The following is a 144,179-nucleotide window of genomic DNA, read 5'->3' on the forward strand; positions in this document are numbered from 1 at the left end:
TCCGGTGACCGGGCTGGGGTTATGGATTTGGGGAAGGAAGACCACAGAGGTGGAGTCGTTTCAGCCCATCGCGCGGGGCACACTTTCGCCACTGCGGGTTGCCCTTGACCATCTGGCTGGGGGGCGTTGGTCGGGTTTCCCCACCGTGAAGGTACATTTTCCCTCCCTTTAGATGCTTTTCTCATTGGAAAGAAGTCACTTTGCGCAGTGAGCCCAAGGAGCGGGTGCGAAGCTTTCCCTCTTTGAAGGCAAAGTATTTGCATTCATCATCTGGGATTCTTCCGTGTGGGAAAAACTACTCGTCTGAATTATTTATTTATACCAGTGTGGACTCATGAATATTTACATTATCCTCCAGGTTATAACCCACTACTACTTTATTTATTTTGTTACTCAAATTGTTCCAGCTTTGGGCCCTGGGAGAGCTTTCCTTTGGCTGCTGTGTCCCTTTGACCAACCGTCATCAATGTAGTTCTTTTCTCTTTAAGCAACTTTTAAACTTTTTAATAGATTCCATTCTGTCTACAAATAGGATTTGGCACCCTTATGTAAGCACACCTCTTTTTCATTATTTCATTGTTAACAATGAAAACTGAAAGATAGATGAAAGTGGGGGAAAAAAGCAACAATTTGACTTTTGATATTATTACTTGAGGGTGTTCTCTTGAAGTGTTTTGTTTGTTCTTTTCTTGCCTCATTTTTATTATTTGGCATACTTTTTGACATTTCCTTTTTAAAAAGCAGGTCTCACTCTTCGTAAATAATTTTATATTCTGATTATTTCTATGTAACCATACATCATGGACATTTTTCTGTTTTATTACGTGTATATCACATATACATCAAATGTCCTCCATGGTTCAATTTACCTTTTCTTTATAGTTGACTGGGTTGGCTCATAAGTACTTTAGGTGTGTTGCATAAATCTTTTTTTTTTTTTTTTTTTTTTTAGGGTTGCACATGGGGCATATGGAAGTTCCCAGGCTAGGGGTCAAATCAGTGCTGCAACTGCCAGCCTACACCACAGCCACAGCAATGTGGGATCCAAGCTGCATCTGCAACCTACACCACAGTTCCAGGAGTTCCTCTTGTGGCTCACCGGGTTAAGAACCCAACCAGTATCCTTGAGGACATGGGTTCAATTCCTGGCCTCTCTCAGTGGATTAGAGATCTGACTTTGGCGTCAGCTGTGGTGTAGATCACAAACGTGGCTGGGATGCTGTGTTGCTGTGGCTGTGGCCTAGGCCAGCAGCTGCAGCTCACCCTAGCCTGGGAACTTCCATATGCTGCAGGTGCAGCCCTAAAAAGCAAACAAACAAACAGAAAAAGTCTGTGCTCCAGCTCCCTTGATGGTCTGAAGGTGTCTGCACCCTAGGGGCCCCCTATTCTGTCGCCCACATCTGAGTGGCTTCCAGGGCAGTTAGATTTGGGAGTCTGCCATCCAGTGCTCAGGATGGAAGGTCGTGCTCCCCCACAGTCTGGCTTTCCTGCTGGGAAAGGGCGTCTTTTCATTCATGGTCCTTTGCAGACCACTGCAGTCCTGAACTAGTTCAGCCACCACAGCTCACCGGCTGTTCTGTGGCAGCTGAAACCATTAGATGTTTCTCCCCTCCCCCACCTTGACCTGCCAAGTCTCAGACCTCCCTGAAGTGCATTTGGTCTGAGTAGTTTAATGACTACCTTGTTTCAAAGAGATGCATAAATCTGTCCTATTTTGGGACATAGCAGCATAGAATGGGTTTTGGGTAAACCACAACCCCCCTGTCCTATTTGAACTGGACACACCACTGACGCTAAAAGGTCTTGCACACCCTCCAAGCTCTCCCATCCTTCCACTTAGCTGCAAAAGTCCAAAATATTCCCAACCGAGTTGTTCAAGAAGTCAGGTGGTGTTAAAACCCAATCTGAAGCTATTTATAGGCGATGTTCATCCCACTCTTGTGTGTTCAGTCATTTTTTTTTTCTGCAGAAATGTTTTATTTGATTAAAGGTTTCTTCTCCAGTGTTCACGGAGGGTTTGTCACCCAATATTCAGTATATGCATTGATAACCTTTTAAATAAAGACAAACCTTCAATCCAAAGCACATTTGACCCCAAGGGTAGCAGAGGAGGCCTTAAGAACTTGTCTGAGCCCCAGCCTCAGTGTAACTTAAAAACTCCCAGATCGTTTTCTTGCTTTGCAACATGTATCAGCTTTTGGTGCTGTAAATAAAACCACCTTTGATGCTGAAAGTTCTGTGCTAACAGCGCCCGTTGCGCATATAATCCACATTACAGCTGACTAAGCTTTACAATGGCCTGTAGCCGGAGGCCTGCGACACTGACCCCATCATGGCCAGACTTAAGGGAAATTCTCACCATCATATGGTGACCATCTTGGGAACCCTGTGACATTTTTGGCACTTGCTCCTCCTCAAAGTATTTAGATTCATAAGAACACAGGAAATTAAATTGGAAGGTTTCCCCCTTACCATCTATCAGATTAGGACTTTCTGGGATAAAACTGTATCAGTTTAATACAAATTCATGTCAGGAAATGGAGCACAAATGTTATCAAATCATTTTATTCAAAAGCATAGTCTCCATAAGCTGATTTTTAAAAAAGTGTTAGTGGTGAGCTAAATTCTCACCCAGCTTCTCTCCCCAAATTAAAATTGCTGAGAAGAAATTCCCCCTCACTCTGTGGACTTCAGCAGGGAGTTTTGTAAGGAATTCCTTTGCTCACTTAGAATATCCAACTGAGTCAGGAAGCGTCCACTCTAAATGTCTTTCACTTGTTTTATTTGCAAGAACACATGTAGATAGGCCAGTCTCATCCTTCTGCAGCCTTGAATGAATCTGATTTCTCAGGCATGAAATGATAGTAACATCCAGAACTTCAAAGGTTGTTGTAATTTTTTAAAGAGTCAGAGCACAGGCCAGAGCATTGAGAGAACGATGGGTGTACGGGTATCTTTGTGTATCCATAGCCATCATCCCATCGGGAAGAATGACAAGGCTGGTCCCTTGCTTCATTGGAAAACTTCAGGTAGTCGACATGTAAGAGACAGAAAACTGGAGCTTCCATTTAAGTAGCAGAGGCAGACAGTGAAGATACTGAGGGGAAGGGTGGGGGTGTGGACCATCTGAGAGCTTCTCTGGGCTGAGAACACAGGGCGCTTGGGTGTGGAATTAAACTCATAAGGGTGGGGGAGCTGCGCCAGAGGATGCACAGTTGTTTTAATTCAGTCGAACACATCAGATGCTGGTGTTCCACTACTGAGTAACTTTGAGCAGCTCCTGCCCTGGATGTCATTTGAGCCAAATGACATCCACAGGCAAAGTAGAAATGAGCCTATACGTATGTTTCAGTGCCCTGATTGCCGTGCTCTGTCCTGCTGTGTCAGCAGATATGGTCCCTCCTTTAATTCACCCTATTCCGTGGTCTTGGGACAGGAGTCAAGGCTTCTGCGGTGTAGTGTGTCCCCTAAAAGGAGGCCTGGGCATGCTCTCCCAGTGGGATTGTGACAGCACCTTGGGAAGCCTGCTTAGAGGGGCTAAAGGAGCACCAAGTGTCCCCTCCTCTTAGGGACACATGTCAGGCCTATGATCTTTACTTTTGGATTCAGTGAGCTTCTTATTCCTCCAAAAGGAAAAAAGGCACATTTTCTCTTTTTTCTTCCTCCTCAATGCCCACATCCTCCTTTGGGGAAACAAACTGAGGAGCAAAAAGGTCTTCTTCTGTGCAGATGGCTTTGCATGTGGGTCAAAGCTGGAGGGCAGCTCTCCAGCCTGAGCAGCCGTCACACTCACCCTGTATTCACAGAGAAGCTTTTCAGGTACCCTGACACCTCGTCACCCCGCCTCCTGCAGTCAGGATCATAGGGTGGCGGTGGGCATTCTGGGTTTCAGGTTCTCCGTAATGACTTGGGATGTGACGATGTAAACCATCCTGCACACCCCTGGGGACCCCAAGATTATACAAGCATCTGCCCGGCCCCGAGGCTGTGGGTCAGGAATCCTAGCAGCGAGTGCTGTGCGTGTCCGTCCACCAAGCACCCCGTGGCTGGGTGTGAGGGAGGAGGTCCTTGGAGCAAAGGAGACAGATGTGACTGAGGGGGACGCTAGACCTAAAAAGCCCAAAGCAACGCATTTAGTAATTTTCCAGAAACTTCTTTTTGCTTTGGGGACTCTTTATACTTTCTCACCATGGAACATGTGTCAGGTCACGTGTGTGATTCTGAAATAAAATGTGAACAGGTGGGTGTATGTTGAAAGCACACTGTTGAGAGTCAGGTGACCAGCTGTGCAGACGTTATATGATGATAAGTTTACCATTGTGAAGATGGCTCTGGAGAATGGAGAATTTTAGAATATTTTAGAAAAGGCCTTTTAAAAAAAAAATCACATGGGAAAAGAAGTCCAAATTTAGGAAAAAGCAGAAAATTTCATCCCTCTCCCAGGTACCCAACACCCAGGCAGCACATATAAAATTAAATTACAATGGTGCCCACTAAGCCTCTTTGAAAACAAATCCTGTTTGGCCCTTAGAAAGGGATGGCCGGGTGTGCAGGCCATCAAGTCTTCAGTTCTCTAATCTGAAAACACCTGAGGGATGGAGACAGAATTTGCACAAATTTTTTTTTTTTTTTTTTTTTTTTTTTTTTTTTAGGGCTGCACAACGGCATATGGAGTTTCCCAGGCTAGGGGTCAAATCGGAGCTACAGCCGCCAGCCAGACCATAGCTCAGGACAATGCTGGATCCTTAACCCACTGAGTGAGGCCAGGGATTGAACCCGCATCCTCATGGAGGCTAGTCAGGTTTGTTTCTATTGCACCACAATGGGAACTCCCAGAACTTGTACAAATTTTTTTCAGTGATGTAACTAGTGGAATCACCCCCTAATTGGTACTCATTTTGACATAGATAACCATTGGAAATACTCAACACCAATGAGAAGCTTGAGATGTTATTGGGCCAGGTGTATTAAAATAAAATCAAAAATAGAAATATTAGGTATATACACAAAGCATAAGTGGAACATGTGACAGAGCATCTCCATTCAAAGCTTAGAGTAGAAAAATGTAATAGAAAAACCTCTCGTGGTCCCTGCTCCAGGGGCTCGGTAACGAGCCCCCTACTCATTTCTTTCCCTTCATTTCCTCATATAAATAGTCTCACATACACGTCACACAATTTAGAAAAGATTGCTGAATCACAAAAGTGCCCCCAAATATGGCACGTTGACTTTCTAGAGTATGACTAAAATTAATATTTGATCATTAAAATAATGTTCAAAATCACTGGAAGCAATAAAGAAAATGCTCATGTTTTGTAAGGTCCTAGAATGTTCTGCAGGGATTAAAATTTTCCAAACTACATGGTCCAAAAAAGTCCATATACGGAAAAGTGTGGAATTGAAAAGCTGGACCTTTAAAAATCTTTCTTCTTAACGGCCGAGTAGTTTCTGCAGCTCTTTTCCGGGACAGGGTCATGGGGGTCTGGGCAGAGGCCCCAGTGGCTTGGGGTGGGGGGTGGGGGCGCCCGTGTCACTTAGCACGGCAGCCCTGCCCACTTGCAGAGGACGCTTCTTCCCGGCTGGGGTTCCAGGCTGGTCTCTGCCATGGGCAACGTTTAACAGTCTCGGACTGAGATCTGGGAAAGACACCAAAGCTCCGGACGTCACTTTTGCAAACTCTAACAGAGATTAGTAATTTTTTGTTTTTAACACATAAGCTAAAGCACAGAGAAAATACAAAAAAGTGTCATAAAAGGTATCAGGTTATTTGATGCTGATCAGTGAGTTTAGTTCTCTCCTAACGGGGGTTTACTGGACGGGTCTCTGAACCTGGGTGGGGGCACAGCCTCTTGTCAACAAGAGCTGACCGGGGCGCCCTTGGGTGGGTCTGGTGCTTTCTCCTCAGAAGCCTGTGCCCAGATGTGGGTCCAGCCGAGCCAGTCTGCTCTCGGGGGGCACCCTGGCAGGCCCTGGCCCGAGAGGAGAATCCTTTCCCGTGGAGAGAGTTCTTCCTGAGTAGCTTCACCTCACGTGCGGGAAGCAGGGACGGCAGGTGCCCCCAGCTCAGGAAATGAACCGAGGACCAGGGGCTGCTCTCTGTTCCTGGTGGAGGAGGCCGCCATCCCGGGAGTGGCCGAGTCCCCGCGCTAGGGCTGCTGCTGGTACTGGCCCTCGGTGGCCGTGTAGAAGTCGTCCAGGACGCTCTGCAGGTAGTCGAAGGTGGGCCTCTCCTCCGCCTTCTCTTTCCAGCACATCTTCATGATGTCATAGAGCTCATCGGGGCAGTTCTCCATACGGGGCATCCTGTAGCCCTGCGACAGGGCGGCCATCACGTCCGCGTTAGTTCTCCCTGAGGCAGAGAAACCCACGGCGTTTAGAGAGCTGCCCGAGCTCCGCGAGGCCTGGTACCCGCACCCTGCATCCAGCCTGGATGCGCTCTGGAGACTGCTGTGGGCTGACTGTGTTCCCGCCGCCCCCTCCCCTGCCGTCCTCGCCCCCAGGAGCTCCAAATGTGACCCATTTGGAGACAAGGCCTTCGAGGGGCGGTCAAGTGCAAATGCAACCTTTAGCTCGGCCCTGACCCCATCTGACTGCTGTCCTTATAGGATGAGATTAGGTCAGCGAGAGGCAAAGGGAGATGGCTGTTTCGAGCCCAGGACAAGCCTCGGGAGAAGGCCACCCTGCCGACACCCTGCTCTTGGACCCCTGGCCTCCAGAACCCTGAAGATTTCTGCAGAGGGGGCGGAAGACAGGGAGCGAGGAGAAAGGCTGGGACATGGAGTGTGAGGTCCTTCTGCCCGGGCCGAGGCTGGGTGAGCCTGGAGGACATCATGCCAGTGAAATGAGCCCGACATGAAGGGACAACTACCGCATGGTTCCACTCAGAGGGGGTGCCCAGGGTAGACAAAGTCCCAGAGAGAAAGCAGAGGAGTGGTGCCCATGGGCTGGGGGCAGGCGGAATCGGGGGGTCATTGCCTGACAGAGACCACTTTGGTTTGGGAAGATGAAAAGTTCTGGAAATGAATAGTGTGGCGATGGCTGCAGAACACGGTGAATGTACTTAGTGCCACAAACCTAACACTTCACCATGGTCGATATCATTCTACGCGTATCTCACTACAATAAGAAAACCCACAGCAACAAGAAAGAAAGACAGCCATGTCCCCTCCCCAGAGCACCTCCAGAATGCTGATGGCCAGGCTGGTCCCTCCCCAAAGGAATTAAATAGGCTCAGAGAACTTCTGAAGATACTGAGCTGTGAGGATGCAGACAGTAAAAGCCTGGTGGTCCAGAGACCCTGGTGCCCACCAGACGTCTCGTCACAGGAAGGGCAAGGAGGCACGCATCAGAGCAGGATGGAAGGACAGGGTGACAGGGACAGAAGAGTGGATGGAGCACAGAGGATCACATAGGACAACTGTCACAGAAGCAATAAGTGAAAATTTCCCAGAATTTATGGCTACATGTTTCCAAATCAAAAGAACAAAACAAGTAACATAAAAATGACAAAAGTGACACCGAGGTGCCACCTGGCCATAAATCTCAGTGATAAAGAGATCCTGGATGCTTCTGTCAAGGAAACCAGGTCCTCAGAAGCCATCGGCCTTCAGCCCAGCCACGTAAGAAGCTGCGCTCGTGGAAGAATTGGTTTAAATTTCTAGGTGAAAGTGTTTGGTGGACTTGCATTCATAACATTAGCATATTTGGTAGTTATACTCATTTAGCTCAGTCATTTTACTGAGGACAGGCGTCTCCCCAGGAAAAGCCCTGGTTGGGAGAGGAGTCTATCTTCCAAGCATGAACTCAGGAGTATTAACTTTGATGCCTCCGATTTTCATGAGACAAGACTCCAAAGTCACGGACGCAACCACTGTGACAGATGGTGTGTGCGCCTTTGGTGTTCCTCGTCCCAGAGGAGAGACACTTAAGACAACGCCTCACGGCTTTCAGTCCAGGGGATACACATATAAACGAAATGACAAAAAAGGTTGTCCAAGTGGACTAGTAGTAATCACAGACAAAGGAGTTTTGAGATTTGCCCAAAATACACTAAAAAAGGAGCAAAGCCTTTTCCAAAAAAGCATGTTAGAGAAAAGGCTTTTTCTGCCTTTTCCAAAAAAACATGTTAGAGAAAAGGCTTTTTCTTCCTTCCCTCCAAAGTGCACAGAAGCCCGTGATGCTAGCCGCACCTGCTCAGAGCATCTCTTCAAAGAGCAGGACTGCAAATGGGAAATGACACTCCACTGCTCTGCTAGCATTTACTTACGATTTGATGACTGGAATTTTGATTAGTAAGTTTTATTAGTAAACTTGTGCATTTTAATCTTGTATTCCCAGAAGTTTGTTCTGTGTTGGTGCTATCAGTTCATCCAGCCAAGACGTGTACTTGGTACCCTTCTAACTGTATATGCATGGATGTGCCTGGGGTGTCTCTGAGGGATAAGCCAGAAACTGATTAATGGTGGCTGCCTTTGGCCATGGGGGGGCGGGGAAGACACTGCCTTGGTGGGCAGGGTACAGTGTGCTGAAGACAGGCACAATTTCCCCTCTTTGTACCTCTTGAATTTCAGAACCATGTGACCAATTTCTCATTTAATAATAACTAAAATGGAGGAAAAAAATTATTTAAGAAATAATAGTCTAATAGTTAGAACTATGAGCAGCAAATATGAGAATAAATAACTGAGGTTCCTGAAAGCCTATCCCTTCAAGGAGCAGCAAGCATGAGACTCGTAGGCAATTTTTCATCAGAAGCGTTTCTGCACAATCTGTTTTTTTAATAAATTACTTAGACAAGAATTAATTTTTTTTCCTCAGGGCTGCAGGTGCAGGACATGGAAGTTCCCAGGCTAGTGGTCAAATCAGAGCTACAGCTGCCAGCCTACACCACAGCCACAGCAATGCAGGATCCGAGCTGCTTCTGCAGCTCACGGCAATGAGGGATCCTTAACCCACTGAGTGAGGCCAGGGATCGAACCTGCGTTCTCACAGACACTATGTCAGATTCTTAACTTGCTGAGCCACAGCGGGAACTCCAGCCTTGCCATTTTTCTGCTGCTTGTTTTCTGTTTTATGGTTTTCTAATCCTGGGCCCTGAGCACAGCGGGTGTCGGGGGGCCTTGGAGGCACAAGCGTCTAGGGTCTGGAAGCAGCTCTGCCAGGAGCTAGTGATGCAGTTCTGGGCAAGAGTCTCCCTCTCTGAGCCTTGGGACCTCGTCTGTACATCACGGGGCAGCGTCACATATGGCACATGTATTGGTGAGGTTATATGGTTATTTGATCAGGTATCATATTATAGTATGAGATTATATAATCTTTCTCTATAGGTAGAGACGTGTAGTTAATAGACACATATATAATGTCAAATATCTGGGCCATCGGGAAATATTTTCCCTATTTACAGTACTGTTGTTCATTAACTGCAGTGTCTGGAGCATAGCAGCTGTCAGACTGAAACGTGGGCACCGGAGATTGCATGGGACAGTCAGCGCCTGTGCGGGCATCACTCGGTGACTTTGCATCCCACTGGTCCCGCTTCTCCAGAGCACATCCCCAAACAGCAGAGGGAGGTGAGGAGCCTGAGGCCACACCACTGCTCTGCGCAAAAGCCTCCCGTCTCTGCAAAGTCAGACACCAAGCTCCTTGTGGCCTCTGCGGCTCGAGTCCCCTCCACCCCAGTGCCACACCTCCTGCCCCTGCCGGGGTCCTCACTGGCTGCTTCCTCTGATGGACACCCAGCCCCCAAGAGCCCGAGGCTCCCTCGGTCAAGTCACAGAGTCCCCAGTGCTGCCAGGAACACAGTTTAGAACCCCTCCCCACATTTCTATACAGAGAGCACTTTCCACAACCCACTGCCCTCAGCATCAGTGACTGTATTAGTGATGGTTATCCGTCTCCTCCTCGACCAGTGTCAGTTCTCAAACGTGGGAGCTGGGAGGGCTCCTTCAGGTACCTCGAGAGAGCCCGGCACCCTCTTTTCTGAATAAGAATGATTTAAACATGAAAAGTTTCCTTTTAAATGGACTATACCCATTGATCCTGTTAAAAGCCAAACCTCAACAAGAATGAGAAGGTTTGGGGAGATCCGTCTGCTTACACATTCCAGGACAGAGCCTGGAAAAAGGGAGGGCTGGCCGAATATGGATATTAAGGATATTAAGAATCTGGAAATACCGAATGTTGCCCCCACACCTACTAAGTTAAAGAGCTGAAGGATCTTTTGCTCATTAACAGAGGTGGTTACTTCCTGAAGAGGCAGAGACGCCAAAGCACTTTATACAAAGCTCTGTTTCCAAACCAATCAGAAAGCACCGTAAATCCTGACGTCATTGTCCGCCCCCACCCCCACCCTCAGGTGTGCTGCCGGGGAGGCGCACCTGTGTCTAATCCTCTAGTCCATCCTTTCGCAACACCTGTGCCAGGAGCAGGCGCATCCCAGGCAGCAAGAGGCGGAATTAGTTGGTGAAGAAGAGCAATAAGCGCTCAGACAAGAAGGCAGAGAAGTGTCTGAGCAGATTTCAGAACACGTCCCCCTCAAGACAGTCAGAATCAAGTTCCAGCACCATATGGGCTTACTCTTAGCTTCGGGATATGGGTTTATCTTTTGATGCCTCTCAGCCTTTTCTCACATGCACCATGCAGACGGAAGGAGGTGAGCAGTGATACCTGGGTAGGGAATCTTCCCGTAGGTGACGATCTCATACAGCAGGATTCCGAAGGACCACACGTCAGATTTAATAGTGAAGCATCCGAAGTTGATGGCCTCTGGAGCCGTCCACTTAATGGGGAATTTAGCACCTGGGGGAGAAGACACAGGTGTCCTACTTGGGTCTCTGAGCAGAAACAAAGTCAGGGGCATGCCACCCTCACCCTTTCCTTCTTTGGGGGAAAATCTTAGCGATTTCTTCCAAACAGGAAACACATGCACACAGCACAAAAGTGAGATGGTACAAAATGTTGCTCTAAGAACGTCTGCCTCCCTCCTGTTTTCCTCATGGGCATTCCCCTAATACGAAGCAAAGTTTCTCGTGTATCATCCCAGACGTACCATGACCAGCCCACCTTAACCGTAAAAGAAAATGACATACAATGGAAAGACATTTATTCTTAACCTCTTAGCCTGTCCCTCTGTCCCCAACACCAGCCTCTAGAGCATGCATCCTTCGGGTTCAAAGGTTCTCTAACAGTCCACACCACGTCTACAGATGGAATATGAGTATCTCTTGCTGTGGATGTTCTTGTGGGCGAGTCTCTTGAAACCCGTACCAAGAGGGATGTCAGATGCTACTCCAAACATGCATGTCCCAGGTTTTCATTTAACAGGGCCAAACATGATCATGCTTTTAGCAGCTGGGAGAAGGATGATCTGCCAGAATGAGATAATGATGAAACTAGGTTTCTCATGAAAGCTGGTGAGACTAAGGGCGACTTAGTCATGGGATCACATTGAGAGGCAAACCCGGGCCCAGGGAACTTGGCAGGGTCACCTTCAAGGAAGTGGGGCCCCGGCACAGGCTGCTGCTCCCACACCCTGGAAAGGCTAAAGGTTTCTGCCAACTACACTTTTTTTTTTTTTTTTTTTGGTTCTTTTAGGGCTGCACCTGCGGCATATGGAAGTTCCCAGGCTAGGGGTTAAACTGGAGCTGCAGCTGCCAGCCTACACCACAGCCACAGCAACTCGGGGTCTGAGCCACATCTGAGAGCTACACTGTATCTCAAAGCAACACCAGATCCTTAACCCACTGAGTAGGGCCAGGGATCAAACCACATCCTCATGGATACTAGTTGGGTTCGTTACTACTGAGCCACAGGGGAACTCCCTGCCAGCTATTTTAAAAATTTTAAAATATATTTGCCTTTACGATGTCTTTGCTTCAGATTTTGGGTTTTACATTGTTATTGTTGTTTTAACATATGGCAGTTCCCAGACTAGGGGTCTAATTGGAGCTGCAGCTGCCAGCCATTGCCACAGCCATGGCAACGCCAGATCCAAGCCACATCTGTGGCTTAGGCCACAGCTTGCAGCAATGCTGGATCCTTAACCCACTGATCGAGGCCAGGGATCAACCCGAAACTTCAGGGTTCCTAGTCGGATTCGTTTCCGCTGCACCATGACAGGAACTTCTCTTTTTTCTTTTAATTTAATTAAATTAATGTATTTTAATTTATTTATCTTAAATTTAATTTGATTTTTTATGATTTTTATTTTTTCCATTATAGTTGATTTACAGGGACTAGTCGGATTTTTAACCTGCTGAGCCAGGATAGGAACTCCTGCTTCAGACTTGTTTGTAGTCAGCCCAGGCACACAGGGCAGGGCCAGGTGGCAGGGCCAGGAGAGGCAGGGTGGGGCCATGGGTTCTGCTGTTTCCAGCTGGGTATGACCCTGGCAAGTCACCTACTGTCTCTATGCCTTCCTGGCACCTCCCTCCATAAAATGAGGAAACAGCAGAACCGCCCTGATCGCGGTCAAGGTGAAGCGGGTGGATCAGTGTTCTCGGCACAGTGTAAATACCAATGAAGGTAAATAGCATTACTTTTGCCCTGAGGTGACCTACTGTTTACTTCTGGAACCACTGCTTTCTGTACTAAGCCAGCCAATTCATGCAAAAACAGTTATTTTGGTGAGATTCTAGGCTTGTCAAATTCTACCAAACCACTGTAATAATTTCTGACCCACACACTTTGAGGCCAGATCTCCTGGGTTGGAATCTGGGCTCTGCCCCCTACTATGGGACCTCGGAAGCTTCTGAACTGCTCTGCTTTGTCATTTACAAGATGGGAATAATACTAATAATACGTATCACATAGGGTTATTTTACAGATAAATGAGATAACATATGAAAAGCCCTTAGAATAGCAGCTGCCACGCAAATGCTCACTACATCTTAGCTCCTTCTCCTCAAATGGTTTTCCTTGTCCTGCCATTTTGCTGAAGATAATTAAGGCCAAGGATAAATTATAAAAGCCAAGGATAAATTATAACCCATCTAAGAATCTAAGCTTGGGGCAGGAAGAGAACCACGTTAAGCACGACAGACGCAAGGATGCTACCTAAATTCAAATGATGTTTTCAACTGGTTTGTCATCTCTGTCATAAATCCTGTGGGCACCTTCCAGAAATAATGCACATATAGTTTCAGCAATCGTTGTTTGACAATGTTCTTAGGAATGTCAACAAAGTGCTTGGCTCTCGCAGAAGACAGAGAGAGCCCTGCAAGAAATTCGCTCAACTCCCTCCTTTTTGTGAGGGAGACCGTCAGAGTCCTCAGATCGAAAACACAGGATCGGAGTTCCCGTCGTGGCTCAGTGGTTAACGAATCCGACTAGGCACCCTGAGGTTGCGGGTTCCATCCCTGGCCTTGCTCAGTGGGTTAAGGATCTGGCGTTGCCGTGACCTGTGGTGTAGGTTGCAGATGTGGCTCAGATCCCACATTGCTCGGATCTGGCATAGGCAGGTGGCTACAGCTCTGATTCGACCCTTAGCCTGGGAACCTCCATATGCCAAGGGTGCGGCCCTAGAAAAGGCAAAAAAGACAAAAAAAAAAAAAAAAAAAGAAAAGAAAAAAGAAAAACCCCAAAAAACAAAACACAGGATCAAAAACAACATTCTCATTATGGCTCAGCAAGTTAACAACACAACGCAGTGTCTGTGAGGATGTGCATTTGATCCCTGGCCTTGCTCAGTGGGTTAAGGATGCAGTGTTGCTGCGAGCTGTGGTATAGGTTGCAGCTGCAGCTCAGATTTGACCCCTACTCCTGGAACTTCCATATGCTGCAGGTGTGGCTGTAAAAAAAAAAAAGAAAAAAGAAACAACCGTAACAAAACCCCAAAACAACACAGATGTTTCTCTGATAGGAAAGGCAAGAGAAGCTGCAGACAGGGCTGGCTCCAGAGCCACAGACCACGGACTCAGAGATTTATGAAAAGTGGAAAAACAAAGGAATATACTTCTTTTTGTTTTTGGTTTTTTTTTTTTTTTTTGCTTTTTTTTAGGGCTGAACCTGCATCATATGGAGGTTCCCAGGCTAGGGGCTGAATTGGAGCTACAGCTGCCGGCCTACACCACAGCCACAACAACATCAGATCCCAAGCCGCATCTGCAGCCTACACCACAGCTCATGGCAACGCCAGATCCCTAACCCACTGAGCAAGACCAGGGCTCAAACCCGCGACCTCATGGTTCCTAGTTGGGTTCCTTTCTGCTGCGCCACAACAGGAACTCCCAAAGGAGTATGCTTTTGTAGTGTTATATTTACTTCTCTGTGTGCGATAATTTCCATGTTTGAATTTGTAGTTAAAAGGCCCAAATATGGAGTATGGAATTATTGCTATTTTCTCTATAGTTAAGGAAAGTGTACTTCACTGTTTATGTGAAAAGCTCTAGCAAGTAATATGAACAAAGAATCAGGATCTTGCCAAATCTCTTTTTGCTTCGCCTTGTTTAACTGAAATACAAATGATGGCACTTGAAGTTTTATAAAAGTATCATGCGGAGTTAAGAGAGTGATTTTTAAAAACAAGTATTAGAATAAACCGCAGCCAGCAACTATGATACATTTAGAGTCATGTTCCCAATGAGTTCCTTTTTTAATGAGACCTACGGTAATTGCTTTGTTAAAAACAGGCAAAAACAACCTAAGAGGAAACAGGAACACAACCCCCAAGGATGGTCACAGGGACCTACCTTCCCTCGCTGTGTACTCGTTATCTTCAATGACTCGGGCGAGGCCAAAATCTGCGATTTTGCACATGAGGGACTCGGAGACCAGGACGTTGGCGGCTCGAAGGTCCCGGTGAATGTAGTTCTTTCTCTCGATGTAAGCCATTCCCTCCGCGATCTGAGAACAGAGAAGGGCGCTCCTTGAGATTTTCGATTTAGGACCACAGAGGGCCATGGAGGACAATCAGGAAAGCCTGAATTCTTGAAATCCTTTGATGTATGTGATTCTGAACATTCAGTATTTTGAGTCCTTTCTAAAATAACCACCCCCACATCTCCAATGATTATAGGCACTTTCATCATGATTACTTTAATAGCAACACGTCGCAGCCTTTTTGAATGCGTGCAGACTCTTCTATAAAGTCCCAACTAAGTTCTCGCAGATGGATACACAGAAGTCAGCAGCCCATCCTCACCGAGCGGGAAAATGCTGGGCTAATGCAAACACACCACCCGGGTGTCAAGGTCAGGCTGTCCTTGCTGTTGGGTCAGTCAATTGTCCCTGGACCCTTTCTCCAGGCTCTCTCTGCACAAGTCCCTCTAGAAGGATCGGAAAGAGTCACCCAGACCCGAAGCTGACAGCAGGAGAGAATCAATGGTTTAAACACAATGATAAGATAGCGGAGGTGAAACCGCCACTGGTTTACTAGAAAATTGGGTTTGTAAGGGATCAAAATAGAATTTTTAAGGAAAACTTTATAAAGTTCTCAAGACAAAAATAAAGGAAGGAAGGAAGAAGAAAGGAAAGAAGGAAGGAGGAAGGGAGAAGAGGGAACCAAGGGCCGCTATCTGGTGAGCAGTGAGCGGGAAAATAACTAGAATCTCATCCCTCAGGTGTGAATGAGTTCTGGATTCTACCTGGAACTCCGGATGGCTCAGCATGGAGGACCTGCCCCCCCATCCTCAACAGCAAAGGCTTAGCTGCTCACTGCGGGGCTGTGTCTCCCAACCCCCGCTGGAATCGGCCCCCTCCACTCTCTCGGCCAATGGGCAGCCTGCCTTCTGCCCAGATAGGCCTTCCCCAAACTCCTCTTGGACAACCAATTTCTCGTCGCTCTACCCCCCCCCCCCCAGTGGTCATTTTTCTGCCATGTGTACCTCTGACCACAGCTCTGCCATGGTTCCGATGCTCTTTAATATGCTCACTGCTGTCCTGCTGCCCAGATGGTAAACTCCTCCAGGACAGAGGCCACACCCCAGGCCTTTTTGTTCTCATTCGTGTCTGTTGGAAGCCTCAGCCATGTTGCTACACCTCTTCCCCGAGCTGAGGAATGTTCTTTGGTAAATGAGCCAGGCTTTCACATCAGCACAGGCTATGTGTGGCCTCTGCTGCAGGAATCTGGCAGATGTTTTTGTGGCCAGAAAACCTGGCGTATTAATAATCAGTACACACCAGGTCAGTGTCCAAGTCCTGGCCACCACAGGGTTCACCGTTGGCCAGTCCCAAGGAGCGCTGTCCTGAGCAGAGAAAAGCAGCGCTGTCCTGAGCAGAGAAAAGCAGAGAAAAGCAGAGGTTCCGAAGAACAAGAGGCGAGAGTTTTCTTTAGCAGAAACGACAACTGGTACATATTCTGTGACCAAGAGGAAAGTGTGTGTCGCTTGAGCAAGGCACGTAAAGTAAAGTAGACCCAGGCCAGGTGGTGCCTGTCCACAGACCCAGGGTCCAGTGCTGCCTGGACGGCTGGGCAGCCCTCATGCCCATAACAGTTTGGTCTGCAGCATCCCTCGACGGGATACGTCAATCCTTTGTGCAAGTCCAACCAGGACACTCCCTGCATAAAACCAGCCTCCAGTCAACATACAAAACCCTTAGCACAGCTCCAAGGCTGCAGGACCATGACGGGCCCCCGCCGGTCCCCACCTCCCACTGGGACCATCTCCCTCCTGGATGCTGGCTCACACCTGCCCCCTTCACCTGGCAGCTTATCTCTCGGGTCTCAACAGAGAGGATCCCACCTTCTCCTCTGATGGGTGTGGTCCCAGGCCCCTGTCCTCACCTGTTTACCTGGTCACCATGGGAACAGAAGCCCCTTAGGGCACTCCTGCAACATTCCCATCATCACATACAAACTGAGCCAGAACCGGAAGAGCTGAAGCTGGCTGTGATCCCCAGGGAGGTCTGACCCTGTGGCTAATGGTGGTGATTGGGGACCCGCGTTTTTGGACATGCCTCTAGCACATGACTGACCACTCAGAGGGGCACTGGAGGCCCTGGTAGAGCCTCTAACATGACCACCAGGGACTCACATCGCCCTTATTCTTGGTGATGGATTTTAATGCTCAGTTCTTCAGAAGGGTTCTGGCAACTTGCTAGCAAAGCTTTTATCACACACACGTTCTGCATTTACACAAAATGCAATGTATTTTTTTTTTAAACATGATTCTCTGAAATGATAGACATGCAACAAGCCCAGTTTATTTTGGCTTTCTTTTCCATGTCAGAGCGCTTTAAGGAGCTCATATTCCAAACAATAGTAATAGCATTCACCAAGGCCAGGATTCAAAACAACAGCATTCGCCACGTTGAGTAAACAATTGATATGGGAGCAAAATATAAGCTTTCAGATAGGGCTTGTTTTGAGGTCTTCAAAGAGCACAATGCTCTTCTTATATAAAAAGTATTATTTCCCGGGTCTATATGTATTATTCTCCTTGGTTTCTTTCTTTCTGTTTTTAAACCTTAACCTCCCCCAACCCCCGTGCCTGGCTGTTGTATTCACTTTGGCTAAAGTAGATCCAGCTCTGTTTCGCAACAGCAGCAAGAAATAAGAGACGACTTTGGCTAATGGAATCTAGAATCAACTTTTCTTGCATGGAATTCGTCCTTTCTTCTCCAGGCCCCTTAGTCTAACAGTTGCCAGCGCTGCAGAAAGCTGTCACAGAAACGCATCACCCCCTGGCTCAACCGTCCACAGGGACCCAGGGAGGGGGGTGCTGGCCTCCCACTTTCTACTGCCCATTAGCTTGGAAAGGCTGGTTTGTGAGGGAGTTGTGTGCAGTGGCTCGGGTTTGGGGAGGGCAGAATCTGATTCAGGAGACTTGCTTTGTGGCCACAAGTATTTTACTTGGGTGAGGTGGTGACAGGTAGGTGACTGACTGAGAGGTAGGCAGGTACATGCACAGGTGGGTGAAGAGGCCTTAACAGCCACTACCCTTCGGCCACCACTAGCCAAGCACGTTTTGTGCACCAGACACTCTTACATCCTTAGCTCCCAGTTCACATTTCATTTGAATCGCAAATCCATCGGGTAGGTGTTATTTCCGTCATACACATGTAAGTGAGGCTTCACGAGAGACAAGCACCTGCTAAACCACAGAGTGAAGGAGAGCATGGCGTGTCTGACCGCCATACCACATTCCAGAAGGTTCCATCATCAAGAGTGCTCTATACTGGACAGATAACCAGATGCTCCTGGAACTCAGAGTTTTTTATCGAGAGAATGCTATTTTACTGACAAGAGAGAAAAGTGCTTTTGACATTTCCTCCCAGAATCCATCGCTGTTAAGCCCAATTTCACCTCTCAGAAAAGCTGTCACAACCCACCCCCCAACCTCCAGGTACTGCTCAGGATCCCCATCTCAGGAAGCGCATACAAGCTTGGTTTGGGTGGTCTTTGTCCAGAACAGTATTTCTCAGCCTTTTTTCAGTATCAGCCTTCTCCAGAGAAAAAGTTAATTAAATTAAAACTTTAAAATTAAGTACAAAGAAATAAGATTTTTGTCACGTAGGTCTGAGGTCTGACAGGCCACAAACTACTGTCACATCTACGGTTCTCGTCCCCAAGAACCAATTTTCATTCCCTTGGGGGTGTTCTTGGTCTAGAAAAACACCCCCAATTTTGAATTCTTGGTCTAGAAGATGCTAAACTGAGCAAAGAAGGTTCCAAGCCATTTTGCCCCATGACTCAAAAGAGGGAAATAAGATGGATGATGATATATTCCTGGCTTGGGTGAGGTTAACACTCTGTCAGAATGAAAATAACCAGGCTAAAAGTAAGCAGGAAAATAATCTTTCATTCAAATAGCCCTATACACTGGAGGCGGGGGGGAGCTAGAACTGTCTTTCCCTTTGGAAATTTGATGGGGCTGAAAAGAAATTACTTTCCACGGCACAGCTTAGTGCAATGGTTTACAAGTGACTTTAATTTCCCTTTTGTGCATTTAGTAGTTAAATTAAGTTTTAACCCTCATGCCCATATTTCTTAACACTGGGTGTGTACCTGGGCATCTTATCTTAACCTGGACCTCATCCTGAACCACCTTCACCTGCATCCCTGGGTCCCTGCTACCTTCCCGGAGCTTGACTCTGACCCCGACTTATTCAATCAGAACCTGAATTTTAGCAAGCTCTCTGGATGATCTGTGTGCCCTGAACTTGAAGAAGTGCTCCTTAGAGCCAGCGCTTTTGAACATCAGCTATTTTAGGATTTAAAGTCCTAGACAGGCTGCAAGGAGATCTCGGTCTCAGCCTGAGGAGTGGGTGCACTGTTGTCCTGCTAAGGCAGGGCAAGGAAGTCCCTGTGCAGCTCAGCCGAGGAAAAGCAAAAGGAGCAGGAAAGCCCCAAGGCGGGAGACGGCCCAGTCCACCCCCGCTCGAACGTGTGTGCTGAGCTTCTGTTTTCCCATCACTTACAGAGGACAGCTCCAGTCCCACAGCTTGGGGGCAGGGGACCCGGTGCCTCTTCCTCCGCATCATGCCTCTGGGGCCAGGCTGTCACAGGGCTTGGGAAACATGTAACTTTCAGCTTTAAATCGTCTGAGGGGACTTGCCACCTCCTGGGCCATGAGGGCTCACCCCCGGCATCAGGCTCAGAGATGTACAAACATGAGAAGACCTTGATTTTCAAAACCACTTGCCAGTGCTCAAGAAGAACTAAAAATGTCTCTCTCATCTCCAAAGGCTAATTTCCAACTCTGTATTAGAGAGTCTGTGCGTGAAGCCACTGGAAGTCTGAAGCCAAAAGCCCCCCCATTACCTAAAATGAGAGTAACCATACGTGGCGCTCTGCTAGGGAGGCGAGTGTACTCCTGGTTTAGAGCTACCTGATTTAGGGTCAGAGGCGCTGGCTGTTTCGTGAACTCCTCCTCGGACAGCGAGGTGGGCGTCCGCCTCCCAGTCCCTCTTTTTTTACCTTCAGTGGAAACACATAGTGATGTTTGCTCCCTCTGATGTTGCTCTGTGTGTGTGTGCGCGTGCGCGCGCGCATGCCTGCATGTGAGCACACACGGGGACCTCGGAGGACAGTGAACCACAAGGACCCCACCCTGAGCCCATAACTCTGCCGGGTTCTGGTGAAATTCCAGGCATCTAGCCCCCAGTGAAAATTCTAGGCATGGAGAGATAATTAACAGGATGCTTCCCGAGTTCCAGCTCAAACCCATCTTGTCAGGTGCTACCCAAGCGGACCCCAGTCTTATGGGTGTTCCCCAGGGAGGCCTTTCAAGGGTGAGACCATCCGGCTCCCATCGATCAGCTCCCCAGCCCGGGACCTGAGGGGCTGGAGACATGCATGTGACCAAAGGGACACTCTGGCCCCAAATACCAGGGCCCCGCCCCCCACCCCGCCACTGCTAGTATGAAGGGGGTCGTGCCAACCCTCGCCAGACGTGCCCACAGGCATAGCATCCTCTGAGTGGAGGTGACTCAGCCTCCCCTGCTGGTGGGTGAGCTGCATCCGTTTGACCTCAGACCCTCCTCAGAGGTCATCACAGACACACCCTCTATGCCGCGGCATTGCCACTGGGTCTGTTTTTCAATATATCAGTATCTGTATATATGATTTTATAACCACACACAAATACATACAGACATATGGGAAGTTCTCAGAAGCCCAACATTTCATAAGGCATTTTGGCTTCTGCTCCATCTGCCCATCATTTTCTACCGTGCGGGCGCCAACGCTTCTGCTGGGCAGGGTGGTGACAACAAAGCATCTAGAGTCCCCTTCGCTTTGCAGATAATTTTTTTTCCAGGGTATGAGGTCGGAAATGTTACATCAGAACAAAGTTTCTAAAAGCATATGAGTTGAGCATATGCCTTTAAATTCCCTCTCCAGCATCCTTGTTTAAGTAGAGTCTGTGCCTGCCCTTGAACGAGGAGAAGACAAAGTCAGCGGTCCTCGCACCCCTGCCCGCACTGCCTTTTGGAAGCAGCGCAGGCCCCTCTTCTCTCGTCATCAAATACATGTACTAAGAAGTGAGCTGCCAGGGATCACCTGAGGCTCGCAGGATGGTGACGCCTGGGACAGCGAATACTGAACACGGACACTGACGTTCATCAGGTATGCGTTAACACAGACTTATTTTATGTGGAACACAATTCTGGAGAAGAAATCGCAATTAAGTTTTACACACCAAAGCAGAGCTCAAAAAATCCCTCTTGCTAAGGTCCTTCCCTGCTGGCGATGACCACAGAGGTCATGCATCTTTGTTTTTCCCAGAAGCTCAACCCAAGCTGGGACCCCCTCCACACCCCCGCATTCCCGCTGCAACCGCCAGCAGGCTCCCTGGGTGGGGACCTGAGGCTCGGCCACAGGCAGCACTCCCACGCTTGCTCTCTACGAACGGTGCACTCAGTGCTCAGACCATGCAGGTGTCGCCAGAGAAAATAAAGAGATGCTCCGGGCACCCAATGGAGTGTTGGCCTGGATGGCCTTGCTGTGCAAGCCTTGCTCTACTGGTCTGTGTTCATGTGAATTCCCACCACAGTTCTGAGAAATGGGCAAGTAACAGGCTATCTTGCGTAATGAGTGCTTTTTAAATTTTTAAAAAAAATCAAATTTTAAAAATTAAATTTTAAATTTTTAAAAATTTAATGAGAAGAACCCACATTTGAGTGAGTTGGCAGAGGGAATAAAGAACCTAAGTCAGGGACTCAATGTGATCTCTCAAGCAAAGCTCAAATCTGCCCCAGGAAATTCCAGCCTGAATGAGAAACTGGAACTGAAAAACCTGTCTTTGAATTAGCCGGTTGGAAAACATTTGTCAGCTAGATAAGCACTGAGAGAAATCGAACAAGAAACCTTCCAGAAAGAAGGAAAGAATGAAAATCTGAGTTTCTGGGGCTCTACCCATTTTATAAGAATGTTTGTCTCACTCTCTACATACGTATTTCCTTCCTACACTTGAGGAACGTAGACGTCAAATAATTACTTTCAAAAGCCCTAGGAAGCCTACAAGACAATAATAACACTAATACTAATAAGTTGGAACCGAGCAAATGGGTAAAACCTAGTCTCTCTGACAGGGTCTCAAGTCTCTCTGAAGGGTCCTCAATTCCAAGCTGACCTAAAAAGACGATTTAATGACAACAGAAAAAGAAAATGTAAAGAAGGGAGTTTTCAAAAAAGAAATTTAAGAATACATCTCCTTGGTAGTCCAAATATAACAGCATTGCAGCATAGCCCGTGACTGTTTTCACAGAAGCATTTTTCTCTCTATTAATATCCATTGATCCTCCATCCTGGATCCCTACACTCTTTAGTCCACAATTTGGAGGGAGAAAAGGCTGGAATAGAGTGCTCATTCCTTGCTGTGTTCTGGGGTCAAAATTTCCTAAAAAATGTTTTAGCTTTGGAGTTCCCGTGGTGGCGCAGTGGTTAACGAATCCGACTAGGAACCATGAGGTTGTGGGATTCGATCCCTGGCCTTGCTCAGTGGGTTAAGGATCCGGCGTTGCCGTGAGCTGTGGTGTAGGCCGGCAGCTACGGCTCTGATTCGACCCCTAGCCTGGAAGCCTCCATATGCCGTGGGAGTGGCTCTAGAAAAGGCAAAAAGACCGAAAAAAAAAAAATTAGCTTTATTGGGTTATTACAATAGTCTTTCTTATTCCTCCTTTCCAAGCAAAACTTTTAAAAAATAAAGACGTCTATCGTCTTGATGATGGTGGTGATGGTGGTGAGGATGGTGACAGTGATGAGGAAGGTGATGAGGATGGTGATGGTGATGACAGCTACCATGTTTTGGGTGACTACTCTGCCCGGGCACCTTGCCAGGCATTTGTAATCCTTAAAACAAGCCTATGAAGTAGCCAATATTCAGAGTAAAGATGAGAGAGCTGAGTCTTGGAGAAGAAAACATTTTTTCTGGATAGACTTGAATTTGAATACAAATCTGGCTGGTCCCACCACCTGTGTACTTAACTATTTATCTATACTAGCTCCTTCCTTTAAAAGAAGCTACAAACAGTAGAATGGTTGCAAACTGACAGCAGGGAAAAGGAGAGAAAGGAGAAGTGATAACTAGATCATTTTAAAAGTGGCTAAGTTAGGAGTTCCCTTGTGGCTCACTGGGTTAAGGACCTGACATAATCATTGCTGTGGCTCTGGTTATAGCTGCGGCGTGGGTTCCCTGGCCTGGAAGCTTCTGCATGCCTTGGGTGCAGCCAAAGGAAATAAAAAATAAAATAAAAAGTGGCCAAGTTAAAGTCTGCAGTCTGTAATGCCTTCATAGCTCATAGATGAGGGCAGAGTTTGACATACACAAACTCAGGGCTGGTGAAGTTCCATGACTCGTCAAAATCTAGTCAATTCCAAAGCATGCAAGGACCCACAAGGCCTCAGGGAGACAGGATTTCCACAAAGACAACTTCACTGAATAATCACATTTAAGTCAGTAAATTTCTTTCGTTCTTTTTTTTTGTCTTTTTGCCATTTATTGGGCCGCTCTCGTGGCATATGGAGATTCCCAGGCTAGGGGTTGAATCGGAGCTGTAGCTGCCGGCCTACGCCAGAGCCACAGCAACGTGGGATCCGAGCTGCGTCTGCAACCTACACCACAGCTCACGGCAACGCTGGTTCTTTAACCCACTGAGCAGGGCCAGGGATCGAACCCGCAACCTCATGGTTCCTAGTCGGATTCGTAAACCACTGTGCCACGACGGGAACGCCAGTAAATTTCCATAAAAGAGATTCACCTTTGTTAGCAGAAAAGGGAAAAAAAAATTGTCAACTAATTCCCATAGACCTCCTCTCCCAAAAACTTACTGGACCACTTCACATCAATTAGGATGACTATTATAGAAACAAACAAACAAACAAAACAAAGAACCCAAAACCAGAAAATAAACAGTGTTGTTGAGGATGTAGAGAAATTGGAACACTTGTGCCCTGCTGGTGGGCATGTATAAAATAGTGCAACTGCTGTGTAAAACAGAATGAGTGTTCCTCAAAAATTCAACATAGGACTGCCATCTGATTCATCATTTCCATTTCTGGGTATATACTCAAAATAAGTGAAAGAAGAGATGTGTAGACTATCTAATAGGTATTTGTACATTCCTGTTCATAGGAGCATTATTCATAATATCCAAAAGGTGGTAACAACTCCAGTGGCCATCCATGGATGAATGAAAAAACAAAACAGGGTCCATACAAACACTGGAATATTATTCAGCCATAGAAAGGAATGAAATTCTGAGATAGGCTACCACAGGGACCTTGAGAACATTCCACTAAGAGAAATAAGGGAATCACCGAAGGGCAAATACTGGACGATTCCACCCAGAGGAGACGCTTAGAGTATCGAATTCACAGGGACAGAAAGGCGAATGGTGGTGGCCAAGGGCTGGCGGGAGGGAGCGTGGGGGGGTTAATGATTAACGGGTACGCGGGGTCAGTTCCTCAACGGATGCCGGCGCTGTCTGCACAACCCCATGAATGTACTTAATGCCACTGAACCGTCCACTTAAAAATGGATGAAATGGTAAACCTCGTGTTACGTGTATTTTACCGCAATTGAAAAATAAAACCACCCTGGGAGTTTCCAGCTATAGGAAAGCAGGAGCGGAAGGTGGCCAAGGGGAGTGGCCAGTGCCCATCAACCAGTGGGCTCACGACCAAGGATACGGTTTGGCAGCTCGAGGTGGCACCCTGAATGGGGACACCCTTACATACCTGGAGGGGCCAAACCAAACTGGGCAGCGGTTGAAGCCCCTCCTATCACTTCCTCCCTGGGCTACTGTTCAGTCTAACCTCAAATAAACCCAACCTGAACACACAACTAGGGATTAGCAAGAAGTAGACCGATGATCGGGGATGCCTCAGAAGACAGCTGGACCGCCTTGACTGTGGATCAGAGACCTGGAATGAGTCATCTTGGGTTTTATACAAAACAGGGGCAAGCTTCTTCTCAAAATCTCAACTTTTCCACTCTGCAGAATGGCAATAAGAATAGCACCAAGCTGACGGAGTCCAGATGAAACGGAAAGGAGAATTGAAGACGGCTCAAGGCAAGATGGGTATGAATGATCACCGTTACTCACATCGGTACTGCTACTATTATTAACAAGACCCACTTCCAGATCTGGTTCCTCGTGGTGAACTGATGTCTCAGAGCCGAAGGGTCAGTGGGTGGGAAGCTGCCCACAGTGCCCACTGCTGCCCCTTTGCTGAGCGGCTGCTGGTACCCCTGGGAGAAGCTGCGATTAGACTCTATGTCCACTGATGAGGCTCCCTTACACCAGTGGCCCCAGGCTGTGAAGGAGTCACCTGTCGATGGTCACCCCCTCCCAGTCAGGAAAGAGACACCCTGCTCTGTAGCCCCAGGACAGGGCAGTGAATCACTGACGCTAAGGTTAGGAATCTTCTTTGCCAACCATCTCCTCTCCTGCATCAAAATTTCCTTGCAGCTAATGTCATCTAGACGACCTGTCCCTGGTCTGTGGCTAAGAACCATGCCTGTCACCTTGAAAGGAGCCAAACGTTCTCAATTTATCCAGGGATGGAGAAGGAAGAGAAAAATGATGGCTCTTCTGCCCGGGTTTTGCAGGGGAGAGGGGGCGTGAGGGCTGGATCGGTGTTGCCTCTGGGGAGGAATGTGACCTGACTGGGTACGCCCCAAATGCTTGATTCTGCTCAGTTTTGAAAACAAGCTATCATGGTCAAGTGACTCAAAAACATTCCTACTCGGATCTGGTCATCTGGCAACGAGGGGATGAGGAAACAGTTACGGTAAGGTAAGGTCTATCCACAGAAATGATTTATTATTTGTTTGTGAACAACGGGAGAGTCTTCAAATGTTCATCTACCAGGGAATGCACAGAAATCATGATACAGTCACAGGAAGGGATAAGTATATGTAATAGAGGCAGACGTGTTTATGGAGAGTTTTTAATAAAATGAAAAACTATAATACCTGGCTCAGGACATAAAAAACAGTACATACAGTACAAGCCTCAAGTATAATTAAAAGAATAACTAAAAGGATAGATGATGGCGAACCAGTAAAAAAATAGGCAAAAAGCTTAAAGAAACAGTTCCTAGGAAAATAATGCAAACAAAGAAGAAATATAGGAAAAGATGCTTGACCTCATCTAGAGTAAATTACAATAAGGAAATACTGAACTTGACCTGTCAGACTGGATTAGAGAGTGTTAACAATACCTAGTTTGGGCAAGAGGATGAAGCAATAGGTACTCTCAGTTTTTGGAAAGACTTTGAGGCATAGCCATCATGATTTAAAATGTATTCGCTCTTGGAGTTCCCGTCGTGGCTCAGTAGTTAACGAATCCGACTAGGAACCATGAGGTTGCAGGTTCGGTCCCTGCCCTTGCTCAGTGGGTTAACGATCCGGCGTTGCCGTGAGCTGTGGTGTAGGTTGCAGACGCGGCTCGGATCCAGCATTGCTGTGGCTCTGGCGTAGGCGGGCAGCTACAGCTCCGATTTGACCCCTAGCCTGGGAACCTCCATATGCCGTGGGAAGCGGCCCTAGGAAAGGCAAAAAGACAAAAAAAAAAAAAAAAAAAATGTATTTGCTCTTTTGGTAAAAGTAGATCTACAACCTAGAGTTTGCCCTTCAAACATACACAAGTACACACGTTACCATACACCATTTGTTAGGGTCAAAACAAAAATAAACAGAAAACCATGTAAAGGTCCAGCAATAAGGGAAGAGTTAAACAAAGCAAGGGACCCTCCTGCGCTGTTGGTGGGAATGTAAGCTGGTACAACCACTACAGAAAACAGTATGGAGGTACCTTAGAAAACTAAACACAGAACGACCATATGACCCAGCAATCCCACTCTTGGGCATATATCCAGACAAAATTTTCTTTGAAAAAGATACATGCACCCCTACGTTCACCACAGCCCTATTCACAACAGCCAAGACAACCTAAGTGTCCATCGACAGATGAATGGATTAAGAAGATGTGATATATATATATACAGATATATATATGTATCTGTATATATATATACACACACACACACATACACACACTGGAATATTACTAAGTTATAAAAAAGATCAAAATAATGCCATCTGCAGCAACATGGATGGAACTAGAGACTCTCATACTAAGTGAAGTAAGTCAGAAAGAGAAAGACAAATACTATATGATATCACTTATATCAGGAATCTAATATATGGCACAAAAGAACCTATCCACAGAAAAGAAAATCATGGATATGGAGAACAGACTTGTGGTTGCCAAGCAGGGGCGGGGGAGGGGGAAGGAGGGAGTGGGATGGAATAGGAATTTCGGTTTAATATATGCAAACTATTGCCTTTGTAATGGATAAGCAATGAGATCCTGCTGTATAGCACTGGGAACTATATCTAGTCACTTATGATGGAGCATGATAATGTGAGAAAAAGAATGTATATATGTATGTGTGACTTGCTGTGAAAGAGGAGAAACTGATAGAACACTGTAAACCAGCTATAATGGAAAAAAATAAAAATTATTAAAAATTAAAAACAAACAAATAGGACATCTATACAGGAGAATATTAAAAATCTTTAAAAGAAAGAGGAGGATCATTCTGAACTGAAATTAAAAAGTAGCCAAGATATATTAAGCTATAAAATTGTGACATAATGCATATTGTATAATTCCATCTGTAGGGGAAAAAAAGCCATAATCTATACTAATATCTAGAAGGGTGCATTAGAATTGTTAAAACTGGGACCAAGGAGTCAGGGTGTAAGTTTTTTAATTTCTAAGCTATGGCATAGTTTGACTTTTCTTCTTTTTAAATCCACGATCAATGTTAATGCTTTAAAAATCATTAGAAAAATAAATAAAACTGAAATACAGCACAAGAACACACAAAAATGCTTGTATGTTGCCTTTGGAATCATAAATTCTGAGTGCTTTTTTCCCCCATAATTTTATAATAAACACTCGCTGATTTCTGATAAGAAAAAAACTTTTTTTTTTTTTTTTTCTTTTTAGGGCTGCACCTGCGGCATATGGAAGTTCCCCAGGCTAGGGGCTGAATCGGAGCTACAGCCTACACCACAGCCACAGCAATGCAGGATCTGAACCACATTTGCAACCTATACCACAGCTCACGGCAACGCCAGATCCCTGACCCACTTGATCAAGGCCAGGGATTGAACCTGCATCCTCATGGATACTAGTCAGGTTCTTAACCAGTTGAGCCACAATGGGAATTCCAGAAAAAAAAAAAAAAAAAGCTATTTAAAAAAAAATGAGATCTGATATAGATTCACATTTCCCTAGAATTTTCCTGGGCATGAATACTTGCTTTGTACTATGTTAACTTTGAAGAACTTTCAGGATCATTCATTAAGTACATATTTACATTTATATAATCATATACACATACCTATGTGTATATATCACAGCGAGTTAACAGAGAATGGCTAGCTGGGACCTTTCAATGTTTAAATGTTGGGAGTTGGCCAACAGGTGCACAATCGAGATCTTCACCGGTCAAGAGGCAGGTGCTTCCATGACACAGAGCCCGCCCTGGTCATTCTGTCACAGATGACGTGGGAGATGGGAGAAGAGCTAACAAGAGCTGGAGATGCTGCGTTTTTAAGAAGAGCCCACCAGCCACCTGCCTCTTCCACGTGAATCCCAGCTGGATCGCCTCTGCAGCTTGTACAGTGAGGCTGAGGGCCCTGCCAGCACCCAGAGAAAGGCCACAAAGGAATCTGAGAGAGGAAAAACTTTGTTCATTTAAAGTTCTTCCCAAATTAAATGCATCCGCTGCTGGCTGCGGTGTTCAATGTTTCATTTCTAACTTGCCATCCCTCCTGGCATTCTGTACTCCACAGAGAATGTGGAACAAGGCAGCTTTTGTCTTTTCAAAAGGCCCAGATACTTCTATGCTACTTGCTTCTTTTCTCACTTTTATTTCAACCAGTAATGTTAGCTTTATGCCGGAAAGTCAACATGGTTATGGCGAGGGAAGAAGGAATAGATCAGGAAAATACTTATGGTTAAACATACCTGAGGCGGGACCAGAAAACATTCAAAACACATGTTCTTCTAATTCCTCGTTCAGAGTTGTGTGAGGCAGAGAATAAAGGCTCTGCTGTTTTAAACGGAACATAGGCAGGCCCCCTCCCCCCGGCCGCTTGGGTCAATGCAGTCAGTCAACAAATATTTATTGAGTACCTACTGCATACAAGGCCCTGTGCCAAGGGCCAGGGACACAAAGGTAAACAAGAATTGGCCCCAGTATTCACGGTGAAGGACGTGTGCTGCAGGAAACAGAGGCGAGGCCGAGAGACAGAGATAGAGAGAGCGAGAGACTGAGAGATGGAGAGAGATGGAAACTTTCAGAGAAACAGAGAGACAGAGACAGAGTGAAAGGGGGAGACAGAGACTCAGAGAGAGAGAGAGAGATGGAAATAGAGAGACAGAAGCAGAGAGAGGAAGGGAGGAAGAAAGAGAGAGAGAGAGGGAGACAGAGAGACAGAGAGAGAGCAGAGTAGGCTTGGGGGAGACACTAAGCCAGCAGCCTGGTGGAGGCAGTGGCACTGGGACCTTGCCCACAGGCCATTGGGAGTTTTCCCAAGTGTGATGGAAACCACTGAAGATGCGTCTCAGCAGGGGCACAAAATCATCTAACATGTAAGAGACGCAGAGCAGTCAAACTCTCCGGGGCTGGTGGCCAAAGGCCGGGGTGATCCGGCAGCAGGGCTGAGTGTCAAATCATTTGGGAAGATGGAGAAGTGCCCGAGCTGGATATTGGGGGTGGCCCAGCAACGTGAATGTCCTCAGTGCCACTGGCTGTTCACTGAAAAACGGTTAGATGGTAGGTTTTATGCTACGTCTCTCTGACCACAATAAAAACGCAAAAACTAAATTCATCCAGTTGGCTCTGCCCACTCCACGGAGCTTGCAAAGACGAAGGGAAAGAGACGAGCGGGAGACTCTACTTGCAGGGGTGCCAGGTAAAATCAAAGGGACAGCTCTGCTCACAAGTTATTTGAGGGGTGTCCAAAATCCAAATGTCTGCCTCTGGCAGCACCAGTCCAGAGGCCCCTGCCATCGCCAGATGGGAACTGATGGGGGGAGGGGGGCAGGAGATACATTTTGGAAAAAGAACAAGAGGGTTTGCTCAAGCAGATGCCCGCTGCCCAGGGTGGGGAGGCTGGCTGCGCCCTCCGGGTTGGGCTGTGCGGGGGCCCTGGGGGGTTGGAGGCTTGAGACCACCTGGGAAAGGCTCTGGGCTTGGGGAGGGGGCGAGGCCGGGGAGCGATGGAGGCTGACCTGGCCTGGCTGACCTCCAGCAGCCCCGTGGTCACCATGGCGTCCCTCAGGCCCTTGGACAGGACCCCAGGCTGACTGCCAGCGAAGGGGTCAGAGGCGAGGTCCCAGGGAGGCAGAAGCACAGCGCCCCATCACGAGGGCCACTGAGTCGGGGCTCCGCTGTGCTGCGTGGAGACAGCAAACCTGTCCCTGGTGAAACCCCACCCTGACCTCAGAGTGAATGCTGGGGACAACAAACTGCTCTTAAATTGGGGAGGGGGCTGCGTTTGACAACTCAGTTTCAAAGAAGCATTACTCTGGATTTTTATGAAACCCTCCAGCGATGTAACACAAACGTCCTAAAGCATGTGTTCCCGGGACAGGGGAAAAAACTTTTTCCAAGGGAAGCCTACAAAACCTTGGTTTTAAAAGATCCAGCACTTAAAGGTCACCTGAAGCTATTTTATTTCTTTTTTTTTTCCTGCATAGGAAAAAAAAAATCAACATGAACCTGCTTTTATTTATTTATTTATTTAGCTATTTCTTGGGCCTCTCCCGCTGCACATGGAGGTTCCTAGGCTAGGGGTTGAATCGGAGCTGTAGCCACCGGCCTACGCCAGAGCCACAGCAATGCGGGATCCGAGCCGCGTCTGCAACCTACACCACAGCTCACGGCAACACCTAACCCACTGAGCAAGGGCAGGGACTGAACCTGCAACCTCATGGTTCCTAGTCAGATTCGTTAACCACTGCGCCACGATGGGAACTCCTGAACCTGCTTTTAAAAACAAGGGCCCAACAATTCCATTCAAGTAATAACAGAAATAGGTGGTCTGGGGGAGCCTGGAGGGAGAGGCGGAGGCGGAGAGAAGGAGGAGGAAGAGCAGCGGGGTTGGTTGGGAGACAAAAAAGGGTTCCAGAAACGCGGCGGGAAGAGGAGGACCCGGAACAGGACCTGGTGGCCAAGTTCCCAGGGCTCCCTTGTTGCAAAACCGTTTCTCTGTCTGCTCAGGCCCCTGCCTCCTCCTTGAGCGCCGTCCCCCAGGACCACGTCCCTCGTCCCGAGGCTGGCTCACCCTGGTCCCTCTCCGCCCTTTGCCAGGGGCTGCCCTGGGCCCTCTTCCGCCCCCTCACCACCCCCACCCCATCAACACCCCTGAAGGCACCATTCACAGGGTCGCCTCTAGAACTTTCTCCAGTTCACAGCTCTCTTCCAAGCTCAGACACTGCACTAAAGCACCAGAGCAACTGGGTGTCCTCGGATGCTGCAGCCCACACAGCAGAACCAACGTCATCGGCCCACACCCCGTGCCCCCCAAATCCAGTGCCCATGGTGCCAACTGCTCAGCTGCCCATCCAGACACCGGTGTTGCCTTTGCCTTCTGCTTCTGCACCCCATGATGCGGGAGCTCATCTGCTCAACGCACCCTCCCTCCCGGGACCATGGCTCCTCTGCACGTCTGCACACGCGGCCTGGGCAATGCTGGACGTGCGGGTTTCCTGGCCCCTCATCCCCACCTGGACGCTCTTGTGCGCCCTCGCTGGCCCTCAGGAACAAGGAGTCAGCTTCGCCAAGCGCCGGCCCTGATGCTCGGCTGGCGCTCACCTGGTCCTGGGCCGCTGGTTTTCCTCTCCAGACTCCACATGAACGCCCTCTGAGCTCAGGCTCCCAGACCAAGGCACACTTGGGCTTTTGGGGGACAAGGATGGGATGAGGCCAGGAGCCTAGAAATCTAACTCGGACAGAAAAATTTCAGGATGAGTCCTGCCCACGTCCGGTTTCCCTTTAAAGATGAGCTTGGACTGGAACCCAGACAGGCCCCTTCCTCTTCCATCCCCCTTTCCTCGCCTCTGGTTTAGAAAGCAAAACAACAACAAGTCAAACAAAACCAAACCTTCGGAGCAGAAGAGCAGAGCGCCCTGTGGTTCCTATAGTGAGCACCTGGGGGTGTCGGAGGCCTCCGGGGAGGTCCGAGTGCAGGTTACAATAAAGACAAGCAGCACCCACGGTTCCTCAAGCTAAAAGAGAATGCAGAGCAAAACTGGAACTCCCGAGAGACTGCTGGGTGTAATCATTTTTTGCTTTTCTCAAATACATCTTTGTCTGTCTGCAAAACAGTTAACTGCCCCTCCTACATAACCCATAACCTGTAACCTGTAAATGAGTAGACAGTACTCATCTTTCTCAGTATGCCTGTCCTACTTCCTTGTACCCCGCTTCCCTGAGCCCTTATTCACCAAGTGCCCTCAGCCGGGGAAAGCCAGCTGCCTGCTTAGGACAAGATCCCCTGAAATGTCCCCCTGCAGCCCCCATCGAGTGCCTCATACACACTGTTAAATCTAAGCCCCGGGTAATGAACCCTGATAGCTCCCAAACCACGCTGCTTTGATTCTAGCCTTGCCGGCTTCCAGGGTGAGTATCTGAAGGGGAAATTTTTTGGTGACTTATAGTCGTCCTGGCCAGAAATTACCGCCCCCGGATGAAATCCCACCCAGAGAAGAGGCAGGTCTGGCACGTCAACCAGAAATCCCAACACCTCCCCTCTTGGTTAGCCCAAAGCTATTGGTGCTGAAAAGTCCCCCAATCAAAATGAAAACAGGAATTAACTTTCTGCCTTATTTGCTGTTAGACAACCCTTCACAGTTCCTCTGCTTAAATATGCTAAACACCCCAACTACCTACCAGAAAAAAAAAAAAAGTTCCCGTTTTACACCATTTTTAAATGACAGTTTCCTCTTTCAGCTTTTCCAGAAGGAAACTGCATCTGATCCAGTTTTGCGCTCTGACAGTCACTCTCCTTTCATGGGTCCAGTTTGTACGTTTTCACAGCTACAGCTGAAGCCTGACGAGAACCACCTGTGTCTATAAGATCTTTTATTTGGGGAAAGGCGTCTAAGCAAGGGCTCTCAGTGACACACACTGGGGGACTGACTGACACAGGCTGGTGGCCCGGTGACCCCTTCAGCCAGGGTGGCACGTGCTCAGGTAACTCTGTGGCATTAATTATCTCAGAGTGCTGGGTGTCTCCGCCCGGAGGAGGCTCTTGTGTTGGAAAGAAGGTCTGAGCAGGGGCCTCCCTGGAGTCCTGTGGGAGAATCCCCGAGTAAGGAGGGGAGATGAACCGAGACGGGCGAAGGGACCTGGATTCTTGGATGAAACGCAAACCAGTCTGTCTCCTGACGTTTCCACTTGCCCCTGCATCCGAGTCAACATCTCAATGTAATTCTTCCCCCAGTTTAAGCAAACTGTGATGACACTCCTTTTTTTTTTTTTGTCTTTTTGCCTTTTCTAGGGCCACTCCCACGGCATATGGAGGTTCCCAGGCTAGGGGTCTAATTGGAGCAGCAACCACCAGCCTACGCCAGAGCCACAGCAACACGGGATCTGAGCCGCGTCCGCGACCCACACCACAGCCCACGGCAATGCTGGATCCCCAACCCACTGAGCAAGGCCAGGGATCGAACCTGCAACCCCATGGTTCCTAGACGGACTCGTCAACCACTGCGCTACGACGGGAACTCCCATAATGACATTCTTGATTAACGGTTAATACTAATAAAGGTTTCAAATATCGTGCAGTTGCTTCGTTATATTATATGCAGGTGGGGAGGGGCAGAGGGAAGCCCTGGGTTGGACAATGAGATCCTAACTTGCCTTCTAGATTCTTTACAAAGAGATCGAGTGAGGAGACTGGCTCCTTGGCGACTACTCTAGAAGCTTCCCCAGAACGGCTCCCTCCAGACACTTCAGACCAAACCGACCACCAACACACTGGTCAGTTCCAACTTCAAGTCTTACAAAGGGTCTGGATGTTTCCTCAGGCAGTAGATGCTGTCATCGGAAGCTCTAATGTCAAAGGTCTTTGATTCAACAGGCTGAGACTCACATGATCATAGACTCAGGTATCCTCCCTGCCTTGTTTTCCCAATTTCCAACTTAAACGCTGCTTGAAGTTTAACACCAGGAAGTAAAATGTATCTTGAGAAAGATCTACATCTTGGCGATAGAGGTTTTTTTGGGGAAAAAAAAACCCACTAAAGATATTAATTCTGATAATCCATGAAAGGGGAAAATGCATATCAGCACAGTGTCAGGTGCAAAATGATCCAGGGGCGACTCTGACCATGGAATGACTGTGGATGCAGAGGAAAGACCCAGTTATCTAGGATCAGAAGACCCAGAATGGAGCCCAACCATTCTACCTACTAGTCTACAACTTTGGACAAGCCCAAGGTCACCCCTTCATCTGTAAAACATATTAAATATCAACATAAATACTTTCAAAGTTGTTGGGTTCAAATAAGATGATGGAGGCAGGGATGCTTTATCAACTAGGAGTTAAATTACTTGTTGCTATGTAGCTATAGCCACAACTTTGTCCTGTTTTTATTGTAGTTTTGCTCACCCATAATAGTTTGACTTTTGGTAATTTTTTGCACTTCAGGGATCGTGCCTCCAAAGACCAAGAAATGGTTCGATTGCCTCGGCCTGAATTACAAGATGATTTATCTGACCTGACGATGTATTGCAACTGGACGTCTCCCTTCCTTCCTTTGGCTCCCTGTTTGACAAGTCGCAGTTGTCAAATGACTCCACCCCCGCCTCTGCTGAGGGAATTCCCACAGATTTCACTCCCTCCTCCTTCCAAGTTCATTTTTCTTCTCTTACAAGAGGCAAGGGTCAGAAGGAATCTGGTACCATCTCTCTGCTTTGAAAGCATTGTGGACTGGAGGCGGGCACCTGTCATCTGCGCCCACAGGGACGGAATTGTGAGCCACCACAGCTGCTGACCCTCAACGCCCCCTGAAGGAAGCTCCTGGTGAAGACCAGGAGAGAGGCGCTTTGTGCTCCGGAAAAACTGGCACAACAGGTCTTCAGATACTTAGATATTTTCAGGAGAAGATTTTATGAGCCCAATTCTTATATCTTCTTGTATCTAGAAAAGCACTGAAATCCTTCACAGTGATGTCTGCTCCCTGTGACTAGCAGTGACCTTCACATGACCAGCAACGACCTTCCATAAAAGTGGGTGCTTGGTTGCCTGTACCTCCCCTTCCCTAAAAACCGCATGTAACAAAAACACAATGAAACAAAACAAAAACAAAAGACAAACAAATCACATAGATACTGGCCTTCCCCTGCCTCTCTGCAGCAGTTTCGAAGAGAGATCTCAGAAATGCGGCCTCCTGGGCTCTAGTCCTCATTTTGAGCCAAATAAAACTTAACTCTGAACTTTTATTTATTTTATTTTTTTTTTGTCTTTTTTCTTTTTTTTTTTTTTTTTTTTGTCTTTCTAGGCCTGCACGCATGGCATATGGAGGTTCCCAGGCTAGGGGTCCAATCGGAGCTGTAGCCACTGGCCTACACCACAGCCACAGCAACGCCAGATCCGAGCCGCATCTACGACCTACACCACAGCTCACGGCAACCCCGGATCCTTAACCCACTGAGCGAGGCCAGGGATTGAACCCGCGTCCTCATGGATGCTAGTCGGGTTCGTTAACTGCTGCGCCACAAAGGGAACTCCTGAACTTTTAGGTTGTGCATGTTTTTCAAGTCAACCATATCAAACTTCCTTTGCAAAGGGGTCATTTTCCTACTTCAGCACAAAAAGCACAAGATGGATTCATTTGATACAAGAATAAAAGCCCTGGATAACTCTGATTTCATTGGGATTTCTTCATCCCCATGAAGAGATGAGCAAAGTGGAGGGGGTGCTGGGAAATGGACAGGGGAGTGTGGGCTATGCCTGGACCACCCTAGACAGAGGTGATGGAATCAGCTCTTCAGGCAGGGAGAGGCTCTCACGTGCCCTCCCCCACTTCCCCTGGGGGTGCTGGGGAAAAAGAAGGGCATGGGGCATGGGGAAGCAGGCGTGGAGAGAGGGGGGAAGAGGCCGGAAGAGAGTCCGGGCACAGCCCCAAAGCTGCCCCTCGCCGCCTGCCCTTGTTCTTCGGGGGCTGGGAGTAAGTCAACGGCTTTATTTCTCCTCTCAGTCTCCCATTGCAAAAACCTGCTGACTTTAACTGTATCCTCTGTGAACCCTCAATTTCCCAAATCTCGGAGGCCATGGACAATGCTGATGGAAGAAAGAAAGTATAAACACGGGAGTTCCCGAGGTGGCTCAGCGTTAACGCACTCGCCTAGTCTCCAAGCGGATGTGGGTTCGAGCCCTGGCCTCACTCGGTGGGGTAAGGATCTGGCGTGGCTGTGGCTGTGGTGTAGGTCAGCACCTGCAGCTCCGATTCACCCCCTAGCCTGGGAACTTCTATATGCTGCAGATGCATTTGGAGTGGATAAGCAATGAGATCCTGCTGGCTAGCACAGGGAACTGTATCTAATCACTTGTGATGGAACATGATAGAGGATAAGGTGAAAAAACCCAGTTATGTATGTATAACTGGGTCACATGGTGATAATGCGGAAAAAAAAAGAATGCATATACGTTTATAACTGGGTCACTTTGCTGTATAGCAGAAACGGACAGAACACTGTAAATCGACTATAATAAAAAGTTAAATGTACTTTACAGCTTAGTAATTGTTGGAGCCAAAGCCCCACGTGGATGGACACAGCTCCTCTTCTGCATTACCATATCTCCACCCTGTAGTCAGGTGGAAGAAGGGGCAGGAAAGGCTGGATCATAGGTACCCGGGTCCTGTACTGCCTTGAGCCAGCTTTAGTACTATTTACTCTTGAGTTCTTCACTATGAGAGAGATGTTCATTCCTGGCCCAGGAGGGAGAGGAAACGGAGAAAAAATGCAGAGCTGACTTTCTTTGCACAGAGATGATTTCAGAAAAGTACATGAAGGAAGAGGAGGAGGCGTGAGTGAGGTGGTCAGTCCCCAGCCATCGAGGGACCGACAGCATCACTGCAGGCGGGGCCCAGGTGTGGTATATGATGTCAGCCAGACTGAGGTGGCCTAGCCCCATCCTCATGGCCAAGGTGCAAACCCCTCCCAGAGCATCAATATTATAAAACGAAGAGTGGGGAGCAGATGAAACAGATGACAATTAAGGGACCACAGAAGGGCTCACGAGGGCCCCCTGAAGGGAAGGGCTGGCGAAGGGTCTGGAAGAGATTTGTGGGGAACCAGGATGGACTCACAGAGGTCAAGAGAGTTAGTTTCATGCGGAGCCCTTGCCTGGGGCCTCCTGGGTGGTGCTGAGTCCCCCACGGACCCTTCACACGCCTGCTCTTAAACTAGACGTTGTACCTGGGGGTCACCGCTAGGGAAGCAAGCCTGAGACAGGTAGGCGTGAACTGGGCTCTGCTCACTGGCCTAGGTGGTGGTGGCCATGGTGGCCTCCATTGCCCCAGGCCCTCCTGGAACCTACAGCCTGAATGTCACGCTCAGGGCCAGGTTCTGTGATAACTTACTTTGCAATCTACAAAGGTTTAGAGAGCAATCTTTCCCCCCCAAATTGTTTTTGTTAGAAAAAATTAACCTTTGAAGTAATGGCAATAATTTAAAAGTTAAAGAATAGATACAGAGGTCTTGACTTGGACCTTAAAAACTCTGAAATGTCAAGATAAGCTATCAAGCTCATCTTGAAAAGACAAGCTATCAAGCTATCTAAAACCAAATGCAAAATACACGGGAGACAAAATAAAGTCCTGCCCAGGAGCAGTGTCTGGTGCCATGTGCTCATCTCCACGCCACAGAACAGCAGCCACAGTCAGACCCTGGGACGGAGACGGGGACGGCCACGCTGGCCTCCAGGTGGCATGCCCACTTTCCCACATCCCCATAGCCCCCTGGGACAAGCCTTGAGGACTCCCCCCATGCCCTCATCTACGTGGGGATGTCCAGATCACCAGCCCTCGTGGCCTCTCCTTGCTGCACGGTGATGGTTTTCAAACTGTGGGCCTGGAACCCTGAGGGTCCCCCAGAGCCTCTTGGCGGGGGGCGTAGGGAGTTTGAGGAGAGGCCCCAAAGCTGGGGATGCTTCCCCAGGCCCCTCATGCAGCTCTGCTTCTCTCCACGCTGGATCTCAGGGTCAGAGCTGTCCTCTGATTGGCTGCTCAGATACGAAACCCACCCAGCTCCCCAGACCCAGGGACAAGGTGACGACCTCCCCGCCATGGGGCCATCGCCCCCAGGACCCCTCACCATCCAGAGCAGGCCCAGAAGCCCGGGTCCATGTCCCCCCATTTAGACCTAACCTCAAACAACATCCCCTTAAAGGAGAAGAAACCGATCCCATTTGACAGGTGAATAAACTAACCCAAGAGGCAAAGCCCTCTTGACAGTGGTGACTGAGTGGCAGAGCCACAGTGCAAACTCCAGTCCAGACGCTAGACTCTGGCTCTGCCCATAGCATTCAGCTGCTCAGGATGTGTGTCTTGAACCTTTCCTCCTAGAAGCACCTTACACGGGGATTAATTCCTTTGGTCTCAATTACCCAACTTTTTTTTTTTTGTCTTTTTAGGGCTGCACTTGTGGCGTATGGAAATTCCCAGACTAGGGTTTCAAATCGGAGCTGCCAGATCCTTAATCCACTGAATGAAGCCAGGGATCGAACCTACATCCTCATGGATACTAGTTGGGTTCCTAACCTACTGAGCCACAATGGGAGCTCTTTAACTCCCCAGCTTTTCAAAGAGGGTCTGAGGCAGAAATGGGAGTGGGAAGTGAAGACCATAACGTCCCCGTTCCCCAGAACGTCCAGAAGTCTCTCGTGCTACTTTGGGCTTAGGGTGGGTGGCCTTCCCAACACAACCGCCCGGGACCAATACTGAGAAACGAGCAAATGGCCACAGACTAACAGGCGCAATGAAACTATTAAGCTGTGGCCGGCACCATTCACACGTCGTAACCGGCACAGTGCCCGCTACGGGTAACTTCCCTCTCCTCCTAAAGATACTTCAGAAAACATGGTTGCAACTTTCAGGCTCACACCAGAAATACAATGAATGACTATTTCTTAGAATCCTAAAGACCCATCCAATGAGATGGAGTGATGGAGCAGAGTAGGAAGGCAGAAGGGCGCTCTGTTCCCAGAGCTTGGAGGACTGAAAAGCATCAGTATTTAAATTACACCCCACTGCATCACTTAAAAGAGGCTGGGCCTGCACCGTGCAGAGCTGCTTCTCCAAAATGCAGCGCAAAGCGGTCCGTTCAGTTCAGCGGCTGGGTTCCTTCCGGTCTCTGGGCAGAAATGAGGACGCAATAAAGAGGCGGATCCGGGTCCAAGATGATGGCGTCTAAGCCAACCCTTGACACTGCACATGCATTCCAGGGGAAACACCCATCACTGCCTCCAAGGACCTGTCCCGTGGTGGGTCCTTCTGTCCTCACCCCACTGGAACGCCCTCAACACAAAGGCCTCTCCCTGGAGTCGGCGTCACCCAGGTCTGAACCAGGAGGTTAAAGCACGCAGACGGCGCACCCGCTTTGTCCTACGTCACCTGAGCGGAGAAGTCAATCAGCTTCGGAAGCAGCACTTTGCCCCCTTCGTCGCTCTTCAGGAAGTCCAGCAAGCTGCCTGTGGGTGGAGGAGGAGCAAGTCAGCACAGTGCAAACACACAAGGAAAAATCCAAACAAAATGCACACGATCGTTGCTACTGGTAGAGTGTGTGGGGGGAGACCCACACACAATTGTAGTTCTGCATGGTCACAGTGCCTTCTCCCGACATCGGTCACACTCCTCCAACCTGTCACCTCTGACTTCTGTGAAGTGGGCATGAGCTCCAAATAAGAAAGAGTGACTACAGAGCATGTGGTACACCTTTTGCAGCCCCCACTGACAGGGCTTCTCTGGGACAGACACCAGCCGGTCCTCCCAGCGGGCTGGCCTGCCCGCAGCAGGCCCTGGGCTGGGCTACTCCCCTCCATGTCCAGCACTCTCTCAGCCCATGACCCAGGCGCCCTGTGAGTATCTGATGAACCAGCTTGCTTTGGAAGACAGTCCTGCCTGAGGGGGAGTGTGCCCACAAGCAGAGTCTCCTGCTTCCTGTGGCTTGCTCTCTGCCACGTGACCTGCTTTTCCCCCTGGAACTTACAGTGCCAACCTGAGGGTGGCCTTGGGCAGGTCCCAGGAGCTCTGCCAAAGTCCACGTGGGACAGATTTAAAGCAGGTGCCAGGCCTCTGGCTGGGAGTCGGGGCTCAGTTAATGATGCTCACTGCCTCATCCACAAAACCCAACACAGACCCATGGCACCTGGCCTGAGATTGCTGGAAAGATGAGGTGAGGTTGCCCAGCAAAGGCATCAAGAACAGCCTAGCACATAGTAATTGCTCCATGAAAGGTGGGCACTGTTGTCAAGAGAAACTCACATTGACACTGACGATCAAGAATACTCCTAGTTAATTAATCCAGTAAGTATTTACTGAGCTCCTGCTTAAATATCTGATCCTGAGCCTAGTATGTGGGCTATAGCAACCTAAGCCACAGGTGATAGGGATTTAAAAAAAAAAAAAAAAAATGTTCTTTTTTGGAAGGACCCTGAGGGACTCATATTCTGAAATATTAACACATATGAAATAAGAAAATATAATAACCCTCTTTCTAATCTATTCGGCTATGACATCACACTGTAATCTCCATTCTGCATGAGCTAATCATTAAGGCTGGATTATGGCTTACATTTCTTTTCCTCCTTCGCTCCTCCTGAAGATTCTTTAGGAATCACTTGGCAGTTTCTTAGTGTCTCTACTGAACTGGAGGAGGAAGGAGAAAGGGCGATACACACAAAGGGTATCTTTTATCTCAAGCTGACAACTGTGGGAGAAAACATGGTTGCTTGTGAAAGCTCTTCAGGGGTCCAGTGATTGCACAGGAATTTAACCCTGACAGGTATTTAAAAATATTAACATTTTGAAGTGACACTCTGAGCACTTAGATAATGCTAGAGGGAAAAGGAACTGGTTTTGAAATAGTGAGAATTCACATTTTGAACCCCTGACACTAATAGTCTTATTTAAAATCTATATTTATTGATGGATAGACAAATATTCCTGGGGGCTTCTAGATCTGGGGTGCTACTCTTGGGGCCAGTATGGCTACGGAACTAGGAAACTACACATTAATTTTATAACAGATGATGTCCAGCGCGGTGGTTTATGAACAGGCTTCGAGTTCCTGCGTTTTCCGCCGTTTCGGTAGCGAGTGTGCTATTACACAGTTGAAATGATCTGGGTATTCTCTGAACACTCAGGCTTTATCCCTTGTGAGGTGGGGCGTCGCGAGCGCAGGTGCAGGACTCACCCTTGGCCATGTACTCGGTGATGATGTAGATGGGCTCCTCCTTGGTGACCACGGCGTACAGCCTCACCAGCTTGTCGTGCTGCAGAGTCTTCATGAGGTTGGCCTCCTCCAGGAACGCCTGCACCGACATCGTGCCTGGCTTCAGGGTTTTCACAGCCACTTTGGTGCTATTGTTGTAGTAACCTGGGAAGAAACAAAGCAAGAAGGCCATGCTTTATCAAACCCCAAATCCAAACCCTTCATGCAGACTTAGAAGAAAGTTTAGTTACAGATGGAAAAAGCTGCTCTACACTCTTTAGTGTTAACATGATCTAAAATGCTATCTAGGTAAGATTGGGGAGGCTGAGTAAAGGATAGATGGGATTCTGTGTACTATCTTTACCAAAAAAACCCTAAAATTATTCTGAAATCACAAGATTTTTAAGAGTTTCCGCTGTGGCACAGCAGGTCAAGAATCTGGCAGTGTAGGTTGCAGCTGTGGCTCAGATTCAATCCCTGGCCTGGGAACTTCCATATGATGCAGGGGCGGCCATTAAAAAAAAAAATTATAAAACAACAGTGAAAGAAAACTCCATATGCTTTCTACCATTTTCTCTAGTTAATTAGATTTTCTCTATTCAATAAAATGTTCTTTATCCAAGGGCAAAAAGCACCCCCACACCATGACGCTATATATTCTTACAGATACCAACACTGACAATGGTCTGGAAGAAAATCCCACTGTCTCCAATGGTGAGATTATAGGTGATTTTCATTTTGTTCACTGTACCTTTAACCCTTTACCAAAGTTATTAAAAGGATACGTATTTTTATAATCAGAAAAAACAAGCTTTGCACTTGAAAGAAATTATTTACTAATGTTAAGGTACAAACAATATCCTAGAGGCAAATAAGCATTCCCTAGCTTTCCAAAAGAACCGGATGGCTGGTTCTGTGTGAATGGAGGAGGCTGTGCTGATGCTGTGTCCGGGGACCACTGCTCGCTGCACCCCGCCCCCACCCAGCAGATGCAGCAGAAGCACATCAGAGAAGACGCCCGTCTGGCTCGGCTGACTGCAGCATCTCCCACACCTTCTTCGGCACAGAACACTTTTTCCAGCACTGTGTCACAGCCCACGGAACGCACTTTGGGAAACACTGCCTCCGTGTTACAGTGCCCGAAGGCACCGCTTTTCTGGGTCCCGCTTCAGTGATGTGCTCACGTGGGACGTTGATTTTCTCCAGGAAAGCCTTTTCTCAGTGGTTTGGAAAGCGGAAGTACAGAAAATTCCATGCCCCATTCCTTCTGTTTCCACAGTTCTCTTGGAAGTGCCAAAAAAAAAAAAAAAAAAAAAAAAAAAAGGGCGGGAGGAGGGCATGGCAGCTGGTCACCACCACGAGCCACCACCGACAGTTCCCTCTTCCTGGTGCGTTTCAGCTCGACAGCACCAGCCCCAAGAAGGATGCTAGTCTCAGGAAGGGTGACGAGTGTCCATCCCCTTGTGTAGGTCACAATTCTCTGTATGCACAGCTTGTGCTCAGTGAAAACCGACAACGATGGTCTCTGGGTGGTAGAATTTGGGGTGGCTTTTACTTTCTTTTGTTCTTTTCTATTTTGCTTACATTTGTGAATGAGTATATATTGTTTGTTTGTTTATGAAAGGAATGAGTTTTAAAAAGAAAAGAAAGCATGTTTCTATTTCCACATCTTCCATTGGGCAAGAAAAAGTACTAGTTAACAGCTAATAATCAACTCTGGTTAATTTTTCTTCTAATCATGAATACTAGTTTTTCTTTTAAAACTTTTCCTTTTCTGTTCCCGTTTGATTTGTATTTAGTAGAAGCTTTCCATGCCCTCCAGAAAAATGAAGACCACAGTATATAAAATAAAGGGTGAGAGCATTTGGCTATGGAAGTAATGGAAAGGTGACAAAGTACTGTCTGGGGAAGACGCATGCACACACATGTTCATTGCAGCTCTATTCACAATAGCCAAGACATGGAAACAACCCAAATGTCCACCAACAGACGACTGGATTAGGAAGATGTGGTATATATACACAATGGAATACTACTCAGCCATAAAAAAGAACAAAATGATGCCATGTGCAGCAACATGGATGGAACTAGAGACTCTCATCCTGAGTGAAGTAAGTCAGAAAGAGAAAGACAAATACCATGTGATATCACTTATATCTGGAATCCGATATAAGGCACAAATGAACCTTTCTACAGAAAAGAAAATCATGGACTTGCAGAACAGACTTGTGGTTGCCAAGGGGGAGGGGGAGGGAGTGGGGTGGTTGGGAGCTTGGGGTTAATAGATACAAATTATTGCTTTTGGAATGGACTAGCAAAGAGATCCTGCTGTGTAGCACTGGGAACTATATCTAGTCACTTATGATGGAGCATGATAATGTGAGAAAATAGTATGTGTACATGTATGTGTAACTGGGTCACCATGCTGTAGAGTAGAAAAAAAAATTGTATTGGGGAAATAACTATTAAAAAAATTACCATCCGGGGTCATTTTCAAAAGCCACAACCTACACAAAACAAAGGAGTCATGAATATATTAAATCGACTTTCCCTCTAGATGCATCACTACAAACAATATAACCTTTCCTATGGCTCTTAAGAGTGAATTTAGGAGTTCTGTGGTGGAGTTCGTTAAGGATCCAGAGTTGTAACTGCAGCAGCTTGGGTCACTGCTGTAGTGTGGGTTCAGTCCCTGGTCCAGGAACTTCCACATGCTGCAGGTGAGGCCAAAACATTTAAATTCCACCAACTGAAGTCCTTTAATATTACATTTGGATCAAGAAGTTTCCATTGTAAATCTGAAAGTTCATCAGTTGCTTTAGTCTATCCGTGGCAGCACATAGAAAGGCAAAAACAAAACAAAACCAAAAAAAACCTCCTTTGAAGGAGTTCCCGTTGTGGCTCAGCAGTAACAAACCTGACTAGTATCCATGAGGACGCAGGTTCGAATCCTGGCCTCGCTCAGTGGGTTAAGTATCTGGCATTGCTGTGAGCTGTGGTGTAGGTTGCAGATGCGGCTCGGATCTGGTGTTGCTGTGGCTGTGACGTAAAAGAAAGTACACCTCCTTTGATACGTACACCCAGCAAAGGACTAGTGTCCAGAATATATAAAGAATTCCTACAAATAGGTAAGAAAAATAGCCAAGGGCTTGGAAGGGCCTATTAAAATAAGGAAATTCTCATGACTAATAAACTTGTGAAAGAAACACAATCTTATCAGTAATTAGGGAAATGTAAATAAAGCCACAGGGAGAAACCACCACCCAGCCAGACAAAAATGGCAAAGCCTGACAATCCTGGGAGCTTGGCAGGGACCCGAGCAGCTCCTGCAGCCTTTCCTGGGCTCCTTCTGCGCATCACTGAAAGTCAGTAGCAAAGCTTCTGTCTTCAACAATAACTTCAAGGGCCCCCGGCTGGATGTTGACAGAGCAGGCTCCTTTCCAGTGCAGTCATCTCAAGGGACCACCCACAGGGGCTGTGCCACCCGGAGCCCACCTCCACCCAGGTACCTCTGTTATCAGGTAAGGCAACACTGCAAAGGCTCAAACCCCGCCTGTGAAAGTGGAACCTGGACAAGTGCTTTGGAAACGAAGCCGGCAGCCTTTAGCAAAGCTGAACATCCATACACCTGTGTTCCTGCAATCCAGTCCTGGTCACCTAGGGAGGCTCTTGTGTCCCTGCTCCAAGCAGCACAGGGTGTTCACGGAAGCCTTGCTCAAAACGCAGGGACGATGCCGAGGCCATCAATAAATACTAAGAAAGAGGTAGGATTCCTTCACATAAAGTTCACGCTGAAACTACAGATTCTCCTACTAAGTGCATAAGTCAGAAAGAGAAAGACAAATACCATATGATATCATTTGTATGTGGCACAAATGGAAGTTTGTGTTGTGGCTCAGTGGTAATGAGCCCGGCTAGTATGCATGAGGGTTTGATCTCTAGCCTTGCTCAGTGGGTAAAGGATCTGGCATTGCCGTGAGCTGTGGTGTAGGTTGCAGATGCGGCTCAGATCCCGCATTGCTGTGGCAGTGGTGTAGGCCAGAAGCTATAGCTCCGAATCAACTCCTAGCCTGGAAACCTCCACATGCCGCGGGAGAGGCCCTAAAAATATATATGTTTATATATTTTTATATTTAAAAACATATATACATTATATATATATAATGAAATATATATGGCACAAATGAACCTATCCTTAAAATAGAAACAGATCATGGACATGGAGCACAGGCTTGGGGTTGCCAGGGGGAGGGGGAGGGAGTGGGATGGACGGGGAGTTTGGGGTGAGTAGATGCAAATGATGACATTGAGAATGGATAAGCAATGAGGTCCAGCTGTACAGCACAGGGAACTATGTCCAGCCTCTTGGGAGAAACCATGATGGAAGATTATGCAGGAAAGGGAATGTGTATATATATATATATATATATATATATATATATATATATATGCGACTGGGTCACTTTGCTGTACTGTAGAAATTACCAGAACAGGGAGTTCCCTTCGTGGTGCAGTGGTTAACCAATCCGACTAGGAACCATGAGGTTGCGGGTTTGGTCCCTGCCCTTGCTCAGTGGGTTAAAGATCCGGTGTTGCCGTGAGCTGTGGTGTAGGTTGCAAACACAGCTCGGATCCCGCGTTGCTGTGGCTGTGGCATAGGCCAGTGGCTACAGCTCCGATTAGACCCCTAGCCTGGGAACCTCCATATGCCGTGGGAGCAGCCCTAGAAAAGGCAAAAAGACAAAAAAAAAAAAGAAGAAAGAAAGAAAGAAATTGCCAGAACATTGTGAATCAACTATACTCTAATAAAAATAAATAAAGTTCGAAACTAGGCAAAGGGCAACTGTACTGTGTGGGGGTGCACACACCTCCACTTGCAAAAGTAGCAGAACTATAAAGCAAAGTCAGGAAACCATCACAAAAGTCAGACCAGCAGCTGCCTTCGGGGGACAGGCGGCTTGTGGTCGCAGGGGCTAAGTGGGGGCTTCTGGGTGCGATCTCAGCGGCTACCACCCAAGTTTTCATGTAATTAGCTGTGAAATCGAGCAGGCGTATGGGCTGCACTCCTCCGTCTGCTTGTTACAGCGCATGGCCACAAAAGAGAAACCAAGCTCTTCTCAAATTAAAAGCCATGGCACGCACGGAGACCCTCCCAGAACCTCAAGTTATGGATAAAGAATGAAGAAAAAATTGCTTTCCAAGCATGGGGGAAGAATTGTCAGGAAATGTTGCAGCTGCTAAAGATATTAAACATGCTGATAAGGCGCCTGGAAGGAGCAGTGAGTAAAACAGCTGTGTCAAACTGGCTCCAGAAAGGCTGCAGTTTCCGCTCAGTGGTCTTAGGGCCGTGACATCTGAACGACAGGGTAGGTTTCCCTTTGCACTAAAGGCATGATTTTTATTTTATTTTTAATTTTGTTTTCTTTTTTATGGCCACACCTGTGGCATATAGAAGTTCCCAGGCTAGGGGTCAAATCAGAGTTGCAGCTACCGGCCTACACCACAACCACAGCAACACCAGATCCAAGCCACGTCTGAGACCTACACCGAAGCTCATGGCAACACCAGATCCTTTAATCCACTGAGCAAGACTAAGGATCGAACCTGCATCCTCACAGACACTAAGTTGGGTCCTTAATGCACTGAGCCACAATAGGAACTTCCAAGGCATGATTTTATTCAGCACTTAGGATCCAGCTTCTTAGATACCCCCAGGGGTGGAGGTATCTCACTCAGCCACAGAGATTTGGTCTTACAGTGGAAACAGGACTTTTAAAAAAATCTTTCGAAGGTAGTAAATGATTTCTTGCGGGTGCTGCTCTGCCCCAGGTCAAGAAAGCTGACATGACAATGTGAGAAAACTCCACGTGTGACCAACTTGCTGAAAAGCGCATAAGAGCACAAAACGGAGGGGAGCTTTACAGAAAAAGGCACATCGTTGATTTTAGACGGTGGCTGGTGATTTGTTTCAGTACAGAGGCTCCCGTGAAAACTTATAAGGCAAAATTCCACGGCGAGTAGGTTTCCTCTCTTTCACAAAGTCTCTTCAGAGACCAGGAGGCAACAGGAAACATCTCCCTTCGTGTCCCTGACAGGTCAGTTCCCTTGGCACCCAGCGGCCCACGGAGGCAAATGTGTCACCAAGCCAGATGTCAGGAGGATCACACGGACAAGAGGAAACAGCTTGAGGGAGAAATTCCTCTGTCTTTTATCCCCTCCCACTGCTCCCCCCAGGACAGGCCACTTCCTAGTATTTGTCCACTGTGCTTCAGACCAACAAAAATCCAGACCACAAGGTATGACCAGGGTCTGGGAGCCATTTCTCACGCTTCACGAAAAGATTCACTCACTTGGCTGACAAGGATATACCTTTTAATTCATTGTCCTTTTTCTACCAATGAGAGAAGCTAGTGAGCTTATCCCTCAGAAAGTAAAAACCTAAATTCTGGTGGCGCTCAATGGCACAAACCTGGCCCCTAAACCACTGAACTGAGGCAGGGCTCAGTCAGGGGGAGACACACACAGGAAAGACCTCCTCTGACCTGACCTGCACCACGTCAGCCACCACCATTCTTTGGGCTTCGTGCCCAGCATCCCTCTGCGAAATGCATTCAACACACTGAAAGATTTCAACAGCTAAGGAAGAGCTTCCTGGCTGGCAGCCAGGTTCACAGACCCGTATTTGCGAAAGATCCCAGATCGAAATGTTCTATTTTGTTCCCTTTCTTTCTTTTCCTTCCTTCCTTCCCTCCCTCCCTCCCTCTCTTTCTTCTTTTCTTTCTTTAATACAAAACTAGAAGGAGGCAAGCACAAGCAAAAAGCAAACAACTTTCAATATCAATATCCCAGCAGTGATTTTATATCCCAGGTTTGCAACGTGTTACCACTGGGGAAGTTGAGTAAAAGCTACATGGGGTCTCCCTGGGTTATTTTGCTGATTTCTACGACAGTATTATTAAAATATAATTCCTATACTATATTATTGTCTCCCTTGAAGTATATAATCCATTGGCTTTTCTATATTTATATTTGTGGGACCATCCCTGCCATCAATAACTGGAGTGTTTTCATGGCCCCCAAGGAAACCCCATACCCATTAACAGTCCCATCCTGCTCCCCCTTCTGCTAAAGCAGCGGCAACAGGAGAGGATGGGCAAAGCTGTGATGCCAGGGGCTGAGATTTTAGAGGGCAAACCTCTCTCACAGACCCCTGGCTGGGGACATGACACGACCACGAGGAGGCAGAGGCTGAAGAGCCTAGTTTGTGCTCTGCTGGGGCCAAACAGTTTCCAAAAGCCATTTACCCTTTCTCTTTAGAAATCACGACTGTTCTCACTCACGCAAAGCTGGCGTGGAGACTGTGATCCAAGAAAAAGAGCTGTTAGAAATTCTTATTCCAGGGGTTTCCATTGTAGATCAGTGGGTTAAGAACCCGATATTGTCTCTGTGAGGATGTGGGTTCGATCCCTGGCCTTGCTTAGTGGCTTAAGGATCTGGTGTTGCCATAGTCTATGGCGTAGGTTGCAGATATGCTCGGATCCAGCTTTGCTGTGGCTGTGGTGTAGACCTGCAGCTCCCCTTGGACCCCTGGCCCGGAAACTTCCATATGCCGAAGTGCAGCTGGAAAAAGAAAAAAAAAAAAATCTTATTACAAAGGGAAAGGAATTCACGTTCACTATAAAAAAAACCTTAGAAAAGACAGGTGGGTAAAAAGAATTCCCTGGGGGAAGCCACTGCTGGAATTTCGGTGAACTTCTTGCCAGCCTGAGATGGCAGCATTTAATAATAAGGAATGCTTCACTGATGATGGAACTTTGAGCATCTTGAGAAAGTTTCTTGGTGAGAAACCACAGTATATGTGAGGCTCTCTCTTCAGCTCCCTAGTAAGGATGGTCCTAGCCCAGGGCCACCCTTCCCTGAAATGCAAGCATGTTCCGGTACTTATTTCACGGGTGTATCCAGAGAGTCTGGTGATGAGAGAATCGTGGAAGAGAAGACAGAACCACCAGCATAAATGCCACTGCCCACTTCCTGATAAACATTCCTCCTGAAAGAGAGTTACCAAGTCACAGGAAGAGGTAGAATCTAATCTCGTGGGTGTTGTAGGTGAGTCCTTGGCACCAGGTGGACAAAAGGAAACAAAAGTAGCCATACTTCTGAGAAAACGGACAGAAACGGCTGGAGTTCTTGCGTCTCCCACCATCACCTCCAGAGGGGACTCTGTCTCCCACACACTCACCCATCCAGACTTCCCCGAACTGCCCAGCGCCGAGCCTCTTCACCAGCTTAATGGACTCCCGGGGGATCTCCCACGCATCTTTGTCCCATGGCTTCTGTGGTTTGGGGCTAATGCACGCCTTCTCCAATCTTCTGCACAAGCCATCCGACTGCTCTGATTTGAAGGAGAGAGTAAACGCGGAAAAGGTGATCCTTTGCATTTTACCAGCATCTGCAGAGACGTCTGGACGATCCATCTTATCATTTCCAACCCGCCAAAGTCTACAAACCTAAAATACTCAAGGGGGTATCTTCTGTGTAATAACATAACATTTGAAATTCTTTTTTTTTTTTTTTTTTTTTTTTTTGTCTTTTTGCTATTTCTTTGGGCTGCTCCCTCGGCATATGGAGGTTCCCAGGCTAGGGGTCGAATCAGCTGTAGCTGCCGGCCTACGCCAGAGCCACAGCAATGCAGGATCCAAGCCGCATCTGTAACCTACACCACAGTTCACGGCAATGCTGGATCGTTAACCCACTGAGCAAGGGCAGGGACCGAACCCACAACCACATGGTTCCTAGTTGGATTCGTTAACCACTGCGCCACAATGGGAACTCCACATTTGAAATTCTTAAGTGAAAGACAATTTAAGACAGACTGGATTGTATTCACCAGGAATGCTAATCTATAAAAATTAAAAGCAGAATGAACAGATAAATAAAGACAGACAGGTGGTCACACTTAATAAAAGTATCATCACCGAGCTCATGTAAGCTCTTCAGGGCACAATGCTGGGGACTTGGTTGTGTCACCAGGAGACCCTAGCTCCACAAAAGGGCCAGGGCTCCACAAGCACTCAACGCACGGGGCTGATGAACAGAGGGTGGGGGTAACGGGGGGCGGGGGCACCAAATCCGGGGCACTTGCTCTCTCCATACTGTGGGACCTAGGCAAATTTTATCAGGCGTGTTCCCTTAGAGCAGGTGGAAGAAATAAGCAGTAACAACAGCTGCCCATCACAGCCAAACTCAAACCTAAAGGCTGGTTGTGGGTTCATCAGAGCAGTGCTGGAGAGCAGTCTGGAATTGGAGCTGATGGGCCACTTCTAAATAATTTGGTGTTTGGGGGTTATTTCTGTTTTCTGTGACCAGGAGTATCTATTACTTTTACACACACGTACACATATATACACTAAGACACATCCACAAATCGGCATTCCTAGTCTAGACATTTAAAGATGCGTTGTAAAAAAGTATGTACGATGCCAAGATAATATTCATTACTTTCTTTGTAATTCTGGAACAGCAGCTGTTAAAACAGCACAAATCAATGGGAAGGTCTGTGATAATTATTCATAAAGACCCAAGCTGACCCTGAATGTATACTTATAGTTTCATTTAGAACCAATTATAATCCTCCAGCTTTATCCAGAAGAAATATGACACATACAAAAAAAATTTTTTTTTCCTTTTTTTTTTTTTTTTGGTTTTTTAGGGCCACACTCGAGGCATACAGAGGTTCCCGGGCTAGGGGTCAAATCGGAGCTGTAGCCGCTGGCCTACACTGCAGCCACAGCCACATCTGTGACCTACACCACAGCTCGTGGCAATGCCAGATCCTCAACCCACTGGGTGAGGCCAGGGAGTGAACCTGTGTCCTCATGGATACTAGTCGGATTTGTTTCCGCTGAGCCATGATGGGACCTCCCAAAATTGTATTTAACATAGTATTTGAAGTCCTAGCCACAGCAATCAGACAAGAAAAACAAATAAAAGGTACCCAAATTGGAAAGGAAGATATAAAACTGTCACTATTTGCAGATGACCTGATACTATACATAGAAAATCCTACAGACTACCAGAAGCCTAGTAATCAATGAATTCAGTAAAGTGGCAAGATACAAAAAATTGCAATATAAAAAAGTATTGGACACCATATAGTTATAGCTTTTCCTGTCTGACCTTGTGTTGTCACTTACTTTGGTAATACTTAATCATGTCACTGATACAAGGAAAAGTGATTCGTGGGGAGATGTAATAACCCCCATTGTCCAGGCTTCTGATTTTGTAGTGCTTAATAACATCTCCATGCACCGGGTCGTAATCTCTGACCGACAGAGAGTAACTTCCTGAGGGGGAAGAAGCACAGCAATGATTACACTGATGTTCTGTAAGTATGATAAGCATTATACACACCATGGTAAACCCTTTTTTGCTTCCTTTTTTTTTTTGCATTTTAGGGCCCCACTCTCAGCATATGGAGGTTCCCAAGCTAGGGGTCAAATCAGAGCTGTAGCTGCCATCCTACACCACAGCCACAGCAATGCAGGATCCAAGCCTCGTCTTCGACCTACACCACAGCTCACGGCAACGCCAGATCCTCAACCCACTGAGCAAGGCCAGGGACCAAACCCGAGTCTTCCTGGATCCTAGTTGGGTTTGTTAACCACTGAGCCATGAAGGGAACTCCCATGGTACATCTTTTTAAATAAAAACATATACACTCTAAATTGAGCATGTTTATAGTACACAATTTTGAAGTCTTATCAAAAAAGTCTACTTGACAAACAAGGCTAGCGTTTTGTTTGCCGTAACGCTTACCAACATGCACCTTTCCTTCTTTGTGATTTTTTTTTCAATTATTTCAGTGAATTGGAAAGTTATTTTGATTTTCTTTCTCTTAAAATTTCAAGATTAACTCTCAATAATCATGTAAGAGGCTCTGCAAATATAAAGCAGGGTAAGAAATGGCGAGTTATGTCTGCTTTTATGTTACTTTAGTAGCAAAATTAATAATTTCAGTTTGTTATTTGTTATGAAACTATAAAACTTTCACTATCAGAACACAGTACAGGCAGAGCTCAGCGATATGGCAGGTTGGGTTCCAGATCACTTCAAAGAAGCAAATACTCTAATAAAGTAAGTCACACAAACTTTTTGGCCTCTCAGGGCATAAAAAAGTTATGATGACACTGTGCTGTAGTCTATCAAGTGTGCAATAGCAAATGTCTAAAAAACAACATATGTACCTTACTTTAGAAATGATTTATTGCTAAAAATTGCTAATCATCATCAGATCCTCCACTAAGTCATAATAATAACATCAAAGATCATTGATCATCGATCTCGCCACATAAATATAATAATAACAATGGAAAAGTATGAAATGTTGTGAGAAGTACCAAAATGTAACACAGAGACACGAAATGAGCCAAGGCTGTTGGAAAAATGACACCAATACACTTGCTCCATGCAGGTTGCCACAAACCTTCAATGTGTTACAAAAAAAAAAAAAAAGCAGTATTTGCAAAGCACAACAAAGTGAAGCCCAATAAAATGAGGTTGGCCTGTAATTCCTTTGGTTTTTGTTTGTTTTGGGAATTCTAGAATCATTTCTAAGAATGATTTCCTAAAGGGTGCTTTATAAGAGGACGTAAGTCACTTCCTACCTTTTAATGTTTCACTTTCTCTGATAAGAAAAGCTCCGGGGCTGTTCCCTGGTGCCAAAAGCTGCCTTTCAGCGTCTTTCCTGGTTATGTCCTTGAAAAACCACCTGAGGAGACAGAGTAACATTGCCTGGGTGTCATAATCCAGGGAAGGAAAATGACTAAGAAGAAACAAGAAATGCAATTGACAAGCAAAACCGTCTTAGACAAAACTGGGAAGGACTCACTCTTCTGTTTCCAAGGTGTTGACTTTGGCCACGTAGTTGCTGGGGATGAAGCCTTCTCTCTTGGTTGAAAGGGATTTCGCTTTCCACCACTCTCCGTGCCTGGAATAGAAACACGTATCCCAAAGGGTTTGGATCCAGTGCCTCAGGGACCACAACAGCAACTGTCCTCACTGTTTGTTGTGGGGCAGGTGAGGGAGGGCAGGAGACCCCGGGAACCCCAGGATGGGGGGGGCGGGGTGTTCACACCTCTTGCTGAAACACAAATATCTTTTTTTTTTTTTTAGGGCCACATCTGCAGCACATGGTTCTCAGCCTAGGGGTCTATACCACAGCTACAGCAGATCTGAGCCACGTCTACAACCTACACCACAGCTCACGGCAATGCTGGACCCTTAAACCCACTAATCGAGGCCAGGGATCAAACCCACATCCTCATGGATACTAGTTAGGTTTGTTACCGCTGAGCCACAACAGGCGCTCCCTGAAATACAAATATCTTTAGCGCTGGGGCAAAGGAAAACAGCCTCATGACTGTAGCGTGGGTCGCTGGGCTCCCAGGTGCCAAACAGGAGCTGGTGAAAATAGTTCCTCTCTTGCAGAAGCAAAAAGTTCGTAACTTCCCTCGGGATAGCTAAGAAATGCTTTAGGATCCTTACAGAAATGGGAGTCAGGAGAGTAAAGGGCCAGCATTCCTATGCTACAAACTCCTTTGTGAAAATATTTCATTTCCATAGACAGATGTCGTGGAAAAAAGAAATAGAAAACCATAAAATAGTCCCAAGCCGGTAAGTCCCATCACCACACTCCCATCTTTTGCAGGAGGCACAGAGCCGGGGAAGGGGCTGGGGAGGGAGGGGTGGATGGGTCGCTGGGAGCCTCAGCACATTCCCCGTCAGAGTCCCACAGGCAGGCGGGGGTCCCTGCACAGAAGACATCATACTGGCCCTAGGCTGTGGTCCATTCCATGCCTGTACCATGTTCACAGACGTGCACACACACGTGATTCTCACATGAAACCCATGGCAGAGGTACTGCCGCTCCTGCTTATAAGTGAGGACACTAAGGTGTCCTGTTGCAGTGACTTGTCGAGGTCACGCAGCTATCAAGTGGCAGGGCCAGGGTCAGGTTCAAATTCACACTCAACCAGGAACTGACAAGTGCTCTCGGGCACTCGGTGCCTTATGCTAACAAAGGTCTCCCTCCTCCAACCCCCCAAGGGTCTCTGGGTGGCAGGCCAAGGCGACGCCATATGCAAGATTAGAAAGTGAGGGAGAATTACTGGAGTTCCTTATTCTCAAACGGGGCCCTGAGCCCTGCGGTCTGAGCAGGGCCACAGGGCCGTGAGTCAGCATGGAGGGTCAAGAAAACGATGTCCAGCATCTTCACAGAAGTGCTAACTGCTGAGCAGGGCTTCTCCCGACATGACCTCTGCTTCAGCAGGCGCCCTGCTGAGTCACACCCAGCTGGGCCCACATGCCCAGGCTGAATGGGAGTAAAATTTGCTACACGAAAATGGCAGAGAAACAACATGTGCTTCCCCAGGCGGCATAGACGGAGAAGGAAAGAGTGGTGTCTGTCCTCAAAGGGAGAACCCTCGGGAAGTGCCCACAGCAGAGCCTAAGAAGAGAACCCCTCTGGCTCTGCTCTTCCCGGCAGCAAGGAGGCTGGGGGCTGTGTGCCCACCCCAGGGAGTGTCTGCTGGCAGCAAGGGGCTGGGGGCCATGTATCCACCCCAGGGGGCGTCTGCTTCATGTGTGGCTGGCGGCCAGGCGAGGGGACAGTGGGTGTGACCCCGGGCGCACTTACTCCTCCAGGACTTTCATCTTCTCCCCTTTCTTGAATGACAAGTCATCCGGGTGGATGCCATCATAGGGGTACAAAGCCACCACGATGTCTCCTTGCTCCTCGGGATCTAAGAAGGAAGGATGCAAGCACAAGCCTTTAGGATCCTCCGCAGAAACGTCATGACAAGACCTCACAGGGCTTAAAGGACACGCCGAGGAGAGGAGGCGGGTGGAAGATCTGCTTCCTTCCTGGAGAGGCTCAGGGCCTGGGGTGCAGTCAGCCCCACTGTACACACAGGGTGTGTCATTTCAAATCATGCAGACCTACAACCATAAGGACTCCCGACTCCGTGTCTAAGAGGTGAGACGCCTGCGCTCATGCAGCATATTCACAAAAGCCAAGAGGAGCAAAAATCCAAATGAATGCAATGCAGTCGACACGGACAGCAGAACATTAGTCAGCCTTAAAAAGGACGGAGATTCTGACACACGCTACAACGTGGATGAATCCTGAAGGCTGTGCTCAGTGAAAGAAGCCAGCCTCAAAAGGACAATGCTACTGGATTCCCTAGAGCGTTCAGACTCAGAGAGACAGAAAGCAGGAGGTGGGCGGGGCCAGGGCCGGGAGGAGGGCTGGGACCGAGGGTTTAGTGGGGACAGTTTCAAGGTGGGATGAAGAGAAGTTCTGGAGGTGGATGGTGGTGATGGCTGCACAACACGGTGAATACGCTCGATGCCACCAAACTGGACACGTTGACATGGTCAAAAGGATGCGTGTTATGCAATGGGACTCTTTTTTCCACAAAACACCCAGGACAACTACTTGAGAGGGGCTCTAACAGTGAAGACAAGAAACGACCACTGTCATGAAAACATACCTTTGGTTTGAAACCTCTGTCCTGGTAAAAGCTGAGAGTCTGCCACCTACGAGAGAACATTTGTTAGAAAGATATTTTTGAGGTTCAGCTTTTTATGCTTACACTCATATTGCAGGCACCGTTCTTTGCCAACAGCAGCAAACGAGGTTGGGGTTGGCTAATTTCTAAGCAGGAAAGCAGAGGAATGCAGAGAGGGGACCTGGATGGGAGGTCCTGACGACCCCCAAGGAGCAGGGAGGGGCTCTTCCTTCCCCAGCAGACACTGACCTATTCCTACAGGAGATGAACAAGCTCTGGACAGGGGCCTCGAGCTGCTCACTCACTCATCCCCCTCCGTATTCCTTGTTAATAGATCCCTCGGGTTGTTTGGGGCGGCAGTGTGCCCAGCTACATGCCTGTGCCTCCCGGTCCTCCAACATCCTATGCAGCCAGGGGAGCAAGCGGACCTGCAAGCTGTCGGGAGGTTTTTGGGACTGGTTCTCCTGGTCCCTTGCCTTCTCTGTTCTCCAGAAGCAGGTAACACCTGGGGGCTCAGCAGCCATGCAAACCAGTCACCAGACGCGACAGAGCCAAAGGTGGAGTGGCCTGGAGCCCTGGTGACCTTGTGGAAGTGCCACCAGCAAGACCGCTGATCTTCATGTCTCCTGGGCTTGTTTTAACAACAGCAGTCAGGGCTCAGGCACTAGCTGCTGAGAACAAGTTCAAAGGCCCCCAGGCTTACTGTGGCTGCCCCGCATTGTGTCATGGGGACAGAGGCTCATTGGGAAGCCAATTATCAGGCAGGGTCTGGGGGCACAAAAGGCCACCTCAATTACATTTTAAATCGAATTCCTTTTCCCTCAGTGACCATAGGTGAAAGGCCTCTTGGGCCTCTTTTTTTTTTTTTTTTTTTTTTTTTTTTGGCTTTTTGCCTTTTCTAGGGCTGCTTCCCACGGCATATGGAGGTTCCCAGGCTAGGGGTCTAATCGGAGCTGTAGCTGCCAGCCTATGCCAGAGCCACAGGAATGCGGGATCCGAACCGCGTCTTCGACCTACACCACAGCTCACGGCAACGCCAGATCCTTAACCCACTGAGCAAGGTCAGGGATCGAACCTGCAACCTCATGGTTCCCAGTCAGATTCGTTAACCACTGAGCCACGACAGGAACTCCTCTTGGGCCTCGGTTAAAGAAGGTATTGTCATGGCTTATACCCACAAAGCATGTTGCCCTTTGATTAAAGTGATCTCATGGAATTGGGAACAAAACAGTTAGTACTGAAATTTAAATGTCTTAGCAAAGTCAGCCAATCGGATGGTTGGGGTGGGGACCTGGAGACTATCTCCCTGGTATCAGAAAATCTTGGGTCCATATTATCCTTAAATACTTATTTTAAGACGTTTTATACTGATTTTGAATTCATTTAGATTTGCAAAATTAGGAATTCTGACCAATTTTAGATGAGTTAGAGGAAAGCATCAGAAGATGAGAAACGAATGTAGTTATTCGGAAAGCAGCAAGCTGATTCTCACACATCAAAGTGTCTTTCGTTCACAAATGTTTCAACACACTTTGCAGAAGACAAAAATACTCGTATGGAATACTTCTATCATCATGCTCTCTTTGTAAGATGTCTTTTCCTTAGGATCTTGTTGAACTGGCAGCAACTCAGCCTCGCCGTCACATTAGGCCTCCTGTGACAAATCCAGGGGGCAGTGCGCACAGCTGGGGGAGCCGAGTGTTATCTACGGCCGTGGAAGAAGGTCCATGACCAAGGGCCTCCGTAACCAGAGGCACAAGTAAATGCTCCCGTACATGTGGGAACTGAGAGACTTCAAGCACGTTTACCACTTCTGCTTTCTAACTTAATTTTTAACTTTGTAATTGTTACTCTTTTCTTTTGGCCATACATGCAGCATATGGAAGTTCCCGGACCAGGGATTGAACCTGCACCACAACAGTGACAGCATCGAATCTGTCGCCAGTTGTGCCACAAGAAAACCCTTAACTTCCTTTCCTCTTAATAATAGGAAAAATGGTGCATGAGTTCATACGGTTTCCCTTTGCTTTTCTGAATAAAGGACATATTCTTTAATCTCTTTAAAAAAAAAAAAAAAAAAACCTTTTAAAGCATGTAACATCTATACAGCACATGATACCAGAAAAAGCCAGATCCTTTTTATGAGATCTTTGAAGTGTATAATAAGAAAACTATTTGTGACTCCAATTCCTTGTACTAGTTCATTTTCTATTAGTCATATTTACATGTATAGCTCCATGCCTATACCTATTCATGTGATGTGTTTTAAAATATTACTTTTATATGTACTTACAATTACTTAATTGTTAAAGTTATTAATAATCTTATACAATTTGAGTGTCTATATATAAAATTACAAAGTTAACTTATGTACCTGGAAATATCATATATGATAATTAATAGCATAATATAAATTCACTCTTCAGCTCCACTGCTTTTTCTTTTTTCTTTTTTTGGGGGGTGGGGGGTTGAGCCCGAGGCATGCAGAAGTTCCTGGGCCAGGGATCAAACCTGCACCACAGCAGTAACCAGAGCCAAAGCAGTGACAACGCTGGATGCTTAACCCGTTGAGCCACCAGGGAACCCTAAAATCTCTTAATGAAGGCATTTGGGCTAACCTGAAATAACCTGCTTCCAGCTTAAATGCTGAGAAATTCCATAAAAACCAGGCAAAGGGAGATGTACATATATATAGTGGACGAATAGATGGAAAGGATACAAGATCTGAAATAAAATGCATTGAGGGTTATAATTATCCAAAGCTCTGTTCCTCTTTTCCATATGAGATATTAGTTCTTCCTTTGCCAAGCATTTCTCAAATGCATCAAATAGTACATCACTTGTATAAAAATGTTGGTACAGATATCTGTCCAAAGTTAGAGGACAAAATTGATTGTGGTTTTTAATAAAATCTTTTAATTCTCTGTAATAAGTCATGACAACTTCAGTGTTCGTACTCTTTTGAATTAACCTAAGAATGACAAGATGGGGTAAAGTGTGATATGCCAAAGGACATATTAGCACCTATTTTGGCTTCAGACTTGAATCCAGCATTTCCTCTGCTTCCAGACCACTGCACTAATCCCACTACCAATCTGAAATCACGCAAGCTCAGAGACATATTTTTATACATGAAGGGCGTGTTTTCACACCAGTGATAATGAAAGGTGATTACCCCCACACATAAGAAGGCGACCAAAGGCCCCTTTATTGTACAATAAGTGGCCTGGTTTTCCTGGAAATATTTATAAACTCTTTAAAGGAGTAAGTTACAAAGTATATAAAAAAATAGTTGAGGGAGTTCCCGCTGCGGTGCAGTGGGTTAAGGATCTGATATTTTCTCTGCAGTGGCTCAGATTCAATCCCTGGCCTGGGAAGTTCCATATGCCGTGAGCGCAGTGGCAAAAGAAAAAAAAAATTATTTGAGGCCCAAGTAACTGACAGGATTTTTTTTTTTTTTTTTTTTTGCATGAACATGGTACAGATCTGATGTTTAAATTATGCAGCCATGCTTTGATCCTGCTGTGGGAAGGCTCCCCTGAGACTATCTACTTACTGGCCTTTGCTGTTTATTGGACGTTGGATCTCTCACATAAATAGTGCGGTCAGTATTACGTACTGGTTGAGTCTTCAAATCTACTCCATCGTCATTCAGATTGTCTTTCCTTTTTGATTTTATACATCCCATAGTTCCTGTTGGAACAGAAAAGTAACGGCATTGTTTTACCATTCTAGAACTGGCTCCAAGCCACCAAAATCCCTCCATTAACGAAGAGCAAAAAGAACATACTTTGATTTTTTCATCACAGATGGTTTCACAAACTCAAAAGGGGATGCTGTTCACAAATCAGCTGCTTGTTCATGCATGCACGCATTCATTCATTCGACAACTATGGAGAATCAATTCTATGTCTGCAAGACATAATTCCTGCTCTAAAGACACTCCTAATCTTGTGGCGAAGACGTGTGAATGAAAATTACACTACAATGTGGCAAGTCAATGATGAGAGGATGCACAGGACAGAGGAAAGGACGTGGAACCGAGGCAAGAGGAAAAGGATGTCAGGGAAGCATCTGGAAGGAAATGCTCTGTGATTCAAAATGCGGGTGATGTCAGCTGGGTGGCAAAGGCAGCAACGAGATTCTGGGAAGAAGGAACTTCATGTGCAAAGTATTGGCCCTGAGCTCACACGGCCCCTTCAGGGAATTAGTTTAAGCCGATCCCTTCAGGGAACAAGTAAGGAAGTCCAGGAGGAGGGCTGGAGAGGAGGCACAGCTGAAAGCCAAGGCCACCTTGCAAGGTGAAGTGAGAGGCCTGGGGCTTCAAGGGCGAGCATGATTAAGAGCCAGAAGGCACAGAGCCAGGCGCCAGCCCAATGTGGCTTGGGGCCTGGGGAACAGAGGTGGCCTTCACCTAGACTGAAAATAAAAGAGGGGACTAGGATGTGGGAGAAAAGATGTTTACAGGAACCCCCAAACAATCACAGCCAGTAGTCTTCCCAGTAAGACTTGTGAGTGAGGACACCAGGAGAGATGGTGGAGCTGGGGGGCACAAACAGGTGCCATCAGACGGCCATGCCTGTGACTGAGGCTTCAGGGGAGAGCCAGCCTCAGAAGATGGCTAGTGCTCAGCCAGCAAGGACGTAATCACGCTTCCAAATGATAACTCTTCTTTGTTCACTCCGTTAGGACTGGGATGCATAGAACACCCCCCAAAGCACTCTGGAGACTAAAGAGGGGGTCACAGCACTGAAATAGCACAGGACTCTGGCCTCACACTACAGCCTTGGGGTCAAATGTATACATTTAAAAAGAAACAAAATCTATTAGGAGCTCCATCAGAGGGTCCTAGAGGGCCCGTTCCCAAACCTGAAAGAACACCAGAATGCCCTGGGCTCATGGAACAGAGTCCTGGGACACGGGCCAGGAAGTTCTCCCGCACCAGGCATCCCTCCGGGGGTGGGGTGGGAGGTGCTCCCCCGCTGATGGGTGTCATTCTGAAGCACTGCCAGTGGGGACCCTGGCCTAGAACTTCAGAGAGATGGTTTCACACAGGGAAGGCGAGTGGTGGGAATTCGCCACACCTCCTGGAGGAGGAACTGTTCTAGGAAACCTCAGGACCACTTGTCTGTCACCCTCTGCACTGTTTTCCCAGCTCATCCTGCCCCTAGTCCCGTTTAGTTCCCCAGGCTTCCAGGAGGACTTCGATCTGCGCCTTGTTTATCTTTTCCTGGGTTGACGTAGGGAGCCTCTAAGGACAGTCACACCTCTTTCTGAAACTAGCGAGCTGTAGTTCCCAAAATAAAGGGGAAGCAAGTAGTTCTTTGACTCAAAACAGCACTTTTTTTTTTTTTTTTTTCATGTGCTAAAGTTTCTGTAATGGAGGTGGGTTTTCTAGCTGATCTGTAAATAAACAGGGGTGTTCTTTTCTGGCCAGTCCCACCCATCTCCACCCCTCAGGAAAGCTGGGTTTAAATCATCGCCATTGAAACGGTGCTGCAGAACCAAGAGAACGAGGTGGCGCAAAAACCATCCGGTACGGACCCTGGAAGGCACCCTGAGCTCCCAGGGGAGGAGCCCCGAGGGTCCTCAGGACGCACGCGCGCGCCCGGCCTGCGCGCTCCCCCGCCCACGACGCACGCGGGTCAGGTCTGCGCGCTCCCCGGGCCAGACGCACGCGCACCGGCTTGGGACAGCCCCTTTTTTTCCCGGGCCCTCGCGCGCGCTCTCTATCCCTTTCCAGCTCTGTCTTTTTTCAGATCTGGACACAAATGTTACCTCCCCAGACAGATCTTCACCAAGCTCCCCTCTGCCCACTTTTCACGCTTCACTCTCGTGTTTCTTATTAGGACCGACATTCCGTTACGTGTGGGTTTATTTAAGGTCAGCTCCCCAGGTGGACCATAGCGGAAGGGCCAGCCCCAAGCCTGCTTCTTCCCTGTAATGTTCCCAGCACCTCCACCAGTGCCGACAGAGAGCAGATGCTCTGGGAGTGCTCACGACAAGAATGCAAGGACTGTGCGCTCGGCTGCTGCCCTGAATGAATGGGCGTGGGTGGGAGGAGGACGTGGCTGGATCACTGGGGGAATCCGAATATGTGTAGACAGGATCCTGGACCTTGTGTGTGTTATAGGCGTGATGAAGGCACCGCGGTCATGCGGGAGAATGTCCACATTTGAGGAGATGCAGGCGAGGCGGATTAGGGATGGGGGCTCTGGGAGTGTGCAACTTTCAACACCTCCACCCAAAAGGAAAAGGGAGGGGGAGATGGAGAGTAGAGACGAATGTGGCAAAACAGTAAGAAATTAGTGCATCTGGGTAAGGATAGTCTTTCTTTTTCCTATACATTTGAAATTTTCAAAATAAAAAGTTGGAAGGGGAGAAAATAAGAAGATAGTATGAACAATTTATGCAAAAACAGTTTTTCCCCAAATATTAGGAACCCATGTAGTGCATGCACACATGCGTGTGTGAAGGCAGCAGATGAGGTTAGAAGAGCACTTGGCAGGTGTTATATGGAGGGGAGTCATTGAGCCAGACCTGTGAAGGGTGATGGAGATGGTTCAGGGGCAGCAGCCATGGGAAGGAAGACAGAGAATGAAAATGAAAAGCAGGTGGATGTGGGAGGGATGGTAAAATCTGCAGATGATCATTTTTTTATGCCTATTTCATCATTTCCCGTCCCCCATCACCATGGATAACTGAAAACCAGGTGTATGTCCTGTTTTCCTCTAGAGGAAAGCAGCAGGACAGGGCTCCCCATGGAGTTAGTGGCCTCTCTCTGCCCTGGCACTGAGCTTTGAATTTGGGGCACTGTGTGCAAACACTTCAGCAAAAAAGCTCAAAGAGCACTCCCCTTGTAGCATGGGATAAACACCACCAGCTCACACCAGGTCCTCAATTCTTTAGCTGTGCAAAGGTATCAGAAAAGCACAAAACACAATGCACCCCAAAAAAAACAGAACAGTTACATGATTTCGACGATTTCGACTGATAGGAGCTGTGCTTTACCATGACTCACACCTTAGTATTTTTCAATTAAGCATCTGTAATTTTCTGAGCATCTCATTTAATCCTCAAAGGAACTCCAAGACCCAGGTATTATTAACCCCACATTACAGAGGTGTAAACTGAGGCATGAGGTGAACTGGCTCAAAGTCACAGCACTAGTGAAGGGTGGACTCACACAGCTTTGGCCTAAAGCCTGCGCATTTTTTCCCCTTTGGCCAAAGAATGGCTATTTTGAAACTTGTAGGTTGTTGTTTTTTTTTTTTTTTAATTAATGATGCTACAGAGATTGTTTTTATAGCCTGCTTCTTTCTCAGAAGGATTCAAAATGCTTTTTACAAAAATAATAATAATAATAATAACATTAATTAAGAAGCTGGAAACAGAAAACTAAGGGCAGGGAAAAGCAGAGAAAGAAAAGTGGAACCTGATGGGTAGTAGATTTGCCCAAGTGGCTTCCTGGCAGGAAGGGTCGGAGGGCAGCCTGTGTCACAGGGCTTTCACCAGAAAAGAGGAAGCTGACCTGTTCTCCCCAGAAAGGGAAGCCTCGGCCTAAGAATCCTAAAGTTTCTTACGATGAGTTTGACTTAAGAGTGCTGTTGACGATGTGTGTGGCAATGTCTTTTTTTTTTTTTTTTTTATGAACACTAAATGAAGGCACATTTTACATGCAGAGACTCTGGGTTAATCACAGTAATACCTGAGGGTCTGACAGGCAAATATACCCCTGGGATGCTCATGACATAAGCTCAGCTAGATAGTCTAATGAGACAGACAGCTGAGAAACCCTCTATCACAAGGAGACATCCGCCAACACATCCAGAAAAGGAGGTGAGTGGCTTTTCCACCCTGGGACAAATACTGGTTAGCAACACCTCATCCTCATTTAACAGCAGGAGAATGCTAAATTCCTTCAAAAAAGAAAAACCTAAACAGACTCAGTTGTTAAAGAATCCGACCAGGAACCACGAGGTTGTGGGTTCAATTCCTGGCCTTGCTCAGTGGGTTAAGGATCCGGCGTTGCCGTGAGCTGTGGTGTAGGTCGCAGGCATGGCTCGGATCCCATGTTGCTGTGGCTCTGGTGTAGGCTGGCAGCAACAGCTCCAATTCAACCCCCAGCCTTGGAACCTCCATATGCAGCCAAAGAAATGGCAAAAAAAGAAAAAAAAAGACTTCTTGTTTATCATCTGGTAAGACCGGGTAATGTCCCACAGTTAACCACCTGCTCAGCCAAGAAAGAGCTATCCACCTGAAATTCCACTTCTGGAGATGTGTTCTTCTTTTTTTTTTCTTCTCCAGTCTCACTGAGATATAAGTGACATATAACATTGGGTAAGTGTAGGGTGTACAATGGGGTGATTTGATCTACGTAGATATTGTGAAATGATTACCTCAAAACAGTTAACATATCCATCACTTCACATACTTGGGGGGGTTGTCTGTTTTTATGGTGAGGATTTGTTTTTCAGACACACTTGTACCCGGCACAAGAATGTTCATACTTAGATTATTACAGGCAGATACACCCCAGATGCCCATCAACAGTGGAGGTTTCATTAAATTAAGCTGAACTGACACACTATGAGAATAAGATGGGTTAAAAAGAGAGATGTGTGTAATTTGATGTTCTTGACCACCAATCATTACTGATTGAAATATATATATATATTTAATGTGTACAGAAAAAAATGTCTTAAAGGACACCTATCACCGTCTTGGTTACGTTCTAAAGTCCACTTGTAGGTACAAGATCCTATGCAGAAATTTTCTCTTAAAGATTCCTGGGGAAGACACCACAATTTGCAAAATATTTTAGAGTGAACACTGTGGAGTTGGGTCATTAAACTCAAAGCCTGGGTGTCTCAATGATTAACTGTGTGATATTGGGCAAGTTGCCTAATTTATCTGTGCTTCAGTTTCCTTCTGAACACTGGAGATAACTTCATTGAGCTCGCTAGGTTGTGATGGGGATGAGATGAGTGAAGTCAGTTAATATTTGTAAAGTGCTTAGCGGTATACTTAAAACAGCACCCAGTAAGATCTATATACAGGTTGGTGAAATGCATAAATAAATGCCATCCAAATGCCAGCTTTCCCTCCAGATTGGAAGAGAAACAATCCCATGATGAGAAGCACAAGGAAATCCCACTTTACTTCAAAGAGGGGAGCAGCAGAAGCACCCCTCCCATGTCGGCCTCAGGATGTCCTGGGCCACCTGCACCGTGTAAACAGTCATTTTCTCTGTCTCTCTTCCCCTCTTTGGGGCAAGGTGCCTTAAGTGTCATATCACTCCACTGTCCGCTTGTACAACATGATGCCCTGACTGTAAATGTGTGCATTGCTCTGTCATTAAGGAAGAGGGGGCGATATTGCACAATGAGAGGGGTTCTGACTTGGGATATGTATAGCATGCATTTGGGGTAATGTTTTGTTTTTCTTCCTGAGTTTCACAAGTTTAAAAAATACTCTATCATATCTATTTCAACCTGGAGTCTATACAAATTCACTTCCCTCTTGGCCACCCAAAGATTTTAAAATCACCAATTTCTCAAATTCTGAGTGCTTAAAGAAATCAAAAACAGGAAATTGGATGTCACTTCCCCTATAAAATGTGAGTCCATGTTTTAACAGCTTTTTCACACAATCCTAGATCCTTTTTTTTTTTTTCTTTTTAGGGCCACACTTGTGGCATATGGAAGTTCCCAGGCTAAGAGTGGAAAGGGAACTGCAGCTGCCGACCTGCGCCACAGCCACAGCACTCGGGATCTGAGCTGTATCTGCAACCTACACTGCAGCTCATGGCAATGCTGCATCCTTAACCCACTGAGCAAGGCCAAGGATTGAACCTGCATCCTCATGGATACTAGTTGGATTTGTTATCACTGAGCCACAATGGGACCTCAATTCTAGATCCTAGCAGGGAAAACAAAGTTACTAGAATTTAACCCCTGAGAACCTAAATTCATTGCTACAAAAGGAACTGTGTTGGTACCATGCTCTGTTTTTAATGATGACTGATGCATTTTCTGCCTTTAGCCGGGCAGCAGAAAAGAAACTAAATATCCTTTTTTTTTTCTTCGCTGCCCCACAATGTCGCAAGCTGAGTGTGTAAATTTGCATTGTGTTTTCCCAGCAACAAGTGAACTGCTCATCCAGAGGCTCATGGGAAGGTCTTTCTCCGGTCCTTGCACTTCTCGATCTGACCTTCCAACATCAAGTGGTCATCCCAGGGTGAGAAGAAATATCTCTGGGGCAGAAGACAGATGGAGTGTGCGAAAAAAGAGAAGCGCGCGGAATTGCCCACCGTGTGGCTGGCACTGCACCAACAAGGATGACGGCCCCAGAGATGGACCGGTGCTGGTGATCGAAGGTCCCCGAAAAGTGGCCCTTGGCCTTGAAGCTGCACGTCCATCCACAGAAGGCCTGTGCCTGACCTTGGAGTGAGCTCATCTGCAAGAGTTTTCTGAGGTGGGAGCCTAGGAAGAGAAAGGAGGCCCCAAGGACATGGAGATGGGTGATGATGACCCCAAACTCCAGAGACCTTGAGTTTCAAATGGAAGCTGAGCTGGGTTCAAAGATCACTTACAAGGTCCCTCCAACACCATCCTCCAGGTCATTCTTATGAGGGTTTTTTTTTTGGGGGGGGGGCCTCACCCAAGGCATGTGGAAGTTCCTGGGCCAGGGATCGAACCCACACCACAGTAGCGACTGGAACCACTGCAGTGACAACGCCAGATCTTTAACCTACTGTGTCACAAGGGGACTCCTTTATGATTAATAATGGTATTAACTTTATGCTGAAAACAGGATTCTTCATCATTTAAAGATTAAAATATTTATGGATATAATTTTTAAAATAGTAATTAGTAGCTTAAGTGTAAGATGGTTACAAGTGTAAGAAGGTTAAGTGGTTGTTTCTGTAGTATTCCTCTTTTGTTTCTTAACTTTATCCTTACTTTTTTAGGATTTTAAGCTAATTTCTAAAAATTCTTTGACCCTGGTGACATGTTTTTTGTTATATTTGAGCCTCAAGGCTTCTGCTTCTTTCTAGAAGTTCCTCTGCATACCCCCTCTTCTGTTTCACATCTCAGGACTGTTCTATCCTCTCAGGTCAAGTGATTTTGCAAATAGCTGACAGATCAACACTGCCTAATTTCTCCTTAGAATCCAGAGTTTTAGCATCCTGTAGGTTTTGGGAAAGTTTGATCACTTCCAATTTCTTTCTGATGCTTCTAAATTTAAATGTAAACCTATACTAAAATTTTAATTTTAAAAAAATTTTAAATTTTATATTATGGCCGAACCTATGGCTTATGGAAGTTCCTGGGACAAGGATTGAATCCGAGCTGCAGCTGTGGCAATGCTAGATCCTTTAACGCGCTGCTCCAGGCTGGGGATCGAACTCACACCTCCACAGTCACCTGAGCAGTCAGGCTCTTAACCCATTGCCCCACAGCAAGAACTCCTCAAATTTTAATTTTTTAATTGCAGGACCTGCAAAGTTGATAGGCCATTTGAAGAACTAGAAAGAGAACATTAAAAATGCACAAAGTTTCCTTTAAAAATCAAAATAATATTCAAGTAGTTAAGAAATAAATCTTCTGGTAAATCAGAACATTTGATAAATTCAACAAATTGGCCCTCAGGCGATTGGCTTTTATACAAATGATCTAGAACATGATACCTCAATAGGAAAGAATACCAGCAGTCGTTAAAACACTGTACATGTATGTTTATTGACATAAAAAGATAGTCACAATATATTTAAGTTAAAAAATAATACATAGAGCATGATACTATTTTTGTGAGGGGAAAAGATAAAAATGGGTAGGAAAAAGCTTAGGAAGGAATATCCTAAAATATCACAGCATTCTTTTACTGATGATGGGTCTGCAGGCATTTTTGGTTTTCACACACACACACACACACACACACCCGCCCCCCCGGAGTCTGAAGGACCTTAGATCATGTGTTTAATTTCCCTTATTCTAAAATTTTAGAAGCCATAAATTATATATCTCTGTGTGTGTGTGTGTGTACACACACATTTGCAACGTGTCTTCATATATATACTGCATATGCATATAAATATACATATTTATACTACATATGCTACAGTATATATATATGTAGTATACACACACACATGTAAGCTTGTACAAAAATGGATGAAAATTTTAAAAAAAGAGAATCTGAACCCATCACCCAAGGCCCTTCAAACCCTGATAACCTGCGGTTGTAGCGTCAGGGGAGGATGCGGCAGGAGTGGTCCTTTTTGCTAAGATTTCTAGGAACTGAGGGTCTACCATGATGATTTCATCATCAGACGTCAGGAGAAGGGCTGTGCCCAGAAGATGCACTCAGCTCTGGAGGGATGGGGTGGGGGTTGGAGAGGGGCTGCAGGCTGTCTGGGGAGGTAACAAACACTCGGTCCCCACGTGAACACAAGAGGCAAGTTCAACTGACACCCACAAGCTGGCTTCTCTTCGACTCCAGCGAAGTGGGAGCTGCACCAAGATCCAAGACGGGAATGAGGCCAGGGGCAGAGAAGGAGCGCCTAAGGCCGATGTGTGGCGCGCAGCTGAGGTGTGAGGGGGATGGCGGGGTCCAGACCTTCTCATGACAGCAAATGCACCCAAGATACGGGTGACGTTCCTGGGATCAATGTGCACAGCTATGATCCTCATTTGCATAACTCTGAGTTGAGCCATTTCACCCAGAGGAAGACACGGGGGATTGCTGAAACCAGAGGGGTTTTTTTGGTTTTGTTTCTCTTAACAATAAAAGGGAACACTATGAAAACAAGATGAGCTCATGGAAACTTAGATGTCACAGGGAAATGTGTCGTTAAAGGACCAGAAGAGGAAATTCAAAGCAGAGTCTGGGGGGGTGGGGAGGAATTGGGAGGGTGGAATTAACATGCATAAGACGGTATAAAACAGGTGGTTAACAAGCCCCTACTGTATCTCTCAGGGAAATCTACTCAATAGTTTGTAATGACCTATGTGGGAAGAAAGAATGGATATATTTATATGTATAACTGATTCACTTTACTGTACACCTGAAACTAACACAACTTTGTAAGCCAAACTATACTGTAATAAAACTTTAAAATAAAATGCAGATTCCCTGCCCCCAAAAAACAGAATATGAATTATGTGCATATAAGCAATGGATGGATGAAACATCAACTTTGTTTCTAGCTTTGGATTTTTATGATCAATGATCCAGCCACCTATCTTGAAAAATACATCAAATAGTATATTTAACGTCTACTTTAAGAGTTAAGCCAGGCTTATATAAACAGAATGTAACAAAACAGAAATTATTATGAAGTTGAGAAAAAGTGAAATTAAGCCCAAGACGCCTAAAAGAAACTGAAGATTACATCTTACCAAAAGTCTCTGCACAATTGTTAGATTCAGACCACAAATCTCCCAAAGTTTTTAGAGGCTGAAGCAAAGAGGAAAACATGCCTGTGGATATACAGAAATCTGCTTCTCTCCAACAGGAGTTGCCTCAGCCTCAGCACTACTGACATTGTGAGTCAAGAACTCATTTGCTGTGGGGTCTCTCCAGCTCATGGTAGGGTAGTCACAGCATTTTGGGCTTCTACCCACAAGATACAAGCAACACCCCCTCCCTCCCCTCCCCCTCTGCAGTGCCGGGTATGACCACAAAAATGTCTCCAGACATTGCCAAACGTCCTCTGATGAAAGCTGCTCAGTAGGAAATCTGACGTTTCAATTACTAGTAATGACCTTAAGCACTGCTATTTTCTTTTATAGATTGGGGCAGAACAATGAGCTTTGTTAGTCCTCAGTGAAAGATAGGGCGACTACTGCATTATAAAATGTAAAGAGCATAGCCAGAAATCTTGACCAAAAGACGTCTGTCACTCTGCTCATACACACACTGACACAGACTCACAAAGACACACACACAGCCTTGGTGTTCGTGAGACTAATTCCAGAAACTTTCTATGAGAAGATCATCACCCTGACTCTATACTTAAATACAGTACAGACTAATCGCAGGAGATAAAACTGAAAGGACCATTAAAAATGATCTATTCTATCCACCCCCTCTTGAGAAGAAACTAAGACTCAAAGAGGTCAAACCAAGATTAGTTACTAATAGGTTTTATTTTCACTGCAGGTAACAAACTCTTCGAAAAGTATAAGAAACAGAATAGAGAGACCAGAGGTACAGTCAATTGATCTTTCGCAAAGGAGCAAGGGCCATCCAACGGTGAAATGACAGTCTTTTCAACGAGTGATGCTGGAAAAACTGGACATCCGCATGCAAAAAGAAAAATTAATCTAGACCCAGATCTTACATCTTTTACAAAAGTTAACTCAAAATGCATAACAGAACTAAATGTAAAACGCAAAACTGCAGAATCCTAGAAGATAACATAGGAGACACTCTAGATATCCTTGGGTTTGGTGTTGACTTTTTAGATATAAAACCAAAAGCATGATCCATGAAAGAAAAAAATTGATAAATGGGGGACTTCCTGGAAATTAAAAACTTCTGCTCTGCGAAAGACACTGTTAAGAAAATTAAAAGACAAGCCGCAGACCAGGAGAAAATATTTTCAAGACACAAGTAAAGGGCCGGTACCCAAAATAAACAAAGAACTCATAACAATCAATAATATAAAACCAAACAACCCAATCAAAAATCAAGTATAAGATGGGAACAGACACGTCACCAAGGAAGACCCAGAGATGGCAAATAAGCCGATTGACAATGTCCCCATCCTATGTCCTGGGGGAACTGCAGATTAAAATGATGACAAACCACCACATACCTATTACAGTGACAAAAATCCAACACTGACACCACCCAACCCTGGGGAGGAGGTGGAATAAGAAGAGGAATTTTCATCCACTGCTGGAGGAATGAAAAATGGTGCAGCCGCTTTGGAAAATGGCTTGGCAGTTTCTTACAAAACTAAAGGGACTCTTAACTTATGATTCAGTAATTCCACTCCTTGGCATTTACCCAGAAAAAATGGAAAACTTAAGCTCCCACCGAAATCTGCACATGGATGTTTAGAACAGCCTTGTTCACAATTTTCAAAACTTGGAAGCAACGAGAACATCCTTCAGGTGACCGGAGGGACAAACTGTGGTCCTTCCAGACAACAGAATATTATTTATCAATAAGAAGAAATGAGCCGCCAAGCCATAAAAAGACTTGGAGGAAGTTTAAATGCATATTGTAAAATGAAAGAAGCTAATCTGAAAAAGCTTCATACATAGTTGATTCCAACTCCATGACGTTCTGGAAAAAGCAAAAGTATGGAAACAGCTGAAGGTCAGTGGTTGCCCTCTGTTAGGAGAGAAGAAGGGCTGACCGGGTGGAGCAAAGGGGATTTTGAGGGGACTGAATTACTCTGTATGACACAGTTAACGGTGGGCAAATGGCTTATGCATTTGTCAAACCTCACAGAATGTAGAACAGAAGGATCCCAATGGAAACAGCATACTTTCGTTCATACTAATGTATTAATAGCAGCTCATCAATTGTAACCGACGTACCCCACTGGGAGAGATGATAATAATTAGGGGAAACCGAGGGGGTGGGGAACGCTATACGGAAAAACCTCTGTACTTTCCACTCAGTGTTTCTGTAAACCTAAACCTGCCCTAAAACATAAGATTTATTCATTTTATTAATTTTTAAAACGCATATTGGGACAGAAGCAGCATGGAGCCACTGGTTTTGAGTCAGTATTTCAGAAAAACATATCCTCCGTTTGGAAAAGACTATTGCCCTAAAATACGTCTGCTGAGCAAAGCTGCACCCATCACATAATGAATTCCTTCTCAGCATCCAATCTTCCTTACAGGTACCATGGGCAGGCTGCCGCCTGCTCTGCCTTAATAATTGGGATGTAAAATGGAATCAAAGTTCATCCCACTTTCTTGGCTGAATTCCCCAACTTCTACGACTTTGGCTTGGTAAATTAACTGGTGAGGGGTACAAGTTCTATTAATGTTTACTAAGAAAGTCGTCTTCCAAACAATATGCCTATAGCCATTTACGATAAGTGAAAGATACCACTGAATGAGACAGAAAAAAGACAAGGCAAAGGGCGTCTGGTAACGTGGCCCCGAGGACACACACATATTTGCATAGCAGACTGGACTTTATCGGAAGTTATTAACCCTGCAGAATCACTGCTATCAACCAAGAGTCCAGTAAGTCAATTACGGAAAAATAGGACAGGTGGCAGGTACATAAACTCTATGGTACCATTCAAGAGGCTACCGTAGAGCCGTTGAAATTGAGAATAAGAAAGTGTTGGATCTGGTGAGTAAAACTGGATGAGGATGTTAGGGAAGATAGGGCAGGCATCTGGGGTTTTACGTTAAAGCTTTTTAGTTCTTCTGGTTTTTAAATTATGCACAAGCGTCACCTTGAAAGGGATAAGAATTACTTTTTAAGGATAGCTAAAAGAACTCTGTGACTAAATAAAAAATGTTTATAATGCAATTTTTTAACAAAGCAAGATAATTTTTTTTTTTTTTTTTGTCTTTTGTCTCTCTCTTTTTTTGTTGTTGTTGCTATTTCTTGGGCCGCTCCCACAGCATATGGAGGTTCCCAGGCTAGGGGCTGAATCGGAGCTGTAGCCACCGGCCTACACCAGAGCCACAGCAACGCGGGATCCGAGCCGCGTCTGCAACCTACACCACAGCTCACGGCAACGCCAGATCCTTAACCCACTGAGCAAGGGCAGGGACCGAACCTGCAACCTCATGGTTCCTAGTAGGATTCGTTAACCACTGCGCCACGACGGGAACTCCATAAAATTTTTATCTACATTACGATTACATAGGTAGAAAACAAGTTTGGAAAGGAATATTCAAATCAAATTAAACCACAAAGGGGGCGATCCGTACAGCGTTATTACATGTCATGGGCTTTCTAATTACAAATTAAAAACACTTGTTTACCACAACAATAGACACGAATTTTTAAAAATTGAAAAAAAAAAATACATCAACAATAAAATAAAAGCACTTTCATATGCCTAGGGTCGGTCAGTTTGTATTTTTCTCCCTCTCCATGGCCAAAACGTCTACATCAAGCTGCACTGTTTTACTTTTATGAAAATATAGGTGTTGAATTAAAAATCAAACACAGTGAGCCACTTATTTATACCTGCTCCTCAGCCACCCACCCAGGGTGGCCGGAATTGGGAGGCAAGTTGCCCCAGAGATGCTGTTTCTGTCCTGCTGCCTTGGCAACCGGGTCAGCCTCAGTCTCCTCAGGGGAGCGGGCACCACATTCATCCCCACGGGGCTGTGCTGGAGTTTAGTGTAGTCCAGGGACAGGTACAGAACGCCCTTCTTTCCCATGGCCTGTGGCCACCCCCCCCCACCCCCGCACCAAACTCTGGTAACGTGTGATGGTTAAAAGCCAGGCAATAACTCTAACCCGGAAGACCAGGGATCACAGGGCCAAGACTTTGGACACGAGAGAAGGAGGAAGAGTGAGACTGGAAACCATTCTTCAGACAGAGCTTGGAGACAAAGCCGTGACTTACCAAGCGTAGTGTAAGATACACAGATGGGGCAGACGGCTTGCTTCAAACTCACACCAGGAGTTTAAAAGTGAAAAAGGGGAAGCTGGAGGCCAGGGCTGGGTCCAAAGTTACTTTCTTAAAATAGATGTGGCCAAGAAGTGTCACAAGCGAGAGGAGAGGAAAAGGAGATGGCAGAGACCAGCCCCACATCACAGTTCCCAAACGGGGTCCTGAGGTACCCAGGGGGGCCACAGCGAGCCCACGGGGGCGTCTGGGGAAAATGCAAAGACCTCTGCCAGACACTGTGAGCGCTGCTAGACCAAGGCAGCTCGGTTCCTGTATTAGATTGTGCTGCGTTCCTTTCAGCAACCTCACATCTGTGTGAAAGTGGGTTTTCTGTGGTTGCTACGATAAAAAGCAACCATCACGTGAAGAGAGACACATGGAACAGAAAGCGGGGACACCGGGGGGCCAAGTACAATCCCAAGAGTGTGTGACACAGGTACACACACCCCAGGGGCACATACTCCTATTCATTTGAAAATAACCTAAAAATATTGTTTTTTTGCTTTCAGTATATGTGTATGATTTTTTTCAAATGGTACTAAGTTGTTATAACAAATACATATGCAGTGGTCTGGACCTAACTGCCCAGTCAATAGAATTCTTTGGTGCTTCTTTTGCTCTGAAATTGCCATGAAAAAAAAAAAAAAAAAAGACTGAGAAGCCCAGAGAGCTGTGAACCAAGAGGGTGTGGGGACTTGTGAGCCTGTAGCTTTAAAAAGTGAGCAGCAGCAGGCAGCAGGACGGGGCAGGGCAGGTGGGTGCTGTCAGCTGGCACAGGGAGGCAGAGAGACGGCAGGTGCATTCGGGGTGGGGGTGGGGAGAGGCGGGTCTCTGGCCTCGGGAACCCACTCCTATCCCTTCCCCATTACCAACCTCACTGCCCACCCTGCCTTAAGGAGAAACCACCGGTTCTCAGAAGTCCTGAGACTGTAGAAGATGCCCCCCCCCACCCCATCATATTCGGAAAAATCTTAAATCAGTTGTACAGCATGATGGATACTCTGCTGAATTTCCATTTTCCTTAGTGGAAATATCTCATTTTTCTCCCCGTCCCCATCACCCAGGCTCAAAACACCTGTCACCTCCGTGACGCCCATATCACATTTTATTCTCTGGAATCAGCTCTCCATCCACCCCCATCATTCTCACAGGAAAACCGTGCTGGGTTTTTTAGGCTTAGGGAAAGGCATGGACCAGATAAAGAGTGTAGTCTGAGAGTTTCTCCCCATTAGTCTCCCTTCGGACTGTCCATCACTCAAAGGTCCATGTTAGGTGTAACTCTTCTGAGCGGGTGTGGTCATCTCCTAGCCGGTCTCTGTGGCATCAGGCTGTTCCCTCCTCTTTGCTCAGGTTGGTGAATTACCATGTCATCATGTCACCTTACATCCCAAATCCTCCAGACTGCCTTCTACTACTTATGAATGAATGAATGAACACATCCGTATACACGGAGCCGAGCTTCACGACTGGCCTGTTCCCTCATTCACCCTCCCTGCCCACCTCTCTGTACTGACGTTTCTCCAGATTCGCCAACATGGAGAGCAGACTTGTAGTTGCCAAGTTGGGGGGTGGGGGATGAAGGGGGAGTCTGGGGTTAGTAGATGCAAACTATGACATTTAGAATGGATAAGCAATGAGGTCCTATAGTAAGCACAGGGAACTATACCCAATCGCTTGTGATAGAACATGATGGAAAATAGTAAGAGAAAAAGAATGTATATATATGTATGACTGGGTCACTTTGCTATACAGCAGAAATTGACAGAAATTGTAAATCAACTATAATTTAAAAATTAAGGAGTTCCCATCGTGGCTCAGTGGTTAGCGAACCCGACTAGCATCCATGAGGATGCAGGTTCGATCCCTGGCTTCGCTCAGTGGGTTAAGGATCTGGTGTTGCTGTGACCTGTGGTGTAGGTCACAGATGCAGCTCGGATCCCGTTGCTGTGGCTCTGGTGCAGGCCGGCAGCTACAGCTCCAATTCGATCCCTAGCCTGGGAACCTCCATATGCCACGGGTGTGGCCATAAAAAAGACAAAAATACCAAAAAAAGAAAAATTAAAAAAACAGGCTATTATATTTATGTTTCTCCACAGCATGACATGAATTTGGAGTATAAGATCTATTTTATCATCTGTCTCTCTCCTCATAGGACAGAAAGCCCGGTGAGAGCAGGGTTTTGTCCGTTCTGTTCCCTGTTCTATCTCCAGCCCAGAGAACAGTGCCCTGTACTTAGAAATGCTCTACACATATTTACCTCCTTGGTAACCCAGCGTACCCAGGAGAGAAATGCCCAGGAAGTGTTAGATGTTATTACTTTTATGCCATCACCTCAAATTCTGCTCCAACTCCTCTACTATTGCCAGCAGGATAAAATCTCAGATGTTCAACCCGCCCTCACAGCCCGGCCCCAGGCCACCTGGCCACCACGAGGGTCAAGGCCAGATACTGTGTCTATGGACTTGGCGGCCCCATCCTGCCTTCCCACTGCGGCAAGTCCAGCCCTCCTGCAAAGCCTACCTCACACCCAATCTTCCTTCACTCCCCGACCTCTCTCCACAATCCAGCTAGGACTTTGCCACAAGCCCCAGGGCCCTCACCGTCCTGCTAGATCCTGCTCGTCTCTCTCACATTGGCTCCTATGAATGTGCATATGGCTCTCCCCTCCTCAGAGACTGTGCCTCCCTGAGAGCAGAACTTGCCCCGCCTCTTTGACCAGCACCTGCTTCCACCCCTGGGACACACCCGGCCCCACTAACCCGTCACCAAGACACAGCAAAACCTTTTTGTTGAATTAAAGCTGCACTTCGAAATCCCATAGACTACAGTTCGCAGCCAGAGCAACTGTGTACACAGATCCCATGATTTTTTTTTTTTTTTTTTTTGTCTTTTGTTGTTGTTGTTGCTATTTCTTGGGCCGCTCCCGCGGCATATGGAGGTTCCCAGGCTAGGGGTTGAATCGGAGCTGTAGCCACCAGCCTACGCCAGAGCCACAGCAACGCGTGATCCGAGCCGCGTCTGCAACCTACACCACAGCTCACGGCAACACCGGATCGTTAACCCACTGAGCAAGGGCAGGGACCGAACCCGCAACCTCATGGTTCCTAGTCGGATTCGTTAACCACTGCGCCACGACGGGAACTCCAGATCCCATGATTTTTATTAGCCACAATCTAACCGGTTTATGACAGATGATCAATAAATGTTAGGTCCCCAAACTGATTTAGTTTCAGACACATTTAAACCTAGACAACCACCAAGGTGCCACATTCACTGAAAGGCTGTGACCATTCAAAGAATCTGGGCCAAAATCTCTAATGAGGTAGCCAGGGATGAGGAAATTAGGGTCCGATCTGGTTCCTGTATTTATCAATAACCATGGAAACACCAGCAAGTTATTTCAGCTTCACTCTATTCATCTGTAGAAGGGAGACAACGCTCCTGCTTCAAGGGTAAGTTACTGTGAGGGTTAATTGCAACAGCAGGTGTTAAATGCTCCATCCCCCAAAAAAGTGAACAGTGTGTCACTTCCCATTTTCCTTCCCTGTCCCCCCAAACAGGGAGAACCAAGTTTCAGTGACATCATCGCATGGACGAAAAGCTCGCGTGACCTCCTGCCCAAACAAAACTGCTAAATCCACGTTGCTAAAAGGATGCCACTGACAACAAAAGCAGTGTGGTTTCCACAGCCCCCCAGACCACCTCTAACAAACCCACCTCCAGCTCCATCCAGCCCTCCGTGGCTTGACGGAGATGGAAGTGGTCCAGGTCACAGACCTCTCCCCGGCTCACCCCGGGCCCCCTCAGTGCATCTGCTCAATCCTTTGGCTGTACTTACAGCCCACACGCCGAGAGCTGGCAGGAAAAAGGGTTCTGTGCTTGCAGATCTTTCTTTTTCAACTGGCACTGAGAGGTTTCTTGTTCTGATTTTGTCACCAGGCGAGGAAAAACCTGAAGCATTGTATTGTTGGCCTCAAGGCATGTTTGGGACAAAGGGGACAAAGAGCCGGAACATCAGACGGTCCCCAGGTCCTTCACTGTCCAGCTTACACCAAATCCTAAAGCTGCTTCCGCCCAGCTTCGTGCCTTCAGAGCCCAGGCCCAAGCCTGGCACCGCAGCCAAAGGGTGCTGAGTTCCTTCTGCAAACCGGCCCCTCTCTGCCCACTGCCCCCTCCCCTCCGCACCAGCCCCTCCAGCCTCATGCCAGCAGGAGGCTGGGGCGGGCACATGAGGCTTTTCAAGCAGCCCCAGGAGGAGGAAGTTTCTCGTTCCCACGGGCCTGGGTTTTTCTCTTTTGGGTGTGTTTTCTCTTTCTGAAACCAGGAAGCTCAATTTGCCTAATGGTTAAGCCCAAAAGGATTATAGATTCTTTCTTTAAGAACCCACAGTGCCCTGGCCCGTCCCTCCACATTAAAGGCAGTCCATTTCCAAGTCCCCAGACACATGGGGGCTTTCTGGTCTCCTCAGCCAAGCCTGCTCTGGGCCATTATTTTGATGAAAAGTACTGCAGGAGCAGATCGTTCATAAATCTGTTTCCCCTTCTCGCCAAAATGTCAAAAGTGCAAACACCAAATTCCCTTATATCCCAATTTCCTAAAGAGTCAAAAATCAACACTTTGTTCCCCCTTCTTTTCTCTGTTTCTCCCTCTGCTCTTAGCTCAATTGCTTTTCGGCCGAGACTCATCATCAGTCACATTTCTGTTCATTAGCCTGGAACACCCAGCAAGTTCTGCTTTTCTTACAGTAATTGAGGTCCTCTTTCTTGCCTATCATTTTTGCTAAAAGTGTGCTCTCCCTTGGTGACATATCCAAACCTTTGACAAGGCTTCCTCGTGCGGTCCCCTCTCCTGGCGGAGAGAGATGGGGGAGCCTCGTCACCCCAGTCCGGTGTGGCCCCACAAGGGAACCGGGGAGAGGGGGTCACTGTGAACTGCAGGCACAGGCTGAGTCGGAATCCCAAGCTCCTGGTTGACCTTGGGAAATCACTGCATCCCTCATCCTCAGTGGACCCCCCAGAAACTGAGGCCATTGCCCACCCACCCCCAGGGCCACTCCAAGCTGACCCCCAGGGCCCAGCACGCACTCTGGGAGGGCTCTTAACATCACTGGTGTGCAGTCACCCATAAATGCCAGATTCTTCCTTGATTGTCCCTTCTACATTTGTCACTCTTTTTTCGGCCGTCCAGCAGCATATGGAGTCCCCGGGCCAGGGATCACATCTGAGCCATCATCTGTGGCATCACCGGATCATTAACCCACCGTGCTGGGTCAGGGATCGAACCTGCGTCCCAGCGCTCGAGATGCCACCAATCCTGTTGCGCCACAACAGGAACTCCTACATTTATCACTGAATTCCTTTAAACACATCTTCAACTGCACTGTCCAGAGTAGCATGTCCTGTATTTGGTTTATCCATGGAAAAGGCCACGGTTCTTCACCTTCGCTGCCCATTAGAGCAACACGGGAGCTTTGAGGGAGAATAACGAGGGCCCGGCTCTTTCCAGACCACTGACATCAGGCTCTCTGGGGGTCAGGCCTGGGCCTCTGTATTTTAAAATCTCCACAAGTGAACACAGAACTATAAGACTTTCGTCTGACTTACTGCACTGAGTCTGACAATTTTTAGGTCCATCCATGTTGCCACAAATGGAAATATCATACGAGATCACTAATATGTGGAATCTAATAAAAAATGATGCAAAAGAACTTACAAAACAGAAATAGGCTCAAAGATTTTTGAAAGCGCATGTATGGTTGCCCAAGGGGAAATGTGGGGTGGAGAGGGATAGAGAAGGAGGTTGGGATCGGTACATGCACACTAGTGTTTATAAAATAGATTGACAACGAGAACCTACCCAATACCATGGAACAGCACAAGGAACTCTACCCAATACCATGTAATAGCCTAGATGGGGAAAGAATCTGAAAAAGAAGAGATACATGCGTATCACTGATTCGTTTCACTGTCCACCCAAAACTAACACAACTTTGTAAGTCAACTCTACTCCAATAAAATTGAAAAAAAAAAAAAAAAAAAGACTTTTAAGTAGTGTCGGGATAAAGAAAAAGCAGTGTAACAGGAGTTGGGGGATGGGATGGTTGGTCAGCAAGGTCTGTGTGTGAAACAGCCCACAGAGTCTCTCCTGTGGATCAGAGATGGCGTGCTAAGTGGCTGGGCTCACACAGCATTGGGGGCGGGGGAGATCGGTGAGATGCCACTGTCCCCTGCACAGCCTGGCTGCTTCCCACTGCGGACTCGTTCACTTAGCCCTTCCCTCAACCCGGGGCCGTTTTGTGCAATAGCTCAGCTTCCTCCCAATATTTCTCCATTTGTGCTGACACCTGCCAGAGGAGGTTTCCATGGAAACCTGAAGACCTTCTACCAATACAACAGGTTCTTTGGCTTAAATCCATCTTATTACATAGTCATAGTGGACAAACATGGAACTTCACATCAGGAGATTGGGGGGAATTTATTACAGCTGCTACCACTCAGTATCCAAACCAAACTCCTTAACCTTTTCTGATCCTTATCTTCTCCTCACTCAGGTAAGTTTTCATCTGAACCTCTGAAACCATCACCATAGACCTGACAATGTCCCTGCCTGACCTAGTATAGGTACCTCATTGTCTTACTAGAAGCCGTCCTTGTCTAGGTGGGTCAAACTCAATACCCATCTCTTCCGGCTCCAATTCTGCGCTTCTCTGCATCTGGGGTCATTGTCACGTGTGGAATACATTGTAAGAGAGACACTGGAGGTGCAAACGCCTGCAAGACGTGGGCAGGAGTCCAGGGGATCGTCTTGGGGTTCCTGGAGGCTAATTTCCCAGGCTGCATGCGCTCAGGGAACTCTTCGTTCCTCCTTTCTCATGTAGTTATTCATTTAGGCCGCAGCCACGGCAGGCATGTGGAAGTTCCCAGGCCAGGGATGGAACCTGAGCTGCAGTTTCGACCTACACCACTCCTCGGCATCGCCAGGTCCTTAACCCACGGCACCACGGGGGGACGTCCTCCCTTCTCTCTTCGGTTCTTATCACCAGCTCATCAGCACCAGCTGCCCCTTCCCCACTCCCTCAGCACCACAAATGTGACAAAACATCAGTGTATCCAGTGTCTAAAAACACTTAGAGAGCAATTTCAAAAGAAGAATTCTCGCTGATTTCAATCATCATCCCCAATTACCAGAAACCTGGTTTTTCATTTTTCTGTCTGTACACACACAGACACACACAGACACAGACACACGGACACACACAAAGACACACACACACGGACACATGGAGACACACACACACAGACACACAGACACACAGACACACAGACACACACACACACACACACAGACACACAGACACACACACACACACACACACACACACACAGTGCTGCCATCCCCACCTTTCCAGTTTGGAGCCGATAGCTATCAGTCTGTGCTCATCTCTCAGGGGTGGGACCTCGTGACATTAGAACGTGCTGAGGGATTGACAGTTTCTTCCACATCTGGTGCTCAGCGACCAGCAGCAGAGACAGAACACCCATCCAGAACCTTTGTTCCAGGGTAACAGTCCACACCCGCGGCTCTCTGATGTGAATACCCATCCCCGTTATTCTGGGATCTAGATTAACCCGGAGCGGTGGCATGTTTGGAAATCAGGCACACATCTGACAAAGGCCGGAAGCGGCAGAAAGTTTAGCCTTAGAAGCACTACTTTTAAATGAGAAAATCGGACTGTTTCACAGTGAGAAAAACAACCTCAACAGTTCTAATTTACTGATTTTAAAACTAACATCTTTTTTTTTTCATTCTGAAGGTTTTACCGGCATACAGTTAATGTACAAGGTTTTGATCATTGCTGCTGTACCACAACGTGATTCGGTTATACACGTACACATATCCATTCTCTTTCAGATTCTTTTCCCATATAGACCATCACGGAATATTCAGTAGAGTTCCCTGGGCTAGACAGCAGGTCCCTGCTGGCCAGGCATTCCATCTGCCTCAGTGTGCATATGCCAATCCCAAACCCCTGGTCCATCCCCCCCCCCCCAATATCGCCCCCCACCACCTGTCCCCTTTAGTAACCGTAAGTCAGTCTGTGAGTCTGTAAAGCTCACATCTATTTAACTCTTACTGTGTACCTAGTCCAGAGTCAAGCACTGGACATGGATTGTTTCACTAGGACAGGCCTTTGGATACTATTATCTCCATTTAAGAGATGAGAAAGTTGAGGCTTAGAGAGGTAAGGTTATTTTTCCAAGGTGACAGAGGCAGTAAGTGATGGAGCCAGAGTTGACATGGCTTGCTCCTGGGTTAGCTACGCCCCATCCCCCCAAGAATCCATACTCAGACCTCGCAGTGAAAGCCAGGACCACTGAGCCTGGGCACCTGCCCAGAACAGCTGCCCGCTGGGCATGGATGAGCCTGGGTAGATGCTGACAGGTGGTGGGCTTCTTGGGGATGGGGTGAGCTGCTGGAGCAGGGAAAGAGGACCCAAGGGGTGAGCCCTGCAGGGGCAGGAAGGGGTGCGGGAGGATCCAGACGGGCCGATCCAGACATCTACTCAAGAGACATCACACGTCCCCTCTGGACGTCTCACAGATGAGCCTTTCCAGATGATCACGGAGTCAACGTTTCCGAGCTGGAGGAGACTTAACAGTCGTCTAGACCAGCAGCTTCACTGTCTCCTGAGAAGGGACCTCGGCTGCTTCCTCTCCACACTCACTCTAGGGGACCATCTGCACCCTAAAGGAGGGGTCATCGAAGCCTGTTTCATTCATGTTAATGTGTGAGATGCTGACACGGAGCAGAGGACTGACCCCCCTGGGGACATAGCATTCCCCGTGTCCCTCAGAATTGGGGTCCAGAACCCCAACTTCCCTCAGGGCCCTACTAATCCTCATCAGAGAGGCTCTCTACCTTCTCCCTTTACCCTCCCCCCATACCCTCCATCCTCCGTGCTGCAGGCTGCTGTTCCAGTTATCTTTCCAAAAACAACTACAACCCTCTGCCCTCTGTTTCCTCATTCCTCACACAACAGAACTTGGCAAGAACCTCACTTCACACCAACCTGCTTCTCCAGCCCACTCACCTCACCCCACCCGCCCTGTGGACCAGCCACGTGGAAACCCACCCCGGGGTCGTGGAAACCCATCCCCCTCGGGCCGTCCTCCATCATCGCACCTGCTTCTTCCTGGAGAAATTAACTCCTTCCTCCCCACCTCCTCGCCCATAAGCAGTCACTGCCTCCTTCTTTCAAATAAGCCCGCTCGCATACACGGTCCATGGGAAAGCTGTCCCCAGGGGCCAGCAGGGCTGCCCATCCCGTGGGCTCCCAGGTTACTCCACGTAGCATCCTCACACCCAGGATGCTGCCAAGCTTGTTAGCAGACACTCAACAGACTGATAAACTATTTAACTAATAAAACCACTTCTGTGCAATTATTGCTCCACCAGCCTCTCAAAGGCGCTTTCACTCACACCTTCAGTATAGTTGGAATTGAATTACACGTCAATCCTTTCACGCAAGCCGTTTTCCAGATTTGCCCAGTTCACAAGACTGACTGGGATGTTTGCTAAAAACAGAGATTATTGCCAGGGGGGCGGGGGGAGGAAGTGGGATGGATGGGGAGTCTGGGGTTAGTAGATGCAAACTATGACATTTAGAATGGATAAGCAATGAGACCCTGCTGTACAGTACAGGGAACTACAGCCAGTCTCCTGGGATAGAACATGATGGAAGATAATATAAGAAAGGGAATTATACACACATTATACATATATATTATAAATACACTATATATATATTTATTTTTGGGTCACTTTGCCGTACAGCAGAAATTGGAATAAGATTGTAAATCAACTACAATTTTAAGAATATAGATACTTGGGCCCTGCCACAGGCAAACCCCCAAATTCAAATCCACAGGGAGGGTGAGGGCATTTGTAGCAAACAGTCCAAGTAATTCCTTTGTGTGTGTATGTGTGTGTTTTTAGGGCTGCACCTGTGACATATGGAAGTTCCCAGGCTTGGAGTCAAATCGGAGTTGTAGTTGCCAGCCACAGCCACACAGCAACACAGGATCCCAGCCGTGTCTTCAAACTACGCCATAGCTCGAGGCAATACTGGATCCTTAACTCATTAAGCAAGGCCAAGCATCAAACCCGTGTCCTCATGGATACTAGTTGAGTTCGTAACCACTGAGCCACGATGGGAACTCCAGTCCAGGTAATTCTTATGCTGATTTGACCAAGGGGCTATTTGTCCCCCACTAAAATGGGAACACTTTTGGAAAGACAGCACATAATAACCTTATTGACTGCTCATGCCTTAACGTTACTTTTTGGTAAAACCTTTTACTAAAAGATTTAAATAGAAGGCACGGGGAAAAGGCAAAAGTCATGGAATACATCCAGTTTTGACTTTTGCAAAACGTCTTCTGGATATGAGGCCATTTTACATCCAAATCGTCTGTCATCAAAATACTGATCTGACGGAGTTCCCGTCGTGGCGCAGTGGTTAACGAATCCGACTAGGAACCATGAGGTTGCGGGTTCGGTCCCTGCCCTTGCTCAGTGGGTTAACGATCCGGCGTTGCCGTGAGCTGTGGTGTAGGTTGCAGACGCGGCTCGGATCCCGAGTTGCTGTGGCTCTGGCGTAGGCCGGTGGCTACAGCTCCGATTCGACCCCTAGCCTGGGAACCTCCATATGCCTCAGGAGCGGCCCAAGAAATAGCAACAACAACGACAAAAAAAAAAAAAAAAAATACTGATCTGACCAAATGGCTTCATCCTGTATAAGAATAAAAGCAAGGTGAATGAACTTCTTCAAGACCACCTTGAAAGAAACGATTTGTAGTCCTTTTTTAAAAAAGAGATGTATTGGAGTTCCCGTTGTGGTACAGAGGAAACGAATCTGACTAGGAACCATAAGGTTGCGGGTTTGATCCCTGGCCTTGCTCAGTGGGTTAAGGAGCCGGTGTGACCATGAGCTGTGGTGTAGTTCTCAGATGAGGCTCAGATCTGATGTGGCTGTGGCGTAGGCTGGGAGCGGCAGCTCCGATTAGACCCCTAGCCTGGGAATCTCCATATGCCATAGGTGCGGCCCTTAAAAAAAAAGAGAGAGAGAGAGAGAGATGTATCTTTTTAATCAAGAAAAGCAATATCACAACTCTGTGCATGTGTACTCTTGTTTTCTTTTCCCCCTCATAATGCCAGAATTTCTTATTTAAGCTAAAATTTCAGAAAATACTTAAGTGTAGCCATGCACTTAATTATACGGTTGGGTCTTCTAATTGTAAGGTTGGGTCTAACTGTGATACTGGATTTTATAAATGTTGTGACTACGACACTTTTGAACCCAGTTTATCGTATTTGTCCTTGGCTGCCCACAGAACCACTTTATTGCAAAAACTGTCTTGTTTCACTATGCCTCTCGACAGATCCTTAAAGACATTGCAAAAGAGGCGCCCAGAAATCTGTTACACAATGAAAGAAAAGTATTCTTTAGTCCAGTTTCAAGGAAGTACATTTCTTTTTCCTACCGCTTCTCCCAGCAGCAGCTTAGCTGGGGTTTAAATGTTCATTTAGAAAATGGCTTGTCCCAGTCATGCTGTGTCGTGAATTATTTTTCTCTCTTCTATTTGAGCTGAGAACACTAGATGGGGGAGAGGGAAGAGAGCCGGCTGGAGGGGTGGGCTTGGCCAGTGGAACAATCCACAAAACGTCCAGGGGCCCACTTCCTCTTTCCATGCCCCTCACTAAGGCTTGTCAGCATCATAACACCCCACCACCACCACCTCCAGCTCCATGAAGGGCATCCCCTGGAGCAGAGGTTGGGGTGCAGGTGCAAGTCATTCTAGATTCCTCTTCTTCTCACTGCCTAGATCTGACTCATCCATGACCTGCCCGCCCCCAACCCCGTCTGACCCCCCTCAGTCCCCACTTTCCGAAAAGTACAGGACACCCAGCCCCACTGGCATTTCACAGAAACAGCAGATCCTTTTTCAGTATAAGCAGGTCCCAAATATTTCAGGAGATGTACCTACATTAAAACATTATTCAATGCATATCTGAAATTTAAGGTCAGTGTGGCGGTCTGTGTTTTCCTTTTTTTTTTTTTTTTTTTTTTTTTTTTTGTCTTTTTTTTGCTATTTCTTGGGCCGCTCCCACGGCATATGGAGGTTCCCAGGCTAGGGGTCGAATCGGAGCTGTAGCCACCGGCCTACGCCAGAGCCACAGCAACGCGGGATCCGAGCCGTGTCTGCAACCTACACCACAGCTCACGGCAACGCCGGATCGTTAACCCACTGAGCAAGGGCAGGGACCGAACCCGCAACCTCATGGTTCCTAGTCGGATTCGTTAACCACTGCGCCACGACAGGAACTCCGCGGTCTGTGTTTTTCTTTGCTCAATCTGGCACCCGTAACTGCCAGATTCCCCACTTTCCCCACACGGCCAAATCTTTATCTGTTGATTAAAGCCCTTCCACAGCTTCATTCAGAAATAAGATTTAAGGTCTTCAGCTCAGGCTTCAGGGCCCTTGGCTGGAGAAGGCAAGAGAGGATGGGAGGCCCTCGGTTTGCTGTCCACCCTCATAGTTCAGCCAGAAGAGACTTCTTTCTTCTCTGCAGACTCCCCAGCTCACCCCCACCGCAGGACCTTTGCACTTGCTGTGCCTCTGTGTCCCGATGGCCCAGGAGCCCCTCAGAGCAGAGCCTGCCTCTTGTTCACTGTCTCCAGAGCAAATAGAACTGAAGGTGGCATTTAAATGTCCCATAAGAGCTAACGGCTGATGATTGCGCCAAGGAGCTTCCTGTCTGTAAAGTGACATTTCCTAATTTAAGCAGTCTTCACTCTGGCTTTTATAATAATGGATTGACATCTCTAAACAAACTTTCCTGCCCCAAACTCAGGCTCTTCCCCATCAAACAGTGAAGATACATTCCTGCCTGCTGCATGATCCTGCTGCCTGCTCCTCCAAGTTCACTGTCACCAGGAGCCCCGTCCTGGACGGTACCCATTGATAGATGGAGAAGTTTGTTACTGAGTGTTTCATCGTAGTTTAAAGTGAGCAGTAAAAGAATTTAGTAAAAAGCCAAAAAACCAAAGTGTGGACAAGAAGGCTGTTAAGAGCAGAGATGCCCGTGAGCCCAATTCAAACAGCAAGATGAAAATCCTGAAGGAGCGTAAAAGCAGGGGCTCTTCAGCCTAAAGCTAAACACTCCTTTTTTTCTTTTTCTTTTTCTTTTTAGGGCTACACCTGCAGCATATGGAAGTTCCCAAGCTAGGGGTTGAATCAGAGCTAGAGCTGCCAGCTACAGCTACAGCTACACCACAGCTACAGCCACAGCTACGCCACAGCTACAGCCACACCAGATCCAAGTCGCATCTTCGACCTAACCACTGCTTGTGGCAACGCTGCATCCTTAATCCACTAAGTGGAGCCAGGATTGAACCTGCATCCTCATGGATACTAGTTAGGTTCATTTCTGCTGAGCCACAAGGGGAACTCCAGAACACTCAATGATGTAAGCCAGTCACCTTCTTATGAAGAAAATGCATACAATTAGAGACCAAGGATGAGCTGCTGAACATATATTGAAAACTGTCTAAATGGGAATATGCAATTTCGAAATGGTACAAATTGGGGAGTACAAATTGGATATGAACCTGACTAGTCTCCATGGGGACGCAGGTTCCATCCCTGGCCCGGCTCAGTGGGTCAGGGACCCCGTGTTGCTATGAGCCTGTGGTGTGGGTCGCAGACCCAGCTCGGATCTGGCGTTGCTGTGGCTGTGGTGTAGACCAGCTCCAGTTTGACCCCCGGCCTGGGAACCTCCATATGCCACACCTGCAGCCCTTTAAAAAGAAAAAAAGAAATGGTACAAATTGTCCAGCTGTCTGGGGATGGAAGCCTTATCACTTTGACTCTATTTCTGGCTTTGGGGCTTGGGAGAGGAAGCAGGGGCAGCAAGGGACCATCTGTGGCGCAGCTGAAAAGCAGGCAGCCAGGTGCTTACACCGCAGCACACAGTGAGTGCCCCCCCCCCGCCCCCCGCCCAGTTATTTTACAATCTTCCAGGTCCCTGGCGAGTTTCTGCAGGAGAAAACCCTTTACCTTTTAGCTTCAACACTCCTGAGATGCTAGGGGATAAAATATTCACAGTGGTTGTCCAGGCCCTTTGCGTTGTTTCCATAGGCAATTTGAAGGCAGGCCAGGAAGCCACAGGACACAGGAGGAAGGGACGTGCCTGAGTCCCCCTGCTGGGTGGGAGAGCCTGTAAGCTGACTCCTGCCAGAAGGAAAGGACACACACACACACACCCACACACACACGCTAACCAGAAGCATCAGTTCCAGGAAGTCATAGGAAATGCTCCCTATTTCAGGATTTTCAGTTCTCACCTGGTCTTTTTAACCACTTTATAAATCTGGTCATGAAAGGTATAAGCACATATTTCCTTTGAGAAGGGAACGTACCAAGCCCAGTCCTGACGTGGGGACCACCTGGCACTCAGCACACCCTGATGAAGCCTTCCTTCCATGGACACTGGCGGGGGCGGGGGGGGGGATGGCAGGACTGTCTCCCCCCGCCACCACCCAGGGTGATGACAGGACTGTCCCCGGAGAAACAGGCAAATCATTAAGAATCATACTTTTGGAATTGTAAGTTATATGTGCTATTTTGTGTGCTATTTCTGTATCATGATATGGTGATGAATTCATGGATTAAAATGGGGGTTTTTTGTTCAAAAAAAAAAAAAGAAAGAAAGAAACTGGCAAATCAGCACTGACGCTGATGGGACAGGTGCCACAGCAGAGGTGTGTCCAACCTGCTTCAGGGCTGCAGAGGGAAGCAGATGGCCCTGAGTGTTGGGGCCAGCTTCCCTATGCATGAGGCCAGCACCTCAGGTACAGCTAAACTGGACCTCACATACGGCCATGTTTTCAGTTTGCTTTTCTTAGGGAAGCGAAACGCACACAGAGCACTGTAGAGGCGCAGAACAGACTGAATGTGCTGAACGACGCAGTCTGCTTAAAAACGCTTAAGATGTCAAATGGTGTGCTAGGTCTGTTTTACCACAATAAAAAAAATACATTTTGATTATTCACCCCCAAAAATGTATACACAGTGAAATGCACAGATCTCAAATGCTACATGAGACTGGCTTGATAAATGCCCCCCTGCAATGTTCCCACCTTCCAAACAAGAAGACTCCCACCTTCTCAGTCCCCTTGAGTCCCTTTCTAAGCCCGCCCCTCCCGCCGATCACTGTCCTTGAACTTCATAGAAAGGAAATTGTACAGTAGGTATTTCTTTCTTCGGCCGTGTTTCACTTCATATAATGCTTTGGAGACTCAACTAGCTGTTGCATGGAGCAGTATCTCTTTTGTTTGTTTGAGTAACTGTTTGAACGTATCATCCAAATGTATTGAACTGCTCTTCCAATAATGAATATTTGAGCATTTCCAGGGTTTTTATAAATAAAATAGAAAATAAGCTGCTATCTGCATCACTGTACACATCCTTCTGTAGACATATGTTTTCATTCCTCTTGAAATACCTAGGAATCTTGAACAGCTTATATACTGAATTTTTAAGATGCTGCCAAAGCGCTTTCTGCAGTGGCTGGACCATGTCCACTCCAGTGGGGCCTCATCCTCCCCAGCATGTTGCGATTGTCAGATTCTTTGGTTTTTTTTAAAGGACAGGGAAGGCTCACTGAACCAGCATGAACAATTAGGAAAGCAGGGAGTAAGCCTCAGGCAGGGCTACTGGTTTCCTGGAAAGCTGCTCCTTCCTCCAGGCAGAACAGCTCCCACACCTGGCTCAGCTGGAGTTTAAATGGGGCTCATTTCCTTTCTTTCCTTTTATCTTTTTGATTTTTTGTCTTTTTAGGGCCACACCCATGGCATATGGAGGTTCCCAGGCTAGGGGTCCAATTGGAGCTGTAGCTGCCGGCCTACATCACAACCACGGCAACATTGGATCTAAGCTGCCTCTTCGACCTACCCCACAGCTCACAGCGACGCTGGATCCTTAACTCACTGAGTGAAGCCAGGGATCGAACCTGTGTCCTCATGGATGCTAGTTGGGTTCATAACCTGCTGAGCCACAATGGGAGCTCCCCTTTCCTTTTCTTTTTTAACAAACCACTTTCAGACCCTCTTTCACACCCAGTCCCGGTGCAGAATCTAACAGAAGCAGAGGAGCAACTAGGAGGTGGGGCCCCTTCACTGGAGCCCACAGGGCAGACCCTGACATCTGTGCACCCTGATGGAACGCGCCCCTTTCCAGGATTTCAGTGTATCCGAGAAAAGAAAACCAGCTATGGAACGAGTTAGGATGGTCTGAGCTACTTCCCAGCTCTGACCCATACCTCCTTCTCCCTTGGGCCCCTCTGGCAGCGCCTGGCTCTGCAGGGGCCACGAGGCACCGGAGAACCCTAGGGAGAGGGGAGCAGTCCAGGGTCCAGGGGACATGCCCCAGGCCTGAGCAGGGAGGGGCTCTGGGTACCCATACAGCTCCCAACACAGCCACGACACAAAGCTCTCCAGGTGTCACTCCCAGTGTGGGGTGTCCCGCCCAGAGGCTTCCCAAGGTGGGGAGACACGTATGGAGCAGCAGCCCCAGAAGACCCACCACCCTCCTCACTGCTACCCCGCATGTGGCCTCTTCCCGGGGGACAGGTAGCTATTCTGTGCACACCCTGGCACCTCCGACATCCACGTTCAGGTGGGAACTGACCAGGTATTAGGAGGACCATCCTAATTCCCTGATCTGAACTTGACCCCATAACAGCCCACAGAGTCTACAATGGGTGGATCTAGTGAAATGGTTCAGCCCTGGTGCACAGCAGGGTCTCGAGGGGAGCCCAGAAAGGCACCGATACCTGGGTCCCCCAGCACTGCCATTTAATCGGCAGGGGTGCAGCCGGGGCCTGGGGAGGTTTAAATGCTCCCCCTGTTGACTCTAGTGAGGGGCCAGGGTTGAAAACCACCAGAAAAACCCTACACGGCAACCTCACCTGCTCTGGAAAAAAGTTCAGAGTCTATAGTGTTAGACGGTTTATGATAAATATACTGAATGCCAGTCAGAATTGAAATCATAGCGAGAGTTCCCTGGCTGTCTAGTGGTTAGGGTTTGGCCATTGCCCTGCTGCAGCCTGGGTTCAGACCCTAGTCTGGGAACTGAGGTCCCAACATCAAGCTGCTGAATGCCACAGCTGAAAAAGAAAAAAGAATTGAAATCATAGCAATGGACGTGCCATAGATGGTTTAACTTCAGATGCCCTGCTGGCCAACTGTGACAGAAACTATCCCGTGTGGCATTTGACTCCACCCCCTTATTCAAGAGTGGGAATTGGAATTTATCCACGGCCAACCTGAACCCAGACCTGAATTCAAACCAGAAGAAATGCTCAAGGAAAAAAACCAAAAAGCTCTGATCGATCAATGGAGTCCACTAGTGAAAATCTGCTGGAAAGTTGACTTTCCTACCATATTTGGGCTTCTGTGAAGTTTATTTTTGCTCTAGAAACCTGATAGCCCCAAAAGGGAAGTTATTTAGTCCTGGATCTGGTTACTCTGTAACCATAAAGAAAATAGAAGTATTTACAAAGTATTAGCTTTGGAGTACATTTTATGGAAAATATAATCCATTTAGCCTTATTTCAAATTTCTCCATCAGAAAACTATCATTATCATTTTCCTTTATTTCATAAGTCATTCTACCTTATCATTTAGAATTCACGCTGCTCAGAGAACAAATGTTTATGATGGATACAACACAGCTACTTCAAACTTCAAACCTCCAGATCTCCATAAAGGAGAAAACACTTTAAGTTCTGCATCAACAACCAGGCTAATTCTAGACCGATAACAAATCACTTATGAATGAGAAAGTCTCAATAAACCCAACGAATTCAGATTAGACTATCAGCTCAGAAGGAACTTGCAGTGAAGAACAGCCTCCTAGGAAATAACTTCTCCCCTGATCTTAAAGGGAAACCTTAGAACAGCAGACTATTTCGACCTGCTCCTCTCATGAAACACAGGCAGCCAAAATCACTGGAAGTAGTGTTGACCTTGAACAAGGTGGGTTGGGGTGCTGACCTTCTTCCGGTGGAAAAGCCATGTCTAACTGCGAGTCCGCCCTGCCGTCCGCGTTTCTCTATCTGCTGCGTCAACCAACGCAGGTCACGCTGCGCTATCACAGTTGCTATCGACAGAGGTCCAGCTAGAAAGGGGCTGGGCGGTTCAAACACTGAGGTTCAAGAGTCAGCTGCTCATTAATTCTTCTCTTGTTGAGGTTTAGTTCATCTTTTTTAACTTTACTCCACAAGTCTGGCATATGGGGGCCTTAGTAACTCTCACTGATCCCCACAAGTCCACGTTGTTCTCCGGAAGACATTAGAGAAACAGTCGCGGGGGCTCCACTAACCTCTGCTCTATGGTTCATTATCAACACAGAGAGACATTTTTAAATAATGAGGCACCATTATCCATGTGGCTTTTCTGGTCCAGATTCTTTCCTGTGTCTGTCCAGGAATGGGTGGCATAGGACCCAAATCTTGGTCCTAAGGCCCTTTTTGGCTTAGGTTCTTCTCATCTGTTTATCTTTGGAAGTGCCAGGAATTGCAATTAGAGAAAGACTCAGCACGAGGGACCCAGCTAGGAGGTGCTTCTGGTTCAGCCTTCCAAGGATCTCAAGCCAGTGGTCGGCCTGGATGGAGCAGTGGTTCTAAGACCAGAAGGTTCTTAGAGGCCCAGCAGCGGGTCCAATCTGTCAGTCGAAGGGGTTGACTTCAGTGCATGACGCATGTCCCTTCTGGATCAGCAGGACTCCTCAGCTGCAACCTCATCCGCACAGAAAGCAGGAAGGACACACCACATCTGCCAACACCTGGCTTTGGCTACCATGTTTGGGGACGATTGGTCCAGGGAAATCACCAGAAGTGGTTCCAGCTGGGTCACCAGGTGTACCAAGAGAGGAGCTTATAGACAGATACAAAGGCTGATGTGGGGATTAAACAGCAACTCTTTTTTTTTTTTTTTTTTTTTTTTTGCCTTTTCTAGGGCCAGAAGCATATGGAAATTCCCAGGCTAGGGGTCTAATCAGAGCCGTAGCCACCAGCCTGCACCAGGGCCATAGCAACACGGGATCCGAGCCACATCTGCAACCTACACCACAGCTCACAGCAATGCCAGATCCTTAACCCACTGAGCAAGGCCAGGAATCGAACCCGCAACCTCATGGTTTCTAGTCAGATATGTTAACCACTGCGCCACGACGGGAACTCCAAACAGCAACTCTTCTGTTAACGTCAAAACACTACTGCTTATACCAACTTCATCAAGATAAGATAAAATCGGGGTTTTAAAGAATCACCTGACACCCCAGGAAGGAAAGGAAGTAGAGAGATTCTCATGCATTTTCCCTTTTAAAGAAAAAGTCCCCGTCTTATGCATTTCTCTTCCTAATTTCTTTTCAGAGAGCTCTCAAGCAGAAATGGAAATAGCCATTTAGGAACCACACAGGAGACATGGGACGTGGGGTGCCCGAGTGCAGACCACTGGCTGCATAGTTGGCATGCTTCCCAGGGTTCAAACTGGTTGAGCCCAGGCTGAACTATGAATGACTGTCAATGCATCGCTGCAAAGGACACAAAGAGCAGCAGAGGAGGATGGGCTGAGGACGGTGGCGTGACTCACCCGATCCGGGTATTCCTTGCATATTATCCAACCCTTCGCCATTAGTAACCTATTAACTACGATCTTAATAATCTTTCAAAGTCCAAAGTTTTGTGGCTGCATTTTACAGCAAAAAGTTATGAGTATTATAAGATAATACTTAATGGGAAGAATAGCACAAGCTAGATAAGCATTTCGCAAAAAGAAAAATGCGAGTTACCTCCTGAAGAAACGTCTAAGCCAGTCAAGATTCGATCTGAGCTGTAAAACACATGATCTGCTTTCTTTGCCAGCAGAGAAAAATCATTCTTTCCCAGCGAATGGTGACTGGGATCGTAGAGATGCACTGAATTGCCAACTGAAATTAAGGCAGATAAATTCGATGGGCTTAAGCGAGATCACGCGTGAAACCCTTGATTTAATGGTTACATGCTCAGTGCGATTTCCATAAATAGTTTTCTCTTTGTTTTTGCAAGCTGTGGTCATAGTATGAATTACACCAAATTGTCAGCCCTGGGGGCTCTCTCTAGCTTTGGCTCTACTACTGGTTTGGAGCATCTGGGCTTTTTCTCCCCCAAGTCAGAGAGGTTGCACCCTGGACACATGGAACAGTGGGGCTGGGCTCGAGAGCCAGCCTTCCTGGTTCAAGTCTGAGCTCTACCCCACAGACACGTAACAATGGGCAAGTTAATTAACCTTTATCCCAAAACAGGAGATGATAACTGTCTGGTTTCATAAGGGTATTGGGAGGATTAAGTGAATAAAAATTTACCAAGGGTTTAGAATAATGAATGACATGCAGCCTTTGCCCTGTAAATGTTGCCTGCGCCTTATTATTAATCTCTCAGGAGCAATAATTGCTTTCCTGTGTTTACAGTTAAGTTAATGTATAAAGTCACTTGATAAACTATCAAGGATATTCCCATCCACATATTATAATCATGATTTTTTTTTTAAATAACCTTTTGAAGTTAAATAAGACACATCAACCTGGGAGTCAAACTGGTTCACATTTACTTAGTAGCTAAAAGAGCAAAATTCTCTCTAAGCCTTGGTTTCCTTATCAATACCAAGAATATCAATAACACACCTTGTAAGGAATTGGTCGCCTAACAGAGGACACACACTCATGAAATGATTGCTATTTTTATTTTATTTTCTGTAAAATGTAATTGTTGCCTGAAACAAAAGATCAAGCACCTCAGAACTGTGCAGGCATCATAGATCTTTTCAGTTCAGAAGGAAACTGGCTTTTCCTTCTGTGCCCAAACTACCCATTCCCAGCTCCTTTCACATTGGTCTTCAGACATCAGTCTTTTGCCAAAGAAAGCAAGTTCAGACTGGATCCCGGGGCTCATCATGATCTCGTCTTCGGAAAGTAAGATGGCCTGGACTGGGGGGTTTAAGAGCCAGAACATTCCTTTGGCTCCCGGCAGAGCCCAAGCAGCATGGAAAACACAAGTCATCCTGGTGTGTGATTTCTCCTTCGTCCGTCGTTTATCCAAACATTCCTTCTCTTGTAGCGACACACTGTGCCTCGGAGCTCGAACAAACACTTCAAAACACCCTTCGGGCTCAAGGCCAAGCATGCATCTAAGTTCAGATGACCATGGCCTTTGCAAAATCTTTTCAGTCATTCCCATGGCACAGAATAAGCTCCCTAAAGCCCATGATGGCAAAATATGGTTGCCTGGCCAAAGAGAAAACAGATATGGACTGTCTGTCAAGCCTCTACTATGTTTCAAGTACCTGCGCCTAGATAATCACAGCTGAATTCCAGACCTCTGTTAGGAATCTCCACGTCACAGATGCCACAGGGAGGTGATGAGGGGTCAGGCACTGGCCCAAGATTATACCTCGGACAGGGACAATTCACACCTGCTGACCTGCAGCCGGTCAGGTGACCAGGTCCTCTGTCACCCTCTCTGAGTGATGACTCTGGGTCCAGTGACTCCATGTCCCCTGAGTCTCTTGAGAACCCATGAGAGTCTACAGTCTTGTCTGTTCTCCAGGTGAGGGGGCTGGGTATACCAGAGGCCGCTCCCCCAAAGTATACCTGGAGTTAAAGCACTGCCGTCATTCAGGACAAAATGCCCATAGGGCACCCTCAGAATTTAAAGCTCTGCCTCCAAGGATCCCGTCCCCATCACTTCCCTTCTAGGTTCCCTAACACTGACCTTTATCACCTTGGCGTTCTCATGGAAAAAGGCTTTTTTTTTGGTAGTTCCTTTTTTTTTTTTGTCTTTTTGCCTTTTCTAAGGCTGCTCCCGCAGCATATGGAGGTTCCCAAGCTAGGGGTCTAATCAGAGCTGTAGCCACCAGCCTACACCACAGCCATAGCAACACGGGATCCAAGCTACGTCTTTGACCTACCCCACAGTTCATGGCAATGCCGGATCCTTAACCCACTGAGCAAGGCCAGAGATGGAACCCACACCCTCATGATTCCTAGTAGGATTCGTTAACCACTGAGCCACTATGGGAACTGCCTGTAGTTACAGTTTATTTATTTATTTATTTTTTATTTTTTTCTTTTTACAGCTGCACCCGCAGTATATGAATGTTCCCAGGCTAGGAGTCGAATTGGAGCTGCAGCCACCGGCCTACACCACAGCCACTCCAGATCTGAGCCGCAGCTTCGACCTACACCATAGCTCATGGCAATGCTGGATCCTTAACCAAATGAGCGAGGCCAGGGATGGAACCTGAATCCTCATGGATACTAATCAGGTTCTTAACCCGCTGAGCACAACAGGAACTCCCAGGACCTTTTTTTAAGTAGAAGATTTAAAGAAAAGAACTACCTTGAGTACCCTTCTTGATAAAATACACAATAAAGTCTCCCCCCCCCAACAATATTGGGCTTTCTAGAAAATTGGATGATAATGACACCTCAAAATTCTGCAAAGTTAATCAATAAAACTGGAAATAGTTCAGTTTGGGAAATAGCAAAAGCCATGTATGAAATACCAGTAAAAGCAGAGGCCTGGAACTACAGACACAGAAAGCAGACTGGTGGTTGCCCAGGGCGGGGGATGGGGGGGTGAGGGATGGGGGGCGAGGCTTGGAGGAAAAGGGGAAGAGACAGCTGTAGGCTTAGGATCAGGGGAGGGGTGATGAAAAGGTTCTGTCTGGACCTCGGCGATGGGTGTACAGCCCTGTGAAGCCAACCAATGAATTGTACACTTTAAATGGGCGAATGACATGGTGTGTGAATTTCATCTCAATGAAGCCATGATGTAAAATAGGTGTCAGAGAATATAATTCTCTTTCAATTACGCTGTGAAAAAGGCAAAGCTGGAGCAACAGAGAACAGATCAGAAGTTGCCTGCTAGGGATGGGGGTGGCGCATAGGAGTTTTGGGGGTGATTCCGAGTCCTTATTATGATGGCGGTTAGGTGAATTTACACATCTAGTTAAAATCAGAATTATACAACAAAATTTTAAAACTCAGAAACATTTCAAAACCCAGTTGCTGTCTTAAAATCAAGTCTATGTTCACTTACACTTTTGTTTCTCTTTTTATTTTATTTATTTATTTATTTTACTTTTTAGGGCTGCACCTGTGGCATATGGAGGTTCCCAGGCTAGGGATGGAATCAGAGCTGCAGCTGCTGGCCTACGCCACACCACAGCACGCCAGATCCAAGCCACATCTGTGACCTATGCCACAGCTTTGGCAACATTGGATTCTTAACCCATTGAGAGAAGCCAGGGATCAAACCCGAATCCTCGTGGATACTAGTCAGATTCTTAACCCAATGAGCCACAATAGGAACTCCTGTTACTCTTTTAAAGAAAAAAAAAAATGTTTACTGATCTTAAAAATTGACTCTTATGGTTTAGAATCCAATATCTCATCACTAAAGGGTTTTGAAATATTTCAGAGTACATATTAAGTAGTAGGTGTTCCATTAAACTAGAGGAGAAACTGAGATAGAAAAGGCCAAATTTATGAGTTTCTGCTCTGGCCCAACAGGACCGGCAGTGGTGTCATGTCTGCAGCACCCGGGCACAGGTTCAATACCTGGCTTGGCACAATGGGTTAAGGACCCGCTGCTACCCCAGCTATGGCCTACATGGCAACTTCGGCTAAGATCTGACCCCTGGCCTGGGAACTCCACATGCCGCAGGACGGCCAGAAAAGAAAAGAGAGAAAAGGCCAATTTCAGAGTGAGACAGAGGCGACGACCAACTGAACTGTTGTTGTAACCTGGGGCCCTATGCAGTCCAGCCCCCCGGATGCACACGGGTGAAGTGGGGTCTGCTTGGCATCTAAAAAGCTGGGTCCTGATCTCAAAGTCTTGACCATTTAGTAAGACTTCAAGCATCACGTAATTTATTACTAGGGAGCAGAAAGTACCTTCTAAGATACAATAGAGAAATTTTTACTCTCCTGAATCTGAAATGATAAGAGTCACAGGGGTCCAAACTCCCATTGGACTCACGTCTGCACGTCCCCTTGTGGGCAGAAAACAGGCCAGGACCACTCCAAGGTGGATCCCAGGATGCATGTGGCCAGGCACCTGCACAGCCTTGGCTCCCGGGTCAGGGGCTAGTCCTCCATCCAGCTAATCAGATTGTGGCTGTTTCAGGGCCTGGAAATCCAGATGAGGGGCCTGGGAAACCCCTGCACCAGGCCAGGGGAGGTGCTCATTCTCCCCATTTCTTTTCCTATAAAACTCGTGCTTTCTACGAACTTCATAAAGACCCTCTAGTAATAGAAGAAAATGTCTTTCTTTGCCATTTGAGCATTTTAAGAAGAATGAACTTGCATCTGGTGTGTACACCAGGTCTCCACTTACTGAGGACTGAATAAATCCAGGGGGATCAGGCCCCAGAGCAGGGCAGGGATCCCCTCAACTCAAGGAAAACTGGAGGGGCTCAAACTGAAGCCCAAACAACAGCCCCAAGTGTGTCATGAGCTGGATTTTTCCCAAACCTCTCAGGTATGTTACCTCACTTAATCCTGCAACGGTGGGATGTTATTCCATCATGGGGACCAGGACAACGAGGCGCCAAGAGTTTGGGGAACGTCATCCAGTGCCCCAAGACACACGTGTGACCAAGCGTGGAGTAGAACCCGATTCCTGACTCTTGGCTTGAACTGTTCCTCAAGTCTCACAAAGCTGTTAGACTGTCACCAGCGCACGCCCCACCTTCTGCAGCAGATAAGTAAGGAAGCCAGCTAAGTTGTTGTTGTCATCATTGTTTTTCTCGGCTGCATCCACAGCACGTAGATGTTCCGGGGTCAGGAGTGGGATCCAAGCCAAACCCTTAACCCACTGCACCACAGGAGGAACTCTGGGAAGCCAGCTAAGTTGTTTCCCCATCTTTTTTGGGTTTCTTCTCAACTGAGGAATGCACTTGTTCCCTGAAAAACTGCCTGCTCTAGCCAATCCGCTGGCCTACCCGCCCCTCCCTCCATCCCCAGCTTTCCTCCTGGTTCCAATCCTCTGGCGCATCCAGTAGTGAAAACACAGCCGCCAAGCATCAGACACTGTGGCTATGGAGTTCCCTGGTGGCTCCGTGGGTTAAGGATGTGGTGGAGTCACTGCTGTGGTGCCTGGGAACTTCTGCATGCCGAGGGCGTGGCCAAAAAAGAAGAAGAAGAAGAAGGAGAAGCTGTGACCAGAAGAAGATGAACCTGGTGTAGGGACCGCAGGCAGTCAAACCATGGGCTCAGCCATGGCCCCCCACCCCCCTGGGTGGGGTCATTCCTGGCCTTGACCTCTGGACCACAACCGTGACTTTTTTCCAGGACGCCAGGCACCTCGGTACTCTGCTGCCTACATGGGTTCTTCAGATTTCACATGAAATAGAAAGTTCTACTCATCCTACTTTTAAAAAGACTTTAACTCTCTGAGCATAGATGGAACAGTTCTGCTCTTGAGAGCTCATGGATGTGACAGCATGGATGGGGATGCATATTCATGACCAGTGAGCATCCCAAGATGTCTTCAGAATGATGAACAGGTGCAGCAGGATGTCAAGGGTTAGCGCGTTCTGCAGGTCCAGCTATGGCACTCTCTCACCTCCGACAAAAATAAATGGCAAAACCACAAGAAGCAGAGCAAACAGCCCTAAGCCTCAGGGCACCGTGTTCCTTCGCATCAGGAAAACCGTGTCCCGTTTCATGGAGAACATCACAACTGGATTCACAAAGCCAGTCAGTTCCTTCAAAGGTCTGTGCACGTCCTGGCTGTGTCACACGGCAGGATGTTTGATTACTCGTGGGTCACTGGAAACCACCCTTATCTCACCCACATTGATAAATTTGCATTTATACATTTACTTAGCTATGCAGAGATGGGTAGAAAAACAAGCTATATATGGCGAGCACCATCTAATTTTACTAACTAATGGCTGAATAAACAGGTATTTAAATAAGGCTCTGATCGAACTCACAGTGTGAGAATGTCAGCAACTGAATAGCCAGGGGACAAAACCGGATAAGAACCTGTGGCTCTGCCACTGAACTGCAGTCATTCAGGCCCGGGATGCAGTGCCAGCCAAATCCACAGCTTGAAAATCTGTTTATCTGCCAAACCCAATGGCTTTGTACTGCTTTTCAATTTCTTACACTTTATTGTGAAAAAGCCAACATGGGAAACTCAACTCAAACTTGGAGCAGGAATGTAGATGCCTCGGAGAAGACAGAGTATGGGGGAGGGGTGGCGGGGGGTGGTGAAGCTAGGTGGGAGCTCTGTTTTGCTTTTTGATCTGGCAGAGGTTGCATGAGGGCTTGCTTTGAGCTGGACTTTGTGGGGTTTTTTTGTATTTTGCTACCTGTACATTACACTTTAAAGCAAAAACCACCCTACGCTGGAAAAGCTTTAAAAAAAACAAAACAAAACTCCTCTTCAAGCCTCTTAGGAAGACCTCCATTGGAAATATTCTGTCCTATTATGTAATTTGGAATCAGGGGTCCATGGTAAGAAATAACAGAATTATCAAATCAGAAAGTGCCTCCTAGGGGTTCCCACTGTGGCTCAGCAGGTTAAGAACCCAACTAGTATCCATGGGGATGTAGGTTCCATCCCTGGCCTCGCTCAGTGGGTTAGGGATCCACCATTGCCGTGAGCTGCGGTGTAGGTTGCAGACGTGGCTCGGATCTCAAGTTGCTGTGGCTGTGGTGTAGGCTGATGGCTACAGCTCCAATTTGACCCCAAGTCTGGGAACCTCCATATGCCATGGGTGTGGCCCTAGAAAGCAAAAAAAAAAAAAAAAAAAGAGTGCTTCCTAGAGCCATCTAGTTCACCGTTTCTGAAAGGTCCTGCAAGAAGGTTGCTTAGCCTGTGCTTACAAGCCAGTAACCCGTGGAGAAGGACCACTTCACACCCTAGCCAGGTCCCCTGCAGTCAGCTCTGATGGTTAGAAATCTCCCCCAGTATGACTCTCCAACCCCCAAGGTCTGCCTCTGCAAAATTCCCCATTATCTTACAGCACCGCCACTCAAAATCCTATCAGCCATGCACCCATGGGGCCCTGGATTAACAGAGTTAGAGACCATGTCCCCTCCCCCGCAAACAACTGAGCACCATCAGCCAGGTGGACAAAACCCCAGTCAGAATGAGGGCAACGCATCAAATTCCATGAAATAGCCTCCAGACTGTCCTCATCTATTTGTGTACATTCCTGCTTCTCAAGTAACCTCTTAAAAAATAACTTTTAATTGTAATAAAATACGCATAACCAAATTTATATCTTAACCCTAAGTGTTCAAGGCAGTAGGATTAAGTTCATCACCATCACCGTCCATCCCCAGAACCCTTTTCGTTTTGTGGCACTGAATTCGAGACCCACTGGAGTTCCCACGGTGGCTCAGCAGTAGCGAACCCGAGTAGTATCCTTGAGGACATGGGTTCGATCCCTGGCCTCGCTCAGTGGGTTAAGGATCCGGCGTGGCCGTGAGCTGTGGTGTAGGTCACAGACGTGACTTGGATCTGGCGTGGCTGTGGCTGTGGTGGAGGCTGGCAGCTACAGCTCCGATTGGACCCCTAGCCTGGGAACCTCCATAGGCCGAGGGTACGGCCCTAAAAAGACAAAGAAAAGAAAAGAAACTCCAGACCCATTAAACAATAACCACCATTCTCCTTTCTGTCTCTATGAATTGGTTTCTCTAAGTACCTCACATAGTGAAATCATATAATATGTGTCCTTCTGTGACTGGCTTATTTCTCCTGACCTACTGGTTCCCAAGGTTCATCCATGCGGTTGTGCGTGTCAGGATCCCCTTCCTTTCCTAGGGCTGAATGGTATCCCCTGTGCCTAGAGACCACATTTGGTTTATGCATTCATCTGCTGATGGACCCTTGGCTGCTGTGAATAATGCTGCTACTTTCAATGTAGGGGGGCGGGGTTACACCCAGAAGTGGAACTGCTGAATCATCAGGTCATTTGGTGTTTCATTTGGGGGGAACTGCCATACCGTTTTCCCCAGTGTCTGCACTATTTAACAAGCCCACCAACAGTGCAGGAGGGTTCCAATGTCTCCACACCCTCACCAACATCTGTTATTTTGGGGTTTGCTTTTGTCGTTGTTTGGTCATTTGGTGGCTCTCCTAAGCACCGTTCTTTGGATACGTACAACAACAGGGACCACCATGGGCTCGGTGCTTCCTCTGTGGCCAGCTCGAAATCTGTTCCCTCCTGAAGCCTCACAAGCCATCTCTGAGGTTGGGGAGTGAGGACTCTCAGGCCAGCAAAGGTGGCCACTTGTGCCTGGAAGACGCAGACCTGGAATCTGAGCCCAGATGTGGATCCTGGATCCTGCACTCTACCCAGCTCTCACACGGCCTTCCTTCTTAAGAGCGCTATTTATCGGTTTCTGAGCACTGACTCGGATGCCTAGAGGCTTCCTGAGTGAGGTGACTGTCCCACCCTGACCACAGCCAGTTCATTTGTCAGCCTCTGGGGTGTGAACAGCCGTTAGGACAGGACCTCTGGCTTATTAAGGTTTATGTTTCCTCCAAGAAACCTCTACCCTGCCTAACACACAATACTCAACAAATCCACACTTAAAAAATAAACTGTGAGGAGTTCCTGTCACGGGGCGGTGGTTAACGAATCCGACTAGGAACCATGAGGCTGCAGATTTGATCCCTGGCCTCACTCAGTGGGTTAAGGATCTAGTGTTGCTGTGAGCTGTGGTGTAGGTCACAGACACAACTCAGATCCCACATTGCTGTGGCTGTGGCGTAGGCTGGCAGCTACAGCTCCGATTAGACCCTTAGCCTGGGAATCTCCATATGCCTCGGGTGTGGCCCTTAGAAAAGACAAAAAGACAATAAATAAATAAATAAACAAACAAACATACTGTGACTGTGGAAGCCCAATTATCAGCACTAAAGCTACATCAGTCAGTGTGACAGAGGAGAAACACAGAAGAGGCAACCACATACCATGTTTATATGTGTTTTTGTTTCTTTTAAAAATTTTTTCTTGGAGTTCCCGTCGTGGCGCAGTGGTTAACGAATCCGACTAGGAACCATGAGGTTGCGGGTTCGGTCCCTGCCCTTGCTCAGTGGGTTAACGATCCGGCGTTGCCGTGAGCTGTGGTGTAGGTTGCAGACGCGGCTCGGATCCCGCGTTGCTGTGGCTCTGGCGTAGGCCGGTGGCTACAGCTCCGATTCAACCCCTAGCCTGGGAACCTCCATATGCCGCGGGAACGGCCCAAGAAATAGCAACAATAACAACAACAACAACAAAAAAAAAAAGACAAAAAAAAAAAAATTTTTTTCTTATGGCTGCACCCAAGGCATATGGAAGTGCCTAGGCCAGGGACTGAATTCAAACCACAGCTGTGACCTATGGATCCTTTAACCCACTGCCCAGGGCCAGGGATCGAACCTCTATCACCACAGCGACCAGAACTGCTGCAGTCAGGTTCTTAACCCACTGTGCCACAGGGGGAACTCTATTTCCTTTCTTTTAATTGAAGTATAGTCGACTGACAATGTTGTATTCATTTCCAGGGCACAGCGAAGCGATTCAGTTATCTATATAGGTATTCTTTTTCAGCTTCTTGTCTATTAGAGGTTATTATAAGATATTGAATGCAGTTCCCTGTATTATACAGTAGGTCCTTGTTCTTTATCTATGTTTTATATAGCAGTGTATATCTGTTCATCTCAATAATCTGCTATTCCTCTCCCCACCCCCCTTTGGTAACCATACGTTTGTTTTCTATCAGACGCTAACTTTTGAGACCCAGTGTTCAAAGGGATGTGACAGCCTGGTAAGGCCCACCCGTGAAACTCACCACCACCATTCTCCTTCTCGCAGAGTCTGCGATTCCTGTGTTGGATACCAAGGCAACATGGTGTCGAGAGCCAGGCGGTTGACACGTGACACCAGAGGCGACAAGTCATTTGTTAACCTGGGCTACCTAGTGCTGCCTTAGTTAAAGACATAACTATAGCCGTAAGGTACCGTTTGAGTCATTCGCCAAAATGTTCAGAAATGTTATTTCTACTAAAATATTGAAAGGTTACGCGTTGGTAAAAGAATTTACGGAAATGATCATTAAATCCTTAATTTATTTAAAACTTTAAAAATAAATGGCAAACCATAAAGTAAAATATAGAGAGCAGTTACGACATTTACCTTGTCAAACTTTCTTTTTTAAAACACCTTTGGCATCTGTTAAGTTTGAAACCACTGGAACAGTCAATGTGGTCCAGGGAGACAAAAACCAACTCTTACAATGCATGCTTGATTGTACTGATGGCCATAAACTCTATATGAGAAATTCCTCTGAAGCCAAGGACAGTGCCTGCCACCACATGTGCCTGTCACTCCCCAGATTACAAAGTCTCTCCTTATTTAAGGATGCTCCCTTAAGGCCTCCAACTGGTGAATTCCTTCTCCCAGACCAGACCCGGCTCGAGCATGGCGCCCTCACTGTCACTGGGAGCCCTGTTCTTCTGTTTGCAGAGCACTCTGTACACACGACTAGGCCAGCCCTGATCCGACTCTGAAAACCACATTTATTTAAAAAAAAAAAAAAGCAAACTATTGCCTTTGGAACAGATAAGCAATGAGATCCTGCTATATGGCACTGAGAACTATATCTAATCACTTGTGATAGAGCGCGATGGAGGATAATGTGAGAAAAAGAATGTATAGAGATATGTGTGACTGGGTCACTTTGCTGTACAGTAGGAAATTGACAGAACAGTGTAAACCAACTATAATGGAGAAAATAAAAATCATTTAAATGTAAAAAAAAAAACAAACAAACCACATTTAAGTCCCCATGTCCCACTTCTTAGGGCGTCTTACAATGCAGAGACCATTCTGCTCACCCCTGTAGCCTCTGGCAACTCCTGGTACCTCCCAGGCAGATGAGATGTTCAAATGCCCAACACCAGAGCCTCCACCCCAGGGCAGTCCTGAGAGGGCCCTTTCATGACTCACTCCCCACCAGACACTGAACTTTCCTTGGCCACTGATAAGCTTATTCGCTTTTACTAGGAGTAACAAGAGCTCCCTTATATTACACACCTCTTGTGTACCCCAAACAGTGTCAAAGATTACAAAGTAGCTCTGCTAATCACCAGCACACACTTGAGAAGCGGGAACGGTATTATTACCTTGATTCAGACAAGAGGAAACGGAAAGAAGGGTGTGATCTGGTGATCTGCCCAGGTGCCCAGGGGCTGGAGCCAGACTAGAGCTCAGGCCTGACTTGCAAGAGCATCCCCCAGCCCCATCTTCCACCTCCCTCAAGGTTAAAATTAATAAGCCCTCATCAGACTGGATACAGTGTATAATCCATATGCCACGTCTCATGATGAAGGGCCCTCTGCATGTAATCATCAAATGATACCATTCTGTCCAGATGTTGCCACTCTTCCTTAGGGCGCTTTTGCTACACTCATTCGTATGTGCTGAGAACAAGGACAACGCCAGGCTACTGCTGCTTAACAGTCTCCACCGAAATCAAACAGCAAATACTGGAGTTCCCGTAGTGGCTCAGCAGTAACAAACCCAATCAGTATCCATAAGGACTCGGGTTTGATCCCTGGCCTTGCTCAGTGGGTTAAGGATCCCGAGTTGCTGGGGCTGTGGTGTAAGCCAGCAGCTACAGCTCCGATTCGACCCCTAGCCTGGAAACCTCCATATGCCACAGGTGTGACCCTAAAAAGCAAAAAAAAAGCAAATACTGATAACCCCACAGACCTAGACCTCAACTCCAATCTGCTTATTTCTTCAGCAGTGTTGCCTCACCAAGAAGATTCAGATAGGAGTTCCCGATGTGGCCCAAGGGGATCTGGGCGCCTCTGCAGCATCAGGATGCAGGTTCCAGCCCCAGGCCTCCCAGGGCCAGCACAGCGGGTTAAAGGATCCAGTGTTGCCGCAGGTGCGGTGTAAGTCACAACTGTAGCCCAGGTCACAACTGTGGCCCAGATCTGACCCCTGGCCTGGTAATTTCATATGCCCTCGGGAAGCCAAAAAAGAAAAAACAACAAAAAAAATCAGATAAATGTCTAGGCAAGCTCATGACCATCCAGGGCAATTATCAAAATCTACTCATTAGTGACTACACATGATGTAGTCTGATGTCACGTAAAACAGAAATAAATGCTACCGTCTAGCCCCAAATTATTCTCTGTGGAAGTTCCCATCCCTGCCTGGGTTAATCATCCACCAATTCAGGGCAGCCAATGAATCCACGAGAGTCTCAGTATCTCCTCATTTTTTTCACAACATCATAAATATTTCATCATGGAAGAGTCTAGGCAAGGCGCTGCTTGTGCTGGGGTAAAAAGTGGTTTCCCACAACAAGGCTCTGAGGATTCACCTCCGTCTACACAATGAATTCCAACTCGCGGTCCCCTGGACACAGCTCTTCTGCGCCTGCGCATCCAGCATCATCGCAGCCTCATCACTTTATCAGTGATGCCGGTAAATCGGTCATTTCTACCCCCGCGGCTCCCTGTCGCCTGGGTGGCTTCTCCCGTGCTGGGTGTGACTCACAGTAGGTTCTCGAGAAACTCAGAACTGAATATAAGTATAAGAAGCTGACGCTGCTTTAAGAAATGGTTACCTCTGCTAACAACATTTGCAGTGCATTAGCTCCTCCAGGGCCAGGCCTGCCTGCAGTGACACCCCGACAACAGTCAGAAGGGCCCCTTTGCCAAGTTTCCCGATGGCTCCACCCTCCCTCTGCAGTCCCACCACCTTATTACATGTCACTGCCACCACCCTGCTGCTCTAAAACCAGGTGAGTCATGCTCTTTGTAGCAAAATAAAGATGTACAAGAGAAAAAAAGGGGAAAAACAAAACAAAACAAAACCCAGTATTTACTCATCACTCAGAAATAATCGTATTGAAAACTCTGGTATAAAAAAAAATGCTTGCTATGCCTATAGCTTAGAATGATGTGTCACCTATGAATATGTTACTTCAGAAATGGTACTGTATCTTACCTTTCCCGTGGGGTCGGCTTTTTGAAAGCAACTTTCATATTAGGGTAATTTCATTCTATTTTTAAAGATATTGAAGAGATACACCGTTCATTGTATGGATGTATCTGCAATGTGTGTTTGTACATAAACCTCCTTATGGGACTGGAGCTTGTGGAGCTGCTGGACCCTCTTTTGGGCACTTTAAACTCTGCCCAGTCTCACCAAGCTGGCCTCAGAGAACTACGCCGGTCACACTCCACCAACAAATGGGGAGAGGGGCTCTTTCACCAAATTTTGCTTTGCTTTTCCTTTTTTTTTTTTTTTTTTTTTTGCATACAGGTGGATGTGCGTTCAGACACAAACTAAAATACGATGTTTCTCGAAATGGATCAAAGTCAAAGAAGTTTAAAAGTCACTGCTCTATCCCAAAAATTTAACAAGGGGCTATGGCTTAAGGAATTTTAAAAATAGCATTGGAGTTCCCTGGTGGCCCAGCAGTTGAAGAGCTGGCATTGTCACTGCTGTGGGTCAGGCCACTGTTTGTGGCATGGGTTCAATCTCTGGCCTGGGAATCTCCATATGCCATGGGTGAGGCCAGAAAAAAAAAAAAAAGTCAAGAAGAGGGGATTAAAGTAAATGAATAAAAAGCTTTGTAGTTAGGATTAAGAAATTATTATAATGCCCAAACATTAAAAGATTTCCAAACATCTCCTCAGATTTTTGGAACAGTTTCCTTGTTGGAAAATTTCAACACATCCATGTTCCTGTGGCTGAAAAATCAAGCATGGCTGCCATGGCTCTGCCGAGAGGGCCCTCCCTCCACTCCGACCAGGACATGAAAACAGAGCAGAAGGTGCTAGAACGAAGCGAGGAAAAAGCAGTGCTGGGTGGTGAGGAAGGTGGGGCTGCAGGCAAATGACGGGCCTGGGGCCTTGGCAGCAGGAGGAAGCGTCACTTCCTCGCCAGCCTCCTCCTCCCGCAGGCCTCCTGCCACAGCTCTGCTCTCCGTGACACAGCTTCCCCGTGGAAAGCAGAAGTGGGCCTCCCTCTCCAGTCGGGGCCCTCTGAGACCAGCTTCCCCTCCGCCCTCTCGCCTGTGGGGCTAACATTTACTGGAAGAGCTGAAGCACCCAGGAAAAGCCCAAACACCCAGGAGACATCATGCCTCTGGCTGGAAATGAAACAAATCTAGACACATCTCTCCCATCTCACCGTGTTGTCTCAGCAGCACTGAAAAGTCACTAGAGCACTGCTCCCCCCCCACCAGCCCCCCCGGATGCTGAACCAAGACAGAGAGGAGGATGGAGAACTTCGGGGAGCTGACAAGGAGCTTCCACCAACTTGCAACCAACATGACTTGGGATCCCTCAAGAGAGTGACGTTACCCCTCCCGCCTCCTCCCCCAGCCGGGATGCTGGACCAAGACAGGGAGGATGGAGAACTGGGGAGGAGCAGACAAGGAGCTTCCAAACAGGACTTGGGATCCATCAAGAGAGTGAAGGTAGATGCTCACAAGAAGGTGGAGTGTGGACAGGCCCTGCAATATCTGATATCTGACTCTGTCAGAAGTGTAAACTGGAAGAAGGAAGCGAGACGCACTTAAAGACCCTCTGAGCCTCCTAAGGGACGACGTCTTCCCTGTGTCCTAAAACTCACCAAGAGCAGAGCCTACAGCATTGAAAAACACCCACTCAGTCAGGATCTGTTAATCCATCCCCAAGTGCGAAGTTTTACGGAGCACCATTTATACATCTTAACATCATGAAGAATGAACAAAGTTACATTGAGATGAACCATTAATAGTTAACCCCCATCAATTCATGGCTTGAAGGCTCTGTGGGCTAGTGGGGGAAGCGTTAAAGAAAGAAGTTAGAGGAGAGAGACTGGCAATACGTTTGGGGTTAATAAGGCACAGTTAAATAACCAACACTTTGGAAGAGTTGTATACCAATGAAAACTATGTCCTGATTCCAAATATAATTTTCACGAAATAGCTTGGCAGCAAATAAGGAACGCTGATGCGTAATCAGTACTAAAGGAAAATGGGGAGTTCCCGTCGTGGCTCAGCAGAAGCGAATCCAACTAATGTCCATGAGGATGCAGGTTCGATCCCTGGCCTCGATCAGTGGGTTAAGGATCCGGCGTAACCATTAGCTGTGGTGTAGGTCGCAGACAAGGCTTGGATCCGGCGTTGCTGTGGCTGTGGTATAGGCCGACAGCTGTAGCTCCGATTCACCCCCTAGCCCGGGAACCTCCATATGCCTCGGGTGCAGCCTTAAAAAGGAAAAAAAAAAAAAAAAGAAGAAAAGGAAAATGAAGTTCAGAACAAGGTTGAAGAAAAAGCTCAAGAAGGAAGAACCAAGGCTATTACAGCCCCAGGCGACTTGCCAGCATGGATGAGCCTTTGAAACACAGCATCCCAAGTAATTACTTAAACTTGCTTTGCTAAATGACGAGACAGCCCTTCCAGCTAAAGTGAAGCCAAGGATAATCTAAAAGAAGAGTCTGAGTCTTTAAACTGGCCTGTTCCCAAAATTCCCATCCCCCCATTGGCAGATTTCCAAACTATTTTCTACACTTGGGCTTCTCCCCCAAATGGGAACTTACTCAAAATAAATGTTATAAATGATGAGAGAGTGAACTCAACGTTTCACAATTTAAGTAGCAGGAAACCAGGCAGCTGTAAGAAATCTTTCAGTACTTCTGACCAACTTCTGCTTCCCTGTCCATCTCCTATGACCAGTCTTAAAGGATGGGAGGCGAGGTCTATCCAGTGCAGGAGAGTGACCCTTGCTCACAGCAGGTAGCCAGGAAAGGAGTCGCATGTTTTCATGTGCATGCACAGACCCTGTCCCCTTCCTTTATATTTTTCCCCTTGAATGACATCTCTCACTGTTGTAACAACTGCACACGGAGGCTCGTAGGGTTTACAAAGAGGCTAGAGGGAATCCCTTTGCAGGGTACCACTTGGGCCCTTCTACACTAAGCAATAGCAACCCCAGGCAGTCAGTAGAGCTGCTCTGACAGCGGCCGGGACAGGTGTCACCTTGGCAGTTATCAGAGCTCCTCCCTTCCTGAGCAGGAAGCTGAGCTGAGAGGCCCAGGAACCCAGGTCCCCCGAATCCAGCCCAAATACCCTGCTTGACGTTGCACCTGCTCATTTGCCCTGACAGTCAGCCACTTAGGGCAGACAACTTCCAAGGGATGGAAGATGGAAGGAAACTACCTTGTGATTCTCTGTCTTAAAAATGTTTACTGAATAACTTAGGAGCTTTACTTGTAGGCAATTGAGTATCGCCTACAGGTCCAAAGGCAGAGAAGTGGGAAAGACCAAAGTTAGAACCAGACAAGGTATCTATTCTGCCCAATGATGCCATTTAACCTGTGACCTTGGACATGCCAAAAACTTTTTTTTTGTATCTTTCCCTGCCTACCCTGGGGCGGGGGGGGGGGGGGCGGTGGTCATGAGAAGGTCAAATGAAAGCAGCTTTCAGAAGGCTTCAGAGCTTTGCATAAGCAGCTGGGTATCAACACCATCACTGCCAGAAAGAGCCCAAGAAAAAGGGCTGAGGCAGTCTCTGCCATCAGTGTGTCACTGATCAATGTCCCACCTAATGGCTGTGATGACCTTTCCATGTCAACACTATCCATGCCTGAAGACACAGGTCACTGAGGTCAGCACTCTGAGTGGGCCGTATCCATGGACCCTGCCGGGGACATGTACCTCTTCCTATTTATACAGATTTTAAATTTAAATATGGGCTTGTGTGTGGATAATACGGTTTAACTTTGTCCATTACAACCCCATATATTCATAGGAACCAACAGGCATCTCATGTTTCAGTGATTCCTTTTTGAGTACAAATATGATGGAACTAAAAGGCTGTGAAAGTCATTGAATCACAACACTGCTCAACCACTTTTCTGCTAAGAGTATGTCATGGCCCAGGGCGGGGCACAGGTATTATATGTTCTCCACAAACCTTTCCAACACCAATGACTGTAAGATAAAGTCTGGCTACATCTTGGACTTCGCAGATGTAGGCTTTGCGGCTGTACCTGGTGCCCCACATGAAGGCTTCTTTCCCACTGATACAGCACAGTTACCAGTCCTAAGTGGAGATGCCCAAGGGAAACGTTGACACTGGGATAACTGGAGGGTCAAAGAAGTCTTTCCAATCCCATTTCAGAATCTGGGATGGAGAGGGCCAGCAGGCTGCTGATGCCTCAGGGGCCAGCCGTGTTCCTTGGCCTCACACAGGGCCAGGCTCAGAGCAGAGCTTCATTCCTTCTTCCAAGCCATCTAGACCTCGTGACAGGCACCAGGGCTTGTGTTTTGGACAAGCCAGACAGAACTGTTTTCACTGAGAGTTCACTGTAGTGAAATACAAGCTATACAGACATGGGCAAATCATACTATGACTCTAGTTACTGCTGTGAAGGAAATGGTGGCAAAATAAATGGCCCGAGTAATTTATCTCAAATCACAGCTTCGGTAAATGGTGAAAGAGACTCAGACTCGGGTTTCCTGGCTCCGTTTTCTCTTCCTTTACATCCGCTTCCCTCTATCCTTCACTCGGGAAGAGGGTTACCCAACTCTGCATCCAAAAACACTCAGGCACCAAAAACCCCTTGTGATCAAGATACATTTCTTCAAGTCTCAAAGCGCTGACGTCCTTACTTCTAAATGAGAACCAGGAACTACGTGGGTCCCACTTTTTCCCAGCAGAGCTCACCTTATCCAGGAGGGCTCTGAGGACTTCAGTGCCTATTCCCCTCTGCTCCGCTGTGGGGAGAGAATGCCCTGGCCCTCAGGAACCTCTGCCTGGGCGCCCTCTGGGGTAGCCAAGACATTACAAGTAAGTCAGACATCCTCATTGGCTGGGTCTTGGGGTGAGTCAGACTCCTGGGCCCTGCCCTGGGTCAGCAAATCTCTGGTGCATTTATTATGCAGATTTACTAGTAAGGTCAGGTGGGGCTAAATGGGACCAGCAGCCTTTGGTTTAAAACAACCAATCTGCCAAGAACCAGGGAACCTCGTTTTCACGGACACAATTATTTGCAATAATAACGGCACCGTCTATGGAATACCTGGGGACTTTACCTGCAATAAATAGCGCAGAAGGTGGCTATGTTCTCCTAAAGATGAGAAAATCCAAGCCGAGAATTTTAATAACAGGCCCAAGCTCACAGGTAGCTAGCAAACTATGAAGCCCTTATTCCACTCGAGTTTATGTGATGGCAAAGAAGTTGGGTGGATTTGGGTAATTAAGACAGACAGACGATCACACACACACACACACACACCCGCGACCACGCCGGCTATTAAATGGAATATGACAAACGCTCAGTATCGCGAAGACACCGCAGGCAGCCTAGATAACACAGGAAAGAGGGAACTGCCGCGCGCACCCCTCCCCCAAGGCGAAGGAAAGGCAACCCCTGAATTCTTAAAATAACTCTCGCTTCCTCTCGGCCTCCAGAGGCTGGGGACTGCGGCTCCGCTGGCCGGGAGGCGCCGGGCTCAGCGGGAGGGTGCGCACCGCCTCCCCCGCAGCCCCAGGAGGTCACGCTCAGGCCCAGGCACCGGGGAGCCAGCCGCCCGCGGGCCTGGGAGAGGGCCTGGACCGAGTCGCATCGCTCACCTCGGAGGACCCGAGAATGTGAGGGGACGGCAGACTGTGCCTGCGAGGACTTCCCCGTGGGATCCCCGCCGCGCGCCCGCCTGGTGCGGAGAGGGGGGCTCCCCCGCCGCGCGCCGGGAGCGGCCCGAGCGGGGACAGCATCCGGCCCCCGGGGCGGCGCCGGAGGGACCCGCGGTGCGCCAGCCCGCACCCCACGCCACGCCCCTGAGCCCGGGGCGGAGGAGACACCTGCGGAGCCGCCCGCGCCAGCGGCCTCGATCCTAGGTGCCCCGCCAGCGGAAGGCACCTGGGTGGCCTCCGCGTCCGGCCGCGCGCCCTCCCCCGCTCCCCCGGCCCGCGCCCACCCTCCCTCCGCCTCGCGCCTGGGACTCACCAGCTCCGGGTGCAAGTCGCGGGGCGGCGGCGGCGGCGCTCCACGGTGGCCGCGGTCAGAGCTGGGGGCGCGACGGGGCGGCCCGGCGGGGCGGGAGCGGAGGCGCGCGGCTCAGAGTGCGGGCTCGGGGCCCGGGGTGGCGCGGCCGCCCCGCCTGCCGCGGGCTGGAGGCTGAGCGCGTCCGGCCCGGAGGCGCCACGGCCAGGAGCGAGTGGCGGCGGAGGCCCGGAGCGGCGGCGGAGGAACTGGCCGTCGCCGAGCCCGGCCGGGAGGTCCCAGCTACTTCCTGGTGCTCGGATTTGCATACCGCGCCTGGAGGGCGGGGAAGTGACCGTTTGGCCCCTGCCCAAGGTTTGGGGCTTCGGTGTGGCTGTCGCGCGGAGCTTTGAAGGCAGAGAAACCTGCGTCCCGGCGCGCAGCTTGGGAGCGTGGAGCCGCCTCGGGCAGACATTCTCCTGCGGAGACAGACAGAAGGATCTTAAAGGAGATCCCCTGGCGCCTGGCGTCCGGGCACGGCGACGAAACCTCTCGCGCCTCCTTTCCTTCCCTTCCAGGCTACCCCCTAGAGTGTTAGGAAGCGCGGTGGGGTGGGGGTTCTGGCAGCAGAGGGGCGCCCTCGGGTCCCCCCAACATTTGGAGTTCTCTAGAGGGAGCATGAGACTTGCCAAGCTGATGGTCTCCTTGAGTTCTTAAGCAATGGATGAGCTCCTTAAGTATGTATTGCGAGGGCCTTCAAGGTATTGATGGGGGTGGGGGTTAAAAGGCCTGGCAGTTACTCGGTTCCCCCAAACGTCAGTTTCCACTGGGAAAAAATGGAGGCAGGGCTACCGGGAGAATGGATGAATCACCGTCTGTAAAGGGATTGCACACTGCCAGGCACACGGGGATGGTCTCTGCATTCTTCCTGCCATCTCTGCATCCCCACCTGGATCACAACAGATTCCTGACCAGTGTTTGCTGAAAGAATGACTTTATCTTCAAGCTCGTGGTCCAGCTCCGTATATGTCACTTACAAACTTAAGACAGAACATCAGTCTCAGGCGCGTGGATGCCCACTTGTTCTAAGCGAGATTCCACGTACTGGGATCCCAGCATTGCCGCCATTGTAAAATTTACATGGAAATGAACAGTCCTCTGTAGGATATTTGGACTTTGTATTAATAAGAGCAAACACTTGGGGTTCCCTGGTGGCTCAGCAGGTTAAGGATCCATGTTGTCCCTGCTGTGGTGGGGGTTGGATCCCTGGCCTGGGAACTTCTGCATGCTTCAGGCATGGCCAAAAAAAAAAAAAAAAAAAAAAAGCAAACACCTGCATAGAGCCTATTGGATCCCAGCCTATCAGACTAATGACTTTTTTTTAATGATTTTTATTTTTTCAATTATGGTTGATTTACAGCAGACTGATGACTTTTTATTAACAATGTTCCTAAGAGGCTGGCCCCCGCTTGAGGCTGCAGTCAAGTGTGCCACCTTGTAACATAATCCATAAAGCAGCTAGTCATGTATTACTGGTAACAGGGGACAAAGGTTTGCAAACTACTGCCTTAACAACAACAGGGTAGGTTTGTTCCTATGATGGTCACTGGTATGTAGTTGTTGGTTTCCCGCCGAAGAGGAGGGGTTGGGTTACCTGCTGGAATGTGTCCAGCAAGGGAGTGAAATCTGTCACAGACCCTGTGGAGTAAGTCACTACCTGAGGACCTACTTCCAGGACTTTTCCTCAGAATGACCTCTCAAATATCTGGGCCCTAATTTAAAATATTTACTCTTATCAATGAGTCCTTGGGGTCCTGGCTGAAGGCATCTGGCAAATAAAGACAGGGACACAGAAGGTTTGGTGTTGGCTAATCCACCGAGAAGGTCTCCTCAGAATGTTTTTGCTAAAGTGGCTCTTGGAGTGAGAAACAAAACATCACTAGACAGAGCTGGGCTTGCACCAAGCTCCACCAGTTTTTTTCTGTGCGTATGATAAAAATAAAGCTGTCCAAAGAGATCCCCATTAGTATTTTTACTGATTAATTAAAAAATTTCTTTTGGGAGCACCTGTCATGGCGCAGCGGAAATGAATCCGACCAGGAACCATGAGGTCGCAGATTCAATCCCTGGCCTCGCTCAGTGGGTGAAGGATCCGGCGTTGCCGTGAGCTGTGGTGTAGGTCACAGACACAGCTCAGCTCTGGTGTTGCTGTGGCTGTGGTGTAGACTGGCAGCTGCAGTTCTGATTGGACCCGTAGCCTAGGAAACTCCATAAGCCGTGGGTGCGCCCCTAAAAAGAAAAAAAAAATTATTGAATGAAAGATTCTTTAGGAGTTCCTGTTGTGGTTCAGCAGTAGGGAACCCGACTAGTATCCATGAAGACAAGAGTTCGATCCCTGGCTTCGCTCAGTAGGTTAAGGATCCTGCATTGCTGTGGCTATGGTGTAGGCCAGCAGCTACAGCTTCGATTCGACCCCTAGCCCAGGAACCTCCATATGCCACAGTTGCGGCCCAAAAAAGACTACTGTACTTCACAGTTTTCAAGTTTCACACACAAGATTTCACATATTTATAATAACCCCCCTTTTTTAAAATCCCTTACCGCTGTAATGCCCCTCCCCCAACTCCACTATGTCACTCCTCACATAGGAGCAAACGGGCTTAGCTCATCTCTGTTCAGTTAGAGCACCGAGAGTGTGCAACAGGCACCTTAAAGCAGAATTGGCTTCTATTTAGCATTGTTTACTTTTGTTTCACACGTTAACCTTCTTTTCTCAACTACTGGTAAATAGTAAACCAGTACCTTTGGAAACCATTGTTTTTAAATGTATCTCTTTCTTACTGCTGCGCTCAAAGTTTCAGTCAGGTGCTCGCAATACTTCTTTGGTGTTGATTGATCACTTCACCGATGAAGGTCTGGGTTGTCGCCACAGTACCCTCTACGGAGAACGGAGCACAGAGTGGAATGATGAGGTTGCAAATCAGCAGAGATCCCCAGGACAAGGTAAGGAGGGGAGGCTGTGAATGAGGACACGGGGGGACGAGTGCAAATGGCATCAGCTGGGTATAGTCAATCCCCATTTTTTCAGATTCCATGTTTGCAAATCTCCTCCTTGACAAAATGTACTTGCAACCCCAAATCAATATACCTGCACACTTTCACAGTCATGGTGGATGTGAGCACATCGAAAGTTTTGAGTCACCTGGTGCAGCTGTTCCCAATGAGCTCAGCAAGGCGTTTCTTATTCCATAAAAATGTGTCCTATGTGATCAGCTTAGTGCCACATTCTTGGATTTTTGGTGCATTTTGGTGGTGATTTCCTGTTTAGAATGGCCCTGTGCACAGCGCTGAAGGGCTGTCTGGTGCCCTGAGCACACGGACGCTGGAACAGATGTGCCTCACAGAGGAAACACGGGTCAGATGAGTGGCCTTTGGACCTGAGCTACGCTGTTGAATATGAGTTCAGTGGCAGTGAGTCGACAGTATACGTGACATAAGGTGTCTTTAAACAAAACACACACAAAACGAGGTTATCTATCATTTGATGAAAGCGTGATGGCCAAAGGCTCGAAGCCACCTGCCCCCGTATTCCTCCTGGGAGCAGTGGTTCAGTGTGCCCCTACTCATTGTTTTTGGTGACTGCATAGACCAGGACTCTACAAATAATGAGAACTGACTGAGTGTAGGAACAGCCCAGCCTCCAGTGGGAGGAAGATGAAAGGCCTGACCTCAAGGAGATTCTCCTCCACCTTGACCTTCAGTTTCACATGCCTGATCTTGGCACTTACAGCTGAGATGGGTCATCTCTGCCCACATTCTCAGGTCAGCCCATCATCCTCGTCATCTGCTCTTCCTTCCCCACTCCCCACCACTGCCATGGGTTTGACTGTGCCCAGTGCCCTCCAGGGGTTCAGGAACACCTCCCCACCCCAACTGGGACCCCCTCCATGTTCAAGCAAATCACTTGTACATGTGCGGGAGGTTACCAGCAAAAACAGGTGACTGCAGCACAAATGGTTATAGATACCAGGGAATAAATAAAAAGGAATAATCCTAAAAGCTCTCCCAGGCTACAAAAAATTTTTTCCATGAAATATCGTTTATGCATAAATTACCCCAAAGCAGAATTTCTCCAAGTGTCTATCAAGTATTAGTAGCTGTTACTTGGAAATGTACTGCTGGTGGCCTTGGTCTGGGGTCTCTAGTTGACCCCAGTCCCCGACGCTGGGGCTCCTGAATGGGCTCCAGTGTGAGTGTCCCCTTCATGGACGTGAATGACAGGTGTCAGAGAGATGGGCTTGGGCCCAGCTGCTGTGGAGGAAAGGCAGCAGCTCCTGAGGCTGGAGAGCCTCCCTGCTGCTCAGAGCTGGCGGGGGTCCTGGAACCAGGCTGCTGCCTTGGCCTCTGCGGCGGATGTGACAGCCAAGCAGTTAAAATCCTGAGCGTGGAAGGGTTGCACGTGGACATCTGCACAGCTTTCCCGGCGTGAAACAAACCCAGCCTCCTTCCCAGGGCTTCACATCACTCTGTGCTGACAGATTTCTCCACCACGACCCTTCATGCTGAACTGCCAGCAACCTGGGTGTCTGGCTGAGGGTGTCACCCCCTCATTCACCCACCGACCCAGCAGTCAGCCCTTGTCTCCTGTAACCAGAAGGGAGACAGTGCACTGAACTTAATTCCAGAAACACTGATGTTGGTGGAAGACCTGCAGATGAGGATGTGTGTGTAACGTTGACGACTACTCTATAGTCTTTTTTTTGGGGGGGGGTACTTTTTAGGGCATATGGAGGTTCCCAAGCTAGAGGTCGAATCAGAGCTGCAGCTGCTGGCCTACACCACAGCCACGGGAACTTGGGATCCAAGCTGCGTCTTTGACCTACACCACAGCTCTCGGCAACACCGGATCCTTCACCCACTGAGTGAGACCAGGGATTGAACCCACATCCTCATGGACACTAGTTGGGTTCATTACTGCTGAGCCACAAAGGGAACTCCTATCTTATATTCTGAATGGTCTTTATCCACATCGGCCAGCATTGTATCATTTTTCTGCACAGAGGTGGGTATTTAGTTTGGTGGCCGTCTTGGGTGTTTCTCAGTCTACATGACCTTCGAATGTATTCAGCCTCAAATGAATTCAGCCTCTTTTGTTTGCCCTGGTAGGAGGCAGCGGCTGAATCCCTCAGGTCTCTGCAGAGCCAGACCGCTGGCATGGTTTACTTAGCACCACTTCTGCGACACCCTGGGGCCACCTTCCCTGTAAGGCGGGAAGTGTGTCATGGGCCACTCTGGATTCCATCTGCCTGTGGAGAGAGGGTAGGGGGTTTTAATCTGAGACCCACTGGCTTGTCATCAGAGAGCACGTGGCACCAACAAGCCAGTTGCTTGTGCTCAGCTCAGGTGTTAGGAGAGAGCTGTGTGGCCTCATTGTAACCATCCTCCTTAACCCCCTTCCAGAAAAGCCCAGGAAATGCAGAGTGTCCCCCCAGGTCGCTCAGGAAAACCTCAACCACCGTCTAAGGGTAGGTTCCTTGCAGGGCAGACTCACAGTTTTCTCAGATGCTGAGTGTGTCTTTTTGTCCATCTAAATAGTTTATGTGTGTCTGTTCCTCGGAAGCCCTGTTTATTTTGATTGATTGTTAAGCTCTGAGAATACCTTGATCCTAAAAATACAGGGGTCCTATGAGCTTTTTGGCTTCTTCCTTAGGGATTCCTCAGATCTGACTGTAGGTAGGATTCAAAGTTGGAGGCGGGAAGAAGTTACATCAGTAAAGTGAGAATTCATTGACCCCACCAGCCAGGGGGAGAACTTGGAGAGAACAAATATGATTTTGAACCTGAATTGTTCCTTTCCATGACCCAAGGATGGCAGAGGAGGTTCTTCTGTGATTACTGCATAAGCTGTACCGAATTTGACCCTTGGCTTGGCTATAAAGTAAGTCCCATGTGGCTCACACAAGGACTGTGAAGCCAAGTGACCGGTTTTCCTAATCTCTGGATAAAGTAGTGATGGCCTGAGGCGGGGGAGGAGGAACAAAAACCTGAGGAATGCTTTGAGGATGCAGGGCACAGAGCTATTTCTGTGTGGCTTAGGCCACACCGCAGATACCCTACATCCTGTGTTCACATGGCCGCTTTCCCTCCATCTTCCCGTGGCCAACTCTTAGCCACCCTTCAAGGCCCAGTTCAAGGGTCACCTCCTCAAAGAAGCTATCTTTAGAGTCAACTCCTGTCTTCCTCCCTTGAAATCCCATGCAAAGTTACCTCTAGTTCTGCTAACACTGGTCCCTTTACGCCTTTATTCTAATGTGTTTTACCTACGTGGTGCACCTGCTCCCAAGGTGAACAGAAGGAGGAGGGTCCAGGCCGCCTCCCCGGCTCGGTTTTTGTTGGTGGCTGTGATCCTAAGTTCCAAGCACAGTGCTTGTGAATTGCTAAATGCAGAGGCAGTGTGTGATGCGGGGGAGCCCAGAGAGGGCATGTCCAGCCGCGGTTGGTGGCGAAGACCCACAGTGGGTCATCCTTACGGGAGAACTACGTTCGGCAAAGACACTGATGTCCAGATCTCCAGGACCTGTGGTCACAGCCTTATTTGGAAGCAGGGGCTTTGCAGGTTATCCAGTCAAGAGAGGTTGTAGGGTGGCCCCAATTCCATATGACTGTGTCCCTGCAGGAGAGGAGAGTGTAGACACAGACACACTCCTGCACCGTGGGTGAAGGTGTGGGAAGACCAAGGCGGAGGTCAGAGTGATGTGGCTACCAGACAAGGAGCGTCAGTTATTGCCGGAAACCTCCAGAAGCTCTGGGAGAGGCAGACAGCAGCCTCTCCTCACTGCCTCGAGAGGAACAGCCCTGACAACACCGTGATCTCGGACAATAGCTCTGTGGTTTAAGCCCCCCATTCAGATGCTCTGTGCCAGCAGCCTAAGAAGTTACGGGAGGCCTTGAGCTGACGTCTGTTTCCGCTGGGCACTCCCTTCTCTGCACCATCTGGATAATTCTCACAGTGTCATCCACTCACACGCATGCTGTCTGCTCTCTTTTACGTCCGACGAGACCCTCACTCTACAAATGAGGAGAAGGGAACACAGGAAAATGAAGAGACTCGATCTTGGTCCCATGACTAGTGAGTGGGGAGCTGGGGTCCGCTCAGGGCTTCTGAGCCAGAAGCAGGCTCAGTGAGCCAGAACCTCGTCATCTGTCCGTCCTTAGCGCATGGCACGTGGTCCCACCCCCAGGCAGGGCCAGGAGGGTCCTGGGCAGCTTCAGATGAAGGACAGAGTGAAAGCTCAGTGAAAGCTTCGTGGATGAATGGTAAGTTTTCAGGGCATTACAGATCAATTTGATAAACCAAAAAAAAGTTTTACTTTTATGCGTCAATAAAGCCTAAGTCTCTGGGACATCAGCTGGCAGTAAAAATTACCTTTCTTTGATAGAAAAACATTATATAGAAATGATAATATCTCAGTTGGTGTTTTTTTTGTTTTTTTTTTTGTTTTTTTGGGGTTTTTTTTTGCCCAAGCCCTTGGGATGCAGAAGCTCCTAGGCCAGGAATGGAGCCCCCACCATAGCAGTGACAACATGGGATTCCCAACACGCTGAGTCACCAGGGAACTCTAATAAGACCTCACTTAGGCCCCAGCTCCACTATTTATGAACTATGAAACCTAGTTTCCACATCTTTAATAGGGGTTGGTCTGCATGGTGTCTGTAATAACTTCCAGGAGTTCCCGTCATGGCTCAGCCATAATAAACCTGACTAGGATCCATGAGGATGCAGGTTTGATCCCTGGCCTCACTCAGTGGATCTGGGATCCAGCGTTGCCGTGAGCTATGGTGTAGGTCTCAGACGTAGCTCAGGTCCCACGTTGCTGTGGCTGTGGTGTAGACTGGCAGCAGTAGCTCTGATTTGATCCCTAGTCTGGGAGCCTCCATGTGCCACAGGTGTGGCCCTAAAAAAAAAAAAAAAGAAAGAAAGCAAGAGAGAAAAAAAAAAGACTATCATTGTCAGTTCAGGGCATTTGACCCAAGAAGATGGTTCATTGTGAGATGGATCAATTAATTGAGCAGAATAAAGCAATATTTTTGTTGAGGCTGTTTAGAAGTGTTTTTTTGTTTTAATTTTAAAAAAATCATTTGAGGGGCATCTAACACAAAAGAAGTACTAGGATGATTGTGAGTATTCAGAAGCTTAAACTGTCACCCACTGTCATGAACATTTATAAACCAGCTAGATGCTTCTGTTAAGCAGAAAGAAAAAACACCTTACAACGACTGGAAAACCCACACCACATCTTCTGAAGTCTTTACCACGGACATTTTGTGATCTGAACATGAGTTTGGAACACTGCTGATGTGCATGGATCGGCACATTCTGATTTTTTTTTTTTTTTTTTTTGGTCTTTTTAGGGCCACACCTGCGGCATATGGAGGTTCCCAGGCTAGAGGCCTAATAGGAGCTACAGCTGCCGGCCACAGCCACAGCCACAGCAATGCAGGATCCAAGTGGCGTCTGCGACCTACACCACTGCTCAGGGCAACACCAGATCCTTAACCCACTGACTCAGGACTGAACCTTCATCCTCATGGGTACTAGTCACTTCATTTCTGCTGAGCCATGAGGGGAACTCCAATATGGCACATTCTGATGGACTGCACGCTGTCGTCAGAGGTCACTGTCAATTTCTACTTATTCCTTTGGCAGCATCTGGGTTTCAACCTGAAGAGAAAAGTGCTCAAAAAAGGGCCGGGGGCCCTCAGGAAATGACTGAGAACTAATTAAACGATATAAATCAAATAGAGTAGGCTGCAGTCAGCTCAAGGAAAAAAAATTACAATTTTGAAGAATACAATTTTGGAAAATATATTTTTTTCTTAATGAATTTTATTACATTTATAGGTGTACAACAGTCATCATGAAAAATATACTTTTTGTAAAAAATTACAATTTAGACAAATACAATTATGAAATGAAGTTAAACAGTTCATAATTGTACATACACAAGGATATGTGTATGAACAGCTGTATTATGACACACAGGTGACAAAAGTTTGGAAACAGAAAACAGACCATCCCCCCCAAGTTCTCCACAGGGAGCCAGTGGAGGACCCTGCTGAAGTTGCTAAATGGCAGGTTTTCAGTCCCAAACAGCTGTGGCAGAGTCCGTGTGTTGAGAAGCAGGGGAATTCAAAGATGCAACCCGCTTTCTGAGACTGGCTTCTGCTTCCAATTCTTCCATCACTGTGTCTACCTTGCACACCTTGCACTGCTCTCATCAAGAAACAGTGACTCCCAGGTTCGCTTGTGGAGCAGCAGGTTAAACATCTGGCATTGTCCCTGCACCACATCTTATGCCACCGCTGTGTCTCGGGTTCCATCCCTGGCTGGGGGGCTTCCATCTGCCATGGGTACAACCAAAAAACAAAGAAAGAAAGAAACAGCGACCCAGCCAACATACACGACGTTGAACTGGTTACTAAACAGGCTGTGGGATCAATGATAAAATAGACATGACAGCTATGGTGTTGTTGCCCTTTTCTATATGTGACTATTCCATATTTGCCTCCCGAAACCTCAGAGGTCACCTCTTTTTAATATATGCTTCCAAGGATAAAACCATGATCTGTCTGGGAGAATGCTGCCATTCTTATGGGTTGAAATCATCTCTCGCTGGTAATGAAATATTTATTTCTCTTCGCAATAAAAATCCATTGTTTTATTGGTATTTTTCTTTTTTTCTTTTTCAGCCACATCGGCGGCGTATGGAAATTCCCAGGGGCCAGGGATCGAAGCTGAGCCACAGCTGCAGCAATGCAGATCCTTAACCCACTGTGCCCAGTCCGAGGGTGGAAATGGCAGCACCACAGAGACAAGCTGGATCATTAACCTCTTTCTTTTTCTTTTTCTTTTTTTGCCTTTTGGGGCTGCACGTGTGGCATATGGAGGTTCCCGGACTAAGGGTCCAATTTGGCCCTGCAGCTGCCAGCCTACACCACAGCCACAGTAACACAGGACCCTTAACCCACTGAGCCAGGCTAGGGATCGAACCTGCATCCTCGTGGATACTAGTTGGGTTCCTTACTGCTGAGCCACAACAGGAACTCCTTATTTTTCAATTTAATGTCATCATAAAGGATCAGAGGGCCAGCAAAGGGGATATAGTAGCTACTACCAATGACCTGGAGGGTCCAGGGGGCTGATTTCTGTTCCATTTCTCTACAAGGAGATGGAGGAGAGGAAAGAGACAGTCTTTGTCTGATAGCCAACTAGTAAAAAGATGTTTACTTGTGAGATGGAACCCAACTCACATTGGCTTTGTCTTCTTTCTGTGCTAAGCAGGACAGGGGCTGTACACTGTTAGATTTACTGCCATAACAGTGATTTGCTGTTCGTATTGTTGATCCCCAGGTGCATATAAGGAAAGCAAGCCTCAGAGAGGCTAAATCACTTGCCCAATATCACACAGCCAGTAAACGGCTGGAAAGAATCACGATCAAAGCCGTGCCTTACCTTTGTATAAGCATACTAATACCTGCAATGAAATGTTTGATCAAGTTCAACTAATTAGTCCATGTTTCTCCTTTGGGTTATAACTTGAATTCTGTTATAACTTGAGTTGGACTGTAATTTCATGGTATGAAATACAATGCTTAAGAAATTTAAGGACATTTGTGAGAACCAAATACGACTTAACTTGTTGATGTTTACTAAGGGTCAGAGTTCCCACTGTGGTGCAGTGGGTTGGGGGTCTGGCATTGCCACAGCTGTGACATAGGTCGAAGCTAAATAATGATTGGGTTTTTTTTGGCTGTACCTCCAGCATGTGGAAGTTCCCCAGCCAGGGATCAAACCCCAGATGTTCTTGCAACCTGTGCCACAGCTGCAGCAATGCTGGATTTGTAACCTGCTGCACTACAAAGGAACTTCCAATAATTGATTAATTTCTTAATTATTCATATTTATATACGTATTAACTTTTTTTTTTTTTTTTTTTTTTTGCTTTTTAGGGCTGTACCTGCAGCATATGGAAGTTCCCAGGCTAGGGCTTGAATCAGCTGCAGCTTCCAGAGTATGCCACAGCCATAGCCACACAGAATCCGAGCTGCACCTTCAACCTGTGCCACAGACAGCTTTCAGCAATGCCAGATCCTTAACCCACTGAGTGAGGCCAGGGATCAAAGCTTTATCCTCACAGAGACTCTGTTGGGTTTTTAACCTGCTGAGCCACAACAGGAACACCGTAGCTAACTTTTGTTCTCTTCTTCAGAAGCCTCAACCATTTTAACGAGTGGCCCATTCTGCTGCTGTCTATAGATGAGTCTTCCTACATTCCACTGGGAAGAAAGGCAAAATCACTTCAAAGTAGGTATGGGAACTCTGAATAAGGCGGCACGTTGCCAAAACAAAAATTTACATCCTTTGACCTTTCAGAGAAATTTCTTAATTCCCAGTAAAAGTGAAAAATAACAGCTCAAACCAAGCACAACACAAGGAGAGTGAGGAGAGAGGAGAGAGCAGAGTATGAATGGAATAAAAATCAATAAAAAGGGATTTGTGTTCTTAAGTGAAAAAGTATTTGGACAGTTCCCTGGTTGCCTAGTGGTTAAGGATCCGACATTGTCACTGCAATGGCTTGGTCCATGGCCCAGGAACTTCCTCACATCTTGGGCGAGCCCCCACCCCCCAAAAAAGAGAAAGAAAGAAAATGCATTTTGCAGGGATGTTATCAGATACATTACCTCTGATAATATCTCTAACACTCCATTTCTTTTTTGCACACAGTTTCAACTGTAATTATAACATGTTTTGGTGCTGGGTTAAAATATGGTTGCTTTTGCAGCTCATGCAGAGCCCAGAGAGGAGAGAGAGACGGAGGGAGAGAGAGAAGAAAAAATTAGTAGCGTTGGAAAAACTGCACAGCGACTACAGGATGTCCTGTTACATTTATCTGCTTAGACAGACCCATGACTCACTATAAAACTTGACACATCGGAAATGGTTTTATTGTGCATGGTACTTTACCCCTCATAAATACGAAACACATAGATTCGAGGATAACGAGCGACGGTGGCCCTCCTGTGAAGGCATCTGCTGCATTTCTCTTTGAGGTGAGAGGGCTCTCACTTCGGACTCAGAGCAGGTGGTGACCCAGAGCCCACAGGCAGCACCGAGCCCCCCTTCTCTCTGAACTCTCAAAAGCTCTAGACGTCCCTCCTCCCCCTTCTTAAGTCATTGACAAATAAATGACGGGAGGAAGGTATCTGCGGATTGAATCTCTATGTTTTACCATCATTAGCAAAGCTAGGATAGGACTGGCTCAGCCGAAGAAGGTCCATTAGCCCCTGAACCACATGAAAGGGATGTGGTGCAAAAAGTCGCCAGTCATCCAGGAACAGCAATAATAATGGCAGCTTCACAGAAAAGGGACGCCAGCACTCTCGTTGTCATGAAGCAAAGTTCGTGCTTTCAATTCCATCATCGTTTAAAAAGAAAAACAAAGACGTGCAGGATGAAGAGACACAGATGTGTCTTTCTCCTCCTCCTCCTCCTTCTCATTCTCAGTCATTTACGTGTCTTATTTATGTGACCTAAAATGTCTCCTCTGCCCAAAGACTTCTTGATGCTGTGACCTCAGCTGATCTGTGTCCTCAGCTTATATTTATGGCCAAGTCATATTATTTTTAAAAAATTAAAAAAGAAAATTTCCCTCAGTCCCCGCAATGGAATCATAAATGATGAAATGCCCTTGTTTCCTCCATTTTTCATTCGTGTTCAGATATCAGCCTGGTTGTGAGTGTGTGTGTGTGTGTGTGTGTGTGTGTGTGTGTGTGTGTGCTGTGTGTAGGGGGGTGTGTTTGTGCAGGGAGGTGTATGTACACAACTGTGTGTGCAGGATGTGAGCATGAGAAAGACATTTGTCATTCAAAAAGATGACTGGAGGAGTTCCCGTCGTGGCGCAGTGGTTAACGAATCTGACTAGGAACCATGAGGCTGCGGGTTTGATCCCTGGCCTTGCTCAGTGGGTTAAGGATCCGGCGTTGCCGTGAGCTGCGTGGTGTGGGTCGCAGACGCGGCTCGGATCCTGCATTGCAGTGGCTGTGGCTGTGGCATAGGCTGGTGGCGGGAGCTCCGATTCGACCTCTAGCCTGGGAACCTCCCTATGCTATGGGAGTGGCCCAAGAAATGGCAAAAAGACAAAAAAAAAAAAAAAAAAGATGACTCGATCAATAAGATGGAATACTACTGAGCTGTAAAAAGAACAAAACAATGCCACTTGCAGCAACATGGATGCAACTAGACACTTGTACTAAGTGAAATAAAGCAGAAAGAGAGAGACAGATACCATATGATATCCCTTCTACATGGAAGGGATATCATGTAGAAGGGATGGCACAAGTGACCCTAACTACACAAACAGAAACAGGCTCATAGACAAGGAGAGCAGACTGTGGTTGTCAAGGGAGAAGGGGGTTGGGGGAGGGATGGACCGGGAGTTGGGGTGAGCAGAGGTAAACTGTTATACGTGGAAGGGATAAACAACAGGAAACTATATTCAATGTCCTGTGATTAAACTGTAATGGAAAAGGATATTTTATTTTATTAATTTATTAATTTATTTTTATTTTATATTTTAGGGCCAAACTCGAAGCATGTGGAGGTTCCCAGGCTAGGGGTCCAATCGGAGCTGTAGCTGCCCGCCTACACCACAGCTCACGGCAACGCCAGATCCTTCACCCACTGAGCGAGGCCAGGGATCAAACCCATGTCCTCATGGATGCTAGTCAGGCTTGTTGCCGCTGAGCCATGACGGGAACTCTTGGAAAAGGATATTTTTTTTTAAAAGACTGTATATATAAATGTATAATTGAATCACTTTGCTCTACAGCAGAAATTAACGCAACATTGTAAATCAACTATACTTCAATTTTTTAAAAAAGGAAAAGATGTTTGTCGGGGGGGGGGATGTGTGTTTGTGCTCGGGGTATGTGTGGGTAAGGATATGTGTGTGTAGGAGTGTATTGTGTGTAAGTGCATCTGTGTGTGTTTATGCAGGAGTGTGGGTATGCAGGGGTGTGTGGTGTGTTATATGCATGTGTATAGGTTTGCATTCAGGCAGTCACAAGTCTGTATTATAGGTGTGTGTGTGTGTGTAATGTCTGGGGAAGAAGTTTTGAAAAATGGATCAGCCATGGGGAGGGGCTGGGGGAGGGTTAGAAAATAAACGGCAGGTTGGTTGAGGCCAGATGGTGTAGCTTGAATGTGGATGCCTGGAGCCCTGACTGCATTGAATGGACAGGGGTCGCTGTCCAGTGTTAGCAGGGTGGGGAGGGGAGCAAAGGGAAGCTGCCTAGGGAGTCGGTGCTTCTTGCCCACCGAGGGGCTGGCATTTGAGGGTGGGGTCAGGACATGCAGGGTCAGTTGCGAGGACGACACTGATCGTCAGCAACAGAGCCATCACATCTGGGGGCGTGGGAGCTGGGTTCACCCTCAGCCAGAACCCAAGCTGCGCTCACTCAACCTCTGAGTTTCAAATGGGAAGAACAGGACCTCACAGTGTGGGACTTGGATGAGACACAGCTGGTAAAGGATTGGGCAGAACAGAGCATGGATTTCCTGGGACATTCTCAGTGGTTATGACAAAAGGAGAAAGAGAAGAAGAGAAACAAGAAAATTCAGGGAAATGCAAGGCTCCCTTGGTTTTGGTAGAGGAAGAGGAACTGTTTGTGTTTTTGACTCAAACTCTTCCTCCAGAGTCTAGAGCAGAGTCTGTGTCTGAGCGCCTCCCGCCTGTGTGGGGTCACTCTCCCTGGAGGCGGGAGGGGGCAGCCCTGGGTGGGGGGCAGGTACCGGGCACCTTGTTCCCACAGAGGGCATCCTCCGCAGGCTGATTCTTACTGTGAAGTCAAGGGAGCGGTGGCTCACAAGAGATCCAGGGGGAGTTGCAAAGGTGTCTCCAGAACAAAGATCAAGGTTTGAAGATGGGACGTCAGTCCAGGGCACAAGATGCGGTGAAAGGAAAGGATGATGATTTGTGTAATCTGCATATTAATGTACCGATATAAAGATGGGGGCTGGCCTGTCCACAGGAAATGGGTGGCAGCGCCTCTCATTTTTTTTCCTTTTTAGGGCCGCACCTGCGGCATGTGGAAGTTCCCAGGCTAGGGGTCGAATTAGAGCTGTAGCTGCCGGCCTACCTCACAGCCTCAGCAATGCCAGATCCTTAACCCACGGAGCGAGGCCAGGGATCCAACCTGTGACCTCATGGGTGCTAGTCAGGTTCGTTTCCGCAGAGCCACATGCGAACTGCCGGGCCTCTCATTTTTAACTTTGGCTCTTATACCAATCAATCCATCCTCTCCCTGTCCATCTATAAATAGGAACCATGAAACTTGCCCTTCACTTCTCTCTTCCTACTGCCCTTTCCTTGACTCCTCTCCCGAACTGATAAAGACCTTGGCAGGAGGTTTGGCACTCTTCAGGCCTTGTGCTGAAGCATTTGCGCGATCATTGCCTTTTCATTCCACAATGATTCAACATCATTAAATTATTGCTGAACATGTGCCTTCATTTTATAGCAGAAGAAATGGAATCTCAGCAAGATCAAGAGTCGTGTCCCAAAGGGCCCAGCCAGAAAGTGATGGAGCTCAGGTCTGCAGCCGGGGCTTGTTTGGTGGAGCCCAAGGGGAGAGGCACTGTGAAAAGCCCGCACAACCAAGGTGACAGACGATCCAGGAGCTCCCATGGTGGCTCCAAGGTTAACGAACCTGACTAGGAACAGTGTGGACTCAGGTTCGATCCCAGGCCTTGCCCAGTGGCTTAAGGATCCGGCGTTGCCTTGAGCTGTGGTGCAGGCCGGCAGCTACAGCTCCAATTTGACCCCTAGCCTGGGATCCTCCATATGCCGTGGGTGCAGCCCTGAAAAAAAAATTCCAGCAACACACTTGTGCTCTCCAGTGTGCAGTTTCTCCTCAGGATCCTGCAGAACATTCTCTACCCCACAGCTGCCCTGTTAGAACCCTGAAACCCAGGTGGGAGGGAATACTCTTTGGTCTTTGTCAAAGATTGTGCCACATGAAGGAGAAAAGAGAGGCTCAGAAGAAAGGGAACGCAGTCTCTGGTTAACCATAAAACTAAGTTTTAAATTCTTTATAAGGTGAAATCACTCTTTTCTCTCCTACAAATAGCTTTCTGGTTGATTTTGAGGTTGGTGGCAAGTTTCGGTCCAATGAACACTAAATTTGTCAAAAAGTGAGATGGAAATAAATGAAGGAGAAATTTGTTTCTGTTCTAATCCAGGTTAGATGTTAAGAAGAAAAGTGAAACTTCTGCTTAAACACAGAACGGACAATACTGTGAAACAAAGAATGGCATTCTTGAGACATAGAAATCCTCAAATTGTTTTTGCTTAGCGTGAGCATCAATCTTAAATAATGAATTTTAAATAAATGAGTAAATTCCAAAAGGGCATTTTGCTGGACATTAAAATAATAAGATGAAAATAACACCATTACAGATGTTATAGAAGAAAGAACACAAGGCTGGGAGTGGCTTCCCTTCCAAAGAGGGGGAGTCAGGGTCTTGTTTGTTGCTTTTTAAAAATCGCATTATTGTTTGCTCTGTTGAAGCCTTGCTTCTCTTGATTGAGAACCAAATTGCATGCTGACTTTTCTGGTAAACTAACTGTTATGGGCTCAATTGTGTCCTCACCCCAGCCCACCCCCCTACTCATATATTGAAGCCCTAAAGTTCACATACCTTGGAATGTGACTGTATTTGAAGACAGGGCTTTTAGAGATGTATTTAAATTAAAATTAAGTCATAGAGACAGGCTCAATCTGATATGACTGGTGTCCTTTAGGAAGAGGCGTTTAGGGAGTTCCCTGGTGGCTCAGTGGGTTAAGGATCCGGTATTGTCACTGCTGTGGCTCAGGTCATTGCTGTGGGGCAGGTTCGATCCCTGGCCCAGGAATGTCTGCATGCTGCAGATGTGGTGGTTTAGGATGTAACCCATGGACCAAGGAAAGACCAGGTGGGGACACAGGTGAAGGAGAGAGGCCTTAGGAGAAACCAACCCAGCCAACACCTTGCTCTCAGGCTTCTGATCTCCATGGTTGTGACAAAACAAATTTTGTTTTTAGGCCACCCAGTCTGGGGTATTTTGTAATGGTAGCCCTGGCAGACCAATACAGGAACCAGTAAAGAAACAAAATCCAGGAAAAAACCACATCCTCAGGTTCAGTGTCGACATTCCCCCATCATCACCTTCGCCAAAGACAGAACCACATGCCAGGGAGATAGAGAAATAAACATAAACATGAAATGTGTGTGTACGTGTGTGTGTGTGTGTGTGTGTGTGTGTGTGTGTGTGTGTGTGTGTGTGCAGGTGTGCATGCAAACGTACACTCGAGGACACCTGCCTGTGTGGGAGCACACACCAACATCCTCCCATTCTGCTCACCAAGGGATCCTGGGGGCAGCAACACCCCCATAAAAATGAATACACCTCATGTCTGGATCTTGACTTCTAAATACCATTCTCCTCTAAGAAGTCCCAGGACTCCTTGGAGAAATGGCCAGTTTGGTGGCTGGGGCAAGGACGACGAGGCCAGAACATCTTGTTGAGACAGAAAGCAAGAGACTACTCAAAAAATGATGGAAACATGTCACAAGGACACTGCAGCCACTTACCAAATCTGGCTCAATTTGAGCGTAAACTAGTGAGTGTAACAGACTATAATGAATTTTAGGTAACAGCTTATCACCTATTGAAAAAAATAGAAACAATGAGTTTATGCTCATATGTAAACTGAATTTTGATGAGGAATAGGATATTTACATAGATTTAAAGTTTCTTCCCACAAAATACTTATTAATTATAAAGGGATGCGGAGTAACTGTTTGGTGAAAAAGCCTGGCAGACCCCAATTTCATCAACTGACCAGAGTAATGAGATGAACTGACCTCACCATGTCTTGCTAGCAAGACAAAGCGCTGCTTCTGGACATTCTGTCAAGACGTGGAGCCTGAGCTTAGTCATGAGAAGAGAAAGCAGACAGGCTCAAATCAAGGGACGTTCTACGGAATAACTGGCCTGTAATCTTCAGAAGGGTCAAGGTCATGAAAGTTAAGGAAAGGCCGAGACACTGCTCTGGTGTCAATGACTCTAAAGAGACCTGATAACTAAAGGTCATGTCTGATTCTGGTCCAAATCTTATTGCTCTAAAGGACATTATGGGCACATTGGCAAAACTCAAACAGGGCCTGAAGGTTAGATGGTACAAAAGATCAATGTGAATTTTTAATTTTAACAGTGGCTTGTGGTTCTATAGGAATTCTATAGGAAGTAGGAGTCGGGGTGGTTGTGGTTTAATATAGATTTTATTCATATTCAGGCATGGCAAGGCTAACAGATCAGGAGATGAAAAGCCATGTCATTGAAAACATAGCTTGTTATTCACAGTTCCTAAGAGAAGGGGCCACAGCTTGCAGGGCCACGTGGGGGAAGCACAAGGGTCAGTGAGGTGGTGGAAGGATCGAGGGGGAAAACTGGACCAGAGCCTTCACTGTGGTTTCCATGGGAGGAATAGGACCGGCAGGGTCAGCAGGCTCAGCAGATGGCACTAACTGCTCGGTGTGCAAGAACCCATCTGACACACAGAACAGTTCTATGAGGTGGGTAGCATCTTGCTCAATTTTGCAGAGCGAGAAACTGAAGTACTAGAAGACTAAGTAATTTGTCCCAGGTCAAAGAGCTAGTAAGAGGGGTAGCCAGGATTAACCCAGGAAACCTGTCTCAGGAATTACTGACTCTTTTGCCCAAGTAAGACTTAAACAAACTGGGGAGCATCTATGTCCGAACCTCCCAATGAGAATACAGGTGGGTCTGCACATGGAGCCTCCCTCTCCGTGCCTTGGTTAATAATGACACCTGTCCTCTAGGGTGGTCTCCAGGATACATGAGTTAATATTTATAAGGTGCTCTGTGTGTCTGGGATGCAGCAAGGATGAGCTAGTCATTATTATTCTTAGGGAAAAATGAGGAACCAAAGATGGTTGTCATGATACAAACTTTCAACAAACTGGGTATAGAAGAAATGCACCTCAGTGTTCCTGTCATGGCTCAGTGGTCATGAACTCGACTAGTATCCAGGAGGATGTGGGTTTGATCCTTGGCCTTGCTCAGTGGGTTAAGGCTCCGGCACTGCCATGATCTGTGCTGTAGGTTGCAGATGTGGTTTGGATCCCACATTGCGGTGGCTGTGGTGTAGGCTGGCAGCTGTAGCTCTGATTCAACCCCTAGCCTGGGAACTTCCATATGACATGGGTGAGGCCCTAACAGAAGAAGAAGAAGAGGAAGAAGAAGAAGAAGGACAAGGAGGAGGAGGAAGGGGAGGAGGAGGAGGAGGGGGAGGAGGAGGGGGGAGAAGAAGAAATGCACCTCGATATAAGAAAGGCCCTAAACAGCAGTGGAGCACAGCTGGTACAGTACTCAACAGTGAAAGGCTTGAAAGGCTTTCCTCTAAGATCAAAAAGAGCATAAGGATGTTTGGTGTCACCACTTGTATTCAGCATAGTACTGGAAATCCTATCCAGAGCAACTAGGCAAGAAGAAGAAATAACAGGCATCCAAATCAGAAAGGAAGAAGTGAAACTCTCTCTATTTGCAGATGTCATGGTACCATATATAGAAAACCCTGAAGACTCCACCAAAATCATGTTAGAACTAATAAATGAATTCAGTAAACCTACAGGATGCAAAATCAATTTAGAAAAACCTGTTGCATCTCTATACATTAATAGCAAACTATCAGAAAGAGAAATCAAGAAAATAATCCCTTGGAGTTCCCGTCGTGGCGCAGTGGTTAACAAATCCGACTAGGAACCATGAGGTTGCGGGTTCGGTCCCTGCCCTTGCTCAGTGGGTTAACGATCCGGCGTTGCCGTGAGCTGTGGTGTAGGTTGCAGACGCGGCTTGGATAACGCGTTGCTGTAGCTCTGGCGTAGGCCGGCGGCTACAGCTCCGATTCAACCCCTAGCCTGGGAACCTCCATATGCCGTGGGAGCGGCCCAAGAAATAGCAACAACAACAACAAAGACAAAAGACAAAAAAAAAAAAAAAAGAAAAAAAAGAAAATAATCCCATTTGCAACTGTGTCCAAAAATGCCTAGAAATAAATTTAACCAAGGAGGTGAAAAAACTAAATACTGAAAACAATAAGATACTGATTAAATAGGAGTTCCCGTCGTGGCGCAGTGGTTAACGAATCCAACTAGGGACCATGAGGTTGCGGGTTCGGTCCCTGCCCTTGCTCAGTGGGTTAACGATCCAGCGTTGCTGTGAGCTGTGGTGTAGGTTGCAGACGCGGCTAGGATCCCGCGTTGCTGTGGCTCTGGCGTAGGCCGGTGGCTACAGCTCCAATTCAACCCCTAGCCTGGGAACCTCCATATGACGCGGGAGCAGCCCAAGAAATAGCAACAACAACAACAACAACAACAACAAAAGACAAAATAAATAAATAAATAAGTAAGTAAATAAATAAATAAATAAATTGAAGACACAAATAAAGAGAAAGATATCCCGGGCTCATGGGTTGGAAGAAATAACATTATTAAAATGTCCATACTATCCAGAACAATCTGAAGATTCGATGCAATCCTTAACAAAATTCCAGTGCCATTTTCCACAGAAATAGAACAATCCTAAAATTTGTATGGAGCCACAGAAGACTCCAAATAGCCAAAGAAATATTGAGAAAGAAAAACAAGGCTGGAGGTGTCACACTTCCTGATTTCAAGCAATATTTCAAAGCTATTGTAAACAAAACAGTATGGTATTGGGAGTTCCCAGGGGGTAGAGTGGGTTAAGGATCCAGTGTTGTCACTGCTGTGGTATGGGTTTGATCCCTAGCCCTGGAATTTCTACATGCCACGAGTGTGGCCAAAATAAACACACCAACAAAAACCAGTATGGTACTGGCAGAAAAACTGATCAATGGCACCGAATAAGAGCCCAGAAATACACCCATAAATATGTGGTCACTAATTTATAACAAAGGAGTTGAGAACATACAGTGGGCCAAAGGACAGTCTCTTTAATAAATGGTGCTGGGGAAACTGGGCAGCCATGTGCAAAAGAACGAAACTGGACACCTGTCTTACAGCACACATAAGAACTACCTCAGGAGTTTCTGTGGTGGCACAGCAGAAATGGATCCGACTACTATCTATGAGGATGCGGGTTCGATCCCTGGCCTTGCTCAGTTGGTGAAGGATCTGGCGTTGCCGTGAGCTGTGGTGTATGTCGCAGACGAGGCTTGGATCCTGCATTGCTGTGGCTGTGGTGTAGGCTGGCAGCAGTAGCTCCAATTCAACCCCTAGCCTGGGAATTTTCATATGCCGTGGGTGTGGCCCTAACAAGCAAAAGAAAAAAGGGGGGAAAATAATAACTCCTATCTATGTGAGTTGATGGAACTTACCGTGGTAATCATTTCACAATATCTACATGTATCTTTCATGTGGTGCACCTAAAACTAGTACAATGTTAGATGTTAACTACCTCAATTTAAAAAAAAAAAAAGTTGTCAGAGTGTTAGAAACCTTTCATTTTTGTTATATAAAAACTGCTTTCCTGGAGTTCCTGTCATGGCTCAGTGTTTAATGAACTCAATGAGTGTCCATGAGGTTGCAGGTTTGATCCCTGGCCTGACTCAGTGGATTAAGGATCCAGCGTTGCTGTGAGCTGTGGTGTAGACTGGCAGCTGCAGCTCCAGTTTGACCCCTAGCCTGGGAACCTTCATATACTGGGGGTGTGGCCCTAAAAAGACCAAAAAAAACAAAAACAAAAAAACAAACAAAAACAAAAAACAAAAAACAAAAACCCTGATGTCTTGAGATTTTATAATTTTTCTTCTCTTTGCAAATGAGTGAAGTTAGAGGCAAGAATTTCTTGTTTTTAAACCTAAAATGCTTACCTTCCCGATCACTTTGTTTCAATGGTGAAGAAATGGTGAAAATGGGCTCCAGGGCATCATATGGTAGTTTGATCTAGTTTGGTCAAGTCATTCATTGTCTCTGACTCTGCTCAGTAAAATAAGGTCAATTTCAGCTTCATAAAATAATTGGAAGGATAAATGACGAGACTGTAGAATGATTAATATGTAAGGTCTTAGAGGAGTTCCTGGGTGGTCTAGTGGTTGTTTTCCCTGCATGGCTGGGTCACTGCTGTGGCAAGGGTTCAATCCCTGGGCCAGGAATTTCTGCATACTGTGGGCGTGGCTCCCAAAATATATATGGTCTTAGAGTCACAGATACCTGTGTTTATAGCCCAGTGTCTCCCCCACCCTCCTTTGATTTAACTGTAAGGTGGATGTGAGCATAGCTGAGGGTTGCTGCCAGGCTTGTGGGCACCGGGGCTGCTCTGGCCACTGCGTGGCCTCCAAACTGGAGAACCAGTGTGAGGATGTGACAGGGTTTGCTGTCGTGCTGTGAAAGTTCTGAGAAAATGTAGGTTATTATTTCTGTTCCTTCCTAACCAACTCTTTCAAAAAGATCTTACCATCCTAGCTTCAGCTTTAAAGACAGTTTGGGAGACACTCATGAGATGTCCAGGCACAGCTACCTGCCTGCTGGTTCCTCCAAGGCAGCATCTCGGAGGGGAGGGGGTCCCAGGTGGGCACCAGGTCGTGCGCTCAAGTCCAAATGTGAAAACAGATTCATCAGTCTGTGCTGCTGCTTTTTTAGTTTCACTACCGGAAAAGCCTGCTAGGATGGAAAGATTTCATTTGCTATGCTTTCTGCCTTTGGGCCTGCTCGCGGTGCAGGCAGGTGTTTTTTCATTCAAAACATGTTGTGGCCCCTGTTGAAAACCATCCTGAAACAGGCAGCCAGGGCAGCGGGGTGGGGGTGGGTGGGGCTCGGGGTGGGGCTAGGGAGCGGGATCCACCAATTCTAAACTCACTACACACAGCCAGAAAGCTCCACTCCGTGGCCACACACCTCATCTTACCTGGCACCAACTGGCCTTCCATCTCCCATCATTAACCAAAGTGCTTGGTGACCACCGAAAATTTCTCAGTGCTTCTGCATGGGGGCCAGCAAACCATGGCCCAGGGGACTGAATCTGGCTCAACATCCTTTTTGGAAGGGCTGTCATAGATGAATTTTTTTTTACATTTATAGTTTTTTAAAAAGAAGAAAAGCATTTTGTTTCATAACATGTCAAGATGAAATTCGAACTCTTGTGTCTATAAATAAAGTTTTATTGGGACACAATGCATGGACACATTGCCTCTGGCAGCTTTCCCACTGCAAGGGCTGCAGTTCACTGTCAAGCGGGGTGGTTCCTGTTCTGCTCAGTTTAACAAACATAAACAAAACAAGACATCCTTTTGTTTTGATATGACAAATTCTGATTTTCCAGTAGTGCTGTCAGAATTTAATCTGTAAATATTTAGGAACTGACCCAACAAAGGGGAAACCATGAAAAAAATATAGCCTTCATCTTGTAAACCGAATGCCAAAAAGGCACTCCCTACCCCAGGATGGTCTCTGAAATATTTATTCAAGAAGGAAAGAAACGACCGTTCGAGGAGAGGCCTGAAGCTGAAACGGATCCCACAGAAGATGAAAATAAGTCTACAGTAAAATTATTCCAGAGTTTAGCAAAAGTTGTTGAAATAATTACCTCATTTCTCTGTCTTGCTTTGGTGGCAAGGCAGGCGAGATTACGACGACGGGATTAAACCCTGCCTGGACTCTCAAAGGCTTTCTGGAAGGCTCTCTGCGCCTCCTGAACGGCAGAGATGCAAGAGCCTTTGATTTTGCTGCTCTTTCCTTCTGCCTGGTGTCCCCCTAGGAGAAAACCAGCCAGTGTGTGCGTCTTGGAAGAGAAACAGAGAGTGTAAGAGACCCTGGCTCTGATGGCTAAGCACCAGTAGCAAGTCAGGAGTGCTAGAGCAGGTCTAGAGAGCCTCAGGCTTCAGGACAGAAAGAAGTTCAATACAAAATACAACTCACAATGTAGATGTTCCCTGCAGAGACCTTAAAGATTGAAAACAGCCTAGAGATCCCCAAACAGTGAACTGGCTTTTGCTTTTTTTTTTACTACCCAACTTGCGGCATATGGACGTTCCCAGGCTAGGGGTCTAATTGGAGCTGCAGCCGCTGGCCCACACCACAGCCACAGCAACGCGGGATCTGAGCTGTATCTGAAACCTACAGATCCTTAGCCGGGGATCGAACCTGAGTGCTCATGGATACTAGTTGGAATCTTAACCTGCTAAGCCACAATTGTGACTCCTGAATTGTTAAATCAACTGTAGTACAGACACCAGAACTATGCGGAGCTAGTGTAAACACACCACGAGAAGTTCAGCAGAGAAGGGTTTCTCAGCCATTATGACAACCCGTTAGAACTGGATCTCAGGGCCCCAGCTGAAGGGCCACCCCCTCTGCAAAGCGGCTCCATGTCCCCAAATTTCTGTACACGTCTCCTGCCCCAAGGCTCAGCACTGTTATCAGGTCCTCTGACGGTCCTGTCTCCACAGCCTGGCCCTCCCCACTCCCAAAGGGATAAGGTAGGAGAGCCAGACAAGATAAAAATAATTAAACTGCAATAAACCTATTTGCTCTTTTTCACAGGCACTTATTCGAATGCTTATTTGAAGTTTCACATTTTGATTTGGATAGTTGATAAAATATCCTGTTGACAGAAAAATAAACCAGGAATTAATGAACTTATTTGATGAGATGATAACAACTTATTAAATAGCACAGCTGACAGTAAGGCAGCTTATTGTCAAAAGAACCAAAGAAAGATGCGGCAGTTGGGATGGGGCTGATGCTTCTGCAAGTCGCCCCCTGCCTCATCCTTGGCTGCCTTCAAACCTCTAGTCTATGTCACCTCTTTAGTGACTGAGCACCATTTAGTAATTGTGATGGGCTGCGGTGATGAAGGTCAAATGTGACTCTGAGGCTGGACCCGAATCCAGAAGGACCAGGGTCCTTATGAAGAGATCATCAGGACACAGACACACACAGGAAAGTCCAAGTGAGGACACAGGGAGGAGCTGGCCGCCCGCAAGGCAAGGAAAGAGGCCTCAGAAGAACCTGCCAAATCTTTCATCTTGCACCTCCAGTCTCTGGAACTGAGAAAATTCACTTCTATTGTTTAAGTCCCCCGATCTGTGGCACCTGGCTATGACAGCCTCAGCAAACTAAGACAGTAAGTGATCACACACAAGGCAGAGACGTCTCTGCCCAACTTTTGGGTAATTTGACATGAGTATCATTTATAAGTTTCTAATGTGTTTATAGGTTTTTTCCCCCAACTAGATGGTTAAGTTCTTGAGGGCACTTCAACCCAAACCTGTTGAGCTCAGGGTCCTTGTAGAACTCACCAGATGTCTATAGACTTAACCTAATAACAAAATGGGTAACACAATTCTATGAAAAAAAGAAGTGAGAAAGGAGGAGGGGAAAGTTCGTGTGGGGGAGACAGGACATTTCTATGTGAGTAATTCTTTTAGCTGATAGTTAAGCCCAGATCAAAATAGTGCTTGAAGATTTTACCAGGTGATTTTCTTGGACCTCATGTCATTTGCTCCTCACGGCTGAGCGCTGGCTGCGCGCTGCCAATGAGGACCCGGAGCGCGCAGTCGTCACCACATGGCTTGGCTCACGCAGGACCAGAGGCGTCAGCTGGGCTCCAGGGTCCCCGCTCCGCGGTCCCAGGCCCCCCCGCCCCCACCGGCCTGGCTAGACTGCCCTCGCCCAGCTCCCCTCCTGGGACACCCGGCCCAACAAGAGCATCTGCAGGTCTTGCCTTTCTCAGCTCAGCCCTTGGCACTAGGATTCAGAACTTTGGACGGGCCGGGGGAGGGGCTCTCTGCAATTCAAAAGGAAAGTGTGTGTGTGTGTGTGTGTGTGTGTGTGTCTTCGGACGAGGGAATGGAGTTAGCTGCCTGGTGATACAGAGCACTTAGTGCGAGTTCTCAAAGGCTCCTCTGAACAGTTTTTTTCTTTTTCCATTTGCGGTTTCCGGCCACGGTCGGGGTGGCTGCGCGCTTAGCTCCGATGCTGAACGGGTCTCACTTCTCCATTCCGCGGGCTTCCTCCCGGCTGCCCAGCTGGCTACCAGCTGGCCGGGCTCTGTGGCCCTGATAAGGCCCTCCGGCTAGGAGGGCTGTTTCCCCATTTGACTCGGCTCCATCGGTGGGGAGGCCGGAGGGCACCCAGGCCGCCTCTCCTGGGGGCGGCCCGCCGTCCTTGGAGGCTGCAAGCCCGCTTTCCCTGTCCTGGCAAACTCGGCAGATGTGGCGGCAGCAGCTGCTGAACACGTGGGCTGCTGCTGCACTTCTACAGCCAGGAAGGCCTCTTAGGCTCACGGAAGGGATTTCTTCCTCTCTCCAATACATCAGTTCGCTATTTGGGAAAACGAATGAAAACTGCATCCTTGGAGCAGGTCCTGGAATGAGAGCAAGCCGCCCCTGGGACCCAGGGAAGACCACGCCCCTCCCTGCGGTGGGCGGAGAGGACGTCCTTGGGGTGAATGGGGTGAAAGCGTAGCTGGACGCGGGGAGCCAGGACCGCGTTGCCCCCACGTCCCTGCTTGCGGAGAATAGGAGCTTCATTGCCCCTCCCCCAGTTTGGTTTGGTTCCTAGTTGGGATGAAGCCATTTTAGGTTATCACTAAATACTTCCTGGATTCCAAACTTCAATCTCCAGGATCAGATATTAAGGATCTTGTAAGTTTCTTTAAAGCACAACTCCAAGGAGTTCCCATTGTGGCGCAGTGGTAATGAATCCATGAGGACGTGAGTTCGATCCCTGGCCTGGCTCAGAGGATTAAGGGTCCAGCGTGGCTGTGAGCTGTGCTACAGGTCGCAGTTGCAGCTCGGATCCCGCGTTTCTATGGCTGTGGCAGAGGCAGCTGCAGCTCTGATTTGACCCCTAGCCTAGGAACTTCCATATGCCCTGGGGGCGGCCCTAAAAAGACAACAAACAAACAAAAACAAACCAACCCCAAAACACCAACCAAAAAAGCAAAAAATCCCCCCAAAACAAATCCAACACGGCTCTTCAACTTCTAGGGAAGAGCTTTCACTCTACTCCCTAACCACAGCTCTATGCTTTTTTTCCTAAGGCGTCACCCACCCGGCACAGCTCTCCAGGTGTGTGTGAAGTGGGGCGGCTCTCGGCCCTGATCTTTGCCTTCCCCTGGAACACCTGTACATTTAGCCCTGGAACCCCTGGCGACCTTATTTTCATGCAGAGCTGGTTTCCTACAAGGCAGAGCCGAGTGGGGAGGAGGGTGGGTGGCCTCTGTGTCCCCAGGACCCAGCCCAGGACCGCCACCAAGCCGGTCTCATGAAAAGTTGCGGAATGAATGAAGCGTATCCTTGAGCAGGACGTCTGTGAGCTGTGGCGGTGGGGCTAAGGGCTCCCCCCGCCTGCTCCGCATCCGCGCGTGGAGGTCGGCTGTTCGGCAGGCAGAGAAGCGGGAGGTATTGCGTGAGCTCTCTGGAAGCACCGCTGACTAAGGTGCAGAAAGGCACCTTCAGGGCGGGGTCCTTACGCAGCCCAGCTTCTCGCCTGCACGCCCTGGGGCTGAGTTGGGAGGAATCCAGGGCTCGCCAGAGATAAGAGAGGGCGCGGTGGAGGCCCAGCTGCCTCTCACACGCTCTCCCCGGAGCCTCTGTGGCTACAGGGCCGGGTGGAGGCCCTCGAGATAAGTGAGGCCTCCGGATGCCTTTCGTACAGCACCCCTGGCTCCCAGCGTCAGCCACGCACCTATGACGATCCCAGAGGGAATCCTCCATAGGGTGTCACGGTCACCCAAACTTGTGACTCGCTGAACGACGGCCTTGTGGTTCCCCGTGGATGTGAACTCTGGAGGGTTCCGCGGAACCCAGGCGGGAGAAAGCTCTGTCCGCAGGGGCGCTCCTGGCGCTGGATGGCGCCTGAGCTGGTCTGCCCGCTGCAGGATTCTCTACTGCAGGGGATCCAGTTGGTGCTCTAATCCCAATGCCTGCTCCGCAGGATTCTTTTCAAATGCCTGATCTTCAGTCAAGTGGGGGTGGTTTTCTTTCTCAGTAGGATGTTATTTGGTCATTTTTAAAAAAAAATACATGCAATTACCTATGACACTAGTTTTGATTAGTAGGAACGTCAAAAGTTTCGCTCAAACTAGCAGATGAGTGTAATTGTTTTCTTTATTCCTAGTGATGAAAATAACCACTGAGAGGCTCCCAGATCTAGCCATCCACCTGCACCAGCCTGAAGGGCAGGGGCAGGGTTCTCCTACAACAATCATTGACCTACTCCCCCCTCTTCTGTCCAAAGTTTTGCAACACACCCTTCTTGTGTGGACTACTTGGAGAGCAATCCCTGCTTCTGTAGGCTCCTGAGGGCTTTGGGTTACAAGCAGCAGCCTGACTTTTCTTATCTGTTCCATTTATTTCCTCTTCTTTCATTCCCTCTTCCTGCCTCACCATTGTTCCCAGACCCCATTATCTGAGCCCCATTAGGGTTCTGGTTCTACTGCTCTTCCGGCCACAGCACAGAAAACATTGGAATGAAGAGCTGGGAGTGGACAGGGACCACTGGACCTGCATCTCTCTGTGGTTCCTTGTCACCCACAGTCCGAGGCCACTCCTGCTTTATGTTATTCTAAGTATACTGATGAGGGCCTCAAACAAATGAACCCTGGGATTTACTCTGCGACTGACCCAGTATCCTGGTGTTTATAAAGCCAAGAGATGGGAGACCCAAGAAGGAACTACTTGTTTGGAGAGTAACTGCTGTCATGGTCCACAAGAAAGAGGTTTCTGATGGTGCCGATGAGGGACCTCTGCTGCCAGAAAATGAGCCCGGGGTCTGGGCCCACCCACTTGGGTCCCTGCAAGTCTGCAGGCCACCTTGCCCGTCCGGGAGGCAGCTTCCGGGGCACATGGCTCCAGAGGACCAGCGACGTGGGCCAAGTCTCAGTTGAGATGTGCTCTACGTGGGAAGCACGCACCTGGTTTCAAAGACTAGTACCCAAAAACGATGCAAAATATATTAATAATTTTTATATCAATTACATGTTTAATAACAGTTGGGATGTTTGGTGGGGAAATAAAATATATGGTTTAGATTAATTTCACCTGCTTCTTTTTCACCTACTTTCATGTGGCTGTGAGAACATTAACAATGATACATGTGGCTGGCCTTCTACTTCCATTCAACACTGAATACCCAACAATGGCCTCATCTCCTGCCTCTCAGGAACTTTGTCCGAGGGACTGGGCTGCCTCCTTCTTTGCAACCTTCAGGGACAAAATTTCCTTGATCATGTTCCCCACCTCTCACAGCTTCCCACTAAATTCTCCTCCTCAGTCTGAGACAGTCACGACACAGGTAACCAAACAGACCATGGTGGTGGGACCCCTTTTGATGGGACCGTCTCTCCACCTGGGAGGAATGGCCTGGTCCCTTTCAGGCCGACTTTACCACTCAGTCATCCTCAGGCTCTATAGCCGGAATTCTTTTTTTTTTGTCTTTTTGCCTTTTCTAGGGCCACTCCTGCGGCATATGGAGTTTCCCAGGCAGGCTAGGGCTCTAATCGAAGCTGTAGCCCTGGCTTACGCCAGAGCCAGAGCAATGCGGGATCTGAGCCTTGTCTGAGACCTACACCACAGCTCATGGCAATGCCGGATCCTTAAACCACTGAGCAAGGCCAGGGATTGAACCTGCAACCTCATGGTTCCTAGTCAGATTCGTTAATCACTGCGCCATGATGGGAACTCCTACAGCCAGAATTCTAATATCCACCCCCACCCTAAACCCACATTCATCTTTCCCAAAGAAAATATAGCATCCAGGACAGCTACTTATTGCTGACCAGCTAAGAGCCCCATCCTACCTACCGAGATAGCCAATGCATCCAGCCCCTCCTACATGGAAGAATCTCAGGTCTCGTGATCCAGCTGTCTCCCAGACAGAGGTCAGAGAAAACAGTGCAGACCCCAGGAACCAAGGTTCTAATGTCACCTAGATTTCCATCTAATTCACATTCCTTTGGTGCCAATAAAGGAGGAAAATTAACCTCATCTTTTTTCACTGCCTATAAAAATGAATCCTTTTGCCATGACTTGCCCATGGCTAAAGACTTCCTTCCTTTTAGGGGAAATACAATCCTGGTGAGTGATGAGAGACAGAAATAACAAGATCGTAAGATTTGTCTACATGATGCTGAACAGCTGGATCCTGAGGCCATTGGGTGGGTCAGTTTCATTTACGCCAAAAAAATCTGAAGAACAGATTAAATGTTTTAGCTCTTCATTCAAATGTCTGGGTCTGGTAGAAAGATGGTTGTAGGTTATGAAAGTGTATAGTTATTGGAAAAGGCGGTTGGATACTGGGTCTACACCAGCCGCTGATGAGGCAGCAGTCTGGGGGCAGTTCCTGATCGTAGAGGCATGAGGAAATGGGCAGCAACACCCTAATACAGATGGTTCCTGATAATGGATGTCTCTTTTCCAAGTGGCCAATAGTGTCATTTCCGGAACACAGTACAGAGCAAAGTGTCTGCTAAGGTTCTGGGAGAGGCTTCAGCTGGTCACACATGAAGGGCACAGCAAAGGAGGCAGGACTCGAGCTGGCTGGACCCTGCTGGCGGTCACCCAGCATGCCCCGCTGAAACTCATCAGAACCATCGGAGGAGGGCACCTCACAAAGGGAAAGAGCGAGACCTTTCTGTGTGCTCCTTACCACATCCACTCAGAGGGCAGAATGTCCGGGACACCTTGAGGGACATGCCATGCCGTAAGATACCCCTTCCTCCTGGACCCCCGTTGCAATGCAAGTGGGCACAACTGAAATCATTTTGTGTGTGTGTGTGTTTTGTATTTTTAGGGCCACACCCACAGCACATGGAAGTTCCCAGGCTAGGGATCAAATCGGAGCTACAGCTGCCTGCCTGCACCACAGCAACGTGGGCTCTGAGCTGCGTCTGTGACCTACACCACAGCTCACAGCAGCACTGGATCCTTAACCCACTAAACAAGGTCAGGGATCGCACATGAGTCCTCATGGATACTAGTCGGATTCGTTAACTACTGAGCCACGATGGGAACTCTTGAAATCATTTTTTTTTTTAAATTTCAAAATAAACTTAGGAGTTCCCTTTGTGGCACGGTGGAAATGAATCTGACTAGCATCCATGAGGATGCGGGTTTGATCCTTGGCCTCTCCCAGTGGGTTAAGGATCCGGCGTTGCCATGAGCTGTGGTGTAGGTTGCAGATGTGGCTTGGATCTGATGTTGCTGTGGCTGTGGTGTAGGCCGGCAGCTGTAGCTCTGATTGGACCCCTAGCCTGGGAACCTCTATGTGCCGCAGGTGCGGCCCTAAAAACAAAAACAAAAACAAACAAACAAAAACACACTAAGAGAAAAGTTGCAGGTCCTATAGACAAAGACTTTTCCTTCCATCAGTTTAAGCCA

At 47.5% G+C, this 144,179-nt stretch overlaps 1 protein-coding gene across 10 annotated transcripts; it reads right to left on the minus strand.

The window, feature by feature from the left end:
* Positions 1 to 4,948: 4,948 nt before the first annotated feature.
* On the minus strand, positions 4,949 to 112,994 carry LYN (LYN proto-oncogene, Src family tyrosine kinase). 10 transcript variants are annotated; one of them, XM_021089363.2, is made up of 13 exons: positions 112,719 to 112,994; positions 59,594 to 59,667; positions 55,957 to 56,002; positions 55,101 to 55,206; positions 53,295 to 53,393; positions 53,071 to 53,174; positions 51,601 to 51,750; positions 49,647 to 49,799; positions 41,390 to 41,572; positions 39,589 to 39,665; positions 14,688 to 14,841; positions 10,666 to 10,797; positions 4,949 to 6,349 (listed from the first exon to the last, which is right to left on the minus strand). In XM_021089363.2, exons 2-13 carry the CDS (start codon positions 59,660 to 59,662, stop codon positions 6,147 to 6,149), a joined length of 1,476 nt encoding a protein of 491 aa, XP_020945022.1. In that variant the 5' UTR covers positions 59,663 to 59,667; positions 112,719 to 112,994; the 3' UTR covers positions 4,949 to 6,146. The 10 variants fall into 10 exon arrangements, with proteins under 10 accessions (XP_020945022.1, XP_020945017.1, XP_020945020.1 ...); XM_021089358.2 differs by having other exon boundaries at positions 59,531 to 59,667; XM_021089361.2 differs by lacking the exon at positions 112,719 to 112,994 and adding an exon at positions 112,346 to 112,535 and having other exon boundaries at positions 59,531 to 59,667.
* Between the last annotated feature and the right edge of the window lie 31,185 nt (positions 112,995 to 144,179).

The sequence above is a fragment of the Sus scrofa genome, chromosome 4 (assembly GCF_054392235.1).
Source record: "Sus scrofa isolate SSC_HxYL_T2T_F1_AM1 chromosome 4, Sscrofa_HxYL_maternal_Yorkshire_Landrace_v2.0, whole genome shotgun sequence".
Lineage (NCBI taxonomy): Eukaryota > Metazoa > Chordata > Mammalia > Artiodactyla > Suidae > Sus > Sus scrofa.

What these genes read in the sequence shown, in the direction of transcription:
- LYN (XM_021089356.2), bottom strand. Translation starts at nt 91,728, where the DNA reads ATGGCTTTTCCACCGGAAGAAG. An exon ending in AAGATGAAAGTCCTGGAGGA is followed by an intron (nt 53,394 to 55,100) that starts GTAAGTGCGCCC and finishes TTTCTATTCCAG; the next exon opens with GCACGGAGAGTGGTGGAAAG. An exon ending in GTTCGGGGAAGTCTGGATGG is followed by an intron (nt 41,573 to 49,646) that starts GTGAGTGTGTGG and finishes GTTTCTTCCCAG; the next exon opens with GTTACTACAACAATAGCACC.